Source organism: Spodoptera frugiperda, chromosome 29 (genome assembly GCF_023101765.2).
Source record: "Spodoptera frugiperda isolate SF20-4 chromosome 29, AGI-APGP_CSIRO_Sfru_2.0, whole genome shotgun sequence".
NCBI lineage: Eukaryota > Metazoa > Arthropoda > Insecta > Lepidoptera > Noctuidae > Spodoptera > Spodoptera frugiperda.
In genome coordinates this window covers 3,355,136-3,477,031 of record NC_064240.1, presented here as the reverse complement: position 1 = coordinate 3,477,031, position 121,896 = coordinate 3,355,136, and the positions used below count along the sequence as shown (strand labels likewise).

The following is a 121,896-nucleotide window of genomic DNA, read 5'->3' as shown; positions in this document are numbered from 1 at the left end:
CGGTCCTGGCCACGCATTCAAAAATGAGTTGGCAATCCATATTTAGTAGAAATTTTAAGAGATATTTATTTATATAACACTTCCTGTAGCAAATTATAATTTTTTGACTTTATCGGGCTAGATTGCAAGATAATAAAATTTAAAAGAATTTTATTTATAAAAAGTATTTAAGAGATTTAATAAAAATATTTATCTTTTATGAAGTGGTATCACCGACTGCGATTTTGGTGATACCAGATTCATTGAAGCTTCCCTGCAATAAGGAGTTACTAGACAAATGATTGATAAAAGTCTATTTATTAAATTGACGTCTCTGACTACGATTTTAAGTGTTTATGCTATAGTTCATCAATAAAGACATTTTTTTTTTATTTAATATAAAACAAAGTGATCACTGAAGCACACTAATTGGTTACACGCACAAACTTATTATTTACTTCCATACTAATAGATTTGATATTTAATTGTTACTTAAAGTAATAATTTAAAGATATACAACGTATTTTAAAATAAATCAAAATAAAATTGGATGTTACTTGTTGTAGTTGGGTGTTTTGATTGTTATAGCTTGTAACACTGAGGTGTTCTTCAAGTTGGCAGTTCTTTAATGGCGACCACGGGTGACGGGTCGTTTGTCTGGAAACTGTCACTATTTATTTAGATTTTTAAGTGTAGGTTCTGTGTTTACGTAAACATGACGGGGATTTTACCTACCTACCAGCGATTTGTAAATGGAGTTCCTGTACCGTCCATTTCTCGACGTTCGTTCCGTTTACGGGAGAAATATTTGATTGTTTCTGTACTTTTGACATTCGGGATCGTGTGGTTAGGAGCATTATTCTACTTGCCAGAGTTTAAAAGTTCAAATAGTGTGAACGATAGTGTTTACAATGTATACAAAAGAATCCAGAAAGCTGGCCCAGAGCTGCTCATGCCGCCTCCTCTCGCACAAAACGATGTCGGTGACTTTCCTGTGATTGGGATCGCTCACCATGGTGAAGGGGGTGATGATCCTCACGTAATTGAGGACAGGAACCGGCTACGAGCTAAGATAGAGGAGGATATGGGAATGAAAGTGTTAGAGAGGCCTCAGTTTGACGTAGCACCTTCCGTGTCGTCTTCGCGAGGGCCCAGCAAGCCGCCAGTAGACGCGATTGAGGAGCCCGCGGTAGGGAACAATGCAGCTAACAAAGACGTGTCGCCGTCAGGCCCGAAGGCTGAGAGCTCGGACAAGTTTGTGGCTGTGGCCCTGGCACCAGGAGCTGACCCTGAGATCAAGCACAAGCTGGAGACTGTCAAAAAGGTGAGTCATCTGTTGTGTACATAGCATTAGAATATACTAATGTGTCAGTCTGTTATGATTATGCAAATGATGCATTTTAAAATAATACGTGAATAATTATACAGCATGACTAAGAAAGGCAATTAGTATTACATATTAAATACTATTACTCTCATTAAGCAGTGCTGTGATATAATGACTTATACAATAAATTAACTAAGCACTTGCACAACTGGTTTGTGGAATTCTTTCATAGGAATTTTAAACCGATCATTTTTTTTATTTATATGTCATCACACCCTTTATTCCCGAAGGGGTAGGCTGAGATGCATATTTTGGCATGTAATGCCACTGTACAATGTACACCCACTTTTCACAATTTATGTTGTAAGTCCCACGTAAAAGTCCCTGAACAATATTACTCCATACATATCTATCTCTATACATTATTATGTTAAGGCTAATATCTGTAAAAATAATTACATATTAATGTCACTATCTCTTATCAGCATCAAAACAGCAATTTGTTATCTCATCTCATTGATATTAGTGCATACTTTTATACACCTGAACATTGTTTTATAATTTGAATTCTTTCTGATATTTTTATTTTATTAATGTTGTAGGTTTTGTATGTAGTTTATTATTGTATTATATGGTCAATTAACACATTCTGCACGCTAAGACTTCTTATTGAGGAAAACCGGATGGACTCTGTAGCTTAGAACCTCTCTGGGGTCACTTGAAATGACAAAAAATCAAGCAGGTGAAGCTCTATTGTTTTAGTTTAATGATATTGATATCCTATAGGTCCTATAGGTCTTAATAATTTACAAGATATTGAGAAGATTGTCTTGTTGGTCTAGTAGTTGCAAGTGCAACTGCTACACCAGAGATTTGGGTTCAATTCACGGATTGGTCAAAGTATTACTAGGCCAACATTTCTCAGTAATAGCACAGACTCTGGAATTGTGCCCGATATGGTAATAAGCTCTTCCTCTATTAAATGGTACTTATAAATGGTGAAAAGTGGGTGTATATAGTACAGTGGCATTATATGCCATAATGGGCACTTATGCCTACCACTTGGGGGATAAAAGGTGAGATGATTCAAGGAATATTAAAAAGATTTAATCTCTATATTACTGCATCTAAGAAATAAAGTAAAAGATGCATGAATAACTAGATTTTTACTCTTGTTTATTCTGTATTGTATATGTAGGTATGGTAATTATTCAAAAAAATATTGTAGTTAAATTATCTCCCATAATAATAAGTCAAAATCCAGCTTAACTTAGTTCATTCTCATTTTTAAGACAGACCTATACCATTCCGTACAAAAAAGTATATCCAATGAAGTACATATTTACTAAATCCAATTAATAATTGCTTAGATCAGTGTTACCATGTGTTAAAAATAGTGCAGTTACTATGTTGTTGTGTAAACTACTCCACTTAGAAATAGCCTTGACTTGAAAGAAGCTCAACAAATGAAAGTGTAATCAATACTAGTTAGATTATCTACTACATAGATAAAATCTGATATCACTATTATGTAATGACCTCTTATATACTATAGTAGTGGTGGATATAACTACCCGTGTTGTAGATTTGAAACGTGATTAATATTTTCGGGATATTATATTTTGTAGTAAAGTGTATTATTTTGTAATGATGTGTGAAAAAGATAATGATGTTATAAACATTTTATTAAAATATTATTTGGCACATGCGATAAAAGTCACGTTGCATAGTTCTTATTAAAATTATTTTACAAACTTTAATAGTTATTTGCTGGCTTGTGGACTATTTAAAATTTACTTATCAGACACATTTATTAAGACATGCAATGTTTAAAGAACAAAAATGTGCGACAGACATCTTTTTGCTAAGTGGAATTATTTCGTGGCCATGGCCCTGTTTCTGTCGCGTCTTGTTTATCCAACACACAGTTATAAAAAGCTAATGGACAGATTCATATTGGCGCCACACTGTAAAATAATACACAATTACCTATGTACCTACATCTACACTGTCCACAGCTGAAGTAACCATTTAGTAACTGACGTCATTCTGTTCTTAATTTTAGTTATACTAACTAGAGGCAAACATTGTCTTCAAAATTAACGGCAATTAAAAACACTCGACATCAATGTAACCGATTATCTTTGTTATAAATTGTGTTTAGAATCAGTTCTACTCATTTGTCGCTGTCGGGTTAGAACGATGATTTTTTTTTATGGAATAAACCGGTACAGCATCAGGCGGATCACCTGATGGTAAGCAACCGCCGCCGTCTATGAACGCCCGAAACACCAGAGTCGTTACACGTGCGTTGTCGGCCTTTAAGGGGTTAGAAATTTAAAGCTTGTTTAGGAATCGGGGAATGGGAAAATCAGGTGTAACATCAGTTAGTTAGTTCGCCATGAAATTATTATAGAAAATACTTTTTACAAAAAAATAAACCGACTTCACTAAAAAAGTTAAAAATAACTTTGATTTCGGAAGTCGGTGTTTCTCGGTATTATTTGTTTGTTACACCGACTTCCGAAATCAAAGTTATTTTTAACTTTTTTAGTGAAGTCGGTTTATTTTTTTGTAAAAAGTATTTTATTTCACACTTTTTAGTTGCGATACTCAGTATCGCAACTAAAAAAGTCAGTTAAAATTCTCTATCTCAATAACTACTTTATTTATTTGTATTGTCACAGTAACTTAATTAACTTTATTGTAATTTCTATGTGAGTATGAAGTTCCATTGGCCATTTCTGGTCTTCTTCATCAGTTCCATCTCTTCAAAGGTTACTTTTTGACTGTAAATGCTTCAATTCTAGATGAATATACCAAAATCACTATATAGTTCCCTATAATATTTGAGGAGTTCCCTCGATTTCTCTAAGATCCCATCATCAGATCCTAACTTAGTGACAATGGGACCACCTCAGAACTATCTACTTTCGAACAAAAAAAGAATTTTGAAAATCCATCGACAATTGACGGAGTATTAATTAACTTTATTGTGATTTCTATGTGAGTATGAAGTTCCATTGGCCATTTCTGGTCTTCTTCATAAGTTCCACCTCTTCAAAGGTTACTTTTTGACTGTAAATGCTTCAATTCTAGATAAATATATCAAAATCACTATATAGTTCCCTATAATATTTGAGGAGTTCCCTCGATTTCTCTAAGATCCCATCATCAGATCCTAACTTAGTGACAATGGGACCACCTCAGAATTATCTACTTTCGAACAAAAAAAGAATTTTGAAAATCCGTCGACAATTGACGGAGTATTCGATGAACAAACATACAAAAAAAAAAAAAAAAACATACAAACAGCCGAACATAGTACCTCCTCCTTTTTGTGAAGTCGGTAAAAACTAGCTATTCCGACGCGCTTTCACACGTTACACGGCTTTTATTGATTGAACAAAAAAAGTAAAACAGATTTTAAACATTTGGAACAAAAACTTAGTTAAATAAAAGTAGTATTCAGTAGAAAACTAAGCTTTGATTCGTCCTATCCATCTTCGATTTTAGGTTTAAAGTTAGGTCAAAAACTAATCTTCGTATTGTTGAAAACGTCACGATCTAAGTAGTTATTTTGCATTGAATAATAAATCTCAGTTGTGTATAATTAATTTAATAAAGTAGGTAGGTTATGTACACTGCAGAAACATAATAATCGGCAATCTTATTGTAGATAATGCGGCATTCGCAGTGCTCAGGGTCGTGTGATAATCTGCCGTGGCTAATCACACAGCCGGCGACTCAAACATGTTAATGTAATGCCGCGAACCATGACGATATCGTACCGAATCATTTGAAAGTTAATTCGTGTGTGGCAGTCACTGCAATCTTTTATGGCTCCCGAATACAATATGCCGATCACCTGAATTGCAATTAGTTTGCAACCTAACTGAATCTTAACAATTGGATTGATGTCAGTTTTCAACAACCTCTTTGATTTTATGGCAACACTAAGCAAAGTTAGGAGACACTTAACGACACATTCTGGTTGTTACCACCTTTAAGTGATACCTAACTGCGCAGGGCACACACACATTTTAGGTAGCCGAGCTATCCTAACCATCTCGTAAGGTCTAAAATACGTTTAAAAAAAATATCCGCACCCAGCTGTTTATTAATAATTATTTATAAAGTGTTTTAGGTATAACTATCAAAGGCTTTATGTCCAAAACATCCCCACTCTTGTACCACTTTGAAACAAAATTAGTTACCTAGTTACATCAATTGACGGGCCTTGTATGACAGCGACACTGAAATGTCTGTCAGAGAAAGTTACATCTACTTGAAGCTCCCAGAATTATTTTGTTTAGAAAAAAAAAAAAATTTTTTGTTTAGAAAAAAAAAAAAAATTTTTGTTTAGAAAAAACGTTGCCTTACATTAGGATTTTCTCCTGTGTCGTGGGTGCGTTTACAAACATACAAGTTCACATACACATGACACCCAGACCCGAAACAACAATTTGTGGACCACACAAAGAGTTGCTCCGTGCGGGAATCGAACCCGCTACCCGTTGCGCGGCAGCCAGTTGCCCAGCCACCGCACCAACCGTGCAGTCAATTGAACCATTGAACATCTTTTTTGGCATAATTAATCCAAATGGGACAGAGGAATAATAATATAATGACGCAGTTTGGTGCATCGTGGGGTATTCCACAGGGTTCAGTATTAGGGCCTTATTTGTCACTCATCGAAAATGTCTTGGTTCTAAAAAGGGAGCTCCCACCGGAAATATTATATCGGTCTGTAGCCACCACGAGACCTCGCCACCACATCTTCCTGCTACCGGGCCAACCCTAAGTCTTTAATTTAAATCTAAGTTACTACTTACTTATCAAACTAATAGTTTTTATAATATATTATCTGATCTATCTGACTGTTGGAAGCAGAGGTTGGACGACATTACATCATAATTTTCTAGAATTGAATAATAACAGAATCGTTTCAGTTTCACTTTTACAGCTTCAGTGCTTTGATAAGGAAAGTAAAAGGATTAGCGATAAAATGTTTATTGTAACTCAGAGTCACGATTCTTAATTTCAAATCTGACGACGAATTAACAAAAGTCCATATCGATTTGACTTTAGTTATTTTTTACTAGGTAGGTAATATTGTTAAACTAGCTACTTCCGCGCGGTTTCACCCGCTCTGCTCGGCTCCTATTGGACATAGCGTAATGTTCTATAGCCTATAGCCTTCCTCGATAAATGCACTGTCCAACACAAAAAGAATTATTCAATTCGGACCAGTAGTTCCGGAGATTAGCGCGTTCAAACAAACAAACAAACAATCAAACAAACAAACTCTTCAGCTTTATAATATTAGTATAGATTAGTTATAATGTTGTTAACTATTGATGAAGCAAAAGAAATATGTAAGTTTCGTAGCAATTGGCGTTCCGTTGTCTCTGCCTACCCCCTGGGAGACAGGCTTGAGGTTATGTATGTGTTATACAGTATACTGTTCAAATTAGAACGTTATTAACTATTAGAAAAGTCTCAAAATGAGCTGAGCTTCTGTCAGTAAATCTAGGTAATGTATGCGTGTCTAGGCCAAAGCAAACACTAAAATATCGTCGCCAAGAAATATTAATAACTACTTATGTTCTGCTCTTACGCAAGTCATTCGCAATAGTTTAACTAGGTAATGTCTTAATACGTCGCACACTAGTTGTTACAATCTGCGAATCCAACGCTTCGCGATTGCAGGCATCAAGTATCACGCGACACAAATGCGCAAAGTTGATAACACATCGGGTTCTGTGAATACACGCAATGAATTAATTGATAGACTCAAGCCTCGGGCTGGAGCTGGTACAAAAATATCTCATTCGGTATTACCCAAGCGCAAGAGTGCCTAGTGATCCTATAGCCTACCTACATGGGTACTCAAGTAGCGTTTCTCGCAAACATGCATGTGTGTGGACCCTTTGGCACTATTTCGTATTGAGCGATGGCCGGACACAGGCGCCTGCGCCGGCTTCGCAACGTGCCTCCAGGCACCAGCCGCGCACGCATGCGTCGCAAGTGAAATCATTTGTTTATACTCGCATGACTTACTCGTTCTACTCATCTGACTTGAATTACTATGGATGCTAATACAATATTCATTGAAAAACTATTTTGATTCATTTCGTTTGTTTGTTGTTATGTGGAGTATATTCTATATCGTTGAATTAGCTATTCAATAATATTCTAAATCGTACTAACTTATAGATAGACCTTGTGGAATAGTTAATACTACCTACTTAGATAATAATGATAAATAGGGATAAACTAATCCTAGAAGTAGGTAGGTATTTTCCTAAAATAAATTACCTATGACTGACGCGCTAAAGCGAGACATGGACTTTCACTTTAGAAAAGTTTATTATAGAAATATAGGTAGGATGTGACTTATAGTAAGTCATATTTATTTATAATACCTTAAAGATAATAACTATCTTTAAATGTATTTTATGTTTTCACACGATAACTTTACACAGCCGGTTTTGAGTCGTGCTGTTCTGGTTCCGCCAAGCAAATATTATCTGTACCATCAGCGAACATTTAAAGGCTACAAAAATTCCCCATCCTTATTCGGCTATCGATTTGATTGCATCACTCGGTCCCGAGTTTGTTGTCATCGTGATGCCTGGTAACCTGAACAAACATCCAATCAGTATTATTCCAGCTATCGGCAAGTTTGTGATAATATTTGAACAGCCGCTGAGTCAACTAACGCGAAGTTAATTCTATTCATTTTAATGCCTTGTTCTTGATAACGTATTGTGTGCCACCACGCCATCGAACCAATGAAATTAACTTTGCATTTTCACCATTGGTTGGGGATTTCATGGTCTGTGAAAAGCGTAGTACCTAGGCGTGCCTAATAATAATTCAGTGTAAGAAATTGAGAGTTCAATTAAAACGTTGATTATGGTATGAAAGCAATTTACGTAGTCGTTTCAGACAACGTGACAACAGTTAACGTTAAAACTAAAATTACTTACATGTAGGTAAGGTACTAACGATAGTCAAACGCTCGCGTCATTATTGCTACCAAAAGGGAAAGTCAACTACCTACTTCGTAATTACAGCATTAGAATGCTGTATGCAACTTGCTGCACAGCTATGTGCCATCATATTCCGTTTTAAATACATTCCTACGACAAAGAAATTCAATGACATGCAATTTTAAAAAGAAAAGTTTATTTAGTTGATAAATGTGTTCCACAAATAATTTGTATTGCCGAAGCAACGGCATTGTATAAATAGCAATGTAGAACGTACACGAGTAGAGCACGGAATGACACGCGGCCATTACTGATCTAAAAAGCACATTCCGCAAACACCGAGCGGACCTAGTTTACTTGTACCGGCGCCGTCTCCGCCGGAGTGCCGCGTTAAGTACGCAACGTAACGGCACACCGAATCGGTCGCAGGCGAGACGTCGCCGGTGACCTCACGACACACATTTACCATAAAACAGTAAGACATCACCGTTCACTGCACACCATAGAAACGACACTTTCTCGCGAATATCCTTCTTACCTACTATCTTATTGTGAATGCGTTTTAAAAATATGCGTTTACATACCGTACAAATATTTGGCTTGGTACCCGTTTCGTTTTATCTATAGACATTACTGTGAGTGAATTGCCCGGGAGATGCGAAATTCACATAAATTACTATAAATTGCGTCATTACAGCATCGTTTTGACCCGTCCGACCTACCGTGCTTCCGGGGTCTAAATAGAGTATTATCGAAATCTGATTCAATGCATGAAATGCTCGCTATACTAGCTACGAAACTGGCAGGTAATGAAGTTTTTGTAAGTAGGTAACTAATACTCTTTCCTCATTGTATCTTAAAAAGTTGATTGCTCGGTTGGTGCGGTGGCTGGGAAATCGGCTGTCGCGCAACGTGTAGCGGATGCGATTTCCGCAAGAAGCAAGTTTTTGTGTCCACAATTTGTTGTTTCGGGTCTGGATGTCATGTGTATATGATACCTACATTGACAAAATTAATAATATTTGTATTTGTAAACTTGTATGTTTGTAAACGCATCCACGCCACTGGAGAAAATACTAGAGTGAGGCAACGTTTAAAAAAAATACGAATGCAATGACAATTGGCAAATATTATGCGTTATAAAAAAGTAATCCAGAATTTGGACTGAAAACATTGTTTTGAATCGAGGCAACGACAGTGCGGCCTCGGCAAAGCGTCGATAAGTTAGCGACAAAACAAACAAAACGTTGTTGACGACGGAGTTAGGCTTGTTGGGAGCAAACCGGGGCAATTAGTTGGCCCTCAGTATCGCGCCGAGGGATGTGAAAAAAAAAATCTCGGTCAAGAGCGAAACTCCCCGCTGATTTAGTCACTGAGTCCTGCGAACTGTTGTGTGTTTAGGGTGTCAAAAACTCCCCAACTGTCCACGAGCTGTGGTGGCGGTGACATAGTTAAGGGTCTGGTTGAAATCTCCATATCAAACTCATTTAGTTCGTTTATTTGAAAAGTTTGATACTGAAGTAACCACTAATAGGTTACTTTATCCTTAACTGTTTTAAATGAGCTAGGGCTTTTATTTTGCGCTTCTCTATCTAACTACTGTTATTTAAGCCCATGGCATATTATGATGATTATACTTATACCATGTCATATAATTTATAATAATAACGGCTAGTAGTGCGTCTTACGTAATGAATAAACCTCGAACTTGGTTATTTTCCTCAAATCCAACACAATACTTTCACAACAATACGTTCCATTCCAACTATCTCGGATCTATTTCCACAGAAAAAAATGTATTAAGTTTATGAAATGAAATAGATAAGTTACATTCTCTCGTGATCTATTTCATCGCTGAGGTCATTTCAATCAAAATGTCAAAACGGACTCGACTTATTCTTAAAATATGAGATATCAAAAATAAACGTATTTGTTGTAGTTATATTAATTATATTATTTATATATTTGGTGTGTTATGTACTCGCATGACACCTGAATATCTTTCTATTAGGTATTTATATGAGATTTATCTTCGTTATAACCTAAGGTTATTCGTAGGGCCTGTCCACATTTTTGTTTTAGTATTTGTAAGAAAGAAGATAAGAAAATAAAAACTTATAACTACGTAAATTGATCGGCGTCGCCCATGGACACCCGATACACCAGAGGCGTTACAAGTGCGCTGTCGGCGTTTTGAGGGTAAGGAATTGAAGGATTGGGCTTCCGGTGGTTTGTTAAAAAATACAAAAATACAAACTTTCATCCAAATTGCAGCGCACTTGAAGAAAGCCAGGTTTAATTTTATTACTGCAGCTGCAAATAGTATTAATGAAACATATTTCTGCACTGACCTGCATAATCAACATTGCTTACATCCATTTAATTGTTTAAACAAGGCTATAAAAAAAGCCGCAATGTTTTATTTTAATTGAATTATCGACAATATGTTACCGTTAGGTAACCTCAATCCGTAATCTTAGGATTCAGCTATAAAAATCAAACCGCTATAATGTTCTTTATGACGCTGGCGTTTTTTCTCAAAACTTGCTGTACAACAAAATAAACAGTAAGTACTAAGGATCTGCTATATGAAACTTAAATCCAACAAAAACTTCCTTTATGAACGTTGGCAGACATAAAGGTTATCTCAGTGTTGTAAATAATATAGTTACTTGCTCATAAGTAGGTAGCATGATGTCAAAAAGTTTCCGGTGACTTAAATCGTGTGACCGTTTAAATTAGTTGCAGTTAATCATATGAAAGACGCCGGTCCGTCCTAATGCGTGCCGCAATTAGCACGCAGGATGTTCCACGATACTTTTATTACGTTTTAATGTCCATCCGTATACTACAGTCGCCGCCGAGAGCTCATCACACTACGCAGTACTACGCTCTTGATATTGCCTCATAAAAATGTTAATTCCATGCCAAGTGAGACAGCTCTCTTTTCGACACGTTATTACTCACAACAGTGACAGCAGTGTCATTGTAAGAGGCTCGGCGTGCTGCTGTTTTTGTGTGTCGTCTGTTGGGACTGTTGGGTATGACGAGTACGTTTACATAACGGCGGAGACGCGCCGCATCCACTTGCTCGATTGTACTTTTTGTGACTTGCCGATTATGAACGTGGGTTGGAAATCAACAGATGAAAAAGTCTAACGTGTAGGCGCCCACATTACTAAATGAACGCTACAGAAATGTTCCACCGAATGGACAGACGACATTGTGGTAAAAATGTTTTATCCCGAGTCTGGATTCCTAACGAGAGTAACATTTTTATTAAATGGTCTCCATCTTAGATTTGTCGCAAGCTTTCTGAACAAAGTGCAGCCTTGATTCTATTGTTTGTTTAATTTAACGGTCACAAATCCAATATCTAAAGTGGTTACTTAGCAGTGCTCTGTAGCCTCTGTAGGATATATCGTAATGAGTATTTTCCGTTGTTAACCACAACAAGTTGGACCCTCCTTTGTCCAATGCCTTACTCGTTCCTCATTCGTGTCAATGAACTGCATTGAGATTGTACAAAAGCGAAATCGTTTGATCCTGTTAGCTAGAATAGCTGTTGTTTTGATAAATATGCAGAGTTATGCGGAAATCATTCCGATCCTGATTAATCTGATCCACAGAAGAGATTATGACTAGGTGTTTTTTTTTCAACTATGTATTTGTATTAGGTACTTTACGAGTTACATAATATTATACATGCGAAAAAGGAATGCCATATGATATTATCTACTAGATAGCACTACAGTTTAATAGACAAATCAAAATTAAAAAGTGATTAACTAATTATTATTCCTATTGCTGCTGCTGGATCTACATGCATTCTAATTATGTAAACATAAGCACCTACTTCATTAATAATTAAAATGTATAACACTTAACATGATACGGTATTACAGGTATACCTATATGTATTACATAAATAACTAAATGTAGATCGAACGCAGTCGCGAAACAAGTTTTCATAATGCCCATACATATCCATGCTATGCTATATATGTACAGATGTACACGTTAAGTGTATGTACATATGATTTGAGTCATTCAATACACATTCTTCGTCCCGTTCACTGTTGATCTCGGAACTTATCGACCGGCGTCTATATTGTCAGAGGCGAAAATACCGAATACAAGATTTGGACGTTATACAGTACCATTACGGTTTTTTTGTGCAGTTAGGTACGAAAACTTTCTTTGATTTTTTCCATGTCACGACTTTTATCCCCGAAAGGAGAGGTGCACATTATGGCACGTAATGCCGCTATACAATGTACATCCAATTCTCCACCATTTGTGTTATAAGTTCCATGTAATAGGGGGATCCTATTGCCGTATATTGGGCACAATTCCAGACTCTGTGCTACCACTGGGAAATTTTCGAAAAACTCAAGACCCCTTGCCCGATTGTCGCACTTGCGACCGCTCGACCAACGAGGCAAGCAAGCAATTTTCATTATTGTTCAAGAAAAAGAGCATGTACTAATGGACTGTGAACAGAAACCCTTCGTTTTTCTTGTTTTCCTAGTAGGCACTCGGGGATATACCAAGTAGTTACTCGTTATGTAATGTAACCGAACGGACACATTCAGCTGACGATATGCTGGGCTCGCTTCAAACAATGGACATTACGCTACTTTCTTTTCCGACGACAACATGCCTTCAATTGAGGTAACTGGACTGAATCCATTATTTGTTAAGATACAAAAAGTATGTAGGTCGCGATGCGGTTCTAAAATTCGATGTGCTTGCTAAAACACGAACGTCAAAAATATAAGATAATTCGATATAGTTACATGTGTTTATTTTTAAATTTGGCCTATGGTTGTTACACGCAAAACAAAAAAAGTTATTAACGCATGATAAAAATTGCCAGTGTCCGTTCGATCATAGGTCGCGATAATAACAGCAGTGCGTTTGGATTTACTCCCACCCATGTCCCAAATTGCTATATTTTCTAGATACGTTTTAATATAACAGCAAACACAATCTTTGATAACAGAGTCAAAATGTCGCTAACATAAGCTAAACACGCTTGCGCTAATACTCTTGTTGTTCCCGTTTGATGTTCCGCTAATGTGCGATAATAGGGGGTAAGGGTGGGGGGTAATGGGGCTGTCTCAATAACTCTCCTGACAGAGCCACCCTATTACTTATTAAATTACTGTTTATGAAAATATTAATACACACATTATTACTTCACTGAGGGTTTTTAATTGGTATGCTTCCCCTAAAATAAAAGATATAAATTATGGTAGTTATGCTTTATTATTTTTAGTATAAGTGTCACTGGTCATTGAGAAGTGTTATTATTAGTACCTATTTAATAATAGTTTTGTTATTAGCAGAAGGATAATTTTCACAACCTAGAAGTATAACACGTACCTTCTAAATAAGATAAACTATGTCAAAGGTAATGAAAATGGAGCACATGACGAAATAAATTCCCAAAAACGTTTACATTTTACATGTGAAATATATTTCAGTACACCTGAAAAGGCTCTCAGTTTTCCAATTTTCCAGTGGACATTTCAAACGATCAAAGTACTGAGCCTTCACTACGGTTCTGTCAGCTAGTTTCAGTTCGCATCGCAAAGCAAGCTGGAAAGTCTTTTTTGCTGTTTTAAAATCTGCCAAAACTTAGACCGCGGAGCAATTTTTCTACTTTTTGCTCGCTTCTGTCCCGTATGGACTGAACTGTAGTCTGTAGTCTCCCATTTTTGCTAGCTTCGTACTCTAGCTTCGTACTTTGTGTCTAACTTTTAAAGGACATTTGGTAAGTACCTACAACATAATTGAAATAGATATTCAAAAGGGTTTAGATATAGAATTTAATATTTAACAACAAATAGCTGTCGACGCTCAATATCGTTTTGTCAACAAACCTTTTAGATTGAAAATATTCATAAATGCAGTTAAAGATAAAATTCTAGATAATAAATAATAAAACCTTTCAAGTGCCGGCTATTGTTGACATCGATTTAATATTTACGTGATTTGTCGGTATCAAATAAAATGGTCAGATTGCTCTATGCAAACGGTAACTCGCAAAGCTATTTGATGATATCAAGGAGTGATATAGACATTTCGTTAGTGATAGCGTGTTTAAATAGTGACTCAATGTCAACACTTACTATGTTTCTGTCAGTCTTATCTTGTAAGATGTCAAGTAAATTGTTTAGATTCTATTTATATAAAAAAAATGTTGCTTTCATTCCATATCTGCTATTTCAGGCAGGTAACTAAACTTTGTTCAAGATTTGATTCAACCATTTTGAGTACCACTATGTAAATCGTAAAAATACAATTTATGAAACATAATATAGGTTATCATATAGGTCTATATTATGCTATTTTTATTTCTCAGAAATATCGAATCAGTTCAGAAATAATATCTGTTTTATATATTTTATTTTTATTTAGACTAGCTTCTGCGAGCGGCTTCGCCCTCGTTTCCGTGGGATGGCCTGTGTGTTATTCTAGACCATAATCTACCCCTATTCCAAATTTCATCTCGATCCCTTCAGCCTGTTTGACGTGAAGGTGTAACATACAAACGTTCACATTCATAATATTAGTAATGCGTACATAAATAACATTATCTCAAAAGAAAACAACTCTTATGGAATATCAGCCCTTCCTCATTTAGGAACAAGGTCTATAATCCTATAGCCTCCACACCGTAGCACTTTTAGGTAATATCGGTAATGATTTACTAAAATCCAAAGCCAGTATCTTCGTAAATGTAAAACGCGAGCGATGCTTAGCGAGTGCGCCGCCTTATCTGGCTCGTTTGTCCTCCGGGAAACTCTTTAGCTCGATACGACGAGTTCTAGTTCTCAACCGTTCAAATCACGTTTTGCATATACGTACCCCATAATGTACTTTAACGTATAAATTTTAAGATATAAAATTCCATACACTCACAACACTCGGATTTTGCGTTGGTGTGTGAATTAACAGAGTAGGAACTATGTATAAAGATCAACGTACTTGAGTTCATAGTACTGAAAATAATGTGTAATACGTAGTAACTGTTTACATTATGTACGAGTATTATGTTTACACTTTCAGTTATTATCGCTTGTATTCACGTACGAAATTAGGCTGCAATTTGTTTAGCGCTTCATAGTCTCTTGTGAACGCAGTTTTTTTTTTTACTTTCCCAAATTTTTTTAAGTGAGTTGCTTTAAATGATGCATTGTTTTAAGTAAGTTGTAATGGATCACAGCGTGGAGGAGTAGGTAAACACACACAAACATACGTATATGATATTTATTAGTTTACACTATACAGTAATATTAACTTATGCAGTATAGACTCGCAGTGTGTTATATTTACTTACTGTGTTTTATTTGCTTACTTACTGACTACAATTTAGTGTCGACCTTTTTACACACAGAAAAGGTCATTCAGTGAATCGACAATTAATGATGTGGTTTTATTACACAATACAGTTAAATTATTGTTACAAACAAAAGAATATTGTTTAATTTAGTTACAAAAATGTTGTCTAATGTCTTAGCACATTACAAAATAATAAGAGTTTTTAACTTAAATAACACAATTTCGGTTTGTTTTGTAATTCCACGGAAGAGTAATCAAGTGTATCATATTGTTATTTACTTAATTTCATATTTACTGGAATTTTGATCTATGTACACAAGTTAACTTCTAACTGCTACATTTCAGCTTTGGAAATATTAAAAAAATAAAACGTTAATAGTTAGCACAAAAACTATTTTTCAACAAACAAAATGTGTCCAAAAGAATTTCTACTTAAAGGAATTCGTTCGGCTTAGTTTGTTGCTACGAAAATACCTATAGTTAAAAAGTAACTTATGAATGTAAATTGGTTTTGGCATATTGCTCACTACACACGAAAGAAAACAGTTTAGATTACTATCGTGGAATATTCGTCCAGTGTTGCTTAGGTGCAGAATTTCACAAGTAAACTATTCCTGGAACCTGATACCAATACTGTACAGTTGTGTGCCTAATTGGTTCGTTACACAGCCACTCGAACCGATTCACTGATAATTATAGACACAAATATAGGATGCTGGCTTTCATCTCTCCTAACTTATTTACCAAATCCATCCAGTAATTTCTCATCTTCCTTTATTTCGCTACAATGCTGGAAATATTGTTCATATTTTGGAGTAGACAATGATGTGATTATTGATATAGTTTTATTAATATAAAAAATATCTTTTTGTTTCAGGTAATGCATTCTAAAGAGACGTCAAAACCCTTCCGAAAAATTTGAACGTACTGCCACGCAGTTAATTCATTTTTTATATTTTCCCCTCTCAGCAGCGTTATTGTAGCAATTCCCGATTTCCGTTGTTCCGGCAATATTTTCGTATGTTCCTTTTTACGAGGAACATAAAAAACGACTCAGGGTTCGGTTATACTTGTGTTCCCGCCAAGAGAACGGGGCGCACAGGCACTTGAAATATGAAACTTCGATGCCTAATTCCTTAGACCATTTTCCGAATGGAGGAATTCACTCAGTTAAGAGCCGCAAGCGATTATTTCTCTTTAAGTACTGATATGCGGAGGGTGGCAGCGACGGCTCCGGCGGAGTCTGTCCACATAAATAATCGGGAGCTTACAACCGAATTCGCCCGCCTCAGCTTCACTCCACTCCACAGTATCATGGAAACTTTGAACCAAATTGATCGCCAAACGTAACTCTAATGGCGTATAGAGCCGATTATAATAGACAGTTTTAATGCCGCTCGCCAATTTCGAGGGTGGGATCCTTGAGAATATAGGGCACTTTTAAATTAATTTGGTCATTACATTTTGGCAGGGGATCGTTGTAAGTATTCACAGTTGTTCGGATTGAAGTCTAAAACTGAATGTTGGGAAGATATAAACGCTGCGTGCAAGTGTGTAATTGATTTTGAGAACTAACCGGGCGGGGACTGTGCCTCGTAAATTGGGCAGTGCGGATCCCTGAAGCATAAATCGACAATTGTCCTGTCAACGTGTGGGCGCCGCCACCGCCGGCCGCCGGCACCTCGCCTCATACACAATGTCCACCTCATAGCCATCGGTGCAATCTCTTTTTCACGATCACTGTATGAATTAAGCATTTAAATGCTGATTCGATTACATATACGTTGTTTTGAAATTCCATGAGATTCATTGCTCATTTGTAAATTATGTTCTTGTCAACATGCATTACAGATACACTGCTCGCTTTATGTTTAAACTCTACTTTGATATTGAAGCATGATGAGAAAAATACTTCTCGTTTAGAAATATCTTATTTGATTAAATTATGAGAGGATGGCGCGTTATCATGCAAGATATTGTCTGGAGACAAGAGCTCCGTTCATATAAAATACGCCTTCCTATATTCTTCGGGATCTTATTTGCTTTTAGGAATAGTAAATAAGAATAGGCGGGGTAAACAAGTACCGGTCGACTGGCAAGCAAACATCCTTCTACCTAGACTTTTATTGTATAACTGCAAAGTTATTACATCCGATACAAGCACCTACCCATTTTAATTTCATACCTTGTTCTTGTTATGAAGTTGTACTTATGAGAAAACTTATTAATTTATGAAACTATAACATAAAAACGTTTATTGATTCGTTAGCAGTAAATTGTCATACATGTTACTTAGCGAAGAGCAAGTTTAAATTATGTTTTATGCCTGTTACGTAACCTGCGTATGGTGCATGTTCAATCTTCGTTCATAGCCATATACCAACCACCGCAACTGTCATTCTAACAACCACTATCTTCACTTTGGTTGGGAATATTGATTCTGTTGAAAAAGATAAATAAGCTGATGCCTAATTATTTCTTTACTCGATTTTGATCTTATTGAAAGCCCAAACTTTCATTTGGGTTCGCAAAATGATGTAGTAGATAAGAGTGCTTGCACATATGTATGTTGGCGGTAACGATTTGAGTATTGAACGTAACATTCTGGGAAATACTGATCTCGTTACGATAGTTGGCACTGAGCACCCCGAGGCCGATCCGAAACTTATCGTGGGATACAGGGACGATGCTGCCGCCGTGCGATGAATTAATTTGCCACCCGCTATTATATAAACTACCTAGATTGCAATAAAGATACCTCTGGGTTTTGCTTTTCACTGTAATATTACATTATTATCTTGTTCCCGAAAATGTACGCTAATTTACTGTACATTTATTATTATTCAATAAAGGCACGTTAACGTGAAAGGCAGCCCATGTAAGCGTTTCAATATGGCCAGTAATGATAACTATGATTAATGCTTTCTGTCTCTCATTTACATGAAATGTGGTGCTATTGCCTAAATTTATGACGACATAACAACAAAGAGGCGCTGGGATTCGATGGACGATATCAGTTAGCTATTGTCCCTAGGATGAATTGATTTCTTTTGACTAACGTTTGAAATCTCTCGACAAAGCTCTAAAGCTATAAAACACAAATGAAATTGAAAAACCTAATTAGAAAATGGTCGTGAACGACGAAGGAAAGTTTCCACAAGTAGATTTATGTATGTTAATGGGAAAGTATGCGGGAAATGTGAAGAGAAAGTTTTGCGGTAATAATTTAACCCACATATGTTATTGTAACTAATCCCTCTGTAATAGCAATATGCTTGAAGCGTTAAGCGATGTTGTGGTAACTGTTACATAATGTCGTGTGGTTTTATGCTTAGTAATTTAGTTCGCTTTTAATTTTACGACTGTTATTATGAAAGATAATGGCGCCGGTTCACTCTTGCACACCAAATCAACGTTTTATCTTTCTTTTTTACTTCCAACGTATAGTAAACTTTGTAGATTGACTTCTAAATTATATTCCACAATTAGATAAAACGCTTCATATATTATGTCATTAAATAATGTAACGTTTTCGACCGATTGAACTAAATAGTTACTTTTTACGTATTTTACTTTATAAAAATGGCTATTACTTCCTAACAACGTCCCACATTTTTTAATTAAAATCTTGTTGCTTCAAGTTAATTTTACGGTGAACGTACACCTGGGGCCAAATATTAACAGTTTTGACAATACCACTAAAACTCGATAAGTCTATATTAATCAGATTCGCGAAAGATATTGCACATAAAGCGCATCCTTTTAATGTGTGTCTGTGTTGCTTGTAAGCTGAGAATGAGTTCCTGTTCTCCATAGCTGGTACATTACTCCTGTCGGTCCAGTCAGAGGTAATGGATGTGGCAAGCGAACCATGATCCATCATCCGAACGGATGCCGCCTCAGACAGATTCTTCCCGAGCTTTTTGTAGGCGCCATGTTGAAGATCAATACAAAACTCCAACAATAATGTACTGATATACCATAAACATTGATGTAAAAGATATATTAAAGAATATAACCTCACAGAACTGGTAGCTTAATAGTGTTCAGGAATTCGATTTGATTAATTCATCAATACTTCGGCTGTCACCATGCAGCAAACCAGTCTTATGTTGTAGCGTGCTACCGTCGCTCGTACATAAAACATCAACCCCCCGTGATGATCTGTCGTGATTCGTTGATCAGATTATCTTCTTTATCGAGCGAAACTTCAACTCTGCATTTCTAATGTCCCTTTATCTTCATATTCATTGTATAAAATGTTTCCTCCTTGCTTTCTTTATGGTTTGTGTGGATTAAAGATGTCGGAGCTTTTGTCCAGCTTTTTAAATGGTACGAGTTTTCGTCGCGTCGCTTCGTTAAATAAATCAAATTTGAAATCCTGTGGAGCATTAATCATGTTGCATGTTGTCTGAGTCCGTCGTATTTGATAATTCTGTCGGTTCCTGTCGGAGATGCGTGCGTGAGTGCCTGCCCACGGCCGACGTTTTTGCCCTCCGTCCGGCGTCCCGTCTCATTGTCTCACCAGGCGGCATTTTGGATCTTGTCATGCGACACATGGAGTAATACAATAATTAAATCTCAATTTGGACTTCTGCAATTATGTCTGCAAAAAGTAAATAAAATTAGTTTTAAACAAACAGCAAATTACAATAATTTAACGGATAAATGCTGAGAATAAGAAATAACTAGAATAACTTTTCCTTTAGTACCTACCTAACAACTAACAAGTAATAAAATAACAAGGCATTATGTTATCGGACCGCATTATACCGGTTACTCGGTTAATTCAAAGTGCTAATTTTATTGCTAACTTGAAGCAGTGACAGGTGATGGCCGTAAAGATGTCATCACATCGTTATACCAAAGAGACGGGAATCCTAGAAAATTGGATATTGTCCCTGAGACGCCGGAGATTTTTGCACGAGAACTAGTCACAAAAATTTTATACCACCACGCGCAGACATTTACGAACCGTCGTAAAACTGATGTTCCGAAACACTGAAGGTAGAAATAAGTCAGTTCCATTTGATTGGTATTTTTATATTGACTATGTATTTCCACAGCTGGTTTGTTAAAGTAATTCTATATTCCGTCTTGGTTTGAAAGTGTCTTATAAAAGTAATCTTGTTTAGTTTTAACTTGCATGTAGGTCGTAGCTTAATAAATGATATATTTTAGCATTTCAATTAAGCGCACTTATCGCAGTAAATATATTGGTTGGTACCCAATGAGCGCTTGGCACGACAGTTCCCAGGACGAGTGCATATTGTTCCGCTCCGCAACGCTCTCCCGATTGAATTCTTGGCAAACAGAGCTGCGTTGTTATCCACAACCTTCGCAGAACTCGAAGCCGAACAATTTTCTCCTTGAACGTGAACATTAATCGTTCCTTTATCCTCTAAGCACCTTTCAACTTTTAAAGATTAATTTTAAAAGTTTTTGTAAGATTTCATGAGATAAACTGTTGCGGAAGTTCCGCTTCATTGTTGTACGAGTCGGCCAGACGCGGCGGCAGCTAAGTTTATTGACCATTGCCAACTTAGCCTCCACCAAAGTACGCCACTTTGAGTAACTTTAACTCGGTAAAAGCTATGGCTCGGAAAGCCCCTTTTTCTCCTTTTATTGCTAAAGTTCTTTCATACGTGTCTTGAGAACTTGAAAATTTTTCTTTTTATGTTTACTTATCGCCTTTGTGCGGGTCACTACCGTGTTCCAAATTCTATTGCATCTGGATTCGCATTTTAAGTACATATTATATGCACGTTAAAGCACTTAAATGTTCCCAGTTGCGCTGCATTCGTTGGCAGAGTGCCTGTTTTCACGAATTGTTGCTCTCAGAGCGACCTCAGGACTGCGACAGCATCTGTACCCACCTCGGCATTTCGCTCGCCTCGCCTGTCCTCCACACCAACTGGGGATTATTTATCTAAATTTAGAACAGTTAACGTCAGAAGCAAGCGCTACTTGTTCTTATACGCTGCCTTTTATGCTACTTTTTCCATTGTTTTAGTTCTTGTGACCTGTATTATATCATTACAATTCTGTACATCTTTGATAAATCATGATTTATACACAGTTACTTGTAAAAAAAGTAACGTGAATGTAAATTTCCACCAATGGACGTAAAATTTAATATGCTATATTTTACTAGTCGTGTTCCATCACAATACCATAGTTATCGTGAATATCATATAAAAGTGCAAATACGTGCACATTATTACTTCTTTACTGTGTAAATAAATTACTATTTTAACTACCACTCCAAACTAAGTTTACCACCAAAATAGTCGTGCATTATTTCCCAAAATACACCAGCAGACGCCGTATCAACTCTGTACACTACAACCTCGCCAATATCGATTTCGTCTACGTGCTTTCTACTGCGTATTAAATTTAAATGAGAGAGGACCACGAGATGGTAGCTGGTATTGTGCACTTGTGCACTCTCGATCACGACTTACTTGCATTCACTAACTTCGGTCTTGCTCGGGGCGCCTGACTTCTCTACTATTTAAAACATTTTCTTGACTTTTGAAAAGGCTTCCTTCGTTCATTTTAAAAGTCTGTTTAAAGAAAGATTCCAGTTTCTTCTGAAGCTTTTTGTGCTGTTTGGAAGATTTATTATCGTTACAACTAAAAGTATCATTTTTAATTAATTGGTTTTTAAAGCTTCTATTAGTATATCACTGTGATGTTTTTCTAGCTTATAAATGCGTCATGGTCATCATGTCAGTCATTTGTGTGATGAATCTATGTACCTTGAATGCAAATGCAATGACCTGACATGCAATTATCATTTATCCCTTGACCACTCATTACGGCTCGGTCCAGAAAACAATGTTATTCAGCATCGTGTACCACTAATTATGGCCATTGTAATCATATTGTTTACTGCATCAGTGAGGTCTCCTAAAACAACAGAGGCAAGTGATCCGTGTACAATATCTTAATTATGTGTAGTTTACATACTCATATTGTCTGGTTTTTGGTGTGTCAAAATCAAAATCCTTCTATTTGTTCTTCATCTTTAACTTTAATCAGCGATTTGGAACCGAGGGTAATAAAAAACAATATTGGAAAACGAAGTAACTTACTAATAAAGAATGATGGGTCTTCTTAAACAGACGTCTATGTACTCATAGAAGCCTGTGTGAGTGTCTGCTAAGCTATCTGTTGATTAAACTTCAACCTTAGTAAAACAAGAAGACCCAGTCATGACTTATTTTTTAAAGTAATTTTGTTTTTATTTTCTAGTACTTACACTATTGATATCTTCAATAATAGAAAACGTCTTGCTAACGTTACGTGATGTATATTCTGATATTTTATTAAAAAGTTATCGAAAAAGCGTGGTATTCGTGTTAGAGTTGCTTTTATTTTAGTTCTCATGTAAGCGAGTAAGGTATACAGTAAGTTTAAAGACCAAAACCGTTTTCCCTACCCCGAAGTTTGAAACTGGCGTATCTTGTGCTCGCTAACTTTAAAGATATTCAGTGAATGTCGCAGCCTGAGTCCTGAGGGAGCTGTTACGTGCCTGTATGCAACGCCTGAGGCCTCATGTGCGCGTTTCTGTGCCCATTTAAGGTATAAACTCGTGAGACTTCCACTTCCAACCTTTTATATGGATCATTATATGCCGATTAAATTTTATCCCTCGACTTTCCTATAAATGGTCCACTTATGTCAAATCCTTAACCATGTCGCTAATTACACACCCCAAAGTCATTCTTGGAAATTGTTTCATTAAAATGCGAAGAATCTGTTAGAAGACAGTAAAAGGAATCTTTTACGTTGATTTTCAATATTAAAAAAATATAGGAAGGTCTTTTCTTTTTACGGTAACTTTCGGTAACGATTTAGCGCTCCCTGTAAGCATGCAAGCGCTGCACTCAGTGACAACAGAGTGACATCTTATTCAATTTGCATCTTCGCTGCAAACTGCTGAAACGCGAAAATCTATGGAAAAGAAGGCATCATTCTTAGTACATCAACGGAACGCTGACAACGACACGTTCTAATAGAAAATTTTCATATTCATAAGGACGTAGAAAATTTGCATATAAAACGAGCAACTTCGCCTCCCCCGACCCGCGGCGCTGGGTCGAGCACCCTGTTTTCCATTCTCTCTCCTTGTAAGAAGTCAGGAAGGTTTTAGTTTACATTTAACAACTCTCCCTAGAGTTTCTATTATGTAAGCTCGAATTTACACATGATTTGTTCAAGTCTTAGACCTTGTTAGTTTCTTGAAAACATTTGAGAAAATCTTTAGAGAACTAAGCAATCTTAACCTTTGTTATATCTATAACCTCTGTCTGAGAGATAATTTGGCAGGACAAATGTATTCCTGTATGCAGTGTGTTAAATTTTATGCGGTGACTTTGGGCTTTATATGTATTAGAAGTAACGAAAAGAAAGAGAACAAGTTGTATTTTTTTTAGTTGCGAGTTGCTACAACTACGACAAACCGCAATGTATTTCCACATGGACCATTTGGACACACCAAAGAAAGATTACCAGCTACAAACATTACGTCTATCGAAATTACACTCGAAATCGGCATAGCGTATACACATAAATATATTTCACCAAATATTTTACCTCACCTCGATAAGCTGAGCAAACTTTGATTACTTAATTCAAACTTTGATTTCAGTTCAAAGGGAGTCATCAGATGGTTTCGAAAAAAATATAGACCGCATTGAAGTAGTTAAAGAGACAAGTATTCTGTGAAATACAAGTCATTTATTTATTCATAGGAATTTAGAAATTATTTTTTCACCAAGTTCAATATTAAACGTCCTATTTATTGATCTCAATTAAATCTTATATTCCGTTATGTTCCTTATGTAATGGGGCATTTTATTGGAGAATGTCTTAATTCACAAGCTACCGGCAGTTTTGAAGGCATGCTACGTTGGACAGTTTACACAGACAAAATAGTCGCCGGTGACCGCGGACAGTGGATCTGGCACACACTTGTATTGAAATTGAAATGAATTGTTTGCGGAGTCAACTCCACAACTGGATTATATGCGGTTTGCTCTCGCTCTGCCGTAAATTGGATCTCGAATGAGATGTCTTTTTCCGAATCGGCTGCAATGCTTGTTCATTTCTAACAGACTGTGACGAACCAATGAATCGGATGTTCTTTGAATTTGGATCCTCTTTGTAGGGCTGGCCATTGTGAATTTTTATAGTTTTGTACTTTTATAGTAGTGATCCTTATCTATAGAGGTTAATTTACTTCTGTAAGAACTAGAGCTAGTTTGTAACTTTTAAAATTTGGTCACCAAATTACGTTGTAATAATCCTGAAACAATATTTCATTCCGTAAAATGACTCTCCATCATGCCTCAGATATTAGATATTTTATCGTCTCATATTCAATTAAATTTAAGGGCAGAGATATTGGCTAGATAGCTGCCATAACTTAGAGATCATGACTTTCATATCCTCCATCAAGATGAAATTATTGAAATATACGTACATTACTTGTGATATTGGTAGCGAGGCGAGCACGCGCGTGGTCGTGTGAAAACCTTATTGCCCAACAACAATGCGCCTCGTGACTGCCAATGTGATTTTGTCTTCAGATTAAACACCGACATAAATTCCCTTGTATTTATTATATCGATACAAAAGTGGAATCTAGCCGCTGAACCGTAATTTATGTAAGTTCAACCAAGAAATACAATGTTTGATTATCTCCAAGTTGGGAATCAAACATTTCTGTTCGCTGCATCTTCCGCAATAAATGATCTGTTTGTTTGTATCTATTTCTTACTATTGATATTGATTATGCTTGTAAATAAGCAATAAGGGGAGCTCTTGACAGATGGTGCTAGTAAGTAAACAATGCAGACCATAATTTAATAATAATTGCATTCGCAGAGAAATTCCAGCGACTAGGTACTTGTCGTTGAATAGCGCCCACTCGAGCGCGGCGTCCTTCCTCATCGTAGCTCAATGGATAATGTACGTGCCCAACGCTAACTTAGCCAATCGCTACCTAGTCATTTGTGGCTCATCATTAGCTGGCTGTCTGCGACATCCGAATCAAGTAATGATCAAATATGACATTGATGCCAAACTCGCTCATCTGCACGATTGATACAAAAACTTGATGCCCGTGAAACTGGCTGCAATGCAATGTTTTGATCTTTATCGATCTCCTTGCATGCAGTTGTTATTTCAGATATTTTGAAGAAAAAACAGCACCTCCAAGAAAAATGTTTAACAATCTGAGTTTTGTCTGCCAACAATGTGCATCTGACGTTCCGGACACAAAGACCGGTCTTGTCGTAACCGTATTATGATTATTATTTTGCGGTTATTGTTATTTAACTTCTCAAGACCATACATAACATTATGTTGTTCAGAGTTGTAGAGCAAGTTATGTCAGCAGAGTCGGATCTCATACGTAGCGTTCATTAAATTTTAAAAATTGTCGTCTAAATAAATAAGAGTGTACAGAAGCATGATCGTGTCAAAGGAAAGAGCCCCTACATGACTTAAATCAGCAATTTCGTTGAGTATCACACAGCCGGCGTTAACTTAGCTCCGCCGACTCTGAAATTACATTTCGTCTGGAGAAAAGCTTGTAACTTTGTGGTCTTTTTCTCTTAGGCTTTGTCTCGGAGATACATTAATACAAGCTCCAAAAACTCACTCAGCTTTTAGTCAAATGTGATAGGTGTTTCTTTCTTATTATGTTATTTTAGTTCTTTACATTTTAGTTTAAATAGTTTTATCGAAATAATATTTGATGGTTTTTTTTAAGAGGAAAAATCATCCAATGGCTTTTCCCGCCTTGGGCGAGGCGAGAGTGAATGTCAGACTCCTACTGACTAAAATCCACCCCGTTCCTACTCCTGCTTTTCGAGCCGGAGCCCCGGTAAACCCGCTAGGTAGTCCGCAGCTAACATTTGATGATTGTATTTACTATTTTATTTGTCTCGACAAGATGATACTTCCCTATCCACCGCCGAAAGTGAACAAACAGGAGAGTTTTATCTTGCCCGCATGCCGCAGCCCCTCCTGACTGCTTTCTGTTTACATTCACTATTTACGTTTGCAATGTGTATTGTTTCGCATTATACGCTATAATGTATTGTTTAATGTTTTTGTAATCCACGAGTCTCCTGTGTATACATTATCGCCTCTGTCTTCTTAAATACAAATGTTAAATCATGCAAATTGCTATGAACACGTAATTGTTCTTAATAATTAATGTGTATTGTTATGTTTAGGTACAGTTAGTGCACAATGTTGAATTGAAATATTCTCAGATGGCGCATTGGTGAACGTTTAGAAACTTTGTGGCCGCGTCGCTTAGTATTCGAATAAAGAGATTTCTTTAAAGTTGCTCGATTCAGAGCACGGGTGGTGGTGGGTGGTAGTTTGCACCGCAGGCCGCCATCACGGGGAATATTAAGGAGAGACGTGCTAGTCCAACTGTGCGCAGTTTCTTTCATGCATCACCGACTTATCTCGATACAATATCGATTGCTTCACACGTGATTTGAAAACGTTTTTGGGATTAACTTTACAATCGCAAAATTATTCGTTGATAAATAAGATATATAGTATCTAAGTAATTGGGTGTAGATAAAGTACTTTACCTCTGTCACTTAGTAAGTGAGGAGTCAAAGTCCATTATGTAGGTAATAATTTATTTATAGAGACAAGATGAGTTCGCATTTCTCCAGGTACCTAATTAATCAGATGATTAATTAATCGAACGTTAACGTTTTGCGAGGGTTTCTTATAAATGAGGTTATATTTACACGTGTGTTAGGCTCTAAATATCTAATGATTACTTAATTTACACGTTTTTGTAAATGTCTACATACTTATTAGATTTTCCTATTGTTAATTTAGTATTTGTGCCGATAGGGGGGTATTAAATATGGAAAATTTCAAACGAAATAGAAATAGAACATCCTTTATTGGTAACATTAGTTCATTGACACATTAGTATAGCTGTCAATGATATTGTTTCTTTTATTTGAATACAGGGATCATTAACCTTTAGGTGGTTGATACATGGTGTAAAATTAATGTCTTATTCCTAAACTACTGGATTAATAATATTCTACGTAGACTAATGTTTTACGCAAGATTAGATACCAGTAATATATGTTTTGTATTATCACATTGAAATCCTTACTCTGTATACAAAAACAAAGCATTATTTTGCCATTAAATAAGTGGCAAATACTTGTATGAAAACCCCAAGTCGGACGAAACAAAGTGTTTGGAAGGAGATACTGACAGTGACTAATGGGGATTGCGAATACATGCAATAGTGTAATATATAACTAGAATTACAGCCGTGAATTAACCCACAACACAATGGACAAAAATACTTTTGCAAAAATGCGAATATACGCCGTACATAGAGATGCTGGCGGATAAGTTTAATTGCGCTGTCATTACCAGAAAATTGTATTCGTGTGACAGTTTTAGAATTCGCATTTAGAAGGCTATATTTAATGACCATGATCCAATGAAACTAAATTACTGTTGTGCTGGAAAAATGGTATTGCTTATTGCATCCTATAATTTGGTTACTTTATCTCTTTTAATGAGGATTCAGAGTTCAACAAACGATGAATGCTAAAAGTAGGTTTCTGGATTAAAATAACAACTTGTCTTGCTCGTCATTTGGAAAAATACTCGACTAAGTTTAACTTGTTTTTAACCGATAACATGAGATTATCTGGCTAGTGTGTAAGTCAAAGGAAATGAGAATTTACAAAAGAAATGCTTTTCCTAAAATTCGTCTCTGAGCCCCGAACAGCCATCGACACCACAGATAATTATGACGATTCTATTCTAGGTACATGTCTGTTTAAACTGTGTATCGACAAAATAATTCCGCGTTTTTACATTTTATCATTAATGTGTTACCAAGGTTGTGTGATGTAAAGAAAGTGAGTTAGGATTTTATTGTTATCAGACACGGTGGTTGAACAAAAAGTGAAGATTTTGTGAGTACACTGTCGACTATCCCGCCTTTTCCATGTCGGCTGGGTATTGCGGCTGGCGTACCACAGGGGACTGCTCGTTAGAGACTGTCCACTAGGATAAATCGAGTTTTCTCTATCGTCCACTGTAACTGCCATTCGGCTAAACTCGGCCACGTACTACGTAATAATACCCTTTTATACGTTCGCTTTGTAACTGCAATACCCAAGATTTACTACGTTTCGTTACGGCTTTTATTTAGACTTCCAAATGTTCAGCTATAACATGTGTAGCAACAAGCCTTACAGTATTAAAATATTTATTATAGGTTCACACTTTAAGTCCTAATCGCAATACTGTACGAATATCTCACTTCATTTAATTAAAATACAAAATGTAATTTTCATAGCCAATATATTTCCTTTTCGTTAATATAACTGTTTAATCAATTTAACTACTTTACCTACTACATAAAACGAATGCCATTAGGCACCGATAAGAAAAGGAATTATCGCCAGTTTCATTTGCCTTTCTAGAAAGTAACAATGTTGTAAATATTTTAATGTAATATTTGTTTCACGGGCAGCTTGGAGCGATGAGTGACGCCGGCGCGTGACAGAGTACCATAAGTAAAGTTGTATTAAACCAAGGCTCTTATTTACCGGTCAACGTACTTGCTTCACTTACCAATTGCAGTAAAACGGCAATAACAATAAAATAGGAAGATAAAACTGTTGATATAGAGTAGTGATCGTGAAAGCCGAACCATGCTCGGAGTCCTCGAAACTTTGCCAATATCTACTGTTTCAGTCTATCCGTGATTTTCGCTTCTTCCAAACTGATACGTATCAGGACATTGGTACTTTATCTTTCCTTCAATGGCAGTGGTTCCGTGTTAAAGCGTTATGCTCTAACATTTCAAATGTGATTCGCGAAATTTCCGACTCGAGCTGTATGATCGAATCGATCGATCTGAAGTGAATCATCTTTTGTAAGACATTTGTCTCTGTTTGTTTAATTTCGCACGGATATAATTGCGTGTTTATAAAATACGAATTCGGTCTCGTTATTATGATACTGTCATAATTAAAGTCTTCCGCTTGACTACTACCGTATTGTTATTGCAGTTGCGGACCATGAGATCTAAGACTCACTGCAGATCTAGTCCAAGACGGACAATATTTAAAACAATCATTGACGAAAGCCAATGAGTCGTCTGTCTGACAATGAAAGAGAATATAAAAATAATTTGACATCTAATATTAATTTTCATTATCTCATCTCATATAAGTAGTTTAACGTTTTACGAAGTCTTGTTATTTTATTTTTGATAGAATAAATAAACGATAGTTTCCTATTCCTATTGTTTCGAACATGTGAATTAGAGAACATAAAACACGTTTTCTTAATCAAAACAAACTTCAATTAACATTGCAATTTTCTTAAACTTCACATTCAGCGCACAGCGGCGGTGCACAATTGTGTGTACCTTGCCGAAGGCTGCCTTAATTAGTACGCCGTCTACATAACAATACAAATAACTCATTACATTTTTGACTTGGCCGTGATTAAAGTTGTGAGAGCGTGTTTGTGGCTATGCAAATATTCTGTGCACAACGGCATACCGCACGGGCACCGCTGTCAGCACTCGTAAATTCGGAGATTACCCGCAGAGTGTGTTCCCGCTGTATATTAACGTACGCCGCAATAAAAACGTTGTCGTAAACATTTTCATTGAAAGCGTAAATTATAACTTCGTCCCTGCATTGCTTTGTATCTGCCTTTCCTAATCATGAAACTGCAATAACGTTTCTGCAAAACGTGTTGTAAACTAACCGACGCGAATCGAAATGTTCATTTCTAAAGTGGAAATATTAAACACACCAAGTACTTAAGTACTTATTTGAAGTCAATTCTTAGTGGTTTAAGTTCTTATTCGTCTTCCCAGTTTTGAAAAAAGGAAATGTGGTATAAAGTTTTCTTAAAGCGCATTCTCTGGAAGCGCGCAGTCACCTTACAGGCTTCAACTGGGCGGCTTAGCGGCGTCGAATGAAAGTTTACACAAAAGATAAACTCGCCTCCACTTCGACGGCAACTACTCCACAGATTAGCTTTCCTATTTCAACCTGTGCGCTGCCCGGATATTTCATCATGGGGAATTTAGAAGGTTTACTTCTTAAGCACGCCTGCTGGCATATCATCCGACTAAAAATAATTTTGAACCATGCACTCAACTCTGTTTACATTGTACATGTTATGAACTATGAATGAAGCTTTCAACAGTTTCAACATTGCAATACTTTGACGAAGTATTTTTGGATTTAAGCGCTCTGCGATACCTTAATTGTTTTTAAATGCTGTACCAACAATCCATTATTGATAATTTATTACACATGCGTGTTTTTGACCTGTCTAACAAACAGATTACTAGAATAGGCACACGAATTCCCAGAAAAAATATCGTGAAATATTTTTCCGTTCCTTCTAAGTTGTTTCTTTGTTCAAAATAAATGACGTGAAGGAAAATTGTTGGAAAAATCAATAAACAGACACGGCTGGATAATCTTATTTGTGTATGGATAAATTGAGATAGAAATTAAATAAGCGGGATTTGGAGCGCTCCAACATTTGACAGATTATAAACCGACATCCTTTTACATCAGCCACTCTAGCTTTCTTCTCATCTAATCTGTATTTTCTTTAATGACAAGAAATAGACGGATTTTTCCATAGTATAAAAGAAGAATCAAAATTTCAGACGTAGGTAAAATATTTTTCAGACCTTTTAGTATTCATTTGATATCAAATGTATAACTGTAACTAATGGTAAATTGTAATAGATCCGACACTTCTACAAATGGCCTTGGTATATCAGTGCAGACATTATTAATTGTTATGACAGACGAGTAGATAAAAGTGATGGCGTTTGCCGCACCCGCGCTTCGCCTACTAAATCATAAACTGGAGACTTACTATCCAGCTACACGTGACCTCGTACACAATATAATAACACTCGAAAGTATTAATGGAAAATTGTAATATTAGAATAGACAAACATAACATTATAATCCTATTTTTTTAAAATGAGGTTCTTAAAATATGCCCCTTGCAATTGTATAGTAAGTTTTGGAATATCTATATATTAATACGTGATGCAAAAACTTTGGACCGCTTTTTACGAAAATTGCGCGGACGTAGGAGCATAAAATTTGGTACACTTATAGTTTATGTGTAGGAGAAGTGGAGAACGCTAATATTTTTCAAAAATAATGCTTATAAAGTACATTAAATCAATAAATAAAACATTACACACACATGCATAGTATCTGATCGTATTTGACAAAACGTCAAAATCGATAGACATTGCGATGATATTTTCACGTCTCATATGAAAAGAGGTTTCTCATTGAAGGAGGTTTGGTTATTCATGATGCGCCGGAATATATTAATTTGAATTTTACAAAACGAATAGCAATTCGATAAATAAAAATTATCCTTGAACGTATGTTAAGTGGTATTGTAAATTAAATCGTATATGGTCGAATTTCGACCACTAGGTGACCACTAGTAAAAATAATTATGTATGTGAACACGCGAATGAGATCAACGTTAAAGATGGTATGAATTTTATTGTATAATTTATGCGGTTTTATTTAATAACAGGTTTCAAAGTGACGGAAACATTTCCATACGGCATTTAGATTTGTTCGATATATCGCTAGTTTTATTGCTTGTATTCCTCCACTCCATTGATCAGCAATAAAGCCTAGGTTAAGATTTCCTGTAATTTACGTGCTGAACAGGTGTTGCTGTATTACAGTTCAGGAAATGTACGCCTTCGACCCATTCGTTCGCACCCAATAGAAGACTCGTAACTTGCCCTAACATCATAGAAAAGTCGTCATCTCGAAAATAGAGCCATTCGTTGGAATGATATTGTAATAATATGTCGAAAATGTGTTTTATCACAGTATTTTAGTCGATGCGGACAAATGAAACCAAACCCGTTCCATATCTTAAACGGTATTTGAGTTTTAACAGTCACACACGATGACGAGTCTTTTGACGGAATGGAGGGCGATGTACGGAATACAAGTATGTATTGCATTCTGCATTGAAGTATAAGCGAGTATTACTTTATTGAACCAGTACACCGCAAAAGCGGAAACGCGCCGGTGTTTGCGATCCGCGCCTACACGAACTTCCGTCTACGCTGTCCTGAACAAATAGAGCGGTACCGTTACTGCAACCCTGCGAATGGGCGTTTCATTGGCCGCGCTTACATGCAACCATTTATAAATTCAAATGAACACACTGTACACAATATACACCAGTGCGGCCCGTGCGTATCAGGTCTCGCCGGTCGATATTTGATTACTACTAACCCAATAAAAGCACATGTCGGCTTTTTGTTGTTCCCAATTTAGAAAGGAGACCTTTCACGACACCTTTACAGTCCAAATAAATTAACTTTTCAGACACTATTATCACCTTCTATCCAATAATGCTTATATCAATAATATTATTAGGATGTCACTCGTATGTAACATCCATTATTTATCGTGAATTCATAGTAAAACTTCCAGTATCTAGTGAATATATTTTATTGAAACGATCCTGATTCGACTTCAGTAGCAGTTGATAAACGACGTGACGTCATCTAAACTATTTATCGTTTAAGAGGATTCCAGGCGTCTGGTAGTTTTTGTCTTATATTTTTGCGTTGCCTTTTTCTTCAGAAGTGTATCGGATGAACTGAGAGCCGTGTGAGAATATTTCGTCCCGCACCTGTCGGCTCACACGTTAACTACTCACGTATATAAATGCCCTCCAGTTACATTTTCTTTTTCTACACGCCCGAAACATGTTTTTTGTATTATTGTTCCCTTATTTTCCTTCTATTGGGGTACATATTTTATGTCGGAAATACAAGATTTTCAGTTCGTTTAGCTCTCAAAGATAAACCGACAAGGTACATAGTTACTTCATTAGTTGTGACTTTCAAAACTTGTAGGTAGGTACTCTACAATTAAGTATTTAGTAAACACTTAACCATAGTCTATTTATGTTATAACCTCTCCATAAGTAGTGGTTAAAATATGATTAGCCAACATGTAACGTTGGATTACGTGAAGAACCTCGAATAAATAATATATCATTACTTGATGGAAGTGGCTATATACGTATGCTACGAACAGCTGGATAAAATATGAATCCGACTTGCAACTTTTTTGATTTAGTAGGCCCAGCAAAGGTGCGGTGACCTGCCACGTCGACGACGTGATAATGATAAATGTGGGGCCCACCTAACCCCTATCAAAAATATTTTCCGATTCCGACCCTTCCCTGCTTCCCTGCGGCTCTAAATAAAAAAATGAATTGTATTGTTTCACAAATAATATAAAATTACAAACCCAGTAGCTACATGATCCCAACATTTTCAGGAATTCTTTACGCGGCGCCAGCTTTCGCTTACGGTAATTAATTGCTGCTGCTTCGTCATATTTTTTAATATTTCTGTCTGGCTGATGATTTATTTAACCGCTGTCACATCGCGGGTCAAAGAGACGTTTGCAAATCTTTTCGTTTTTCTGTCCTTATAATGGACATATAAAACATGAGAGCTAGAGGCCGGCATTATTGGATATCGCTTACAAGGGATCCCATGTTTGTCGGTGAGACAGGCGCCGTCGATCGCTCGTTTTATCCTCATGAAAGGCAGTTAAGCTACAAAGGCGGCCCACTTACAAGTTCACTTTGCTAAAGGAGATCTACAAAAACTGTCGTCTTCCGTCGGCGAGTAAATAGCAGTGGTCCATTAGAGGGCGCGGGTGACAGCGCGCGCGCCTCCGCGATAACGTGTTCCGTGCAAATCGAATCACGGGGAGCGAGCCATTATGCAGATTTTCCATTAGAGAAAAACTCAAACAGTGGCCCCGTCCTTCAGTTACGTCATTCAGCACATTATCGTGACGGAGAACGTTCAATCCATCTTTCTGGGTAGCCACCCAGCCCGTGGAACCCGATGGATGACTCAGAACTTTACCTTAATAATGCATTTACATATTTCATATTGAAAATATCACTTCATGTAGATGATCTATGATGACTATTGTGTACTTTTAATTTTATCTATGTAAGTTGTACTTGTATCTGTGTTATCTAGATAGATAGAAATCATTGTAAAATTTCCATCAAAATATATAGGCAATAGAATTAAAATACTGATTAAAAACGATAAGCATACGAAAATTAGCAAAGCCGGCTGTAGGTATACGAGACAACAGACGATTTTAATCAATCGATAAATTAAACTTGCGAATGCGTTTTTAATTTAACGGTTTGTTGGGTCACGGTGGTCTTGTCAACGTCACTTGTCTCCAAACGGAGACATGTACGTGTTTGTTGGTGCCTGAAAGCGAAATAGACAAACGTGTTTTGGTACAAGACAATCGATCAATGACAGGCCGACAATTTGACACCTCGAACAGTGGCGAGGGTCGGCTTGTTGTTAAACACGCGTTCTCCGCTTATTTTACCAAAAAGCGGATCGAATTTGATACGTCATCTCTGAGTGATTTTTAAAGCTCGCTGTGAACACGGACCAAATATGTTTTGTAAATAAATGGGGGCGTCGAGTTCCGAGATAGATGGCGATGATGACAGATGGTTATTGTAAATGCGTTTTTGTACTTAATCTATTAGTTTGTAATAGGTGAAAAAAACTGCGTCAACACACATCTCGTAGTTATTTTAGTGTTTATTTATACCGTGATAATGGTGTTTATTTATTATCATATCGAAGTAAATGAATCAAAGAGAAATCTAAATCTTCAGGCTGGGAAAAGGACACCGCAGAAGTTAGCGAAACAACATTCCTTTTATCATGAAATCGTTTGTTTTTACGGCAAATTCTGATAATGTTGTTCCATTCCACTGGAAATCGAGATAACTTTCTTTTTTAATTCTTTCCTCGTTTTTTGTTTGTGTTTTTTGTGTTCCTGCTCTTGTCTTCGCCAAGTTGACTATCACACATTTTCTGACTTCGTAATTATCTACATCCGTAATGTTAGATTGAAGTTCGTTTTGATAAATTTATCTAATTGATTACTTTACGTTACTCTTATCTCATACTAGTTACCTATCGTATAAGTGTGAACAGGTGCAAATAGTAAAAAACAAATTATCAGCTACATTTTATGTTGTTTTATTTAATGTTAATAACACCTGCGAAAATGTACACAAGTGTTATAATGACAATAAGAATAATATTTTTTACAATATACTGACATTGTTTCTACAGTTAACGACAGCAAAATGTTACTAAGTTATTTAATACGACTTTAACCTTAAGTTGAGATGGAAACATGAATCCAAAATAAAGGTCAAAGTACCAAATCAGCAATTCAGTATAAAGAGCGACAACTACAATCTCTTTGATAAGTTGTGAAAGGGCCTCTTGTCGGACAGCATGTAAATAAGTTCTCAACAGCAATAAATGTCTACATTTTGTTAGAAGAACGGTTTTGCGATAATGTAGATGTAACAGACCCAGGTCACCTTTATTGACAATATTAAACCATTCGACCTCATTCACACAATCGATGTGTTCATAAGTGCGAAGTGTCGTGCCAATAACAGACAGATCCTTGATATAAAACACTAAAGGTACAAAGTATTGACAAATAAACTAGTGGATTTCCGAGGATAAAGGTTTAGTGGCGTCCCGGGCGGCAGTTAAAGTGATAGTTGGGAGAGCCGCACGGGCAATAAGTCAGTGTGAAGACGTGTGCGGAGGAAGAGGTCTTATGGTGTCTGCGCGGGCTATAACAGTAAATCTGAAGGAGCTCGGATTTACGCCAGCCCGCCAGCCCGCAGTGCACCGAGGCCGCGCCCGCCGCCCTTAATTACCGCCCGCCGAGATTACTTCCCGCTGCGGTGCCGTCCGCACATATGACCCGCGAAACCAACCCTTCTCTCCCCAACACTTCTATTTAATCTACTACTGCTACTCTAGTACTTATCAACATCTGGACTTAGGTATTTCTGGATTTCAAATAATAAGTTCGAGATCGCCAATCTGCTTTGAGCTATCGTGGTGATTAATGCTCATTCTTTATCCGTGTGAGGTGACGAGATGAAGCCGAGGGATAGCTATAGGCTGATAATGGTAATGTTGTACATACTTATGCATAACTCAGTCAAATTGGAATAATTACATCAACTCAAAAATAATGCAGGTACAGATTGGAATCTATTGGAAAAATTATACGTAATTATTTATGTCAAAATAAGATTGAAGTTTCCTGTTTTTAATCCAATGTTAGGTTTTTTCCGAATGTTGTTTTTGTGTGTGTTTAGTTATTGAAACTCTGATAATTTTGAGGTTGTATGTATTGTATTATGTTCATAATGTAGGAAAATCCACTTTTATTTGGTTTTCACTATTTGTCTGATAAGGGAATGCCAGGTTTCAGACCTATATTATTCTCTTATTGAACTAATTGAAACATTACTTGCAGTCGTAATTAAGATAAAGTGAGATATAACAGCGATCTTAGATAATGTAATCTGGGTATATCTTCTGTCACCATTTCTTATAGCGCTGACACAAAATGTATTCGAGATCATTAATATCTCTCTTTACTTGGCCGCCCTTAGCAGTGCGCCTTGTAATCAGAATTCTAAATTATTTATGCCCCGCTCCACTTAAAGATGATCCTCAATTTAATATTCCATTGGACTGTATCAATATTCCGAATTCTTTGTAGTAGTCTTGAATTGTGGTATTTGGCGATAGGATCGTTCCTTATTACTGTGGGTATATAATTACTAGCAAACTGTGAAATTACATATTTCTGAATCTGAGTATTTAAGTTTAAAAGTTTTATCGTCCTAAAAGTAACTAGGTTTTCAGAAGTATGATAAGAAAATTTAAAATGAAATGATAATTCTTGTATTCCGGAATCCGTTTGTGTATTTCGTAATCGAAACCTTACTTTGTCAGATATCCGGGATATACGAAATAATTGATTGTAATCTAATAAAACTTTAAACCAATATTCATGTTACATCATTAATAACTTACCTACTGAAAAATATAACGCAATGGAATGTATTACGATAACAAATACGTATGATCGCTGTGGACTCACCGATATCAAATACGTATCATCAATGGAGTCACCGATATCTGAGAGATCTCTAAATATCAACAATGTGATTGCGGGCTGTGCGCGCATTGTCAATTCGTAATCAATAAGTCAGGCGGCGTCGACTCGCGCGCATGTCTACGATCCCGCCATTTTACTACTAGATATTTGTTAACAATCATCATTCCGCGGATCACACTCACACGTAACGGGTTCGCGACCTGACGCAGCCGTTATAAAGTGATAATAAAAAAAATACGACAAATAATTAAATCAACAATCTGTGGACGTCTTCTTATTAGAACAAGTGTTTGAAGAAACAAGTAATAAATTCAAAATGCGTACTTATTTGCGCTTAGGGCTCCTCGGGATCCTGTTTACTGGAACTATGATACTGTTGATCAACATTTCGGATTTAAATTCTGGACCGTCCCGTAGTATAATACCTATGCGACATTTGCGCGTGTACCGTGATGTTCATAATGAAATCTACGCCAACCCTGAACCGACTGAAAACCAGACCATGACAAATGGAAAGCAGCAATTTGTTAAACAGGTGTGATTTACTTCCATTGTTTCTTTTTTACATTTTCATATTACAAATGTTCCTCATATCTTTTCAAGTATTCTTATCGATACACATTCCGTTTCATCATTCAGTATTATTATGTCGATACATTCTAAGTATATATTAACATTCTAACGGTAGAGGACTACTTGATTATTCAAGTTCCACAGTTGAGATCGCGTCATTACGCGACGTTCAACAATTTCGATCTGTTTTTCATCTCGCTAAGCTCTATTTAAAGTGTAATTGGTTAAGTCGCTCAGTTTTTCCAAGTCACTGGGGACTGAAAGTTTCCCGGTACCTAATAATAATTAATGGCCCCGACGAAAGTCCGATATCCTTTCATTAGTGTCCCGTCTCCGCACGGAGCGGTCGAGATTAAAACTTGTTCAGAATGAAAGCTTTGCGAGCACTCTTTTTGAAAAGACCTCGTTCACGGCCCGTCTTTGAAATGCGAAATGTGGTCGCTGCTTTATGAAAAAATATTAGTTCACATGATCTGGAAAACATTTTTGAATTTCCCTCTTGTAACCGTTTCCTGTTGACGTTTTAATTTAAAGTTCGGATAAAGTTGCTTTGGGAAATATTTAAATATCAACAGGTCTTACCGTTTTATTATATCTTTCGTGAGACATACTTTAATATGTTATCGGCTTACGTACGTAACTGTTTGGCGAACTACTCGACTAGTTTCATAATATGAGCCTCGCATAGCTTGAAACTAGTCGAGTTCCTCGACTAACAATTACGTAAGTAAGGCGATAACATAATAATTAGGTTTTATCGTATTTACGCTATGTAATGTGATGTTCAACGCGTAATGACCACTCAATAGATCCAAAGCATCTAATACTTTTTTATTTCTCAAGATCCATAAGGCGTATCTACGTAGGTACCTGTACGTCTTCTGTTTACGTTTTAAGAACATAATTAACACGTTCATGTTTTTCACAGATGATGCTGCACGCGTGGAACAACTACAAGCTGTATGCTTGGGGCAAGAATGAGCTGAAGCCGATGTCGAAGCGAGCTCACTTGTCCAGCGTCTTCGGAGCGGGCGAACTAGGCGCTACCATCGTTGACGGTCTCGACACCCTCTACCTCATGGGACTCAACGACGAATTCCGAGAGGGCCGAGACTGGGTCGCTGAACATTTGCATATTAATGAAATCGTAAGTCGAACAAAGCCTGTTATTTGCAAATATTTAGGAAAAATGTTAAACTACAATCTTCTACGGAGTTAGGAAACGTCAATTTCATGCTTTATTGCCTCACAGTTATTTTACCAGTTTTATATTAAGAAAGATGTCAAACATTCATTATAAGTCTAGGTGCTAAACAGTTTCACATTTCCCTTAATATTCTAGTTAATGGAAGTGAAATGACATAAATAACTAAAGCTTTTATCTTTTTCATTAATTAACTGGCTCACTTCAATCAAGAGTACATCGATATCAATCCAATTGCTAAACTGGTCAAAGCGATGAATAACGCGTCTAATAATGGCCCGTTCATACGTTAGTCTAAACTAAGACTTGCGTATGTCGGCGATAACAAAGGCCAAGGGAGCCAGATTGCCACATTTCATCTACAAGTAGGGCACAACAAGTATTTAGGTATTCGTGTCAATGAGGAAATATCTAATTGATTTGTTTGCACTCTCGAAACCATTGATATATAAACCGCGTCTTTATAGAAACAGATGATTCGACGCTTCTCTTAAATGGGACTTGTTTTGCAGAATTATGTAGTATGTTGACATCATCATAATAATTATTATGTAAGCAATCAATATCCATACATAGTTCCAAACAAGGATATGTCTCATTGTAACTCGAATTGTAAATAATAAACAATAAGTTTGACAATAGCACAACAATTTGTTATCCAGACACCAGTGTCTGGTGCTGAGAATATCTAGACAATGGATTTGTAAAAACCCGGAATATCATATTGTTCATAAAATTTTAAATCTTTTGTTTTGACGTCTGTCGTAACTGCAATCACACGAAGTTTAGGTTTGCTGTTCAATGTTAGTTTTAGCTTAAACGCTTCCGCATCACCGAGTGAACGTTTTCCTTGAATCTCCTTAATTGTGTTTAACGATCCCCATGGGGTGTTCAGGCAATTTATCGTGTTTTTTTTTTCAGGATTCCGACTTATCTGTGTTCGAGACGACGATCCGGTTTGTCGGGGGTCTCCTGTCATGTTACGCGCTGACCGGCGACACGATGTTCCGAGACAAGGCGGCGGAAGTGGCCGACGCCTTGCTGCCAGCATTCGACACACCTACCGGGTTGCCATATGCTCTCATCAACCCGTCCACCAAGGTATGCCATTAAATCGCCGCCTTGCAGATGTCTGCTCATACGCTTAGCTAATTTGTTATTTTATCCCTTATATGATTGATTTACGAATGCCTCGTTGGTCGAGTGGTCGCAAATGCGACTGCCGGACAAAGGGTTTCGGGTTAATTCCCGGGCTGGGCAAAGTATTACTGGGTATTTTTTCTGTTTTTCGAAAATTTCTCAGAAGCAGCACGGAGTCTGAAATTGTGCACTGGGTGTACATTGTATCGCAACATGCCCTAAAGTGCACCTCTGCCTATCCCTTCGGGTGTGACGTGGCATCATAATTTACTACTGCAAACGATACATCAAAATTTTTCTAACTAAATTAAAATCATTGTCTCCTTCAATCTATTGACACAAAAAAGTAACTTAGATTTCTTTCATAGATGTATTGTATTATATTTATTATCTACTATAATATTTCATATCGTATTTATCGTATTTGTACTTGATAGGCAGTTGAACTGATAATGTGAACGATTTTGATACCATAAGTGTTTACTCTATCTTTCTTGTTCTTAGTAGCTCTCAATATAATTTAGATTATTTTACTTTACTTTCATAAAGCGAAACTATGCTATACTGATGTTAAGATGAAGTTCCCTTCATAAGTTACGACATACCATACATAACTTCACGCCTGTCTCCCAGGGTAGGCAGAGACAATGGAACACCAATTGCTACGATTCCTATTCACTCTTTCGCTTCATCAACAGGCATATCAGTCTTTTCATGCATGCTCCTCGGTTAAATGTACTTTTAATTTGGCCCTACTTTAATATATCGCCAATCTGGCCGCTATACCATCGCCATATAGTAAGAATCTTACAACTTTAATTGGCCAATGAGCAACACACACACACGTGTTATTATAAAATCTGACTTATATTAAAACTATAATAGTACCACACGTCATTAACATCTGGACCACCGCAAACATCTAAACCTATACACCCAGATTCTTTTATCACCAGCCAAATATTGTCTGAGAGTTAAATATCATTGTTACATTCCAAAGTCAATGTTTCTCATTATTGTTTGTTTCTTATTTAACACCGACCTCTAAAATAAAAGTTATTTTGACCATTTTAGTGTTCTTTTTAACCGATTTTGCGCGATTGGCGCGGTGGCTGGGTAACCGGCTGCCGCGCAACGTGTAACGGGTTCGATTCCCGCACAGCAACTCTTTGTGTGATCCACAAATTGTTGTTTCGGATCTGGGTGTCATGTGTATGTGAACTTGTATGTTTGTAAACGCACCCACTACACAGGAGAACTATACTATACTAGTGTGGAGCAACATTAAAAAAAAATCTTCAGTGAATCTGTATTTTTTTTTATAAAAGTTTTTTTCTATCTAGAAATGGAATGTTTGAATGATACCTAACTCTCAGAAAAAAATTGGCCGTCGATAAATAAAACAGGCTGTATAAGGATCTTGATCCGCGACTCTTAAATTTATCGTCCATATATTCTATAATCGCTTACTCGAGTCACGCACATATAATATATGATTGCAGCTATTAAATATCCTTGCAATGCTAATTAGATACGTTTGATTAATTGTGTTAATGAATCATAAATAGCGGTATAAAGCTGGTATAGTTTATACGAGTAGAATAATATGACATAATTATCGTAAGGACGTCTCACCGTCGTACAACTTTCCAATTTGTAAGCCATGATAAATGAAGGCAGATAATATTTTTATTTTTTTTATTTATTTAAAGGGCTTTGTCGCTTGGCGACCATATCGCCCAGTGCAGGAAAAACAAAGTTTGGTTACTTATTACAGATAATATTTAATACTAGTATTTAATAGAACAATTAAAATTAGGTTTTTTACCGACGGATCTTCAGTTTTTCTTCAGCTGAATAAATACTGAATAATATATTTTATGATAAAGAGTCTTAATACTAGGCACATCTCACTTTATACTAATTTTGATTTTATACTTATATCAATCATACAAATTAAATAAAACTATTAATTTCAGCAAATAGTCTTTCTTAAACTGCTAGGTTATTTTATAACTTTCGAAGTGAGTTCAATCGTATTCTCGCCCGACATTGGTTGAGATTATTCTCGCAACAATTGACATGGCGAATCGCGATTGAATTCACTTCCATCTTTCGAATTTAAAGGTGATATGTGTATCTACTTATCTATATTTTTCTAGTATCAACTCAGACATCAGTTACTAGAATACCATGCACACTATAATAAACCTTAACATAGTATGTAATAAAATTTATTTTCCTAAATCAACCCCGCCTGCAGGCTGCACGTACGTTACGTTAGTAAATTATCAGGCCACGGAACTGTTTATTAATCAAAGATCCAATTTCCTCCGTAATATGATGGCGTTAAAACAGGAAGGTTACAATAAATGCAATATCCTGATATATGGCTGGAGTTCCGCTTATCAGCTGTGTTAAGATAATTTTGTTAACGGTTTATTGGACATCTAATTACTAGGTCCCTACACACAGGTTTACGCGCAATAATTAAACCTTTATGAATATACAGTAAAATATTCCTCATTCACAATTGGGGAAAACTGCATGAAATTTTGTTCAGTAGTTTTCGAGTTTAGCACAAACGTGCAAATGGAAATTTTATTTTATAAGGAATTTCGTGCATAATTACATATTTTAATATTATACTGTTAAATGTTAGTAACTATGTTCTGTATGGCGACATACCTAATCAAGTGAATTTAAAATCAATGTAGATTTTTATTAGAAGTGGATTCGACACAAAGGTAAATGCGATAGTATTTCGACACGCGATATTTTCTATCGTGCTCATGTGATATTAAAACAGCCGTGTACTTTACCTAATATTGCTACTCAATCATAGTTATACTATTTTTATTTTATTTAACATACATATTTTACCTTATACACGGAAAATTAGAAGATTTCAAATTGATAGGCCCTATTACATGGGTCTTATGACACAAATAGTGAAAAGTGGGTGCACATATAGCGGCATTACGTGTGTATAATGTGCACCTCTGCCTACCCTCTCGGGAATAAAAGGCGTGACGTTGCACTAGAAACAGCCTACTAAAGCTGTTCCACACCCAAATCTTCTTATTTCACACTCTTTCTACTGTATTTCTATATCCAACGGTCCATTTATTAATGTTTTTTAACTAAGTTTTCCTTAACTTGATAACGCATTGCTCAATCATTCTCGCCTAGTGTGTTTATCAGCAAATTTTAGTTACGCGTGAATGAGTTGCTGTTACCATATCAAATTGCCTTAACCAGCAATGAATAGGATTTATTTTAATAGGTAGTATATGCGTCGCCATAGTAAATTCTGACATCCTGAATTTAATTCATATATCAGCCTAAATTGAATCTCAACTACCTATAAACTTTTACATATCTATTTACTAGAGGAAGTAATCAATATTTTAGTCTTTACTTGATGATGAGAATACAAAACCATTTATATTTAAGGTTAGAAGGTACCACTTTATCCTTGCTATCACTATATTGTGTATATTTTGCAGGCAAGCCGTCAATACCACTGGGCGGGTCCGAACAGCATCCTATCTGAGCTGGGAACGCTTCACCTCGAGTTCACGTACCTCAGTGACGTCACGGGCCGTGATAGTAAGCACATTTGTCATAATCCAATATTATTAACAACGATTCATCACGTCCTCTTGAAACGTCCGAGCCGGCGCGACACGGCTCGCACTTTACTTTCTTTTTGTTATTTGAAAGATGGAGGACTCGGAGCAGCGTCAGGACTTCGGAACTTGTATTTAAACTACATGTTTGAATCTCTTTTAGTTTGCTACTAAATTCTGTACGGAGTTTTGACCGTTACGTTTTCGTTTCTTCTGTGAATAGTTTTGGGTTTGAAACGTATGGAGATTTCTTATAAGTTAGAGTTGGACAAAAGAAAACTTACACACTAATACACATAACAGAAAACATCTTAGAAGTTAGGACACCTAAAAATATGTTTAATTACTATCATTCTCTAGAACTCTTTTTCTACATATGTAAATGTGAACTAAAATGCTCCATTAAAAAGCTACAATTTTATTTAGACGGTCCATAACGAATGTCTTTTACAGTTTACAGGCAGAAAGTGAGCCGCATCCGTGAGGTTTTGGATCAGATCGACAAACCCGGCGACTTGTACCCCAACTTCATCAACCCGCGCACTGGACAATGGGGACAAAGTAAGTACATACAAACATAACATATATACAAAAAATCTGAAAAATCTAGGTACATACTATTCATACAAACATTTACTATGGCGAGTCACATCAGACAAATCTAGGTGTATACTAATGCATCTGATAATGGGTCTAACAATTAGTGGATAGTGGGTTTTTGAGGACAGAAGGTAGTCTATACAAAATATTCACGTATATAACATAGAAAAAAATCCATGCTACACTGATAATACAATACATTTTTAGTTGTCATTCCGCTTGAAGATGTATTATCAGCATGCGATAATTAATAAAAGCAATTATTGTATTATTAGTATGTTGACATACAGCCAAACCCGGTTACCCCTCTGACCCGACTCAAAATTAAAAGAAACCCATACCAGGAAAACAAAACAAATAGGTATTTAAATGATAGTATTTACGAATGTATGTAATGCTAAATGTTATTACATGTAAAACATTTTACTGATAAGTAGTTTATTGTTTCTTGCCTACACGTGATACTGAAATCGGATTATAATATTATAATGTATTTATTGTGAGGAGTAAGTGTGGGAGAGCCATGTTTCGGCACGAATGGGCCGGCTCGACCGGAGTAATACCACGGCCTCACAGAAAACCGACGTGAAACAACGCTTGCGTTGTGTTTCGTTGTGTGAGTGAGGTTACCGGAGGCCCAATTCCCCCCTTCCCAATCTTCCCCATCCCCATTCCCGAACAACAACCCTTAAATTCCTAACTCCCAAAAAGCCGGTAACGCACTTGTAAAGCCTCTGGTGTTTCAAGTGTCCATGGGCGGCGGCGATTGCTTACCATCAGGTAATACGTCTGCTCGATTACCGGCATGTCCCATAAAAAAAAAAAAAAAAAAAAAAAAAAAATATATCCGATGTAGATTGTTAATCTTTAGTTGTTTATTTAATACACAATCAATGACTAACAACACTATCGATTGGAATATACACCAATAAAAAATATAATTATTATTTTCATATAAAGCTAAAGAGTTTCGTTCGAATTTTATAATTATTTTTGTATTGGATAGTCAATAGAAACCGAAGCAGCGGGTGAAACATCACAGGAGTTTTGTAGTAAAAAAATTAAATAAAATTAATGGCAATGCATTTTCATAAAAAAATATATCTATCTTCTATCTTTATCTTTATATGTATATAAAAATCAATTGCTGTTAATTAGTCTCGCCAAAACTCGAGAACGATTGGACTGATTTGGTAAATTTTGGTGTTGAATTATTTGTAGAAGTCCAGGGTAGGTTTGAAAGGTGAGAAAAAAATGTTTGAAGCAGTACGAATTTTGCCGGGTCAGCTAGTAAAATATAAAAATATGGCAATCATTTTAATCTGTGTCACAAATGTCGTAATTGCCCACCAACGTGGCCAATATGACAAAACAACTTGAAAATCTTATCAACAAAGGTTACCTCCGTATCTACTTGCGTATGATACGATACTCTACTAAAAATGTGGAAATCCCAAGAATAAGGTCAGCTTACTAAACAACATAATCGTTAATAGTCAATGCCAATACCTACTCGGTTTTTTTGATAATATTCGTTGAAAGGTCCCGCCCCAAGATAAATATTTATTTTGTAAATTAAAATAAAACAGACTTTTCTAATACATCCCGCACTTGCCTATCCTTATTTTTTAGAACCTTGGAAAATTACTTCGGCTTGTTAGTAAAATTATGTAAGATTGTAAATTATTACTAGTAATGTTTCTGCCAGCGGCTTTGCCCACATCCCCGTGGGATAACAGTGGTCTATCGATGTGTTATTCCAGACCATAATCTACCCCTGTTTTCATCTCGACCTCTTCGGCCGTTTTGACGTGAAAGAGTAACAAACAAACATAGTAACAAAAGACGTACAAAATTTCGCATTTGTAATAATACTCGTAGTAGGATATTTACGTCTAAAAGTTAAGTTATAAATATTGTCGTTATCATAACAGTACTCGAATTCACATAAACAACTGAATAGGTATTTCTTTTCTCTCTTTTTTTTCTTTAGAACTGAACTTTTAGATAACTGTTTGTTTGAAGACTTTTATCAAGTAGTTATACTTATAAGAAGTCGGTTTAGTGATGATAACCGCGTTTTAGTACGAATTCTCATAAACTTTAGCACGGAACGGAATGGTTATGCGACATCTACGGTTAGCCGGATATTTTATAACTAGAGAAGGATTAAACCCATTAAAAATATCGAAATCAGCCACTCCGAGCTTCCTTACTAAGCTGACTTCAGCTGGAACAATTGAACATTTAATAGACTGAGGCAGTCAAAGTAGATACCGAAAATTTGTCTTAATACTTATAGATACTTTTGACATCCACGGGAGTTAAAACCAAACACTCCCCAAGGAATAGCATGTTATGTTTCAGCTTCCTAAGACCAATAGTATCGGTAACTCAGTCACCCGTTGCCGTACTCAGAGTCATTTACTGCCGATTTCAATAACTGATCCCAATCCAAAATGTTAAGATTAAGATTGGTTATTGAAATTGGCCTTAGCATTTGTTTTCAATACAAAATCGTTACTAAGGAATAGTTTAAGTAATCATAAAATGTCTCCGATTGCTGCAGTCAGTAACGGAAAAGTTTTATATAACAGAATAAGAAAAAGATATAACTTTAATATGCTTAGTACGTCTATTGCAGTAGTTTGAGTGCTTACCACTTCCTTGCTCTAACACTGATGACGTCACAAACTCAAATGCCGCAATGAACGCGGAACTTTGCGTATTATTTCCTAACTTGGGCTGTCGCCTTTAAAGATATTTGCGTTACCACTAAAGTTGAGGACGAAATCTTTATGTTTTCAACGTTTTCTTGTAAGTCGAAGTCTCATAGGCTGGACGTTTCATTGCTGAAATAGTGATTTGGCGTTGATTTCCATGTAGGAAAAAGTCATAAATTATGTTATCGGCTTAATCACGTAACTGTTTGACGAGGAACTCTACTAGTTTCAAGCCATGCTAGAGGCCCATATTCATAAGCAGTATTCCGCGACACACGACGCGGCGATTGTCGCGCTGTTACTGCATGCATGGCTTGAAACTAGTCGAGTTCCTCGTCAAACAGTTACGTAAGTAAGCCGATAACATAATAATTAATTTAGTATGTGACACGAAAATTTTAATAAGACAAAATTGTTGTTTCGATATCAAAATTATCAGTATAATAACTAATCATATGTTAATCCTTGTGTATCCTCCTCATTAATATTACTTATCGATGGACGCTATCAGTGGCTACGTCTTACAATTTACACTATCAGGAAAGCTTGATTCAAGGTCGGATACACTTGAAAGACGCTTTGATTAGGTCAATACATTAGCCCCTTTGACCTCTGAGCATGCAGGTTTACTGACCACTGCATCAAGACAAAAGACTCATCGGAACGTGATTGGGTTTGGCTACTTTAGTTTATCTCATGTTTGGTTTAAGAGCGTTTGAAAGAGTCTTCATAATCCTTATTATATCCACATTATGTCCGCCTTTGTACCATTATTGTGCAATAAGTTTTAGGGAACAGAGAGTAAAGTTCCCTAAGAAAAGGAGGATCCTCCGACCAGACGAGGTGATCAGCCTGGCGGGCTTTCTGCCCAACTGTTGTTCGTTGGGATTTTCTATCCGTGTTAATTCGCATGCAAACTTCATATGTGCGATGCAGTATATTTTTGACGTCATCCATTGATTTGCTCGTCGATAGTCTATGTGCGACTTCTGTCATCTGCCACTTGTCACTTGTCAATGTGTCGCCACATCACTCCCCCCCAAGACCGGAGGTCGATCCTGTTGAGACAGGCTGTCGATGCTTGAGATGAGCGGTGCCAGAGCCAGTGTAGAATGTCCCTAGTTCCAGTGAGTCGGAACTGTGCCGCTGAATGCCCAGTGAGTCGGGTGAGCGGTGCAGGGTGATACTCCAGTGAGTCGGAGTAGTGAAGCTCGCAGTGTCCCACGGTGAGTCGGGGAATTGATGCTGCGAGGGTAGGTGCGTAGTGGCGGGCGTCTGCGTTGACGGGAGGAAGACGTCCTCAGACCGTGTGCAGAGTGCTGTGCCTAGACGCTGATGAGGCCGTAGGGAAGAACCAGGCTGCATATCTTCGATGTAGCGTATGGTGGTCCCTGATGAGGCCGAGGATGCTGGATGGCTGCGACTTGATTACCGCTCAGCGGAGAAGTGATGGGTGAGGGAGATGGCGATAAGGATGACGGTGCTGATCTGCTCCGTGAAGGTTGGTTTCAATCACGTCGGGGGTCACCACTTTAGGGAACAGAGAGTAAAGTTCCCTAAGAAAAGGAGGATCCTCCGACCAGACGAGGTGATCAGCCTGGCGGGCTTTCTGCCCAACTGTTGTTCGTTGGGATTTTCTATCCGTGTTAATTCGCATGCAAACTTCATATGTGCGATGCAGTATATTTTTGACGTCATCCATTGATTTGCTCGTCGATAGTCTATGTGCGACTTCTGTCATCTGCCACTTGTCACTTGTCAATGTGTCGCCACAAAGTTTAAATAAATAAGTTTTGGTCATCCCAAATTACCTTCTTGAAATCCGTGTAATATTATTTTTTTCTATTTTCTCCTGTACTAGATAATATACCATTTCAAATTGGACTTACCAAACTATGGCCATAGGTCAGAATATCATACAAATTAAATATGACAATTATACAAATTCAATAAATATTTTTTGCCAGTTGTCTGACCTATGATCACATTATTTGTTTATTTTTTCAGGGCACATGTCTCTGGGCGCTCTAGGCGACTCGTTCTACGAGTACTTACTGAAGGCGTGGCTGATGTCTGGTGGCGCTGACGAGCAGGCTCGTATCATGTTCGACACAGCCATGCAGGCGGCGCTCGACAAAATGCTACGCGTCTCGCCCTCCGGCCTCGCTTACCTCGCCGAGCTCAAGTACGGACGTATCATTGAAGAGAAGATGGACCATCTCTCCTGCTTCGCTGGTCAGTTTACTTTCTTTACAAATAAAAACGAACTTTATCGCAATATATTAAAGGTTGTCTGCCTCGTTGGCCGAGTGGTTGCAAGTGCGACTGCCGGGTTCTAGGTCTCGGGTTCGATTCTCGGGTCGGGCGAAGTATTACTGGACTTTTTTCGGTTTTTCGAAAATTTCTCAGTGGTAGCACGAAGTCTGGAAATGTGCCCGGTATATGGCAATAGGCTCACCACCTATTATATGGGACTTACAACATAAATTGTGAAATGTGAGTGTACATTGGCAATATGTGCCATAATGTGCACCTCTGCCTACCCCTTCAGGGATTAAAGGCCTGACGTTATAAGTAAGTATTGGTTGTTAATATAAATGTAATCATGTTTCCAGGCGGTATGTTCGCGTTGGCGTCGACTACCCTGGACAACTCGATGTCGGAGCGCTACATGGACGTGGCCAAGAAGCTGACCAATACCTGCCACGAGAGCTACGCGCGATCTGAAACCAAACTCGGCCCTGAAGCATTCCGGTAATACATCCATAGGAACTCATGAAATCAAATTCCTGATAAAATAAAAATTTATGAAAATTTGTTCACGCCACATTGAATTTGTGGTTCAGTTATGTTATAGATAGGTATATGGGTACTTTATATCTCGAAAATGCGAGTGAAGCCACTGACTAGCTAGAAGATTTTAACTTTTGTAAAATTGTAAGATTTATAATTATTTGCATGACAACCAGGCCAAATGTATATATATGGTTCTCTCAAAATGTAATTTACCATCCTATTCTTAGGCTGCCTGTCCACCGGAGCGGATATTAACCAATAGGACTGCACAAAATCTCCGCTCCTCTTTAGTGGACAAATTTTGTGTACTCCTATTGGTTTATATTTCTCCGTTTCTCCGCTCCGCTGCCTCGCTCCGCTCCGGTGGACAGGCAGCCTTATGTACCTACATTCTAAGCAAATAAAGATATATTATTATGAAATATTATGAAAAATAAAACAGTTGTTGTAATTACAAATTGCCTGTTCCAGATTCTCCAACGCGGCTGAGGCGCGTGCACAGAAGAGCAATGAGAAGGTGTACCTCCTGCGGCCGGAGACGTTCGAGAGCTACTTCATCATGTGGAGACTCACCAAGCAACAGATGTACCGAGACTGGGCCTGGGAGGCTGTGCAGGTACGACACTACTGTTTGAACAAGTGATAAACCTATATCTATAACTTGCAAACGCGGAGAACTCCGTTTGGCCACCAATGATTTTCCCTCTTTTCTGCTTTTCTCTTAAAACTTTACTGGATATCTTTAGTATAAACCTAACGGAGCTCGAGACCTTTCCAACGAATGCAAAACCGTTGAAATTTGTCCGTGCGATCTGGAGTAGGAAAACCCAACTTATTTTTATATTATAGACTATCTTGTGCTTTAACGATATCTACGTCTATGTAGACTGCACTAACGGTTCGTAGTTGGTGCAAAGTATGAAAGGGTTCGATTCCTGCACGGAACAATTCTTTATGTGTTCCATAATATGTTGTTCTAGGTGTGATGTACATATAAAAAATTATGTTTGTAAACGCACTCACGAGTTACGACGTAGGAAGAAGTCCTAGTGTGGGGCAATATTTTTTAAGTAAGTAGAGTTATAACTCGACTATGTATTATTTTCAGGCTCTGGAGAAACACTGCCGCGTTGAGGGCGGCTACACCGGTCTCGTGAACGTCTACCACGCCAACCCTCAGGGAGACGACGTGCAGCAGAGCTTCTTCCTCGCTGAGACACTCAAGGTATACCTCTTATACATATTGACAACTAGCTACTTCCGCGCGGTTTCACCCGCTCTGCTCGGCTCCTATTGGTCATAGCGTGATGTTTTATAGCCTATAGCCTTCCTCGATAAATGCACTATCCAACACAAAAATAATTATTCAATTCGGACCAGTAGTTCCGGAGATTAGCGCGTTCAAACAAACAAACAATCAAATATTGGTATAGATATCTACAGTAGAACACAGAGTTATATTTTAAGACACTCTTTTAAAGTATTCAAGTATTTATTTTATCCATAATGTACACAGGTGTTGGAAAATACAGTATTAAGTCACAATTATGGCTCCTGTCGGGCACAGCAAATTATAAAATTCGTAGGAGAGAGGAATGGCGTTTAATATTAAGTGAGCTCGTAGCATCGAGTCTTACAACAGTATTACATGATTTCAATGTCAGTTTTAAGTTGAAAACTAACATTTATTACCTTAAACGTAAAATATATTTTCAAACGACTATATTATATGAAGAAAGGCAAAAAAATTATTACCGTACATTATTAACTGTTTTAGTAATTCTATACTATAGCTCGATACTATACATATTGTGTTTCAATAACCTTGCTCTATTTCCGCGCCACCAATTTATTTTATGCCCATTAATTGATCTGACCTTAATGTAATTGGTGAGACACTGAGCTATGACTAATTGACTATGGTCCAAATAATATGCGCACCGTGTTATGTTGCATTTTATTTATGCCTTTTCAGTACTTTAGTGTTGTTTCCTGACAATTTCCAACATATTATTAAGTAGTGTTCTAGTTATTAGCCCAAATTTTTTTTTTACCATATTGAACTTTATTCAACCCTTTTTTTTTTTTGATGACCGGGGAACCTTCGGAAGGCATCTAGCTTTCTGGGGATAAAAGACTAGGGAGTGTGGGATTTTAACCTCACTAAAATTACCCCAGTGGCCACCCTCAACACCTGTAAGGGGCACCGAAACTTTATTCAAAGCTAGTAAGAGTTTAATTTTATAGTCCAGTCAAATAAGGCAAAATTAGGTAAGAATCTCGGAATGCGAGATACCCAGCTGTAATTTTGTATATACTTGTATATTGACCCCCTAAAACTTGTCTCAAAACCTACATATGGTAGGGTGTAAGCAACCCTTAAAATTCAGGGTCAAAGGGCCCAAAAATCGTTTTTTTGCGGTTTTTTCGAAATATCTCATTTCCTATGGGTTTTTGGTAGTTGTATTCAACAGCAATATGGTGAAATACAAAATTCTCTACAACTTTTGTCTAAACTTTTTTTTTATACGGTGAACCGTTTTCGAGATAGAGGGCGGAGAGCGCGCGGTCACTGCATCTCTTCAAAAAAATTTTTTTTCGTCTAACCTATCCGTGATGGTTGGCTACGGATAGGGCATTAAAAAATACGTCATGGTTCCTAAAACCATTTTTGAAAGATAGACGCTTCCAAAGTGGAAAAATGAGGTCTATAGAATGTGTCCTGCCCTCTAACTTTTAAAATAAGTGAGTAAGAAAACTAAAAAAAAAAAATATGCTGTAGATTTTAATGGAAACTTTCAACGAAAATTGGTTTGAATGAGATATCATAATTAGTTTTTAAGAATTGATTAAAAGAATTGAGAAAGTGGAAAATTAAGTGTGTTTTTTTTAAAATGTATCAATTCTTAAAAACTAATTATGATATCTCGTTCAAACCAATTTTCGTTGAAATTTTCCATTAAAATCTACAGCATATATTTTTTTTTAGTTTTCTTACTCACTTATTTTAAAAGTTAGAGGGCAGGACACATTCTATAGACCTCATTTTTCCACTTTGGAAGCGTCTATCTTTCAAACGATTGATTTTGACGAAAAATGGTTTTAGGAACCATGACGTATTTTTTAATATCCTATCCATAGACAACCATCACGGATAGGTTAGACGAAAAAAAATTTTTTTGAAGAGATGCAGTGACCGCGCGCTCTCCGCCCTCTATCTCGAAAACGGTTCACCGTATAAAAAAAAGTTTAGACAAAAGTTGTAGAGAATTTTGTATTTCACCATATTGCTATTGAATACAACTACCAAAAACCCATAGGAAATGAGATATTTCAAAAAAACCGCAAAAAAACGATTTTTGGGCCCTTTGACCCTGAATTTTAAGGGTTGCTTACACCCTACCATATGTAGGTTTTGAGACAAGTTTTAGGGGGTCAATATACAAGTATATACAAAATTACAGCTGGGTATCTCGAATTCCGAGGTGAATTCCTAAATTGACTGGACTATTAATCGATATTTTTAACTAACATTTTGATTTCCGTTTCAGTACTTATACCTGATATTCGGTGACGATTCGTTCCTGCCGCTCGACGAGTGGGTGTTCAACACGGAAGCCCATCCATTCCCGATCAGGGGCAAGAACCCACTGTACCGCGCTGTCGACAAACCGGTCCTGCCAGAACCTGCGCACGCGCAGAACAACAGGATATAAGACCGTCACTCAAGTAATTTGTTTTAAAAATGTTTCATTTTGTTAGAACTGAAGAAGCCAGACTGTACCAACAGTGTCTGGTTAGGTACAGACGAGCGTAAGAGGCAAGGAGAATAATAAATGAACTTTGAAACTTTGTTCCGATTCGTAAATCTAGAGTGACATTCAAATACCGATAATATGTGATCTTTTTTCTACTAAATGTCTTATTTAACCTACTATATAAAAATGAAAAATGCTGACGATTAGAATTGTGTCACTTTCATGTAGGTTTTAATAACAATTTTCAACACAAATGAAGAATTTCGATTTGTGTGTGATTGTCGTTTGTGTACCAATCCTCTCGAATTACGAATCGGATAGTTTACGTTTCGTCTCGTCGTACCGTTGTTATTATTCGCGTTCGCTTCTTGGAGACACAAAGTTGCATAATATGCCAGTCGCTTCAGTCGTGAGATCTGTAAGCATTTCTTATGACCGAATTACTAAATGCCGCACTCAATACCTTTAATGATTACTTAAACTATTTCTTAGTATCGAAAGCAATTGCTAAGGACTGGGTTAGGTAACCATTAAACGACTCTGAGTAGGCGGTTAGTCCTCTTTTCTTTGGAAATTGATTTAGACAAAAATTATAGGTCTACTACTAAAAGTAATTTATAAATTTTGGTATGCATTTTGCAGTAGTTGTTTCTGTATACTTGTTTGTGAATAAAGTATCCCTTCTTTCGTTATCTAATAATAACCTCGACACTAAATTATTTGTCAAACATCTATTGTACACGCTCTATATCCTACGTATATTCTCAAATTTTTGGTACGTAGTTATAAAATTAATAATAAGACGTAGTTGATTCAATCAATTTTTAAAGGACGCATATGTTATACTGATGCGTATATAAGTAATTTAGGAGTGCAGTAAGGGTTTTAAAGTAAACATACAAGTATCATATCGATTTAAATTAATCATTCCAAGAGATGAAAGTGTTTGTAGACTTGCAAGCCGGCGCGCCGTGTCCAATAATGCTACCAAGTAGGGTGATGTTGCTCAAGTCAATTAGTGAGGTGAGATGGCGAATGGCGACACCGTAGTGTAAATATATAACGGTATATAACGTTATCAACATGCAGTTCAAATGTTCTGATCTCAGTCGGCAGATGAGCACTAGTTCTAACACAAACGGCTCCCATACTACCGTGATAATATGACAGCTTTCCACGTCAAATGAAGAACTTATGTGTGTCGCATTTAACTATGATCACTTTCTTATTGGTACATTGTTAAACTATATGTATATTATGAACGATGAACGTTATTTATTTATTAGCTATGAATACTCAGTTTGTAGTTAATACAATCATAGGTCAATACAATTACCAAAATTTTAATTATTATTTATTTTATTGTAATGCAAGTTTCGGTAAAATTTTCTTATTATACATGAGATTGAGATTAGATATGTTATCAAATGTATTGTGGATAAAGATCTGATGTAGGTGAGATGGCTCAGTAGTAACGACCAATGTAAACTTATTGTGGGCATTACTAAGTAATATGCACAAACGTTATGAGTTAATTAGAGTCGCAGCTTCGAACACAGGACAATATTAGATTAATAAACTTTCTGTGATTTTTTTGTATGTGCTCTCCTTGTTTTGATTGCATAGCCGACACCGCTGGGAGTTATATTTTGTTTGTCGTTGTATACTGCATTTGTTTTTCCCTGTACCCTTAGTAAGAGTTTGCTTTACGTTTAAAGTTATCGAAACGAAAGCGCCGATCGGCTCTCTGATTGGCCGGCTCGAATAAACCAACCAATTAGAGCGCCGAACGCGCTCTCGTTTTGATTAGGTTAAGTAAGGTACTACTTGGTACTAAGAGTACTGAACTGTGTTCGAAGCATGGACCTCAAACTATCTACTTAATCTACGCTTTACCGACTTCACCAGTGACGATACACACACAGCTATCGTACTCCATTCTACAAAACACATAAAGCAACGGGTTAATTTTTAATTAGATATATCTATTGATATGTAACTTACCAGGTAATAGGAAAAAATATTTTTATTTATTGAACTTTTAATTTACTGTTTTCGTATCTTATATAAATGAAGTTTGTTTTGAGTCGGATCTCGTATTTATAAACTGGAAATATATTTTCTATATTATTTTATTGACGTATCATAATAATTCGGTTTTGTAACAAACTAACATATCTGTTAATAGAGTGTAGTGTGTGATGTAATGGGGTAGGCAGGGAAGGCACGTCCCTCGACCTTGTAGAGCATTGTTCAGTTCAAACTTTGGAGTGATGTAGTTTATATAGTTTTAAAACATTTTCTGTTCAAATATTGAATACAACTCCATCTATGTTTCAATACATCGCAACATTTACTTATCCGTTTTACAAACAGAAGCTGTTCGCTTTGACATTTATGTGATTTTAATATACAAAGTTACATATTATATTTTATTATTCTTAAATTTCTGCACCTGTTAATAAAGCATTAAAATAATCGTATAATTATTTATAATTATATTATTTGTTGAATAAATATTCTGTTTGTTTGAAATTAATGGAAATACAACTCCACTAGGCATTGGATCACTCACTGATATTAGACAAAGTAGTTTGAATAACTGTAAATTTTGTATATAATAGTCATAGACGATAAAATATTTTAGTTTTAGGTTTCTGTGTGTAGATTAACATTGTTATTTTTTAAATTAAGAGTTGTGGGTGTGCGTCTGTTGATGTACATATAAAAATTTATGTTTATTGTATTTATATAATTTATATTTTGTACTGCCATGTTACGCGGCCGCTGCCCACTATGTACCGTCATAGGAACTGTTGAAAACAAAACTGCAAGAATGAATATTATGATAGAACTTTCAACTCTAAAGTATTTAGCTGAAATGCTAGAGTTCCTTGCAGTTCATAATTCCTGATACTGGCTAGCATTTAACTTTATATTCCTTTTGTATTCTGCTCAATTTGATTTGTAAAGACCTTAAGGGTCTGTGGAGAGTCCCCAAAGCCACAGTATAGAGAAAAAATCGCTCACATTGAAAATAATAGTTATCAAACAAATGTGCGAATATTGGAAATTACAAAGATATTGGTATTACAATTTAGTTTCAATAAATATGTTCGTGTGGTTTATTTTGTAATATAATGCACTAATCGCAAAATGGCATAATAATTGATAAGACATGTCTGTTTATGTGACTAATTTTAATATAGAAATGGATGCTAACATTTGTCTTGTATAATGCCAGGGCCACACATGCGCACACTTGTTAGTTCACATAGTGTTAGCACGGACATTTGACGCTCTTTCATCCGTGTCAAAAGATTAGAAGAAACAACTGCGCATATGTGTGGCGCCAGCATAAGATAATTTTAATATATACCCTGTATGATTCTGGGACATTAAAAGAATATATCAAGAATACTGCCTTCCTGTACATTATCCTAAGTGAATGTCGATGTATACAAGTCCTGCTCGCCTCTGAGATAGTTGCGCATGTACTGTAACAGATGTATGTATGACAATTGTAGTTTAAATAATAATGTACATTTCAGTTATTAATAAAACATGTTTATAAACATTATTGCGTTGTTTTTCTCATCCGATGGTACCTTTAGTGTGTTCCATAAGCTATCGAGTACCCTTGGTGTAACCTTATTAATAAATTGAACCCGAAAAGTAATTAATGAAATAATGAGGAATAAAAAACCATTTTTATTATTGGTATCTCAGTGAAAACCTATTAGATTCGACTTTGAAATACGAAATGCAATTCATTTTCGTACACGATAGATTTTATTTTTAAAGAAAGAAGTGGGCTATTTGACGCTGAAATTAACGCCCATCTCACAAAATTCACAAAAACAAAATTATTTCAATTAATTAATTTACTCATTCGGAATGTTTCCCTTTCATTCTCTTGTTTACTTAATTGAAAATCTGGATTAACAATATAATAAGGGACACAACACTTCTAAGAAGATTGTTAGGGAATATTTAGTACGTTTAAAGTAAAACGACTATTACATAAAAGCATCTTCATCGGTGTTGAATTAAGTATCGATCGTATACCAGCACTGAGCCAAACCTAAGTTAAAGGTTTGGTGGACTCAAAAGCCTAAAACAGACGTGTATTCGATTGTCAAGTTGGGGCACGGCTGATGGCTAGGCAACCATCAGCCGTGCAACGTGTACTGGGTTCGATTCCCGCACGGAGCGACTCTTTGTGTGATCTACAAATTGTTGTTTCGGGTTTGGGTGTCATGTGTATGTGAACTTGTTTATTTGTAAACGTACCCACGATACATGAGAAAATTCGAATGAAAAAAAAATAAACTTGTCAGCTAACAATATTCTCAGTAGGTAATAAGTCGAAGGTAAACTAGAAGCTTAAGAAAAACACTTAAAATAACATCTACAAAAGACGCTAGTTTAATAGGAAATCATAACGTCGAGTTGTAAAACAGGTAACCTTCGTGTTGTCAACACTGCAAGGTTACTTCGCCTGCCGGGAACAGGGCCCCTAATTGGATGGCTTGCACAAATGTTAGCCCGTGGCGTAGACAATCATGGCGCGGCATTTAGAGCTTATGACTTCGTTACCTTTCGCCACCCTCTTTATAGGTCGGAGCCGTCGCTAGCAGGCCAAGAGTTATGAGCTCCTATTACCTTATCATTTTGTTCATAGGTTCCTACTTGGAGTACTTAGTTAATGTTATAAGGGTTTAAAACTGTGGCATACCTAATTTTGTTTAGCATATGAACGGATAGCATAATCTTTTTTGGGCAGAAAGTTTCGCATACACACATTATCATAATTCGAAACTCCTAATTTTGTTAATAAGAATTATCAGGTCTATAATAATTGAAAAGTCACTATCATAACATATCAGCATTACCAGCAAGCTTCGTTTTCGCTTCTGTCACGGCACAAGCAATGTGGAGTTATATGGGATGGGCGGCTGCACGCGAGCTTATTGTTGCAGTCACACATAACTATAACGCAACTTTGAAAGCATAATGAAAGTTATCAATACGTGTAGATAGACATACTACCACTCTCTAAGCTTGAAGGTTCCTTAATATGTCTACAATATTCCAAAATATGGTAACCTATGAATAGGTAATCTAATAATCTGACACACCCACGTAGCGATTCACATTCTTATCGACGGTAACGAATTATGAAAGAGATGTATGTAAAAATGTCGAAATATAGAACCCTTAGACCAGCATCTTCTAAGAAAGTTTTGTGGTAACTAATCAGTATCTAACATTCCTTAAGTCTTACATCAAACCCTGAGTCTAAGTCCTCAGATCACGTCTTAAGCCGAGAAATTAAGGTATATAACCCAGCCACTAGCATAGCAATCAGACCTTGACAATTTAGGTCTTATTGTCTCTATAGCCTCTTCTTACTAGTCGAAATGGATCTAGCTTAATGACCTCTAGTACACATCAAGTATTAGTGTTCAGCCTAGATTCCGGCCTATTTAAAAATGAGATCAGCTAGTCTCCTAAATGAGTCACAATCTGGCACAGTTCAGTTAACGAGCTATGAAACCTGCACGACACCTTTCAAGCCAACAAATATTGTTTCAATCAGAGGACTAAAGACCATTTTCTTTATGGTCGTGGGACGCTCCCTGTCCCCATTCTGCACCACGTAAAGGGTGGTGGGGTTGCGAGGGGCGCAGCCAAGCTTTCGGCTCTGCTGAAATAGTTGGACGACTGACAAACTGACGAACGTACTCCGCGAAACACACCGACTAGCCATTTTCTCCAATACATTTTCGTATTTCACTTTTTTTCTTTTTCTCTTAAATTAAAATACGTTGGTTATATTTTAATCGTTGCATGTTAGAGTTGTTTTGTTTTATTTATCTGTTGTTTTTATCTTTCGAATGACCTTTTTGTGATTATTTTGTTGGCACTTTGACTATGATTTTCGTATGACACTCGAGTTGGTGGTTCATTATAAACTGAAACTATGTGGACGCTGAAACTGTTGCAGTTGGCGACAGCCGCCGCAATAATTACAGGTGAGAGTATTTTTAATTATGTTATGTTACACGTTTTAATATTTTATGCTGTTGGTGTATTTAGAAGTTTTACTTCAAGTACATTTACGTTTCTTTGAAATAAGTTATGCGTATGAACCTGTAGATAGTCATAATATTTTTTTGTCTGTAACTACAGACGCTGAGGAAGTTTTAACGACAGATTTATTTTAAAGCGCTTATATTCCGCAAACATAATATATAGGTTTATTAAAAATGACATATTTTGAAAACCTTTAATTAACATCGTGATATATTCAATCAGCGGCTGTTTGGCAGTGTCTTTCCCAGTCAGTTAGAAATTATGGAAACATTTGGATTCCAATGAATTTTTCAGTTTGAGAATTCGCTTCTAACAATTGCTTGACACTCGTTTCGTTGTATATAATGTATATAACGGTAACACACTGTTCTATAACATTTAATGAAAATCGTCTATCCAATAAAGTATGTATATCTATAGATCATACTGTTCGAATATCAAGCTTTACCATTTTTGGTTTTACGAAAATCCTTGCGGGCTTCGAAAATGTGTTGAGTAACCGCAAGCGCGACTGTCGAGCAAGGGTTCGATTCCAGGTAGGATAAAACGTTATTGTGCTGTTTAAAGTTTTTGATTTATTTTTCCTTAATACTCATTTACACAGGACTTGTAATATACATAAATATTAGGTAAATAACTGATAAAAAATTAGTGCATCAATTTCTAGATTATAATAATATGGTGCACATCTGCCTTCTGATACTCGAAGACTAATATTACATAACCTTCTTGAAAATTAGATTTTCCATTAAATGTATTATGTACCTTTCTACCTTACTGAATACTTTCAATGAATACCTTAATTGTGAGAGAGCCATGCTTCAGCACATAAATGGCCCGGCTCGACCGCAGTGATATCATGGCCTCACAGAAAGCCGATATGAAGCAACGCTTGCGTGTTGTATTGTGTTGTGTGAAGTTATTGGAGGCCCATTTAACCCCTTCCCAATCTTCTTAATCCCCGAATCTCTAAGTACCCTTACCGCCATACTCAGAGTCATTTAATGGTTACTTTACCCAGTAGTTAGTAATTGTTTTTGATACAAAATCGTTACTAAAGAATAGTTTAAGTAACCATTATAAATGTCTCTGGGTGCGGCAGTTGAATTCCTAATCCCCAAAAGGCCGGGAACGCATTTCTAACGCCTGTAGTGTTTTGGGTGTCCATGGGCGGTGGCGATTGCTTATCATTAGGTCATCCGTCTGCTCGTTTATCATAAAAAAATACCTAAACAATGTGTTAACTACGAATTTATGTAAAAATTAGTTCAAATTAAAAAAGCATACATACATTAACGATCTTTACACTTTTTACAGTAACAGTAACATAATCTAGTTGTTTAGTTACCGTTACCTAAAAATTTTCATAAAGATATTCCGATATGAAAAGTGACACGTGCGCGGCGGGGTGTCGGGAACGCGCAACCTTTTGGGTCACTTCCGGCGACAGGTTCCGCTGTCCGTCAGGCGTCAAGCCTCGCTCGGGCCTAAATTAAGGGCTCCAAGAAACAAAAGGCGACCTGCGTTTTATAAGCACCTGTATTTATACTAAACTAATTACGTTTGTAAGTTTGTTACGTTGAGGACGATAATATCTATAATTAAGGAACTGGCGATTTCAAAAAAGATTTCTTTATCCCTAATAGGCTAGTAGGAGCTATCTTACTAGTCAAATTGAATACTTTTTTTTTCGAAACGTCAAAAAGAAATATTTTCTATGAATTGTGTATTTTGAATGTTTTATTGTATTGAGATGTCGAAATAGTTAATTTTTAACTGAAAATTACAGAGAATTGTATTTTTTTTTAATGTCATAAGCCGGTAAACGAGCTCTCGGATCACCTGATGGTAAGCAATCCCCGCAGCCTATGGACACCCGAAATACCAAGTGCGTTGCCGGTCTTTTGAGGGTTAGGAATTTAAGAGTTGTTGAAAAATCGGGGTTTCTTTGGGGAACCGTTGCGTTATTTCACGTCGTTTTTCTGTGAAGCCGTGGTATCACTCCGTCCGAGCCGGCCTATTCGTGCCGAAGCATGGCTCTCCCACACTTGAACTAGACAATTTCATTACTTTTTTTACGTGACTTTTGGAACAGACATAACCTTGTCATTAACCTTTCGGTAATCAAATAGGCGAAACGTTATGTCCTAGAAAAATATGTTTTATGTATAGTTGTATATAATACGTATTCTTACACACACACACAACGTCACGCCTTTTATCCCCGAAGGGGTAGGCAGAGGTGCACATTACGGCACGTAATGCCGCTATACAATGTAAATACGTATTCTTCTTAGTGTAATTTATGAAAGTTTAAGTAAAATTCTTAATTAATGAAAGCTATATACATGCAACTAAGTAATTAAATATTTACTCAACATTAATCACTCAACAGCTGAATAAATTAGTGCATTATAATGTACTAGCTTCTGCTACGGGTTCGCTCGCATTCCCGAAGAATTGAATTTTCCCTGAGATAAAAAGAATAGCCTAACGCCCGAATACTCAAACGCTACTCAATTTTAAGTTGTACTTAAATATCGTGCTGTCTATGTCATTTTATAAAGAATTGATAGTGACAGTACTACAATTAAGTAGCGTTTGAGTATTCGGGGCAAAAGCGTTATTTAAGACCGTAATCTACCCCAGTGCCAAATGTCATACCGACCCCTATAGTTGTTTTGACGTGATTGAGTAACAAACATACACACAAACTCACAAAATTTCGCAGATTATTAGTTAGATTGCCAGCTCACTATAATAACACCTTCCATTAATATCTACTGAGTACCTACAGAGTCGAACGAGTATAACGTACTACGTATACAGTAATATAAATAAAACGATGATACGCTGCAGTTAGGTACAAACAGTAAGTTAAAAATAGTTCAGTATCTGAACTACAAGAAAGAGATGTTACGATTATCTCTCTCCTTTTCGACTCATTGAAATGAAGATAACAATATTTATTACTGTTATGATTTTACGATCCAATAAAACAGGACCATGTTTTATTTATTCATTAAAAACGACCTACTTATTTACTAGGAGACGGTAAATTATAAGTTATAAGGTGGAAAAAACGTAATCAGAAAAGGACCAAAGTGAGCTCAACCGTTTTTCCCACGCTATCTACGTAACGTGTGTGAGAAGTAGCGTCCCAGGGATTAAAAAGAGACAAAACAGGGAGGCTGGAGGCTGTCCGGGTGCGAGCGTGAGAAATACGGGATGCTGACGTGTCCTTTTTATCAGGAGAACATGAACCAGTAAGATATTAAAAGTTCGTGTGGAATTCGACGTGTACCACAGTGTTCTCTCGATGTTCATTCAAGTTTTGTTGAAGAGTTTTACTTTTTCTGTTTGTAATTCCGGTTGCATTTAAGATATTTATACGCGTTTATTTAGTGGAGAGAATCTTAGGCAAATTGTAATAGGTACCTTAACCTATAGTATTGCAAATTTTGAGGGAAATGTGTAAACCTTAAGAAAAAGTAAAAAGAAAAGTTTGGCAAGTAAATATTTAAACATGCTTATCGTAGACCCCAAAGGTCAAGTGCGTAATAAACTCGTAATACTTTTCCGTGGTCATAGATAGTTTGACTATTGGAAACTTGGTCCCATTCTTTTTCTTTTTATAGCAGCTAGCCGCGTAAACCCGAAAGTCATAACGCACGGGTTTCTAGGCGCGCCGGCCACTCCCCTGACATTTATCCGTAGACCATAAAAAGAAATATCTACCAGGGTAGCATGGCAGGCGGAGGCTCACTTCGTAAAGGCCTCGCCGCGCCCTATAAACTGTTCCGCTCTAACAACGCCCCAGTAACCTGTTTCGCTCAGTTCGCTCTACCTTTTCGACTGGATTTAATTTGCACTTGAAAGGTGCCAATCATTTCTTTATTAAGATATTGTAGCAAGATTTTTAACAGTGATGCGGCTAAAAAATAATGATGATATGAGACAAAATGTTTTAAAAAAGGACATATTATAGTCAGGATATATTATTTAATTTTTCTTATAAAACATTTTATTTGTAATGGGTATTTAAATACGATAGGAACCGAATCAGATAAGGATAATATTAAAAATTATGGTATACCTACCTAAGCATGTCAATTTACAAGATAAAAAAAATTACCATTTGGCAATGAGCACTTTGTGGTATATTTCGAATTAGTGTTAACATAAATCTAGACACACGGCAGTGTGTCCGCCAAGTTCGAGCAAAAAAACCGACACACCGGCCGTGGGTTATATTACACGAACCATTTCGGGCCAAGTTCGACCCACCTATAACTCAAAATCTATTTTATCTACGCATATGAAATTTCTAGTATCTGTCGAGATCTATTTACTTATCTAAAATACAAAATTTCATTAATGTACCTATTGTAGATCTTGAGATATTGACGTCAGAAAATCGCTATTTTTACTATACACTCACTGACTGACTGACTGACTCACTCACTCATCAAAAACCTAGACCACTTCCAATGGTCGTATTGACTTGAAATTTGGCATGGAGGTAGGTCTTTAGGTCAAGGTAAAGGAAAAAATCTGAAAATGGCCAAGTGTGAGTCGGTTTTAAAAATAATGAAGGTGTAAATTCATACCCCTAAGGAACTAAAACAAAAAAAATATCTATATCTTCCAATGGTCGTACCGACCTAAAATTCGTTACGAAGGTTTGTATTTAGTCAAAGTAAAGTAAAATAAGAAAAAAAGAAAATAAACCTTACAAAAATAAATGAAATCCCACCCAAAACATAAATGTGAAAGGCTGCCAAGTTCGATAATATTGGAATGCTTCGCCTATAAAAGAAGTGAGATCTAAATAAGTACCAAGTTCCATACACAGACCTCAGTTAAAAATGATATAACTTGGCAAGTTTTAATAGAAAATTATATACTTGACTCATTGCGTTTAGTAGGTTTATAACAAAGTGTGTGAAAACTTGCCAACTTGTTATATCATTTTTAACTGAGGTCTGTGTATGGAACTTGGTACTTATTTAGATCTCACTTCTTTTATAGGCGAAGCATTCCAATATTATCGAACTTGGCAGCCTTTCACATTTATGTTTTGGGTGGGATTCTAGTTTTCCGGAGCAGTGAACCACAAATTGTGTCATTTGTCCATATAATAGTTTTTGGGAACGTTAAGGTGTAAATTAACGATCTCCAAAGGTAATTAAGTCGGTTGGGATTTGGGGATTCAGGGTAAATCGTGGTGACGTCACGTTTGTGGGTCGCGGCCGGTGCTTCGGTCCGTGGGGTACTGGGGTAGCAGCGGGCAGCGGGTGGGACGGGTGGCGGTGACAAATGATGCCCATTGTCTTTCTTTATTACTGAAGGGTTGCGCTGCCTTTCTGATGACCCATAAAATCGCTAGCCGTGTTGCGTGTAATTAAATTTTGTTGTTTTTGGAAAGTATGTAGGCAGGTACCTAGGTGTGTGTCGTGATTTGTTTTACCCTAAGGAGTTGTGGTCTATGAAAAATTTACCCTTTTTTCAACAGTTAGGTTGTTTATTAGTCCCATGGGCTTAGTACAATAAAGTAAGATACACTTAATTACGTAATTTAGTTATTACTTGATTAATTAAGACTTAACCTTTTGAACGCCAATGGCATGTATAGATGTCATGCGCAAGCGTGCCCTGTGCGCCACCGACATCTATAGATGCCAAGAAACAGATCACAGAGAAAAACAAAATAAACACATTAAATCATTACTTTCACGTGTTTTATTGATGTATCTTAAGAACTGAATACCCAGTTATTACATAATTGTACACAGTGAACAAAATTGCAATATAGTTATTCTAATATTTGATTGATAAAAACAACTTAAATATCGGCTAAAAAAGCATGTTCTCTCGCGCCAATGGCATGTATACATGCCTACTAGTGATGTAGTGTAATTCAAGTAATATTAAAACTTGAGCTAAATGACTCGCTTATTTTTTGTAATAACTATTAAAAAGTATATATGTAACCTTAGTCTCTGAGAAAAAAGGTAAACTCGTGACGTCGTAAGCGCGTGCCGTGTTTTTAAATGCGGGGAAGTTGCAAAAAATATTTTATCTAGTACCTACATTTTTATTGCAAAAATGGCGAGTGAAGAGGTTTATAGTACAGAAGAACTATTGCGCATTCTAGATAATTATAATATATTTTTGTAGGTTACTATCAACATCAGAAATTTTTGTTATTGATAATAATTATAGATAATATACAATTTAGTTTTAAATTTTACAATTCCAAGACTGTTAGTGAGCATAATGTTTTATAGGTACAATTGTTGATTTTTATATATTTTTAAGTTTCACGTAACCTTTTTCAATTACAAGGCTGTTAATGAGCATAATAAATAAATACGATTGTTGATTTTTTATATTTTTAAGTTTCATGTGACATTTTACAAATACAAGGCAACTATTTTAAGAATATGAAAGTGTATAAATAATATCACTAAAATCTACAGATTTTTTATATACCTATATAGATATTATAGATACCTATTTAGCAGTTTTCAAATTTGATTACCTAATACATAAATGAACTCGATAAGTTACATTATTCAGCTAACTACATCCCTAATCATAAACGAGAGATTAAAAAAAATGGATAGTTGCCCGCGCCATTGGCATGTATACATGCCAATGGCGCGTAACTGATAGATAATAGTGCTGTAACTTGCTGCAATTTTATATGTATTTTTGTGTCTCAAAAGGTTGATATTTCATTGATAGTTGCTATTAATGTGGTCTTAAGTTTATTACAGTGGGAGATTAGGTTAAATAAATATTCTTTTTATGTTATAAGCAGTTTATTCAAAAAAATTCAGACGAAAATTATTACTCACTTTGGTTTATCGATAACATTTTGGAATCCCTAATATTTTCAAGGTTATTTCGTTGAATTTGTGTCTCGGCGTGGAGGGCACGGCGAAGCGTTTATGCTCTGGCGGTCAAAAGGTTAACACCTTATTTAGTATTTATAATTTAATTAATTGTATGTGTATGTTTTAACCTGTTAGGTTTTTCTCCTAGTAGGTATGTTTCTATACTTAATCAAGTCATTTAGTACTCTTTTGGCTTTATTTTCTCTTTCGTCATATGTAATATTAAAATGTACTCGTCTAACATAAAAAAACATGTAATTTCACAAATCATATCAGCTTATTATAATATAGCAAAATCGGTGTGTTCATCCCCTCATCAAAATGCCAGCCGCACCCGCTGCGGCAAATTGACCAAACAACACCGTTATGGCAGTATACATCATTATGGCATGGTGTTATAGCACACGATATTACCTTTTATGATAGAGCTGTACTGATAAAAAAAGCATACATCCACAAAACATACAAATATTTGCACTTTACAATACGTATTGATAAAGTTTTTGTATCATAATATTTATTCAAAAACAATTTTAAAATGCACATTGCACCTTGCGCTCAAGTAACGTGCGTTACACGCAACTGGTGCGCGCTGTGTGACTGGTGTCAGTAAACTTTACCAAGTGCAGCGCGGTGAATGCACTTGTGCAGTTGCAACGCGCACCTCTTCGGCTGACTGCACGCCTGGTCGCGTGGTCGCGCGACTCAGCCCACCACACCGGCCACTTGGCAACCAGACGGACAAACAGACTCGACCATGGCACACATACCGCGCTGACCACTCCGCCTGCCTCTACCTCCGTCCCTCCCGGTCCCTCTCCGCGATAATTACACATTACGTGGCTAATGAACTCGATACTGATTTACTTTATCTTGCACATTGAAGTCACCTTCTTATGACTCCACATAAATAACTTGTCTATGAAAAAAGTGCGATATCGTTTGCTAAAATTAAAAAAAAAAACATAATTAATGTTCCACTTCGTGATATTAACATACAACATTTGTAGCGGTTTGGATAAAACTGTACGTAATTCCTAAACTTAAACAGAGAAACAGGAACAGTAATAGTAAAAAACACATTTTTATATTACAAAAATATCAAAGTGTTTACAAAAAACCGACTTCAAAAACCAAGAAACAGCTTTTATTCACTACCACTACCCATTGGTAGTTTAGAAGTAGGTGCTCTACAGTCTTAAATTCATGAAAACCTTCGTAGTATTAGATGGAACTGTTCAAACTAACTTGTCGTTTATCTTTTAGTTTTAACTGTAACTTATAAAGACCAAAAAAAAAACTAATATTTTCTGCTAAAACAGTTGCTGTTGAAAAATGCCATTCAAAACATCATCGCAAAGTGGCAACTTGTAAGCTTAAACTCTTACAAAAGCGCGCAATGTTGGAACTTTCAACTTCAACTAAACCTCCTACAGTTTATAAGTCACCAGTAGATGGGCAACACCGTTTCCATAACAACACCCACGCGCGCGCATTTCTCCGCCTACATTGGGGGATGAAACCACACTCGGTTCCGAATACCCGCTTTCATTTCTGCTGCCCTGGTACAAGTAGATTGCGAGCTTTCAGGAAGGGAAATAATAGCGCTACGGCATGGCGCAGCACTTGCCATAGCAACGCACGAGAGGACGATTGGTAACCAAGGCACACAATAACCAACCAAGGGCCCTTCGCACGCTCCACAGACTACAATTATTATTATACCCAAGTACGTATGAGATGGAGAATGCTCCTTCGCGTCCTTCGTCCTTTAGCGGCAACGCTTCTACCAAATATGGTGCCCTGATACTTCTTTGATCTAATTACGCATATCATTATGTCACTCCCCTTTTCATTTTTATTTTTTGTAATACCGTACGCGTTTTTGTAAACGACTTTGTTTTGTTTTAATACTTAGGTACAATGTACCAAACTGAATAAATTTTAGGTTTTATTCTTCCTTTTAAGTAAATTATTGTTAAATAGGTATTACAGTCACGTATCTGATTATTTGATAAATAAGTAAAACGTGTGTTTAAAGAAAGAACTTACTTACACAAGTGCGTATTGTACTTGTGTAAATATCTGGAGATTTTGTAAAATTCTACATAGTTTTAGTTCTTTTTAAAAAAATGAAAAGTTTTCATCAAGATACGAGTCTCAGTTAGCGCATGCGCTTTTTGCAGTGTTAAGCTCCGCCTCTCCCTCGCTGCATCCATCCCTCGCGTTCCGTTTCACCTGCTCCCAAACCAATATACCGTGCTCTATAGCTTCGAACACGTATTAATGGGATATCGATTTCTGGTCAGATACACTTCTTGTCTGCTTATGGAGCCTTGGTGTTTTCCGAACGGATCGACATTATCGGCAATCGCCGATACATTTCCAATAACCGTACACCGAGGAAAATATCGACAATCGTATAGTCGACGGAACACCCTTACTTAATTAATATGTAGTATCGAGAAGTTATGAATAAATTATAATTTTAATAATTTGTTTTGGATTGAACTTGTGATTGTTAATGTTACTGAATATAATTTTATCTTTACATTCATACATACAAACATTTCGTTACCTTAGTCTTAAATATTTATAGGTTCTGTATCTAGGCTTCATCCCGACCGGATATTGATTTTCAGCGCTTGGCAACGCAACCTCTTTTACTTCCTGCTATCCCAGCTACTCCTGAACGAATTTCCGGTTTCAAATCCGCCCATATCCGGATTTGCCATAGAAACGGAAGTTGCGAAATGTTGTCATTATTTTCATACTTTCATAAAGTACACATGAAAAACTAAAAAAAGTTTTAAATATATTCTTATAATCCTTCACAGTGAATATTACTTGTGCTGCTTTCCTTAGTGGAAATGTTCAAAATGAAAAAAAAACATTTTTGGTTTGAATCAGTTCTCCAGTTATTTCAAAGTACACTTTGTGTGACTAACTCACTGGCGTCATCCATCTTGCCCATTGGGTGGGAGTCGGATCCGCAACAATAGCGCGCACCAGAGTACTAGGCTCGCAGAACAAAGAAGAGCTCGCGCGGATTTCGTAGGTAATGAATGAATGTTCCGAGTCGGCGGGCGAATGACGACAACGGTTTAAGGGCATAAGGATTTAGTTGATTGAAAACTGGTTTTTGTCACTTTATTTTTGTAAGTGCAAAAACCAATAGAATGAATGAATCAAAAATAGAAAGGATTAGATAATGGTAAGACTTTTTACAAAACTATATAAACAATATCTTATATCTAACTAGAAAATAAAATTGTCCTCCAGGAACTATCGTAAGTATAGTAAATTGGTAATTAGCTAATTTTAACCAGTATTAAATTGTACGAAGGACGAATCTAGTCTTGTCTACCTATAACTAGCTAAGTTAAAAACTTATGCCCCGAGCAAATAGGTTGCTGCTCTGCTATGCAACTAGCTGGATATTTATCAATCAGAGACTCTGTAAGTCAATGTTAAAAACCAAAAAATACCAACAGTTCCTTTTTACTTAGTCTTTTAATGAATTACAAGCTTGATAATATGATAATCAGGCATATACGTAGGTAAAAAATGGAGGTACTTAGGAATACTACAGCCCCCTAAAAAAACGTCCCTACTATCTACCTAGGTTTTCATCATAACTATAAATTATACTGAACTATCTCTAAGCCAATACTTAGTAGCGTTATGTTAGAATCAGGGGGTTGAAACAGCTCTATAAACTGCTGCTACCCTTGTACACTGCACCCCTTGCAACACTAACATGGCCGCCGTCACTAAACTAACACATGTCTAATATTATAGTAGTTTGTGTAAACTAAGCTAGCGTACGGCGTATTTGTATACTCATCACTCACACATTCATGCGTAAGTATAGGTACGTATCTATTTCGTACATATGTGTTCACATGCTGTCTGTGTGTAAAGTTATACACAGACATAGCATAGTTTTCTTCAATTAACACTTATGTATTTCTAAATCTAGTTTAAAAGACGTTTACTGTCGTAGCAGCGTAGTTTAATTTTTATAGTTATACTACGAATTTCGTAGCGGCGTAGCTTAATTTTTATAATTTTACTACGAAAGTCGTAGCGGCGTAGCATAAGTGTAAATTACAATAATACCTAAGTGAACAATTTAATTTATTCTAAAGGAGATTCCTCGGAAAGGAATCCTTGTGTATGTCCCAAAACAATGTTGCTACAATGGTCGTAGCAGCTTGTCGGTAATTACTAAACATGTGTTATGTGTAGTTCATATTATGTATTATTTTTTTGATCGTAACTAAATTCTCGAAAATATATTCAACTTACAAACATACTAAAATTATATATTTCTTATAATTTATAAGTAATACGAAAAATATTGATGATTGCTACGTAATTCGTAGCGGCGTAGACTCGTAATAAAATTAATTCTTCGTACGATTCTATGATTCTTAACGTGTTTTAATTTTAAAGCATAAGTACTTCTATTACCTATTAAATATTATGACTATAAGTATATCACAATTCTTATTGAAGAATTGTTATGCTGCTACGAGTGTCGTAGCGGCGTAGCTTAAGTGTAAATTATATCACATTGTTGGGGAAATATTAACTTTTTACAGAGATTATTAAGGAATACTATAATAAATAAACAATTTGAATTTATTCTAAAACAGGTTTATACATGCGAACGTTATTGCAATGGATGTAGCAACCATATTGATGTGTAGGTATTAATGAAATTATGTATGTCTTTTGACCGTAGCTAGTTTGTCTGCAGCTGATATATGTGTGAAGATTATTCACTAGTACTCACTCATTGAAATCACAGAATTCTTACTTTCACGTTTTATGGGAATATGTAATTGATAATATAAATGCTACGAATTTCGTAGCGGCGTAGACCCACTATAAAATTATTTCTTAGTACGTTTTTATAATTTCTTTACGTATTGTGATTTTTAAACATATTTTCTATTACAAATATAATGTTTATTTTGAAATTTAATGTATAGCACTTTTTTCATAGCGTTCAAATATTTGTCGCTACGAAGTTTTTCGTAGTATAATTTTTATTTATTGAGTTTAAATGGTTAACTAGGCCATCTTCCGTTAAATTGGTGGTGATACCTACCTAGCAATATATACGGAACTTACATATATCTTACACATATTATAAGTATAAAGAAAATTACGCCCTTGCCCCGTACAGGGAAATAGGCAGACTATAAAAGGCTGCCTAGTTACTACGATCTTTACCTACCGATAGGTACAACCTTTTTTTGAGGGGCGAAAATCATCCAATAACTTCTCCCACCTTGAGCGAAGTGAGAGAGAGGTCAGACTCTTACTGACTAAAAACGACCCCGTTCCTTCTCCTGCTTTTCGAGCCGGAGCCCCGGTAAACCCGCTAGGTAGTTCGCAGCTCCGATCGGTACAACCTACAAAATACTTTTTCAACTTCCATTACATTTATATGCAACTGGTCGTAAGAATAAGTCATATCTAGCCTATTTTAAGAATCTCTCTATTATACGCAACGTCACACCTTTTATCCCGAAGGGGTAGGCAGAGGTGCACATTACGGCACTAAATGCCGCTATACAATGTACACCCACTTTTCACCATTTATTTTAGCCTATTGCCATATTCTGGACACATTTCCAGACTCCGTGCTACTACTGAGATATTTTCGAAAAAAGACCAGCAATACTTTGCCCGACCCGGGAATCGAACCCGAGACCTCTTGTTCGCCAATCGCCCCTGCGACTACTCGACCAACGAGGCAGTCAAGTCTCTCTATTATAGGGTGCTTTAATTCCTGTGGTAGGTAAATACCTACATAAGGATCTAAGCACCACCTACCTAATTAGATCTACTTGACTTTTCATACACTTTGATTTTGACTAATAAACTAAACTTACCTATTTAACGTTAGGTTGTAATGTAATAGGTCCCTAGGGATGTGCCATAACAGGCGTTGCACCATGGGGTCTCTGGAGCAGGGCCAATTAACGGACTCGGTGCCCTTTATCGGTGCTGAAGATAGTCACCGCGGTGGTTTTAGTGAGGTAAAGATCTCACAATCACTGGTCTTTCTCCCCAAAATGCTAGATGCAATTAGAAGGTTCTCCCGGTCATTAAAAAAAATAATGTAATAGATACCTATACAGTTTGATATATATAGGTATATGCAATACTTTTCTAATAAATAAACTTTTTGAAATTCATTATTTTACTGAAAGATTCGTTGTAAAATCCATCACAGAATTTATACTGTATTTTGTGAAATGCCAGCATGCATGCAGTAATATTTCAAAAACAGTTGTAGAAATAAATTCTTCCATCTCTTTCTGTTCAAAAAATTAAAAAGAGATACGAAAATTTGTAGGTACAAAAGGGTCTCGCTTGCGTGCGTAACTTCTTGCGTAGCAGGCTCCATTCTGATTGGTCGGAAAGGCCACGCCCAATGCGTAAACCGTACCGTGAAATTCGACAGGCCCTTAGACGGCCCTTTCAAACTTCTTACAGTCTTTGCGATCCTAGTAATCTGTGTTATATTATAAATAATTTAAAGGGCTCCCCAATAATATTATAATTTGACAACAAATAACTGAATTACGTTTAGTGAAAAGATGCACATTTTTTCGTAAATAAGTTTATTGCACGGCTTGGTGGAACTTGTTTCATACCTAGCATTGTCTCAAGCTGATCATGCTACAAACGTCTTACTGCTCTTACTCATAGAAAGTGATAGAGATAAAAGCATAATTAACAGCAATTAAATATGTAAATTATTAAAATGGGACGGCTAGAGCCCTTGAACAAGGTGTAAATGACAGAAGGGATTTCTTTGTAGTAAGAAATAATGGGCATGTCACTCCCAATGACTTTGTGTACCAGGAGCGCATAACTCTGTAGGAGCTGTACTTTGAAAGGGCTTTCGCTAACCTTCGAGGACCGGCGCGACTGGCCCAACAACGAAATTCTTTCGGTGAACAATGAAGTTTGGGTACGGGACGATGTTTAATACGGAACCTAAAATATTAAGGATTTTCGTAACTCTTAGGTCTAACGTAACCTTGGAACTAATGTTACGATTTGAGTTTATTTAAATGTGGAATTAGTAAATAGGTAGCTTAAAAATAATAGGTAAATGTTTGAACAGTAGTGTGCCCTTTAATAAGTAAAAAAATAGTAAAGTATTAGAACTTACTAAGCATCACTTTTGAATATTAATTCTGGTCCTTTGCTCTGAATAACTAAAGATAGAGAGAGAAAGATTTTATTTCTGATAATGAATACCGCTCTATATGCACGAAGGCACATTAAAATTATCATTGAGGTAGGACTCTAAAGTAAAAAAAGTATTACTACTTTTTTAAATACGACGATTTATTTATTACGAGTTATTTTCGAAAACTCCAGGACTCTCTAACTCTAGTTATATGAAAAAAAAAACACTTTCAAAGATAACTTGACATTCCACACATTTCTGGGCAGCGAAGTTCGTTTTATTGGCTAAGAATTCCGACAAAGATGGCCTCACTTGAATCCCAGTTACTAGGCGAACATGAGCCGACAGAAGCTCTTGGAATGTCGGCGACAACGCGCGCGAAGTACTACAAAAATGTTACCGAGGAAAGAATATAGTAAAATGTTTCAATCTTTATAATGTATAAAAATAAATTTTGTATCGAATTGATGCGTTAATGTTTGTTTCTCATAGTTATAGTAAAGATTTATTAGTGGATTATTCAACATGGTTAAAACGCTACGCGTAGTAATAGCTAGGAACTTACGTATTAATGTAGGTAATGTAAGGTAGTGCTGTAACTAACTGATTCTATAATAATTATTGACGTACTTGGGATGTTTACCTACATATTTTCATTTTAACGAAAGCGCGACTACTTACCTTACCTATAATGTTTTCAAATAAATATTTCTCTGTCTTTGTATCTTCTAATCAAAAAAAATTAACATTTGAAATTAAATAAAAAACATAAATAAACATTTGAATACACAGAAATAAAAATAACATTCGATTTGTAACTAGCCGTCTCAGTTCGTAGCAATTATTGCTACGCAAGACGCTCGTCCTCGATGACGTCATCCTAGACAGTGAACGCTACACTGCTACAGCGTAGTAGTAATGGTATCTCGACGCTAAACTCTATACATACATACACACGTTTGTTGTTAGCATCGCACACTCTCCCCTACCTACGCACATTTCCTTCCACACCCCTGTGTGAACAGCTGATCCCGATTACACACTGACGAAGCACATGTGATTTCGACCTCCGCCCTTGCTCTGCTCTCCTGGTACTTATAGCCCACATGTGCAACCCTTTCCGACATGTGGTCATATCGTACGTGATAGCGTGACCCACACATTACCGACTCTATTTGTTTGGATTGCCTTTCGTGACAGTATGTTATTTTATTAGTATTCGTGTGTGTACTGAACAGACATGTAAAACATTAGAATAATTTAATTTAAAGCAAAGGCATGTTTGAGTTATTTAATATAAACATGGACGACGCCTAAAAATTAATATTTTGAAGTAATTTTCTAAGTAAAATAGAGTTTAACTAACGTACATACATAGCACACATGTAAAGGCACACACGTTGATACTACAGACACGATATTGTTTGACATGTTGGTGTACAGTACAAACAGCGGAGTAACAATGCAAATGTGGCTGTCTTCGCCACCACAACACAGAAACAGAGCAGGCAGTCCGCGCCGTCGCACACGCCCCATGACGCGGTGACATGCGTCAACAGCGACTATTGCACCAGGCTCGCAGCACGCGGCAGAGGTGCATTGCCCTTCAATACTTTACCAGTCAGTAGTACAACAAACCGCTCGGCTAGCTGCATACGCGCCTCCCTCCGTTTTCCTCCAACCGACGGCAGTCGTAGCGGTTGGGAAACGCACGGAGAGAAAGAGACCGGCATAGCTGCGGAGGGCTTACAATGTGCTTCGCAAACTCGGTCTCTGTCTATCTCGTCGAGTTACATCTGTATGCATCGGCGTCAAGCTTGTGTGCTACACACAGATAATATTTTTACTCTTGTAATCTCATCGTACAACACAACTCATTTGTACCAATAAAGAAATGTAAACTTATGACATTCACAGAATAGATACTATCCAATTTCTCAAAAATTATACTTTACTTACTACTTTTACTTAAAGACAAGGGTAATTTACAAAAGCATTTTTTTCGGAATTTGAATATTACTGAAAATTTATTCTAATTATTGCATCTCAGTTTTTCAGAGATCTACTTAGATACTTAGTGAATCAAGCACAAAACCTACCAGATAAATTGATTTATACAACTTTGTCACCTTTGTCTCATATAGGTATGTATTTAAGTATAATCAGTAGGGTGTACCTACCTTAATAAATTAGGAGTAAAAATAAAATATAAGGTAAAGACCTGAAAAAGATATTATCTTCTTGTCTTTATGGCGTCCTGATATTTGTATCTGATGTCTACGCATTTTTATGTCATTATTTCTTGTTATTTTAATACCGTAAAACATGGCAACTTTACCATATTTTAGAACAAAACACGAAATATATTTTTAACCATAAGACGCATAGAAACCAAAACTATATATTTAGAATTGTAGTCTATCTGGCTCACTTTACCGTAATCGTCATTAAATACAAACACTTATTTTAGCCGTAGTAAAGAAAAAACAACATGGGTAAAGATACCAAATTTTTGGCAACTTTACCTACGCGCCGTATTCATCGTGTATTGCATATTAAAGAGTTGTTGAGGTACAGAGGGCTTCATCTAGGACCTCTTCGTATTATAATGCAAACAATATGAGGAAATCTATAAAGATAACGGCTACACAGACATTAGGGAAAGTTGCCACGGGTTTCATCGTAATTTACATACAAATAATTTGTTACGCTCGGGGTTGTCAAAAAAGGAGGAACTTTTTTATGACATGTATATTTAAAAAAAAAATTAATAAACCTTAAACCTAAAGTAAAAAAACGCACAAATTTCTAACATAAATATTATTCCCTTTTAAACTAAATTAAGTTCTAAAATTTTAAGTATTTATGTTTAAAATTGTAAAAAAGGCTACAAAATAATGTTTAATCCTTGACTTTTTAATTTTATGACTTCACTATCTCCATAGCTAATTATAACATCACTTCCGTATAATTTTTATAGTGTCTAGCTCCGAGTTTTCTGCGGTTTTGTTTCATGGGAGCCATTTTGGCTGTAAAACAAAAGGTATTATTAAATACATTATATCTTATCATCCAGGATATTCACTATTATGCTGTGAAATTTAGGTATTCGAAAATGGTTACATACACACAAACAAGAAAAAAACATTTATTGCCAACCCTAACTGTAGGTAAAGTTGCCACAAAGCAGGCCGTGGCAACTTTACCTAACCTGTGTCAACATTACCGAAGCGATTATTTATCAATAAATTAAAGAAAAAGCAATTGCTGACATTACAACAGTAATCCCAACTATAATATACATACAAGATCAAAATTTCACTCACCTGTGACAAATAGTTAAGGCTCTGTAAGCACAATTTAGGAACAACTAACTTTTAGCTCATTTTCACGCATACATTGTGACGGCCATTACTGGCATAATAGCAGTCTTACGTCTACGCAAAATATAGTAAATATTTCCTTTTAATGTCTAAAAAATACTTCTATTACAAAACAGAATTCTAGTGGGTAGATTTTTAGATAAATGAGTTTATACCGAATACCTATAGTATGGTAAAGTTGCCAAGGGCCCGGTAAAGTTGCCATAGTTTACCGGTACTTCATGTAAAGAACGGACATAAGCGGACTCATCTGATGCATAAAACATATCTGTCAGGCGTGGAAGGCATGATTTTATTCAAAATTAGCTAATTTTGTATGTAATGGAAGATTATTTCATTTTACTTTTTTGGTTAATGCTTAGCTAAGCTTTGTTGAAAAAAGAGGCATAAAGATTGAAATTAAACTCAATGTGTTTAGATACCTAGAGATTCTAATTTCAGCCAACTGTTTACTTTTACCATTCCGATCTCTAAAGGCATTGCATCTTTTGTTCCTATGAGCAAAGGATTAGGCTTTCTAGTAGTATTTAATAAAGAAAAGAGAATGCAGAAATAAGTGTTTTTTAGTAAAATGTTTTTTTTTTTTTAATCCAGTTGCAGTAATACCGGTTTTAAGTTACAGGGAAAACATAACAGACGTTGAGTTAGGTTAGACACAACAATTTGTGACGTTTCATTATATACCTTCTCGTGTGCAATAAGCACCTATTACTCAAGCCGAATATCAGACACCTTCTGACGAGTTAGGTGCTCCTAGTAAATGTTCGCCGTCCAATGCGAACGGGTTACGTGGAACACGACCCATTGTTGGTCAAACAAATACTTTCAATAACTGTATTGTTAACAATATCATCAAATGTTGACTTATAATTTAATTTATATTTTATTATTTTAAAGTACCTATTTAGGATAATTGTAGCAAAATCCTGTCTAATATTCGTAGCTAATAATCATAAAGGACAACTTATGTACTTAGTATTTGTATAGTGCCTATATGTTTCGATTAGTCGATAAATATGCACAATTAGGTCACTTTTAAAGAAGACTAGTATCTGGTAGATATATTATTTAGAATGTACGCATATTCTACAAATATTAATTATGTAGTAGTGTAATTATATTATTTGCTAAATTTCTCTCCAGAATTTTTTATCTTGTGGCATGCCGCAATCATTCATGACTATGTATACTTTTATAATGACGCTGCTGACGTCGCATGACGTAACAGACAGTGCGTCCCGCTCCCGTCGTTCGTAGTTTCTTTACCCTTGGAGAACTGAAAGAACTCCTATAGAGTTATGATAACCTAGTAAAAATTGACGTCATAAGACGTGCTAATAAAAATACTTTCCGAGTATTAATCGTCTTGGATTACTGTCGAAGGAAGTTTATTCGTTGGATGATAGTTTATTAAGATTAAGCAGTCTTTGTTCTAATCATTATGACAAAAAATGGTAAGGGATGATTATCGAAATAAATAATGATTAAATTACTTATCAAACATTAATATTTCAATTAAAAATGGCATGCTGAAATCCGTAAATCATTTCAGTAATGTTTTAGCATTTGTAAAATAAATTGGTCCTTTGAGTCAACTTGATCCCTAGCTACACATACATACATAAATTTTATACTTTTTCTTTTTTTCGTATACACGCGATTCACGCACACCCCGACGTGCCCCTTTTGTATAGGCCGTCGCCTGTGGATCCCGCCTACACAACACCCCACGCGATGTCATGGCGGTCCTTTCGGAATCCAACATCTCTTGGCTATTTATATTATCCTGGTATAAAAAGGGGGCAAACCATTGTTCTTACGCACACGCATTTTTTTAGAATGCCGCTATCAGATTAATTGGAAATAGAATGTAATGCACTGATTTGCTGCAGTACAGTGTTATCACTTTGATAATAAGTTTGATTAGCACTGTTTATTGCTGCATAATTGCACATTGTATGTAATGTTACTTTTATACTTAATCAATTTATTAATTTAGTAATCATCAATTGAATATTTTTACTCCATACTTTATTTTTCTTTTCACGCCACGTACACAAAGCCAAGCACGAAGTCGGTAAAGTTACGTCTTCGTGATCATGCTACCTTAGTAAAAAAGATGGGAAACTCGTTCGTAATAACTTGTTTGTTTTTCATTTCGGAACGATTTGGATCGTATTTCGGAATCAATGAAGAAAATAAGGTGTGAAAGATAATTTTACAAAATTATAATCATAGCTACATCGTATGATTATTAAGTATATAACTACGTATGTAGCTATTATGTATTAATTATTATTATGTATTAAATTTACGTTACTATATAGGTAGTAAACGTGTCTTCATGTCTAGTAATTTTCACAAGAAAACTACTTCATTTTCCATTCGTACAATTTGTTGGTTGACAGCTGAACTGGCAGAACTAAATTACTCGTATACATAGCTCAGTGATGCACACATTGTATCATAATCAATGTACCGTACTGTGTTACTTATTCACTACGTACGCGTAGGTATAATAGCATGTCGAGTGAATGGCCGCTGCAGTCGCTTGCACTGCGCGCCGCCACGGTCGTCGCCGGTCGTTGCCTTTTATCCTTGAGTATCCTTGAACAGGACAATGTTACAATCTTACGGCTCTTATATCTTATGCCAGCCTAGTAGCTCGCAGGATATTTCGTCCCTTTGGGAATACCACAGGCCACACTTAAGGGACAGGATACGTAAGCAATATTTTGAAAAAGCGACTTGTCATCTATAAACAAACGAATAAGTGCTCAGAAATATGTTTTTTTTACTGCATATGTTCATTTTCTTTTATTTTTTAATTACCAACAATTTTTATCTTATGTCTCTTTTATTGTATAAAGTTTTTGTTTTAGTATAAAATTAGGATCTCTGTTTTATTAGAATTAATAGATAGTTCATAGTTAATATAATAATGTATAGACGCCTATGTCTTTTCTCATTATCCTTCAAGTTTTTATAGAACATTGGTTTATTAAGAATTTATGTAAATGCTTAATTTATATTATTATATACTTTTATAGTGGATATAGAACATTATCCTTCGTCAGGCAACTTATATTCAGACAAAAACAGCCAATCCTTGCAGCCTCTTCCAAATCCTGCGACCCTGGCGTTTACAGACGTCATTTCAGCCATTTCGGCGTAACAAATTACGTACTTTATTTTATCACCCACAATCTCCACCCCCAAACGATGAATGAAAGGGAAAGGACGAAATACGTCCTCACGCCTTATGAACTCCTGTTAGTTGTTGACGTCATTCCAATAGAATCCACATCCCCTGGGTACCCCTACCTCCCGAACGTTGACCTTGCTTGCACAGCACATTGTCAGACCGCTAAACAATACTTTTGACAAAATAAGCAAAATAGTGATATTTTATTATTTACATTACTTGTACAGTATATTAACAAAATGAAATAAAAACAGATGTCATAATTATGTGAATTACACAAGGTCACATATTATATTATATTATCTACATGACTTAGTAGATGTAGATGTAAATCGTCATTTGTTTTATTATTTATCTTAGTTAGTAACATCATGAACAAAAATGTTTAGCAATTTTTTTTTATTTTTTTTTAACATCCCGAGGATTTCCTTTAACAGTGAGCGTTATAACGTATAACAAGTTGGTAGCTATAGAATGAAGGTTGGGTAGAAGACACGCCCCCAACAATAAAAGGATCCCGCGTTCGGGGAATAATGTTAAAACGGGAGGGTGGATCGTCGGTCCCCTTGCCATCCTTGTCGCACGCATGAGCTTTTGGAAAGCTTTATGTCTGTTCGATCTCCGCGGTCCGCATGATGCCCTGGTACATTCCCGCGCTACAAACACCACTGTCGCTAGCCGCTTTCTCCTTCTGGTGAACTTTTTTAGTTATCAGGCATCGAGAAAGGGACAACAATATTAATATTATAGTTATATGATCATGTCATTGTCTGGATTATGTAAAAGTACTATCATTTTTTGTTCTGAGCAAGGGTCCGTCCGAAATAACATACAAGTTGAATTGCGTTTTTAATACTACCTATTAATTACTACAAAAACAGTAATTAGTTAATATTCATTACTGAACATTTAGAATGAATTACTGAGCGTTCAATAATTTGCTTTCAGTATGTGGTGGTGCTCGTTTGTCGGCGCAGTTGCCTCCTACAACGACGACGGTGTCACTGACACCATCGATGTCTCCAGTGCCGCTCACCATTCTGCAGGAGCAGCCGACGCAGCCGGTCCCTCCCGTCTGTGCCGACGCTATTGATGTCAACAACCCGCTAGGAAGGCTACGTAGCGCTATGAGAAACTCCGCTTATACACAAATGAACGCATTCTTTGATGCTTTTGTTATATTCTATACTGATGAGCATTTGGTAAGACTACAGATTAAGTGCCTAAGTAAATAGATTATTTAATTGACCAAACACAATAAAAAAACAAAAAAACAACTCTTAATAAAATTGACGTTCGATGTCTGAAACTAGCTGAATGCAAGTACCGTACCTAAATAGATTTTTATTTTTTGTTATCAATTTTCTTCGAGACTGTACATGTATTTTAGTAGACTAATGCCCGAATACTCAAACGCTACTCAATTTTAAGACGCTCTCAAATGTAGTTTTGTCCCTATCAATTCTTTATAAAATGACAGAGATAGCACGATATTTAAGAATAACTTAAAATTGAGTAGCGTTTGAGTATTCGGGCGTAAATAACATTCATAAACTATCATGAAATTAATGGCACAACGTTCCTCAAATGTACAAAATTCGGTTTAGAGCGAGGAGCCCCACAAATCGGAACGGCGATTAGAATACGTCAGTGGGTGGGACGGGTCCGGCACGGGTGCCGTACTGGCAGACGGCGGCGCTGCCATATGGGTGCCGTCCGGCGACGTACGGCGAGCCAGGGCCACGCTCACCTGCGCATGGCTGGTCATCGATGGTGATGACCCTAGTCAGCCAACTATAGCCGAATGGATTTCTGTAAGTTGTTTCTGTAATTTAGTTTAATATTAGTGTCTTATTTAAATAAATACCAAGTCATCGTGATTCCTTTGCTGATTCGAGTATTTTCACGGAATCTGGAATTGTGGTCGGTGTATGGCAATAAACACCCTAGTACATGGGACTCGTAAGTATGTACGTAGCATGAATTTAATATGAGATTCACATTCTCACATCCTGTTGTTTTACTCAAGTTGTTGTTCTAACCCCCTATAAATAAAATAGTAGATATTATAATAAAATTACGAAAGTATGTAATTAATATAACGTTTCATTACGATATTGCTTCTCTTTTACCACAGGAGCGGTTATCTCGCAGTGGTCGTGTGGGGGGTGACGCTCGCCTGACGTCGATGGGCGAGTGGCAAGTGTTGTCCACAGCCCTACAGCGTGAGGGGCTGCAACTGGTGCACATTCCGACTCTGGTTGACCAGCTTTGGAACGAAGAGCCTGACCCAGACCGCACTCGACCCGACTTCCCCAAAACTGTCGCCAAAAATTATGAAATAGAGCACGCTGGTTAGTAATTCTACCAACACTATTTCTACGATATGTTAAGGTTAAGGAGATACGGACGCACTCAGAGACATTTAATGATTACTTAAACTATTCCTTAGTAACGATTTAGTTCCGAAAACAATTGCTAATGACTGGGTTAAGTAACCATTAAATGACTCTGAGTACGACGGTAAGTAATGTAAAGTTAACAACTAATATCATTTATCGATGAACTACGAGTATAATGACTTGCGGTAGATGCATTCTAGACTGAAGACCACGTCTAGGCAAACATATTTTGTTATTTATTTGTTTCAATGAATTATACCACATAGAGGCATTTTTAAAACATTAAAATAGACTTGGCCGTCAGTGAAGCTATGTAGTATAGAAAGCCATCAAGGAGTGATGACAACTGCAAGGTTGCTGGCAGCTATCAGTGGACTGAATATGCGCTCCGGAAGGAGTTATTAAAGAGTCCAATGCTGATATCGTGATGATTAAAACTAATATTATGTAATCGGTTAATATTTTATCCGGTATTATTGAACTTCATAAGTAAATGGCAATTATATTCAAGGTCTCAGTTGGCGTGACAAAGTGGCCCTGGTTCGAAGTGAGCTGCACGCCATGGGAGCCGATGCTATGATCGTGACGGCACTGGACGAAGTAGCTTGGTTGTTGAACGTGCGGGGAAGGGACCTGCCTTTTGCCAGATTACTGAAAGCCTTCGTGTACATCACCCTGCGCGAAGTCAAGGTGTTCGTGCCACCAGGAAAGCTCTCCGTGCATGTACGGGACGCGCTCCTGTATAACTGTTTTGGCAACAACTGCACCAAGTAATGTCATCAATCTATACTAATCTATACTAATATTATAAAGCTGAAGAGTTTGTTTGTTTGATTGTTTGTTTGTTTGAACGCGCTAATCTCCTAAACTACTGGTCCGATTTGAATAATTCTTTATGTGTTGGATAGCGCTTTTGTCGAGGAAGGCTATAGGCTATAAAACATCACGCTATGACCAGTAGGAGCCAAGTAGAGCGGGTGAAACCGCGCGGAAGTAGCTAGTTACCTATATATCTCTATTTAAATTGATGCCTAAATCTAATTACCTAATTTCCAATAGGGTAAATGAGTATACAAGCATATACTCAGAACTGCGACGGCTACCAGACACCAAGATCCTGATTCCTGCAGCGGGCACGTTCCAGCGCGGTGCGTCCGCGGCTATAGCTCAGAGCGTTCCGCCTGCCAAGCGCATGTTCCTGCTGTCTCCCATCATATACCTGAAGGCCCAGAAGAACGAGGCTGAAGTGAAGGGAATGAAAAAAGCTCACTTGTGGGATGCCGTTGCCATGTGCACTTTGCTCAGTTATCTTGAGGTGATAAAATATATAAGTCTAAAAATATGCCCATTAGTTAAACCATTTGAAAATTTAATACTGTAGTCACTTTATTTTCTGTTTTCTTTTCAAAATGTATCGGGACTCTCATAAGTTAGGTACATAACATAATATGTTACCTACATTTTTGGCAAATAAGTAATTTCTTCCTTTTTTTCTTTCTTTCTGCTACCAGAGTAAATCAGCACTAAGTGAAATATCAGTGGAGCGCACGGTGGATATAACCCGCGACACGCAGGCGGGTTACATTGGACCTGCCATGAAGACACGCGTCGCTTTTGGTGTAAACGCCGCAGATCCCGACTACCGAGCGACGAATGCCTCCAACAAACTTATCACCAAGAATGCCACGCTCGTTATACAGTCTGGAGGACAGTACGATGGTAATTTAATATAATTTTTCGTTTAATAGCTATTTTTATCAAATAGACCTACCTAGTGGGATTACCGGGGCTCCGGCTAGAAAAGGAGGAATCTGGCCCAAGACGGAAGAAGTCATTGGATGATTATCCCCTTTAAAAAAAATAATCCTAGCCTGAAATTCGAAACACATCGATACCTACCTATAAATACCTAGTACATACCCCTAATTGCCTCACGTAAGTAGTTTTTATAAGATTTTTGGTAAGATCGTTATTAGAGTTAAGATGTTTTTGTGACTTTTACACAGAGGGGACAACAATAGTGACTCGTACAGTACACTATGGAATGCCAACACGCGAGGAAAAACGGGTGTACACGACGGTGATGCGATCCTTGGCAGCAATAGCAGGGTTACGCATCCCATCCACGTTGCCCGCGGCTCACGTCGACCCAGTAGCTCGGGCCCCACTTTGGGCTGCCAAACAGGACTACCCCCATCTTACTGGACATGGAGTCGGCGCTGCCCTGTGTCGCAAAGAAGGTCGGTAATAAAACACTTATATTTAAAACTAATGTTAGGTATGATCATTTGAGTTATACATACATAAAAATAGCAAAATTCATTACTACGCGTCAAAAAACGTGTCTGTGGACTCTCTTGAGGTTTGGTACATTTGTTCGGTGATTAATTTGTAATACATATTGTATTATTGAGACCAATGTTAAAGATTTTTTTGCTCTGATTATTCACAGATCCGGTTGTAATTGACTACAGACAAGACACCAATCTGCATACGCTACGGGAAGGATATTTTATTACAGCCGGTAAGCAGAATTGAAACTTAAAAAAAAAATAACAATTCTACATACTACATAGGTATACTTATTTTATTTTATTCACAGAACCAGGATGGTATGAGACTGGCAAATACGGAGTGCGTTTAGGAAATGTGCTGGAGGTGGTGTTGAGGCCGAACGGCTACTTAGGATTCCAAGAGGCAACTCTCTTGCCGTACGAGCCGAAGTTAATAGACAGGAGTATGCTAACTGAGTATGAGGTAAGACCACGTTTTATCTATACTAATATTATAAAGCTGAAGAGTTTGTTTGTTTGTTTGTTTGAACGCGCTAATCTCTATAAAACATCACACTATGACCAATAGGAGCTAAGCAGTGCGGGTGATATCGCGCGGAAGTAGCTAGTCATTGATAAAGCAAATTAAAGTCTTTCAATCGCTTTATTATTTGTGTAAAAGTTTATCGTCTATTCATATTTACAGATTTAATTTCTTTATAATCAGAAATTTCCGTATATTCAGCTATTATTTTCCTAAATACTGACCTTATCTTCCAGATTTTATGGTTGAATGATTACAATGATAGGATAAGAAAGGAAGTCGGGCCAGAACTGAAGTCCCGGGGCCTCACCGACGTCTTATACTGGATGATGAACAAGACTGTGCCCATCGAACTGCCTTCTAAAGCCAAGAAACTAGTCAGTAGCTCCACTGAACACAGTGCGAAGATCTCTGTACTTCTAATATCCATTATGTTATTATATTTTGTGTAATAAAATTAAATAACTATCTTTATACGAGCTGGATATAATTATGTAACTATGTGTGTAATCATTAATACCTAATCGTTATCCAGATGAAATTATGTAATCTTCTAAAATTTTAATCTCATATCAACGTTTGTACCTACTTTAATACCTAAGATATTATAGAAAAATGTTACTTATAATACTTAGAGGATACAGCTAATGCTGATAGATAGCAATTTATAGTCATATATTAAAATTACTAAGTTGTTATACTTATAGTGCCTTTGTGAGTACGAAAGTCATATCCGAGATGGTGCCTACTTACGCAATGTTAGCAATGTTGACGCTCTACGTGTTTGTAATGTTTAGTATGCTTGGTTTTGTGGTCAGGAACGTCGTCTCCGGGTATAGCATATACATATTGTCTAGCTTGTCTTAGTATTGGTCTAGTCTTAGAGTTCTTCTTTAATGAATACTAATTAAGTTTTGAACATTTTGAGCATTCATTGATACAGATATTCATGTATTGACGGTTGAGATTCCTGTGCCTTATAATTAACACGCACGATAGCTTAATCTAATTATGTTATGAACGAATGCAAATATTTTGACTTTGATATAAAATTCCACTGGGTAGATTAAATTGTACGTATTCATTGACGTCAGTTCGTAATGGGGTTAATGTCATTACAACCTTAAATGCAGTCAATAGAAACTGAAAAATAATTGCTATTATATTTTCGTAAGGCGTCTAAGTCTAATAATAATTTATTTCAATTAATCCTTAACCTAGTCTTATTGTTAACTTTCCTTTATTTATTTATTTGTAAAAGTATTAAGTACCTTATAAGAAATTTAATTTAATATTTAAACTAGCACAGAGTGCCTTATTGAAACGTAGTCTGTAAAAATGCTATGTAATTTAGTAACTAACTTTAAGTACTATTTAAATGTAAATAAGTTTCATTTTTGTGTAAACGTTAACAGTAGGTGTTGTGTCGTCTTGACGAAAAATTATGATAATGTATCAAATTAAAATTAATGAAAGAAGCAATGTTCTTGTGTCGTGTGCACTTCGTATAGAGATAACACTTACTTATTGATATTCTTACTAATTATAATTGTTGATGCGTTACTGTGTTTATTAGGCGACAAATAAAGTAAAGTCAAAATCAAATAATGTATTCCAATAAACCATAAATATGTAAAGAAATAAATGATAGTCGGTCGATCTGTCAGTCAGTGAAGTTAAAATTTGGAATACATGCAGGAAGAGGACAGATCATTTACCTAACTAAAATGTGATACGATGCATGCCCCAACCAGAAACACAGTACCAACATTTATTTTTTTTACGCCTATTATATATTATATTACAATTGGGGAGGCCTATGTCCAGCAGTGGACTGCTATAGGCTGATGATGATGATGATGATATATTACATATTTTTCACTGCCAACCAAAAAGTATTGTCGCCTAATAAAACCCTTATATCTAATGTTACTTAGGTGTGTGTGAACTAATGTACTTACGTATAGTTTCGCTTCACTGCCAACGATGCATATCTACGTTATGTACTAATACTATGCAATCAATAAAACATATAATGAATTTAATAAACTTTTTATTCAGATTGGTCCGTGTTAGTTGAATCACACATACATAAGACTGCTCTTATTTACTACATGACGTTATTGCACATTTATCTACTAACATCGCTTTAGTATTTTGATCTTTAATATTGATATACACTTCCATTTAATAATGTTTATAGATAGAATGCATTTAGATTCATTAAAGTTGAGTTTGGGATTGTCTTGAGTACCGATAGGTACAATTAATACAATCAACACTTACTAACAGACTGTTCTTTTTTGCGTGCGGGTTTGACATAATTTTTCATATGAATTTAGACAATATATTACTGGAGGACTGAGAGTGAGAGTGTCATAAGCTACTTTTTGTCTTTTTCTAACCCACCACTTCCCTAAAATAATGTGTGGAAGTTTATGTTAGTGACACACCATAAAAAAGCGTATTTGAAGCCGCAGGCAGAAAGCCAGTTTATAATGATACTAGAGCATGTAGTCAATAATCATCACCTTTACTTAATAAATATCACCAGTTTTCTTATTGATAATTGATAATAAATAAAGAACCTGGATCTAACGGTCCAAATCCGACTAGCATTTTATAAACCTACTTGCATTCTATCAATAGACATTATCTAATACGAAAATTTATAATCATTTATACCAATATTCAGTCTACAATATAATTAAAGTCAGTCCGAGTTTAAATATACACAAAGATTATATTTATTGGTACAAATAATAACATTTTCTATATCTTTCTACTTTACCAACATTATACCATATACCGTAAAACGGTGTGAATAGAATTCAAGGGGTGAACATTCATTCACCATTCTTCTGTAAATACAGATGTAAATACAGAAGAATGGTGAATGTTCCAACATCTATTCACCCCTTTTCTATATCTATTCACCATTTGAATTCTATTCACCTTGTTCTACAGTAGTTATGAGATTATAATCATATAATTCTTCAAAGCTTGCATACATCCAACTGCAATATGCAATACATACACTTAACACACAAAATGGCACGAACAACATCACTTATTACACATGTGCTGAAATAATATTACAATCAATGGTGCATTCACACAAACAAATGCCATAACTTAGTATGTACAGTGTGTAACAAAACTTTGTATTCATTTTAGAGGTACATAGATTATTGTAATAATGGAGTGCGCTAAACATCTGACGCTAAAGACCATTTCATAGACACTTTAGCTTCATTGTCAGACGGACTTATGGATGGTATAAACCGGTAAACGAGCAGACGGATCACCTGATGGTAAGCAATAGCCGCCGCCTATGGATATTTGAAGTACCAAAGGCGTTACAAGTGCGTAATCGGCCTTTTAGGGGTTAGGAATTACAAAGTTGTTGGGGAATCGGGCTGACGGTCAATTTCATCTGTGACCAACCAACATAAACGCAATGACTTAGGAAAAATTGTTCGATTATTATTTGTACACAAGTTCATTAACCTCATGAAATATAACAGAGTTCCATTACACACAGTACACAGTTACAATAAAATAAACTTTATATTTCCTTACACACATACATATTTACACATATCGTAACCTGTCAAAATGTTTTCAAAGGTCTCATAGCCTTCAAGATAATTATTTAAATAACGATTTGTACACAAAAATAAAACATTTGAGATTATATATTAAAAGTAAATAGCGAATATTTTTATGGATGTGAGAATTTTCAAACAAGATGTTTTATTTTAATATAACTTTCGTGCGAAATACTAAATTAATTATTATGCTATCGGCTTATTTTCGCAACTGTTTGACGAGGAACTCGATTAGTTTCAAGCCATACTAGAGGCTCATATTCATGAGCAGCATTTCGCGGCACACTACTCGGCGATTGTCGCGCTGCTACTCATGATATGAATATAAGCCTCTAGCATGGTTTGAAACTAGTCAAGCTTCTCGTCAAACAGTTACGTGAGTAAGCCGATAACATAATAATTAAGATGGTTAATATATGAAGAGATATATAATAAATAATTATATCTATTTTATATAAACATTAAGCTTCAGTCTTCAGGCTGCGTATGATATATCACACAATACATATATGCAATAGTGTTAGTTTATCATAAATGCTCAAGTTAGACTAGTATGAATGCATGAGAATTATAAAGAACAATAGAATCTACAGCTTTACTAAGCTAAAGTACTTTGAAACATACACGAAGACGCGATGCTATTAAAATACCTATAGATATTAACTCCTTTCTATACTCATACATTTAAAAGTAATAATTTTCATACAAGGAAAACGTAAACTGTGCAAAATTCGATTCATTCGCGTCGCTGGTATTTAGTTAGTATAAATTATGTTCTTATTTATAATTTATTTGTGATATTTATCTACTTATATGGAACTGTTGAACACAAAACTTGAAACCAGTGCATTTAAAACACTGAATTTTACTTTTTTAACCATCTCGCACTATGCTATAGTGCACAAATGTATTTAACTTGTAGTATATATAATTTCTTACAGTACGTATTAGTTTTATAGTTGTCTAGTCTAACCAGAGTCTAATTCGTAACACTACAGTGAAGCGATTCAATCATTGACCAGAAAAGCTAGTTTATATTTGAACAACCGTGCAATCGAAGCAGGCACATTTAGTAACAAACACTCACATAACATATACCTACTAAACAAAGTAATACATTTCAATACATTACGTAAATATAAAAACATATTAAAATTACTCTTGTGCTTCAACAAACGTAATTATTCAAAATAATTACGAGTAAATAAAATCTTAAACGAGAAACATTCATATTTTACATAACAATTATAGTTTTAAAGCATCTACGAAGTTTTTGTAATAGTAACTATATCACATTGCCCTATAAGGTAAATAATGTCCACACTGTGCTTATCTATACTAAGTTACTAACCTAGCGAAGCGTGATGAAAATATAACAAATAACGAGATTATAGTGAAACACATACATGTCACTCTTGTCATACAAAAAGGCTAAATTATGCGAAACGAACACATGCCACAAGTCTTAGCTTTGAAATATGGAATATTTATTTATCCCACTTTAATAGAGCGGTTCACTTTTATGCCGTAAACATCGTGTTTATAAAGCCACTAATCTGAATAAGTATCTACGTAAGCGGGATCCGGTAAAAACTTTATGTAAATATTATAACTTTCGTGAGGCATACTAAATTAATTATTACGCTTTTCGACTTACGTAATTATTTGACGAGAAACTCGACCAGTTTCAAACCATACTAAAAGCTCATATTTATTTTATGAGCAGCATTCACACGACATGGCGCCTCTAGTATGTATTGAAACTAGTCGAGTTCCTCGTCAAATACTTACGTGACTAAACTGAAAATAAAAATTAACTATGTTAATAGATTGTGTAACAGACAAAATGTTTAAAAGATGAGAACATGGTAAAATGGCAAATTATTACATTTCATGTATTTTATTCTTTACTCTTCCAGTAAAGAACAAACTATGATAGGCAACCCTATAAACAATTACAACATACAGTTATTACATACTCCGTATTTAATACAACGCTAACAGTACGGTAACCACTATTATTATTCCAATAATACTTTGTATGTAATACATTAGTTAGATATTTTATAATAAAGCTAACTAACGACCAATCTTCATAACCTAAGTCGGTAGATTTGGTTAATAGGTAGTGATAATACGACACATTTTTTGTTATGAGTCCCGGGTGTAGGTTGAAATTAGTCGAGTATACTAGTCACAATTTATCTTTTTTTTTTCTCTTGAAGCGTAATTTCCCTAGATATAAGTTATTGACGTAATTCTACGAGTGAACGCAAGCTTTGATGGCAGAGTGAACATGTTAGTTAAGTGATTGACTTCATCTCCTGAGGTCCACGATCTCGACGGGCGCGGAGTCGTCCACCTTTATATGTGTTACCGTCTGAAATATTATTACTTTATTACTAGATTGGTCTACCAAATTGATACTTATTTTCACACATAAATAGAGTTCAAAATGCTTAATAACGTCCGACTACTAAAATGCTACTCAATTTTAAATTGTACATACTTAAATATCGTTCTATCTCTGTCGTTTTATAAAGAATTGATAGAGACAGAACTAGTATTGAGAGTGTTATTTCAGTATTTGACCATAACATACATACAAATGCCTTTGTTGTACAACACATCTTTTTAATCGACTTCCCAAAAGGGAGGAGGTTCTCAATTCGGACGGTATGTTTATTTCTTTTTTTTTTGTATGGCTGTTATCAGCTCCGGTGAACTTTTGGTGAATTTATTAAAAAAAATAACTTACATGGAACAGAGGTGGATCGTCAGGATGTGGGTGGAAACCGGTCAGCCTGCAGTTAGTGATAAACTGCATCCCATAATCCGGCGTCAACGCGAAATAACCAGTCCTAGAACAAATTATTATAGTAATAAAAAATGTTATAGATGACCAAAAAACAGCTCAGGCACTACATAGTATAAAACAAAGTTTGCTTTCTGCTGTTTGTTCATATACTTAGATCTTTAAAACTACGCAACAAATTTTGATGCGGTTTGTTTAACAGATAGTGATTCAAGAGGAAGATTTTATCAGGAAGTGTGTGTGTAACGTCACGCCTTTTATCCCCGAAAGGGTAGGCAGAGGTGCACATTACGGCACGTAATGCCGCTATAGTCACCCACTTTTCACCATTTGTTTTATTGTGGTAGCGGGTAAGCCTATTGTCATATACTGGGCACAATTCCAGACTCCGTGCTACTACTGAGACATCTTCGATAACAACCGGAAAAAATCCCAGTAATACTTTGCCCGACCCGGGAATCGAACGCGAGACGCCTTGTCCGGCAGTCGCACTTGCGACCACTCGACCAACGAGGCAGTTTTATCAGGAAGCCTATTAAACTTAATACAGAATTAAACTTTCTTTTACTGTAAAATAAAGTTTAATTATAAAGTGTAACTTACTCGTTATATTTGGGGGCGCACACGATAGCGATGGCTTCGGGCATCATGAGCTGGTAGGAGCACTGCGTGTGGAGGTCCACCGACGACAGGAACGCCGTCTGTGTCGGGTGAGTCTGTAACAACGTCATTACAACTTTTAAAACGGTTTTATTTAGCTTACCTTGATTGTTTGTGTGGGTCAAACTTAGTAATAGGAAAGAAATCTTCAAACACAACACTACCTCTCATTACAATCGTGGCAGATAATTTTAGAACCCCTTATAAACATTTTGTAGACTAGACTAGGTCTGTTACATAAAGATAAGAACAATATTCATAATATCAATAGCTTGTTGAACTAGGCCCTTTATCTTGGCTATAGCGAACATTTTCAAGTGATAGCTTGATATGAAGATAGTGAGTGATTCATACACATGTTTATAATGTATATTTGTATATAATATAATATTATGTTTATGATATTAGTTTGAAAACATTGATAAAACACTCCTAGTATTCATGGCCAATTGACATGAGTCACACTTGTAAACAAAGTATATGTTTCTCTTTAAAAACACCTGAATTACGTAGTCATCCTTTTCTAATTCAGTTAAAAGTAATATCATGTATAATTTACCGAAAATAATACAGGTACTAACATAACCTATTTGTTGGAGCCGAGGCATCCTATACATATGTACATGATTGTACACACGGTGACACATCAAGCTATGCAAACCAGTATAAACTGACCATTAAATCTGCGGGAAGATCATATAAACGAGACCATAAAAAACTGGTTTCCTATAACTTGATGTGCTGTCTTAATGTGTATACATACGCACGTGTATATCGATTCCGATATAAGCAATGCGAGATCAGTACCCTTAATATGAGTTTGCTTTGCGTTTAAAGTAATCGCGTTAGGCGCTCTGATTCGTCGGTTCAAATAAACCAACCAATCAGAGCACCGAACACGCTTTGTTTCGCTTTTCGTTCAACGTAAAGTAAACTTGTACTAAGGATGCTGGATTTTGGACCAAATAAGTAATAAATATGTTAAAATAAGTGTAAACTCACATGGATCCACCCTAAAGTGATGAGATTCTGTTGGTCTTGGTAGTGGAAGATCTCCTCCTCGTTGTTGGTGCTGCACGAGTCTGGCGTGCCCGTCTGCTTGGGCACTATCACGTGTGTTATCTTTAGCTGGTCGCGCTCCTAAAATGTCAAGCATTATGTCATTACTACATGAATTATGCTATATTAAAAAGTATTTTATGTATCTATGTAAATGTTGTGTTTTCTTCATTAATTTACGTCATTAAACCGTGATGTTTAGTTAATTTACACACGTTAATTCAGTTTTTTAGATTTTATTACATATGTAGTTCGTTACTGATGGACCTAATAAAAGCGTGCTAAAAAGAGTACGCCGTTGCTATACCTCAATGGCTATTTACAGTTAGAGTATAAAGTACTAGGAAATAAGAAGGGGATAAGTCTCACCAGTATGCCGGCGAGGATGCCGCAGGTCTCGACGTTGCGCGCGGTGTTGGAGGCGGCGAGGCGCAGGAAGCGCGCCAGCAGCGCGGCCGGCACCACCACCGTGCGCAGCCGCGCCGCGCCGAACAACGTCTCCACGCTCGCACTGCCACTGCACGCAAGAACAATCATACACACCACTTAATTATTATGTTATCGGCTTACTCACGTACTGTTTTGACGAGGAACTCGACTAGTTTCAAGCCATGCTAGAGGCTCATATTCATGAGCAGCATTCTCACGAAAGTTACAATAAAATACACGCCACTGTCACAGCTCAACACTTGACATGCTAACTGAATTCTATACTTTGTTGATATTTCAAAAGCTCCAATAATTAAATGAGTATTATTATTTTTAAGAACTTGAATACATTTACTTAGAAGTGGAAAGATTTTTTATGTTGTGGAAACAAATGCCAGGTTCTTCTAAAATAAGTGATGCTATTCAGATGGTCTGTCGGGCCTCTCCTCAGATAATTTCTCTTCTCGGTTCTTAAACAGATGTATAGTGGCAAGGAAATGTCCAAATACTTTGTTAAGTGTTCAAGACAAGTTAGGCTTAATATGTAAATTGTTTAAAGTACATAAATATTACCTACTTCTTTCGATTTTGTGCCCATTTTACTCATCATACCTCACATCTCCGGAGACCATGGACATATGTTTACAATAAGTAGGTACCATGAACCTCGCGGTGACACCTGAATGATAAGTAACGTAAAATATGGCCACATAATACTTACGCTTGCGGTCTTGAGGGCGGGATGAGCGGCGGCACGGGCTGGTAGTGATGCGACGGCGCTCGCGGCGGCTCGTTCGCGAAGTCATCTGGGTAGCGCACACCATCCATCGTCGGTACCGACGGCGACACCGCCCATTGTTCCTGCGTAATACCTAACATATAGTCTACACTACTCAACATCTTCGTACAGTCTTTAGAGAAAAAAAAAACACTAGCCACTTGATACGACAACTTTGTATTAAATAATACACAAATACTAACAATTTCACCGAATATAACACAAACATATCTAATCACCCGCTGATTCACGGGTTTATCTGGGGTAACCGAAATCAAGTACAGTTTAGATTACCATGCTATCTATGACGCATGTCGCAACAGTCGCAGTCTCACGTCACCACATATCATGGTGTGATCTGTACCAATTCTTATTGATTGCATGACTCGATATATTGATCTAATCTCTTTTCTAAGAGAGTTAAAATCCCACTGATTAAAGTACTTTTTTCATTTCAGTTTTAGTTCGTTTAAGCCTTTACCCGCCGTCAGAAAACTGTTCAAAGCAAATCCTCCACTAACGTAGGTCACCGGTTAACGTGATAAAGTATTTTTTTATACATTCTCATTTTATTGCTCACATTTAATGTTTGTCATTGTCTTTGCCTACGCCCATGGGAGACAGGCGTGAGGTTATGTATGTATTAATGTTAAATGTAACACCTCGTTTTATGATTTTTTAAATGACGGTCTGGCAGATTATTTTAAAACATTAGACACATATTTTTTTCTTTTAAAATTAAATACTTTTGACGAAACAATGTTTTAAAATATAATATGACGTTACGATTTACTACATTTTATAAGGTACAGTGACGTAACGGCCTCGCACTCCTAAACGTAAGTCCGTTTTAGTCCGATTTATCTAAGTATGTATTGTTTACTTAGTATATGTCTAATATTTATGACTGCACGGTTGGCGCGGTGGCTGGGCAACTGGCAGCCGCGCAACTTGTAGCGGGTTCGATTCCCGCACGGAGCAACTCTTTGTGTGATCCACAAATTGTTCTTTCGAGTCTGGGTGTCATGTGCATGAGAAATTGTATGTTTGTAAACGCACCCACGACACAGGAGAAAATCCTAGAGTGTGGCAATGTTTTTAAAAAACAAAAAAAAAATATCTGGTTATTTCAAAAGTAGTAAGATTAACAAATAATACATACAGCATGCAGCAGATGTGGTGTAGTTGTGTGTGCATCTTTTTTGTTCTCATCAGCTTGAAGGCGTTCAGCCAGCTTTGCATCTTCTCGCTCTTGCTTTTTTCTCTCTTCTTCTGCGGCTGCACGCTTCTTTTCCTAATACCAATGCATCATATATATCATATCATATTAGATGATGAAGATTAATTAAATAAACAGTTTAATATTACATCAACAGCCATTAATGGCCACTGCTGACCAAAGCCTCTTGAAGGAAAGGGCTTGAGCATTAATCAATTGCCAATTTCAAACTTATAACTAATTAAAAATTATAAGCCCACGTTTCCTCACAATGTTTTCCTTCATCTTGTCAGTGATGTCTAAATAATCTTAGAAAGTAGATATAAATCAGAATAAGTCACAATGGTACATACCATTGGTAGGTTTTGAACCCGCACCCTCATGCATGAGAAACGGGTGTCTTAAGCCACCACACAGCCTCTAGAGAGAGGCTGTGTGGTGGGCCATCATGACATTTTATGGCTTTTAAACAATGTAACATAATTAATTAAGAATCCTAGCCTTGTGAGTTCGCTATTTATTCGCAAGACTAATCGAAGACTTATCAAAAGATTTAAAAAATATTTAAATAAATATAATATCTACCTCTTCCTGATACAGAACATGTTCCTTAGCATATTGATCAAGAAGCTTTTGTTTCAGTTTTTCAGCTTTAGGCATGACTTCCTTCAATTTAGCCTGATTGACAGCCTTCACGGAGGGTGGCACTGCTGCATACTCAGGGTGCTTGCGAATCTTCTCCAGGAATAATGTCATGAACTTGATATACAGAATGTAAGCATTTTCAAGACTACCTTCTGTTAAATAAACATTTGCCATTCTGACCATCTCCAAACCTGATCTGTAATACCTGGAAGAGAGTAGTTTATAAAGCAAGCAATATTAACTGCCACACTCAGATACATTTAATGGTTACTTAAACTATTCCTTAGTAACAATTATGTTCCGTAAATAATTGCTTCGGACTGGATAACCTGACTATTAAGTGACTCTGAGTATGGTGGTAAATCATATATCTAAATATCATATTATCTAACCTATTTCAACCAAAATAAAAACATTTTTTATTGTGTACTTAAACACTTATTATAACTAATTAATGGAATGACATAATCACTATTCATATTACGTAACTAAAACACTTGCATGCCCTACAGCATTATGCAATGTTAAATTAGGTACTTTATATTATTATTTCCATTCCATTTAAAAAAAACACTGGTTTAAAATAAATAATTTTGCATCATCTAGTGAGCTAAGATAACAACACAAGATTAGTAGTTAGATACAGATTAACTAATTAGGGGACCCCTGTATTAAATATAGGCTTGTAACTAACTATAGCACAATCTGCACAATCTAAGAAGCCAACACTGACAGTTGAAATGCAGTGAGAGGTATATAACATTGGTTGCTGTTTATAACCGATTCATATGTCATATTCACTAAAAATAATTAGACTTTGTACTAATTGGATTTGAAAATATAAAAATATATCAAGAACTTCGGAAATAGTGTGTAATGGCAGCCTCTAAGTATACTATTCTTTCAATAATTTGTTTATTTAAATGCATTTCTATAATTTGAAGCTAAATATGAAGCTTATAAATGATATCTTTTATTAAAGTGGTTGAGTAACAAAGTAACCAATTAATATTATGAATAAGTTTTCCAGGACATTCAAAACAAGTTATATAGGTACACTAGCGGACCCGACAGACGTTGTCCTGTCTACACGTCTTTAATTTGAAAATTTTAAACTTTTTTTAATAAGCTAAAACATTCTGGACCTTTTTGATGAAAATTGTTATTCAAATGTTATATCTTTATATATATAATTCTTCTGTACGTGTGTATGTCACTGAACTCCTCTTAAACGACTAGACGGATTTTGATGAAACTTTTTGTGTGTGTTCAAGAGGATCTGAGAATGGTTTAGATTCACAATTTTGTCCGCACGACAATGTTTTTTTAATTAATTTTTAATTTATTAGTAGTTGTTGATTTTGGAATGTTTTACATCGGATCCGACGGACGGCGCTACCATCGCAGTGTCAAATATTAATGACGTTAGATATTGTCATAACATTTGAATAATAATTTTCATCAAAAAGGTCCAGGATGTTTTAGCTTATTAAAAAAAGAATAAAATTTTCAAATTAACGTGTAGACAGGACAACGTCTGTCGGGTCCGCTAGTATATATATATGACAATATCTAACGTCATTAATATTTGACACTGCGATGGTAGCGCCGTCTGTCGGATCCAATGTAAAACATTCCAAAATAAACAACTACTTATAAATTAAAAACTAATTAAAAAAACATTGTCCAGCGGACAAAATTGTGAATCTAAACCATTCTCAGATCCCCTTGAACACACACAAAAAAGTTCATCAAAATCGGTCCACTTGTTTGAGAGAAGTTCAGTGACATACACACTTACAGAAGAATTATATATATAAAGATAAACTAACAAATATCAGAATTGGGCCCTTAGATTGTGAAGAATACAAACAACAGACTGACAGACTGACAGCTCAACTATCTATTAGAAGAAAATATCTGAGAAATGATTTTCGAAAATGTACCTTATGCTCAAAATTGTGACTTTAACATAATACCTATATAACATATTATATTATAATAATATTATATTAAAATTTAATGAAATGGTATGAATATTAGAAATGACCTTGCACATTGCTTGGTTTGCCTTGTCAATATGACTAATTAATGTTGGTGATGCACTTAGCACCAACAGTAATTTATCAGATCTTACTTAGATCTAGTAAGTGTAGTTAGTAGTAAATAGTATTTAACTAGTAACTTTAACATATCCATAAATAATTCTAATAAGTAATATTTAGTTCTTTCTTACTGAGGAAACTGAATTATGAAATTAATTACTGATTTATGAAATATATTTCGTCATTTATTACTGTTTTCAAACATCTCTAAATACAACTGTAATGTCAGGGGGCATGCTTCAAGATGACCCGCTACAATTTTTCTATTGTATTACTAAATGTAATGGTAAGTAAATATCGCGGAGCACCTTGAAACATCACCTTAAAGTGAACTCACCTCCGCGGTGGAACATTCGGGTCTACGTCGACCATCGCACCATAGTTCGCCAACTGCTTAACTCTTGTATTGGGCTCTAAAGAAGCCAAATCGACTGCTTGTTTCGAACGTTTCTCTTCGGTTTGCATGGTTAGACACCAATGGTGTACAATACAAACTTGTTACCGAAATATTTACTTTTAAATTGTGACAAATCTACACCATTTAATCACTAACGATAGATACCTAGCACAATAGAAGATAGTGAGCTCAGTAGTACACAAGTATATAGGTATTTTATCAATCGTAATGTTAAAAATAATGAAATGGGACAAATTACAAATAGAAGCAATGAAATATTTTTTTAAAACCACATAACCTCAGTAACATCAAATTTCCTGTCTGTCCTGTCAGTGTCAAAAATAATCAGAATGTCACATCAATACAGTGTACCCACTGTCGAATAAAAGCGCTGAAATTTGGTTGCCATTGTAAAAAAAAGTATATTCCGACTATACAGAGACGGATATTGGTCGATTATTCTCACAAGAATTGATATGACGGACCGCAATTGAGTTCACTTTGATCTTTCGAATTAAAAGGTACAGAATAGCCCAGCTGGACTCTACGTAGTCTTTAAGGCAACTACACCACCACTGTTACTAGTTATTTGATATCAGTGCACCATTTGCCCTGTTCTTTACGCCCTCTTTTCTTCTACTCGTTTTGTCATTCTCCCTTGCTTTAAATGTATGGCTTTCATACTATTGTTTCACGTGTTTACACCATTATAGGCCTACGCCTTATTACGTGTATACTCGTAGTCTGGAAAATCGTAAAAATGCAATTGTTGTTTAATCTTACTTTTACCGTGCACCACAGTTAAGGAGTACCTAAGGAGCAGTGAGCTAGAACTAGTTCTACATAGGTACGTTAGAGTGCTTTTGCATGCTAAACTACGTTGCTGTGGATGCCTTTGGCTTGCACCAATCATATTCATTGGTACACATAGTTTAGCACTGGTGGAAACGGACTTAGCTAGGCTTAGTTTTTATATGGAAAGATGTGTAGATACATACTCAACCTGCGCAACTTCCTCGAACAGCTGCTTTGCGCCGGCGCATCTTCATAGAACATCTTACTCGCACTGCTACATAGCTTGGTATCAGTGGAAATTGTCATACAGTTTCACAGCCTAGCCATTACATCTTCTTGGCTTAGCTAAGCTACATAGCACATCTCTGGGGAAAAGTACCCTTACGTATATTCCAATCAGTTAGATATTTTAGTTTCTTATAATGCCATCCATGATGATCTTTATTTAATAATCTACAGCTTGTGTCATACATATGAAATGACAGCTACGTTTAGTATAAATCTATTGCTCCGGTAATGAGTTACATACGTGTAACCATATAATGATATTCCCACGATAAAGCATTTAGGCGGAGGGGCCTAAAATCTACACCTGTAGTGTGGCCGTGTAGATATACCTATACCTAAGTGTACAAAGGGTTATGTTGTCGTTAAAATGTTCTATGAATTATATTTTTTTATGGAAAGAAATATTATAGTAATTTAGTCGTTTAAACTTTTGACTAGGCCATGTTAAAGTCTATAAGGTAGGTCAAGTTTAATGACATAATAATATTATCCGTGTAATTACACCGTAAAACGTGGTAAATGTTCTAAGATTTATTTATTAATTTTAATACATTCTTCCAACATTGATTCTCCCCTCTTCTGTATTTATTCACCCCGTTTTCCCGTTATTATACAGGTGATGAACGGTTTATGAAAATAAAAAATCTATTTAGTCCGTCAGTTAGGTAATGAAAATATTAGACATGTATTTTTTTTGTCGCATAAGAAATTAGTATACCGATAACAAAAGAAGCAAGGCTAACTGTGTCATTTCTAAGTATAAAATGTACCTAGAAACAACGTCATACAATATTAAAATTCGACAGTATTTGTTTCCATGTATGATTAAGATATTTCATCAGAAGAGTGTATGTATAATTAAAATATGTATGAAAATACACTGAGAAAGAAATACTTTATCAAACGAAATATCTAATTCGTTAATAATATTTTTTTCTCATATGTATGTATAAAATTTCATCACTCCAGCCAATAAAAAATAGGCTCAATACTTGTCTATGTATATACATAACTTTTCTGATAACCCTGATATGATAGATAGTCGGTTTATCGAGAAAGGCTATGAACACTACGATCAATAGGAGCCGAGCAGCATGACAATAGTAAGAGTCTAACACTCCCTCTCGCTTCGCCCAGGACGGGAGAAATCATTGGATGATCTTCCCCCATTAAAAAAAAATATCATTGATGCCTCAGTTACTTAGTTTTTTATTCGATTATTTTATACCTAATGTTTGTTTTTACCATTGTCTCTGTAATATCTTGAAAACAGATATTTGAAATTTACAATAGATGGTGGTTTTTAATCGTAATTAGTTAGAATAGTGTGTACTTACGTTACTATAAGTACAAATAATGTATAACTTATATAATGTAGTGTGTTTTAAAAACGACAAACCTAGCTGATAAGAGAAGAACTCGATGAAGTCTCGATGATGATGAATAAGAAGCAAATAGGTTTAGTGTTTCAATCTGTAGTAATTTGTGGTTAATTATGGAAAAACTATGTTGAACTATAGTTATAATTCATGCTTTAAAAAATAAAAAAGTAAGAAAATCGATTATAAACACGTTTAATTATGTTGCTTCGCAAATCAAACTGTAACATATACAGAGGCATACAAAAAGTGGACACCACAAACACATAGCACAACAATACTTAATTAAATCGCATAAGCTTCTTTGAAATTTAAGTAATTCTAAGAATGTCGGGTAAAAAGATGGAAAGTAGCGGTAAATACAGAAACATGGTCTACGCTTCAGGACATTTAAGTACATATCAGTACAGGTAACTTCATGCTGCCATGCTCGTCTTTCAGATTTTCTCACTGCATCAATAATACAGTGATAGCTTCGAACAGCGTCGTATTTGGCTTTAGCTACTCTGTATTTAACATGATCTGCTGGGTTTTTGGAACCTTTAGGAGGTGGCGGTGGAGGAGGAGGCGAAGAAGGAAGAGGAGGTAAATTTTTACCTTTCCTCTTACCAACTTTTTTCTTTTTATTGTCTATTTTTTTGTTTGTTTTTCCTGTTGAAGTGGTGGATTTGTCCGTGCCACCTCCAGCATCAGCGCTAACGTCTGAGCTAACCTCCGGGCTGACGTCCGAGCTAACGTCAGCACGCGCACTTTTACCACGACCGCGGGGAGCAGCACCACCATCGGTAGGAGCAACAGTACTATGGCGGGGAGAAACACCACCACCGCGGGGTGCAACAACACCACCGGGACCAACACTATCGCGGGGGCTACCAATACCCGGGGGGCCAGTACTACCGCGTGGGGCAACACTACCGCGGGGGGCAGTAGTACCGCGACGACTATCAACTGGGCCAGCACGATCGCCAGGGCTAGCACCATCTTTGGGGACAGCACTACCGCGGGGGCCAGAACGGCGGCGGAAGCCAGGAACACCGCGACGACTATCGACAGGGCCATCACCATCGCCAGGGCTAGTACCATCTTTGGGGACAGCACTACCGCGGGGGCCAGAACGACGGTGGAAGCCAGGAACACCGCGAGTGCCAGCACTACTGCGGCGACCAGCACTACTGCGGCGACCAGCACCACCGCCGACGCCAGCACCACCGCCGACGCCAGCACCACCGCTGACGCGAGCACCACCGCCGACGCCAGCACCACCGCTGACGCCAGCACTGGGGCAAGCGCATGAACTAGCACCGTGATTGTGACTATGACCGGCGTTAGGGACAGCGCCATAGGCAGAACCAATGCCGGTACCATTTCTAGAGTCAGAGCAAGAGCAAGGGCAATACTCAGCGCCAGCACTGTAACCGGCGATAGTGGTAAAGCCATAGCCAGATCTAGTCCCAGTACCAACATCGTCCGTTACGACTTGTAATGGACGACGTTTATACGCGGGCCTGATAGCAAACTCGTCAACACATGACCGTGGTGAACATTTATTAACTGGAATAGCATAACAGGGCAAACGATCGAAATTTGGTGGTGGTGTAGTTGCAGGTGCTGATGGGTAATAGTATTTGACATTTGGTTCTGATCGTTTATTAGGAGTTTTATAACCAGTGTAGCGCATTGTTAAAAAGTTCAAGTCTGGATATGGCAACTGCTGTTTAGCAGACTGGGTATAATGTTGCATGTTCCTGCTCGCTGAATTCTTTTGTCTCCGCCTCGATGTGTATCGCCGCTGTAACAATCCATTAGGTTGTTTTTCTACAGGTGTCTTGTTCAGTACGACATTCACACGAACTCTTTTTATAATGGACTCTTTAGAAATTGTAGTGGGTTTGGAGACATTTCATATATTTTTTTCAACTTTTAAGACTTTAAACCTATTTCAAGTTTCTGAGGATTTTCCGGTATTCATTGACTTGGAAAATTCCTTGCTAAGTATACAAGTTAAGATTTACCTACAGCATTTTGGGGGGATAGATGTTTATCTAATTTAACGAGCGTCAAACTTTCTATCTTAATGGTTTACAAATTCTGTAAACTTATTGTTTAGGTAGAATCTGTTAATATAATAGAATATGCTGCTAAGTGGTTTTTATATAGGTATATATAATATGAATAATTAGACGAATATAGAATAAATAGTTTTTGTAAGTGGAACAAACATCCGAAACTGAATGTTTTTTTTTTTCCTATTTTTAGGAAACTGAGCAACTTATTTTTGTGAACAAACCAACATTTGTTTTTTTTTTGGCCAGACTGCGTTTCAAATAATGTTTCAGTTATGGTAGTGGTAAAGGTAGAGGTGATTGATGAGACAAAAGTAGATAGCCTCCTTTAAGTTTTGATAGATTTATAATTCGGTAAAGGCAATGCTAAAAAATTTTGTTCATGTTTATTTAAAGTGATATGTTCTGTAAGGTTACATTTTGTTTTTTTATGGCAAAGAGCGGCAAATGAGCAGAAGTATCCCCTGATAGTAACAATACAACGCCTGATATTTAGACCTGATATACCTACACTTGTAACTCCTTTAGATGGTAACATCTAGAGTTACAAGTGCGTTGCCGTTCCTGCTTTTTAGAGATTAGTATTGAGATTGCAATTGAAATTGAGGTCGTGATGAGAAGGAGGTGGATCCTTGGAGGATTGAGCCTCCGCTAAACTCACTCACACGGTGAATACAACGCAAATTATTTTACGGTAGATTTATTTAAGACCTGTCGCAATCATCACTCCGGTCGAGCCGCCATCCTTGCCAAAGCTCTACCAAGTGAAGTATTTAGATTTTGTTTTAATGGTGATATGTGACTGAGATATTAATTTAGTTGTGTTTTACCGACTATTTTTTTTTCTTTTAATGGTAATGCTCGTGGCAATGATCGTTTGATGGCGAGTTTTTGTGTGTACTATATGTGGTTCGACAAGTTGGTAGGTAATATGTAAATAATGGCCATTAATTGTTAGCCACAAACCGATACTTTTTTAATTTTACTGATTTGGGTAACATTTATTATGTACTTTATAATATGTATGTACTATTCCTTTGCAAATAGAAGAAGCTGAAGCTGTTGTTTAAAAAAATCTATTCGAACAACCTAATGATTATTTTCTCTGCTGAATGTAAATATGAAGTTCTGTGCAAACAGTTACGCTTAGTTGTATTTGCATTCATAACAAGCGGGATGATGCTCTCAAAATTATGACGGGAAAGCCAATACGAATTATGTTTGAATTTCTGCACCAATTGGTAGTACCAAAACTATGTTGAACTGCAGTCAATACAAGCTAAATAAAAATTAAAAAAAAGTAACAGAGTCGATTGTAAATATGTTTAATTATGCTATCTGCATACTAAACCTAAACATGCATATGCACATATAAAACATGGACTCCACAAACATATAGCAAGACCATACATGCAAGTCTGACAACAAGTTTGTTGACATCTAACTAAACTTAAGAATATTGGGTAAAAATTAGGACAACGCTTGTGAATCCAGAAACAAGGCCTGCGCTTCAGGGCATGTATGTACATGGGACGACAGGTAACTTCATTTGGCCATGCTTCCTTCTCAGAATTCTTGGCTTGATCCATAATACACCGATAGTTATACATTGCCTCGTATTTAGCTCTTTTTAATTTGTATTTAGCTTTAGCTACTTTGCCTTTAGGTTCAATCTCAGGAGGAGGAGGTAAATAATATGTTTTATCTTTCTCCTGCTGTACAATTACTCTCTTATTCTTTCTTTGTTGATGATTTTGATACTGCTTTATCGTTGAACGTCGTACATTACGTAATTCCCTATCAACACGCTCCAAATCACGCTGAGGATCACGACGGTCGGTACGAGTAGTGCGAACGTCATAATTGGTCCGATTCTCAATGTTAGTTACGTTAGTAATATCGCGACGATTAATGTTAGTAACATCGCGACGGTTAATGTTAGTAACATCACGACGATTACTGCGATAATCATCACGACGATTACTTCGCGAATCATCACGACGATTACTGCGCGAATCATCACGGCGATTACTGCGCGAATCATCACGGCGATTACTGCGCGAATCATCACGGCGATTACTGCGCGAATCATCACGACGATTACTGCGCGCTTCATCTTGAGGTGTGAGAGGAATACCACGAGGATCATAAGGATCAATGCGGCCACTATAATCAGGACGGGCACCAGGACGGGGGGCAGCGCCAGGTCCAGCACGAGAGTCAGCATAACCATCATAGGCAGGGCTACTGGCACTCCCGGGGCTGGCAGCACCAGAGCCAGCACCAGCACCAGGACCGGCACCAGCGCCAGGGTAAGAACCAGAGCCAGGGTAAGCACCAGCGCCAGGGTAAGTACCAGCGCCAGGGTAAGTACCAGCGCCAGGGTAAGTACCAGGGCTGCCAGCACCAGGGCCGGCACCAGCGCCAGGGTAAGGACCAGCGCCAGGGTAACTACCAGCACTACCAGCACCAGAGCCAGCACCAGCACCAGAGTCAGCACCAGCACCAGGACCGGCACCAGCACCAGGACCGGCACCAGCGCCAGGGTAAGACCCAGCGCCAGGGTATGTACCAGCGCCAGGGTAAGTACCAGGGCTGCCCAGCGCCAGGGTAAGTACCAGCGCCAGGGTAAGGACCACCGCCAGGGACACCATCAGCACCAGGGTAAGAACCACCGCCAGGGACAGCTCCAGCGCCAGGGTAAGGACCAGCGCCAGGGACAGCACCAGCGCCAGGGTAAGGACCAGCGCCAGGGTAAGGACCAGCGCCCGGATAAGGACCAGCGCCAGGGTAAGGACCAGTGCCAGGATAAGGACCAGCGCCAGGGACAGTACCAGCTCCAGGATAAGGACCAACACCAGGGTAAGGACCAGCACCAGGGTAAGCACCAGCGCCAGGGTAAGCACCAGCGCCAGGGTAAGGACCCGCGCCAGGAGCAACAGAGTCAGGGAAAGGACTAACACCAGGGCCAACGCCAGCACCAAGAACAGCATCGAAACCATGAGCAGTGACAGCGCCAGCACCAACGTCGTCCATAACTACTCGTAAAGGACGACGTTTATATGCACGTCTAAGTGCAAATTCATCAAAACAAGTTCGTGGCCCACATTTATTAGCTGGAATTGCATAACAAGGTAAGCGATCGAAATTTGGTGGTGGTGTAGTAGGTGGTGGCGGGGGTCTATCATTGAAATAACGCATTGATGCTCGGTTAAAGTCTGGGTACGGCGACTGCTGTCCACCAAACTGAGTATTCGGTGGCATTACGCCGCTTGGACCTGCTCCTGGCTGTTGCTCTCCTAAAGGTGTATCTCCAGGTGGACATTTACAAGAACTCTTTTTTAATACGGACTTTTTTGGAAAAAGAGTTTCTTTTAAACTTTTAATAGGGCTTTTTTTCTTTTGAGGACTTAACTCACCACCTTCTTTTGTTGGATTTTCTTGGTTTGGTGCAAATTGCTGAATAAGTGGTTTTTGTTCGGTTGGTATAATATTCGCGTTTTGAACAATTTCAGACCGCTGAACTATAATACGTTGTTTTCCGAATAAGTTATTGCGTAAACCTATGCTGTGTGTATTATCGTGGACTCGTGTGTGTCGTTTTTTCTTAGTGGAACAAACATCCGAAACCAAATAAGATTTTTGAAAATTCACCGTTATTTCTTTATTAGTCCTCTCAGTAGATTGGGTACCTTCATATTTTTGTAAGCCAACAGATATTTGTGTTTTCGGGCGTAGTTGTCTAACACAAATGGCTTTATCCTGGAAGCTACGCGTTTGCTGGTATTTGTGATTTTTTTTTTCTTTTAGCTTAGATCGTGGTTCAGGTTTATGTTTGTGTTTAGCAACAGATACTAATGATATGTTTTTATCTTTACATTGACGAGTTGAGTCAGTTTGTTGAGAAACTACTCGTGTACCTAAAGATTGAACATGTTTTGCTTTTGCGTAGTGATCACGTACATTTGACTTCACAATAATGTTAGTTCCCACAACAGTTTTATCTGGGGGAGGTGATGTATACTTAGATGAAAGGCTATTTCGATCACAATTGTAATTTTGTGACGACACAGTTACAGATTGTTGACAATTTGAACACTGGCCGACTCTTTCCGAAAGGTCAGAATGTTGAATATTGTTTGCCGAGGATTTTACAGATATTTGCTTTAAACTATCATATGATAATTGAGGTGATATTTTATTGGCTGATAATTTACTAGAAGTATTTTTTTCACATTTCCGTGAATTTGATGATATTTTGCATTGTAGTTTTGCGGGACGACAATCACATTTACCGGAATGAATTGGTGCCGTTTGAACGGTTTGAGAAAGGAATGGCTTTTCTTCATTTGTGTATGAATATATTGATATTTTATCTGTGTCATTTCTTACATTTTCAGTAATTTGAATGGATTGGTGATGATCTGTTAAAGGTATTTTAGACGTGAAATGCTCACGGTCATGACTATGCTTAAGGTGCTCGGACGACACTTTTTGATTCGTTACTGTCATTTGTTTGTACTTTTCTGGACAAGAAGGAGTTTGTGTCAATATACTTTGCGGACATAAATAGCTATTAGATTCCATTCTATATGAAACATTACTTAAAGGTGAACCATTACTTAAAATTGGAGTCCTAGTCCAATATTCGGTTTGCCTTAGTCGTTCTTTTAGTGCACATTTACATCTGCCTGGAATCGTAGGCACGATGGGGTGTAAAGCGTCAGGAGGATAATAAGGTCTAGGTACAACATATTTGAATGCAGACTGAGAGTCATCATCATCTTCTTCATCATATTCTGATTGCTGTTGTGCAATCACGTTAGTTTCAAACATGCTCTCAGTCCAATTTCCTGACGGAAATATTGTCGTAGCAATCTCTTTCTTGGAACTAAAGTGATCAGATGATCTTTGAATACTGCCACTAACAATTTTTTGGCCTGAAACTGTATCTAGAGAGCGATGAAATATAGATGAAAATTGTGTTACTCTATGCTGTTGACATGGCATATTTTGTGATTTTTTCTTAAATGGGACCTCGAATATTTTGTGTGACCTCATAGTTGCAATCGGTTCACTTGTATCGTGGCCATTTAAGCACTCAGCTTGAATTCTTGGCTTACCACTAGCTGCTCTTTTACTTGAGGAAAGATTCCTAAAAGGTCTTGATGATAAATCATCTACCATACAACGACATTCTGAACTAAAGTGGGTGGAAAAAGAAGAACGTTGGGAAGATTTTGATGGGCGACCTAAACTACGTGTCGATAAACATGAGTAAGATTTATGTACACTTAAAGGTTTCCGTATGCAACGAGACTTTTGTGCAGTTTTCTTTGAAGAAGTTCTATTGACCTTGCAGAAACAACTACTGTGTGTCATGCTGTGCCCAGAGTATATTAATAAAGCGGGTTTTTTTGTTGTTTTAGGTATTTTACTACGTCCAGAAGAACTAACATTTGATTTATGTGTCTTTAGTGAATTTTCATCAAGTGTCATTACCCAGGGGTCATCAACTGGGCAACTACATTGCGTATGACACACGTGTGATGAAAACGTTTCAACTTTACTGTCTAACCGAGATGAAATTAATTGTTGTACCAAGTTATTTTTACCCTCTCGTGGTTTATGCTTTGAAGCTAATTTAAATTGTGATGCAGATATAATCACCGAGCAAAGATTATTTCTAATATTTGACTGGAGCGGATCAAAATTTTCACTTGAACGTTTTGTAGTACATTTGCTTTTTGATATTAATTTACTTAACGTATTACTTAATAACTTAGAACGGAACTTCGAAACTATTCTGTTATATTTTGATAATCCCTTTGAGGAAGATGGACAAATTGACGTTTTAGAGCTTGAAGACGAGAAGGATGGACTTTTTTCAATTTTCTCACTACCAATAGAAGAGTAAGATTCTGTTTTTGCTGCTGGTGCAGTACCATGGGCACTTAAACTGAAGTCTGCCGCAGGCAAGGGCAAGAAAAATGGTTGTGCTTTATTTTTAGCCCCTGGTTTTGTTTTCGTTTTCGAATCACACTCTTTGATTTGTTCTTTGCTTGGTTGTTGTTTGACTTTTTGATCTTTGCTTGGTTGTTGTTTGACTTTTTGTTCTTTGCTTGGTTGTTGTTTGACTTTTTGCGGTTTGTTTTTCCGTTGTTTGGCTATTGTTTCATAGCATGGATCACTGCATGTTTTTTTGGCTGTTTTAGGTACCGGCGGTAGACAAGGCAGTTTGCTAGGATCATATTCGCATTCTTCTGAACTGTCTGATTTTGGTGGTGTTGGTGGTGGCGATGGTGGGGGCGTTCCTGGTTTCGGTCTTTTAACAGGCTTTTGTTTTGGGGGTGGTGGTGAGGCTAATATACATGATTCTTGGCTACACTCCTTCGTATGTTTAAGTTTTTTGCGTTTCGGTGGCGATGGAAGACAAGGTTGACTGGGGTCGTAGCCTTTATCCGCATATTTTTCTTTTGATTTTGGCTTTGATGATGGTGGTGATGCTCGTTTGGGTTTTTTTTCTGCAGAAGTTTTTTTTTTTTTTGGCGGTGATGGTGGTGGAGATGTTTTTTTTGTAGATTTTTTGTCGGCGGGTTTTTGTTTTTCTTTCGATGGTGATGATGGTGGCGATGATTTTTTTGCTGGTTTTTTATCGACAGATTTTTGTTTTGACTTTGTTGGTGATGGTGGTGGCGATGGCTTTTTGCTGGCAGATTTTTTATCAGGCTTTTGTTTTGTTTTTGATGGCGATGGCGATGGTGACTTTGTTTTGGATTTCTTTTCAGAAGGTTTTTCTTTGGATTTTGTCTTTGACGGTGGTGGAGATGATTTCTTTGCAGATTTTTTATCGACAGTTTTTTGTTTTGACTTCGTTGGTGATGGTGGTGGCGATGGCTTTTTGCTGGCAGATTTTTTATCAGGCTTTTGTTTTGTTTTTGATGGCGATGGCGATGGCGGTGGCGACTTTGTTTTGGATTTCTTTTCAGAAGGTTTTTCTTTGGATTTTGTCTTTGACGGTGGTGGAGATTTCTTTGCAGATTTTTGTTTTGACTTTGTCGGTGATGGTGGTGGCGATTTTTGTTTTGGTTTTTTATCAACAGACTTTTGTTTTGATGCTTTCTTGTCGGGCTTTTTCTTAGGATCCTTTGTTGATAAGCATGTACACCCTGTATGAATCAGAGAACCCGTTGATAGTTTATGCAATATCTCCTTGCTCACACACTTGCATTCTTGACTCTTTTCGTGTGTTGGTTTATCTCCACTCTTAGAAGAACTTGAACTTTTTGAACTCGAAGATTTCGAAGATTTTGGAGATTTTGGAGATTTTGGAGATTTTGGAGATTTTGGAGATTTTGGAGATTTTGGAGATTTTGAAGATTTTGAAGATTTTGAAGATTTGGAAGATTTTGAAGATTTTGAAGTTTTTGAAGATTTTTTACTTATCTTGGTATCTGAACTTGATTTTTTCTTCGAGGGTTTCGAAGTTGAAGAAGTCTGCGTTTTCAATGACTGCTTCGTTTTAGGCTTTTGAGTTTTAGATGGAACTTGGTTGGTTTTAGAGGATTTCCTTTTAAATTTGTCTGCAAATCTGCATTTTTGTAAGCAAGAAGTTTTAGAAGGTACCTGAGAAAACTTAACTCGTGTTGTAGAACCATCACCACAAGATATTAAAAACTCTCCTGGACTTTTTTGTGTAATGCGAGACTCTGTTCGATAAGCACTAATCGTTGGTTTAGAAGATAGTACACTCAAAAAACTTTTCTTTTCTGGTTGGGCAATGGATCCGCTCATACAAACACAGTCAGATGTTAAATCAAATTCAGGAGTTTCCTGCGCATGTTCAGCAATATTACCTGCACGGGGATACATTATGGAACCTGACTGATGAGCAGACATCATATTACTCTGAGATCGTTTGGTACGAATGTGACTGCGTGACTTAAATTGTTTCGTATTTCTAAATACGTTTGATTTGTTTTCGCTACACTCAGAAGACACTACGAAAATGTTCGACAAATCTGTTTGTGTTATTTCAGTTTCCTCGTTCATTGCACTAGTCATAGGAAATTGAATGAGAGACGACAGATTTTTCTTGTCAACAGTTTGGTCTTTTACTGGTCTAGACTCCAGAGATTCCCTAGATGTTAACTCACAATTACAGTTTGATTCAATACTGATTGGCTGGTCGTCGAGTGTCTGTGAATTTCTTGCTTGGTTTACAGGATATTTTAATCCTAGAAGGATTTGTTTGCTCGAAGATTTAACAGGTGAACCATTTTTAGCTAAACTATTTTTATGACCCATAGTACCGAATAGCTGTTCACTTGGACATTCACATACTGAAGTTAAACCACTATCACATTGACATTGTATTTCTTTCGACTTGACCGCTGATGATACTCGTTTAGTCACTGTATTTTGACCTGTTTTATCATTTAATGGTTTTTGTATTTTTCTACTAACTGGCGGCTCGACTGGCGAGCACCCACAAGGTATTTTATTTACATCATGCCTTTTAGGTGACGTTTCTTGCTTGCTTGTACGTTCAGCTTTATTTGCTACAGTCGTATAAAATGATGTTGCGCTAAAATTGTTAAAATTTTCATGTTTGCCCCAAAATATTTCAGTTGGTGTCTTTTGAGATAACGATGTTTCATGAGATTCTACTAATCTATCATTTGCCGTTTGTATGTATTGATCAATTTCTAATTTTGTTTGAATCGCTGTTACTTGTCGGGGAGACGGACATTGTGCTACCACAGGATTTTGAGTTTGTATTGCTTTATAAAATGTGTTTCTTAAACCGAGTTCCTTTTGCAGTTTATTGTGAGTAAAAGGAAAAGTTTCAGTAATTCCGGGTTTTATGGCTTGCTCTCTGGAAGCACTCATTTGAATTGTTGATCCAATTACCTCCGTTGCAACATCCAATGAACAAGTTTCCAAAAATAAATGCGAATTTACCTTATAGTTCACTTTCGGGGTTTGAACTTCTACACAATTAATTTTCTTAGTTTTCTCAGGCCAATTACATTTTATTCCTTTGTCATGAGAGGTGTAACTAGTGCTAATATTATTACAAGAACATTTTTTTTGTTGTTTTGGTGCTCTAACTATTGTATAGCCGAGTGAGCATGGTAAATTGATAGTTGTATTCGGTGACAAACGTTTACAACACTTTGAACAGCAATTCTCCTTCGTCTTTGATTGAATACATGCTTTAGCCTTTGTTTTCGTTTTCGTCGATTTCTCTTCACATGCACAGTCAACAGAGTCTTGAGGTGAAACAAGTTTTTTATCACAAATTTCTTTATTTTCAGTTGTCTGTGAAGTTTTTTGCGATATCTTTTCTGTCTTGCCCAAGGGTTTTTGTATGCTTTTATCGGTTTTTGTTGGTGTCTGGGTAAATGTTGTTGATTTGTCAGGAATATTTATGGATGATGTATTTTTATCAACTTTACATGCCTTGGGACTGCAAGCGCAATTTACGGATACCTGTTTGTCTATTTCACAGGTTTTTTTACCGGTTTGTTGGGGTTTTATTATTTTTTCTCCTGATTTTTTACCTTCACAACTACACTTTATTGGTGTGTTACTGCCAACAGCAGCCGGGCTGTTATCTTGTTTTGCACTTGCTTTTTTAGTAGCACAAGGGCAAGGCCATTCAATATTAGACTTCTCGCTATCTGTTGTATTTGTCGAATCATTAGATTGAACCTTTTGCAATGTATTTTGTGTTTTATGAGCGAAATTAATTTTGTATGTACTTGTGTCAGCATTTTTATTCAGTGCAGTTGATGATATTTTTGCCAGAAGACATTTATTGTGAGTGCGATGTACATCTCGGTGTGTGTGTAAATGATTATCGATAATGACCTGCTTATGATTTCTACGACGAGAACGATTTAAAACTAATTCACATTGCGTGTTCTGATCTCGTGTATCGTTGGTTTGAGCATTTGGGGAATGTTTTGAAGATTTAAATTTGTTTATGTCTGTGAAACCGGCTATCTTATGAGGACCAAGAGATTTCTTACCGGCATTAATTACTTCATTCTTAGTCCAACGTTTAGTAATCTGTCCCTTCAAGCCTTTTAGCATAACGCTTGGTGTGTATTTTGTTGAAGTATTTAATGTTTTACCAGCTAAACCAAATTTTTGTGATCTAAATGTTTCCATATTTGTAATAATAGGATGTTTTGTTCCACATGCGCAATTGAACACAACTCCAAGAGGCTGTGTGCCAAATTTCCGATTACTAAAATAATCTTTAGAAGAATCTTTTTGTGAATTATTGACATTAAAATTACGATTAATCGGATTATTTTGAATTGCTGATTGATTTACAGAACTGTATTCGATACCGGAATTTGTAGGAAAAAATATCGGTGAAATATTTACCTGATGCGTGTGAAGACGTTGTGGTACCATTGGCATGAACACTGAAGAGCTTTGCATCATTTTATTTCGACAGACTCTGTTTCGTGAATATAATTTATCGCAAGTACATCCGGGTACAGATTTTCTGATCATCGGGCCGGCATCCCCTGCTGGTGACGATTCACATTTTGAATAACTGGGATTATACTGAGCCCCATGTACTGAACATGGGACAAGAAACGGTTTATGTTTTGACTTTATCTTCGGTCGGCACTTTTCGTTGCAAGTGTTAGATTTGGGCCAAAATGACGGTATAAATTCACATCGCATATTTTGCACTACTCGAGTGCCAGCACCAAATCGTGCATTGCTTCGTCTTGTGGATTTCGTTGTTCCTCCTCTATTATCTGCATAGAACGAAGCATATTTCTTTTTTGGGTTTGGATGTTTGTATTCTACAAATGAGGACCCAGCACAAGTTGGTTTATTTTTAAGCTTAAGCATAGACACCAATGCATTAAATGAATGAACAACAGTTCCAAACGCGCGTGAGTACCAACTCGCCACTGATGTCATAAGGCTCCTTTTGCTTTCAGGCAAACAATCGTCTATACACGCTTGTTGGAATTCACTTCCCACCTCTTTCTTACGAAATTTGTTCACAAAATAATTCATCATTGGAATTGACCTCTTGGAAGCATCACCATTTAAACTGGTTACCTTGACAGGGCACATTATTACCCATGCCAGAATGACTGCCAGCAAACATGGAGACCACACCACAATAAGCAATCCGAAAAACAAATATTTCATACATTTTTTCCCTGACGGTAACTTTTTTAAAGTGACTTTGAAGCGGTGAAAACATCCTAAGAATAATTTGTAACGTTTATTGCTGGTACAAACTTTCTTATTCGTCTTGATACATTTCTTTTTACAAGTAGCATGCGGTGTATTCTGTGCAGGGGACGTACTAGAAACACTTGAGCTCAGTGTGCTTTGCTCCAGGTTACCATTTGGGTGCTCTGAAACTTCGGGGATGTTGCCTTTACTAGAGCCAATGCACGCGTCACATTGACATCTAGTTAGGGGGCTGAGCGATGAAGGTGAAACACATACAATTTTATCTTTGCCCATACGACGTGACCGGTCTTTGGACATAACATCATCATGGTCGTCAAAGGAATCGTGTCGATGTTGAAGTCTTCTGAGCTGTGGTCGTGTATGAGTATTTAGATTGTAATAAATGGCGGGGATCTCACTCTTTCCAGTGGAATTAAGAACCCGCATTGCGTGATGTTTACAACAACTTGTTGTTGGCTGTGTTGGTTCTTTACATTTTCGATTGAATCCTTTTTTAATTTTTTTAAAGGGTAATTTGTCTAAGTTTAGGTAATTGCACGACACGTGATAAAGATATGGATCAATATTATGTCGATTACTTTTTTGAAAACCAAATACATCGCTCGGTAATTTTGTATCCTGTTTCTTTCTAAAACTCTTTCTTTCGTCCTCGGTCTGTTTTCTACAATGTCGTACAAAACTTGGTGTTTCGCGCGCAAATAAAAAATGTACTTGTTCATTCTTAACTTTCTTCGCACGTTTATCTTCTTTTTTCGGATCTTCCTTAGACTTTTTGTGGAACAAATTAAGAGTTCGCTTCTTATTATACGAATGCGCCTTGTCCTGACTTACTTTGGGTACGTTTATAAAACTAGAATTCTTTTTAAGTTCACGTTTTTTCGGTTTACCTGAAAAGGATTAAAAGTTGGGGACTTAATATTTTTTAAGTTTTCACAATATAATTATGTTAATGGGGTGCGTCAAAGTAAAATAAAATAAAAACAGGGTAGCTACAAATTACAAAAAAAAAACGTAAAAAATTCTGAGTACTCACATAGCCGTGTAGCACGTAACGTATCAGATTCAGTATCAAATGAGTACGTAGGCACGACTGCACGAGCTGCTGCGAGCCGTTCGCGGAACGAGTTCAGCGAGCGCGCAGCTAGATACTCTGTGGACCGTGGACCAGCCGTGCACGTTGATATTGTATCTGATACGTTACGTGCTACACGGTCAAGTGAGCACCCAGCTTTAAATTTTCTTAGGTTTTTTTAAATATATAGCTTAGTATCGGATGGTATGAGATTTATAATAATAAAACATGTTAACGTATAATCTTTTAGAGAAAAGTAATTGGATGATTTTCCCCCAAAAAAAGGTTTCATATATCACAAATGTGTGGTATATGAAACATGAAATTATGTGCATTCCGCAAACGCCACAAAGGGCCATCAGATCACCACAGGTGAGGTTAATGCCCGATACGGTGCCGCGGATGACTTAACAGGTTGACGGTGGTCCAGCTTGGAAAAGGACAGAAGTAAGAACAGTAAAATTTTTTAGTCATTGCGAGTCTGATACTCTCTCTCTCTCTCTCTCTCTCGCCTCACCCAAGGCAGGACGGGTCATAGAATGATTTTTCCCCTTAAAAAAAGAGGCTCGTATTACTCGATGCGGCGCTGCGGCGCGCGGCGCGGGGCAACGTCGCCGTGTAGACACTGCAACCCACTAAAACTGTGTATAATTTGATCAACTGTAACAGTTGATTATAGTAATTTTGACTAGCCTTTCAGAAACTGGAAGTTAGTTGGTAAAAGAATTACATCCAAACAGAAGCAGTTGGCTCAGAATTTTAAGGTTCCATACCCCAATGTTCTTTTTCGAGGATAACAAATAAATCCCTATACTTTGTTGATCAAGGGCCTTTATCGTATAAGTACCCGATAAACTAATGTGGCAGATACATCGTTCATACAAATTACATATTTAAATGTATGTAGGTAGCGGTCTAGCGCCTATCCAGACATTGTGAAAAAGGCCCTTAGAATGTTGTTTCTTTGTTGATCAACTGGTGTCTGTTTGGACGTTGACGTTCTCGGACACCCTGTGTACATACATGTGTAATTATGTAACAATGAAATAACCCTTCGCGGAGCAGAAAATATGATGATGAATATGTAATTTTCCAGGAAATTAACTTACATTTGGAAGTAATACTGAAGATTTCACTTTTTGATTTATGTTTCATGAAACTTGAAAGCCTGGACGTTGGTGTCCTGGAAGCTTGGTCTTTTGCCAGGCATTGTTTTGACGTCCCAGGCGGTCCTATTTTATCAACCAGATATTTAATGTTTACCCCGTCACCAAATTTCTGCGGTGCCTTCTGAGGCCAAATTTTGTCATCCAGACATTTACTATCATTTTCAGATTCAATTGTTTCATACTGCTTATCATCGAAATTACTTTTATATTTTTTCTTATGTTCTTCAAGTTCTGCGACGTACTTCTTCCTGCCTTCTTTTTCACTTACCAACGTATTAAACTCCACAACTCGTAATCTATGCAAATCCATACTCTCGCATGACAAATAATTGTTTATACATTCGATGGTAAAACAACATTCGATGGATTTTTTATTTACGTAGACAGTACATTAACCATCGGACATATTTCAAAATGTCTTAATATTATTAATTAATTAAATAATTAATAAAATTGTAAATAAATGTTAAAAACTTAAATACAAATTATCAAAACTGACAGTTAAAAGGATTAAAAATTTCTATTTATTTTTTTCTAACTTTCTATAAAAAAGTTTGATTTAAGAAGTTTTAAAGAAATATCTTTCATAGCTGGCTGGTAATATATTTCAGAACAAGGTTTCTAAGGAGCTTTTACGTTAGACCTTAAGGAAAAGTGCTGATCCAGAGCATATGAGAATAAGTTTAAAAGCAGTCTTCAAAATCACCTAATATTAAAATCGTACTACACACTGAAGGAATTCCTGGATGATAAGTTACTTTCTAAAGACAATCACATAACTCAAAACTGTTCCTGCTTTTACTTTGGGATTGTTGATATTGTTATATTTCTACTCTCTAATAAAATGTCTCCAAAATTAGAACAATGTTAACCAATTTATTTTATCTACCTATACTATATTATACGAAAATGTTTAATTTTGTAAATTAAACTTATTATTTTATCTATTAAGGACTGAATGATGACCATTATCATGCGCCATTATCTCGTGGTTGGCTGAATCCATTCTCATGCGGTATATTTTCAGAATAGTATTTTTCAGACTTAGGAGAAAGTTTAGGGATATTACATGACTTAAAAAAATGGAGGCGGTTAGGAAAACTGAAGGTGGTTCTCCCTTTTTTAAAATAAAAGATTTATTTCTGTATACATAGGTACATATACATATAAGTATAGTTGGAAGCAAATAGTTTTTATAAACAACTAGCTTCTGCCCGCGACTTTGTTCGCGGAAAAAAATTAAAAATGGGGATGAGAAATAGATGTTGGCCGATTCTCATAGATACCGGATAAGCACAAAAAATTTCATCAAAATCGGTCAAGCCGTTTCGGAGGAGTATGGCAACGAAAACTGTAACACGAGAATTTTGATATATTTTATCAATAAATCTACTAAACCCAACTATAAGCCTACGGAATGGACCTTAAGGAAAAATAAACTATTACTATAAAAAAATTGCTGATAAAGAGGATAAAAGAAAAAATTTAGCAAAACAATCACAAAAACATAGTGATGAACAAGTGTACAGAATTTCACAAACGAAAAGCACCTCCAACACATATAGAAAATAATTTGACTGCACGGTTGGTGCGGTGGCTGGGCAACCGGCTGCCGCGCAACGGGTAGCGGGTTCGATTCCCGCACGGAACAACTCTTTGTGTGGTTCACAAATTGTTGTTTCGGGTCTGGGTGTCATGTGCATGTGAACTTGTATGTTTGTAAATGCACCCACGACACGAGAAAATCCTAATGTGGTACGTTTTAAAAAAAAAATCCTATATTCTCTGTCGATTCATTTTTTAAATTAACTCTCTGTACTGTGTTTTAGTCACTAAGATTTGTGATAAGGCAAGAAAAGAACAAACAACAATATATTAGAACAGATTTAAATTACAATGAAATCATTTGTTACATTATTTTATTGTTTAACATCTTGCAGAACAACATAAGCAGCAATAGCAGCTTGCTAAACATGCTAAGAACGGGGACCACAACAGTAAGGCACCTATCATAGCCAAAAATATCAGCAGTTGTTTAAATATCGCCCGAGCAGATGAATTTTTACAGTTTGTACGTATAGGAATCCATATCGGAGGCGTTCCTATTAAGTCTCGACAAATGCCAGGAGGAATACATAATCCGCAAGGGTCACCTGAAATGAAGCTTTTATTCTTTTTGTCAATATTTTCACTAAAGTCCTTAAGGCGGCGCTTCGTTTTCTTCATTGACTTTGTCAATGATTTACCTAAACTTTTCCGTTTTTTTGGATCCTTCGGTGAATCTTTTTCCGATTCTGATCCGGTCTTCTTTGATGATTCCGATTTCGAGCGATCTTTTCTACCTTTGGTCTTCTTTGCTGATTCTTCTTCCGATTCCGATTGCGAGGAACGTTTTCTACCTTTGGTCTTCTTTGATAATTTCTCTTTCGATTTCCGGGAACGCTTTTTATCTTTGTCCTTCTTTGATCGTTTTTCTTTCGATTCTTTTTTCTTCTTTTTATCTTTGGTTTTTGAGGTGGTATTTTCATCTACATCATTTTTTGATGAATATTTCTTAAAGCGTTGTTTCTTATCTTTGATTACCTTAATCGATTTCTCATTCCCCTCATAACATGTATTAGATATTTTCAAGCCATGCCTTTTTCCTTCCATTTTTTCCTGGAGGTCTTCACAGCTTGATAAATATTTCTTAATTTTTTTTGGTTTCTTGGTTTTTGGTTGCTTTTTCTGCTTTAACGTTTTTTTAATAGTATCATTACTTGAATTACATTCCTTGTAACGACATTTTGTTTTCTTTTTGTAAAATATCTTACATATGATTTTCTTGAGAATATTTTTTACGCCGCACGTATGTTTTCGTTTCATCTTAACTTTGGGTTGTTTCAAATTATGAGTACCTAAAGCCTTTTCGCCGCATAAACATGGACCTTGGCAAGTTTGCAGGCGTTGCAACATCGTTTGGATTTGTTCATACAATTCCTGCCTCTTGTTTTCACATCCGGCACACGTCTCAACTTTTGTTTTACACCGGATATCTTCATTTAGCCGTTTCGTCGCAGTAACTACACGGTGGAGTTTTTTTACGGTATTCTTTAATTTACTCGCTACTTTTAAATCTGTTTTTGATTTACAGCATCTATTATTTTTGATTTCCATAAGTTTTTCATCTAACAATTCATGCATTAGCATTAGATCTCTTTCCTTATTTTCTAAAGATAAAGCTTTTTCCAGTAGTGAACGTGATAATGTACAATGTTGACAACCCATTTTGCTTATATTTATATAGGTAGCTAAATAATACTGTTCTGGACACCCGTGCTATGAATAATGTGGAAAATCTTATGAACACGAAAAAGTCATAATGTATCATCTGTTGGTTTTATAAAATGATGTTTTGTTGGGTATTACTGTTACTGTGTTTAAATTATTTTATATTGATTACATTTTTTTTAGTTTTTATTAATTTATATAATAACAAAGATACGCGCCTATTTCCTATACATTTTGACACATTGTCAATGCCAACGAACTAAGAAGTTGCTGTCATGTTTTTGACAAAACAAAGCACGTTCAGTAACACTCTTACTACTAGAAAGATACCTATGTAGTTTTAATTCTGCTATGAAGTGGTGAAGAGAATCTGTAAGCCGCAGCAGTATGCAGAAACGCCCGAATGCCCTCCCGACTTCCGTACGCAAATAAACGAACACGCAGTACGCACGAACCACCCGTACCGCCCACCAAACTCGACGAGTGGTATCCCGACGACATGCAAAACCAGCACCGTGAAAGAGTGTTGTTTTGCTATATGGTTGGCACGGTGGCTTAGTAACCGGCTGCCAATTCCCGAACGTAACAACTCTTTGTATGATCTACAAATTGTTGCTTTACAATCCCTACTTTAAGGTAGGGT

The 121,896-nt window shown here is 36.6% G+C and overlaps 5 protein-coding genes across 6 annotated transcripts; 2 read left to right on the top strand and 3 right to left on the bottom strand.

Annotated features, from left to right (window-relative positions):
* The first annotated feature begins 590 nt into the window (after positions 1 to 590).
* LOC118268143 (mannosyl-oligosaccharide alpha-1,2-mannosidase IA-like) lies at positions 591 to 57,805 on the top strand. Of its 2 annotated transcripts, none has more exons than XM_035582445.2 (10): positions 591 to 1,303; positions 39,301 to 39,519; positions 40,498 to 40,677; positions 44,226 to 44,328; positions 44,802 to 44,909; positions 49,679 to 49,906; positions 50,287 to 50,425; positions 50,939 to 51,083; positions 51,576 to 51,692; positions 54,019 to 57,805. In XM_035582445.2, the coding sequence occupies exons 1-10, from the start codon at positions 695 to 697 to the stop codon at positions 54,181 to 54,183; spliced, it is 2,013 nt and encodes a 670-aa protein (XP_035438338.1). In that variant the 5' UTR covers positions 591 to 694; the 3' UTR covers positions 54,184 to 57,805. The 2 variants fall into 2 exon arrangements, with proteins under 2 accessions (XP_035438338.1, XP_050562675.1); XM_050706718.1 differs by lacking the exon at positions 591 to 1,303 and adding an exon at positions 37,882 to 38,334.
* Positions 57,806 to 59,932: 2,127 nt separating this feature from the next.
* LOC118268525 (xaa-Pro aminopeptidase 1) lies at positions 59,933 to 88,295 on the top strand. Its single transcript, XM_035583058.2, has 11 exons — positions 59,933 to 60,263; positions 81,985 to 82,238; positions 82,644 to 82,850; positions 83,174 to 83,390; positions 83,950 to 84,208; positions 84,498 to 84,753; positions 84,950 to 85,157; positions 85,445 to 85,678; positions 85,891 to 85,962; positions 86,041 to 86,195; positions 86,492 to 88,295. Exons 1-11 carry the CDS (start codon positions 60,212 to 60,214, stop codon positions 86,705 to 86,707), a joined length of 2,130 nt encoding a protein of 709 aa, XP_035438951.2. The 5' UTR covers positions 59,933 to 60,211; the 3' UTR covers positions 86,708 to 88,295.
* On the bottom strand, positions 88,292 to 100,308 carry LOC118268227 (STAM-binding protein-like A). Its single transcript, XM_035582619.2, has 9 exons — positions 99,914 to 100,308; positions 97,412 to 97,676; positions 96,770 to 96,901; positions 95,551 to 95,690; positions 94,770 to 94,917; positions 94,344 to 94,481; positions 93,285 to 93,397; positions 92,625 to 92,727; positions 88,292 to 92,246 (listed from the first exon to the last, which is right to left on the bottom strand). Exons 1-9 carry the CDS (start codon positions 100,039 to 100,041, stop codon positions 92,184 to 92,186), a joined length of 1,230 nt encoding a protein of 409 aa, XP_035438512.1. The 5' UTR covers positions 100,042 to 100,308; the 3' UTR covers positions 88,292 to 92,183.
* A 2,306-nt stretch (positions 100,309 to 102,614) lies between these two features.
* On the bottom strand, positions 102,615 to 118,489 carry LOC118268237 (uncharacterized). The gene is made up of 3 exons (XM_035582634.2): positions 117,924 to 118,489; positions 114,900 to 116,629; positions 102,615 to 104,224 (listed from the first exon to the last, which is right to left on the bottom strand). Exons 1-3 carry the CDS (start codon positions 118,291 to 118,293, stop codon positions 102,635 to 102,637), a joined length of 3,690 nt encoding a protein of 1,229 aa, XP_035438527.2. The 5' UTR covers positions 118,294 to 118,489; the 3' UTR covers positions 102,615 to 102,634.
* Positions 118,490 to 119,385: 896 nt separating this feature from the next.
* LOC118268576 (uncharacterized) lies at positions 119,386 to 120,635 on the bottom strand. Its single transcript, XM_050706661.1, has 2 exons — positions 120,230 to 120,635; positions 119,386 to 119,393 (listed from the first exon to the last, which is right to left on the bottom strand). The coding sequence occupies exons 1-2, from the start codon at positions 120,633 to 120,635 to the stop codon at positions 119,386 to 119,388; spliced, it is 414 nt and encodes a 137-aa protein (XP_050562618.1).
* Positions 120,636 to 121,896: the final 1,261 nt, after the last annotated feature.

Excerpts from the sequence above, each read along its gene's own strand:
- LOC118268525 (XM_035583058.2), top strand. The coding sequence starts at position 60,212 with ATGTGGACGCTGAAACTGTTGCAGTTGGCGACAGCCGCCGCAATAATT. Across the intron at positions 84,209-84,497 it reads TTTGGCAACAACTGCACCAA|GGTAAATGAGTATACAAGCA; the intron begins GTAATGTCATCA and ends AATTTCCAATAG. Across the intron at positions 86,196-86,491 it reads GTATGCTAACTGAGTATGAG|ATTTTATGGTTGAATGATTA; the intron begins GTAAGACCACGT and ends CTTATCTTCCAG.
- LOC118268143 (XM_035582445.2), top strand. The coding sequence starts at position 695 with ATGACGGGGATTTTACCTACCTACCAGCGATTTGTAAATGGAGTTCCT. Across the intron at positions 1,304-39,300 it reads AGCTGGAGACTGTCAAAAAG|ATGATGCTGCACGCGTGGAA; the intron begins GTGAGTCATCTG and ends TGTTTTTCACAG. Across the intron at positions 39,520-40,497 it reads ATTTGCATATTAATGAAATC|GATTCCGACTTATCTGTGTT; the intron begins GTAAGTCGAACA and ends TTTTTTTTTCAG.
- LOC118268237 (XM_035582634.2), bottom strand. The coding sequence starts at position 118,293 with ATGGATTTGCATAGATTACGAGTTGTGGAGTTTAATACGTTGGTAAGT. Across the intron at positions 116,630-117,923 it reads CTTCAGTATTACTTCCAAAT|GTAAACCGAAAAAACGTGAA; the intron begins GTAAGTTAATTT and ends AATCCTTTTCAG. Across the intron at positions 104,225-114,899 it reads AACGTCTTCACACGCATCAG|CGGCGATACACATCGAGGCG; the intron begins GTAAATATTTCA and ends GGATTGTTACAG.
- LOC118268576 (XM_050706661.1), bottom strand. The coding sequence starts at position 120,635 with ATGGAAGGAAAAAGGCATGGCTTGAAAATATCTAATACATGTTATGAG.
- LOC118268227 (XM_035582619.2), bottom strand. The coding sequence starts at position 100,041 with ATGCAAACCGAAGAGAAACGTTCGAAACAAGCAGTCGATTTGGCTTCT. Across the intron at positions 95,691-96,769 it reads CACCACATCTGCTGCATGCT|GAACAATGGGCGGTGTCGCC; the intron begins GTATGTATTATT and ends GGTATTACGCAG. Across the intron at positions 92,247-92,624 it reads ACGATCCACCTCTGTTCCAT|ACGGTAACACATATAAAGGT; the intron begins GTAAGTTATTTT and ends ATAATATTTCAG.